Below are 138,286 nucleotides of genomic sequence, written 5' to 3'. Positions count from 1 at the left end.
TCCTGGACAGCTTCAGAGATCCTGAGTTCTGGTACGTTGAACAAGGGATATGCGCACCGGATTGTGATGGCTCAGCTTCTTTCAGAGCGGCTTTCCACCGCCGTGATGAGAAATGGTGGTTGCCGGTGCCTCGTGTTCCTCCCGGGGGCCTGCGTGACAAAGCGAGGAAGCAACTACAGCACAGACGCGACTGTGCAAATCAAATTTTGAAGGCTGCCTTGGCCATCAACAGCAATGCTCTAGCTGAAATGGAGGTCCCTGAATCCTATCTGGAATCCCTGCCAAAGGTATACTATGCCTCTCCTACCTGATCTGACCTTTCAGGTATATATCAATTGATCTCAGCTTTTTTATTTTCATCTTGGATGTAGAACGGAAGGGCAACATTGGGTGACATCATACACCGCTATATAACGTCTGATCAGTTCTCTCCTGAGTGCCTTCTCGACTGCCTGGACCTGTCAACGGAGTACCAAGCACTGGAAATCGCCAACCGTGTCGAGGCATCAGTCTATGTGTGGCGCCGGAGGGTTGCTACAAGATCAGCAAATGTCTTAGGCCGTGCCACTAGTGGCAGATCATCTTGGGGTATGGTGAAAGACATGATGATTGATACGGAGAAAAGAGAGCTTCTCGCCGAACGAGCAGAAGGCCTATTGATATGCTTGAAGCAAAGGTTTCCTGGACTGACGCAGACAAGCTTGGACATGAGCAAAATTCAGTACAACAGGGTTTGCGCAGCATCTCTCTTTGCATCTTCCCTTTGTTTTGTTCCACATTACCATTCTATTTACTGACGCACCTGTCATTATGCCTTAAAACCATCTGTAGGATGTGGGCAAGTCAATCTTGGAGAGCTATTCAAGGGTCCTGGAGAGTTTGGCGTCCAACATTGTCGCTCGCATTGACGACCTACTGAACATCGATGAGCTGAACAGGCATGCAGAGCATTTTCCACAGGGCGATGCAAATTTCAGGATCGCTTGCAACAAGGCTGCTGTTCCACCGTACCAAGTGCCTGCCTCAGGCACACCGTTCGTGACTGCATATGCGACGCCCAGCTTCTCGCCGGCGCAACTTGCAAGCCCTTCAAAGAAAGCGAGGAGCCCGCTGGGTGCAGGGAGACGATCCCACAGCAACAGGGAGTTAGGTGCAAAGAAAGCCTTGGCGCCTGATCTTGTTAATCCTGAACTAAAAGGGGTGATAATCAGCGGTGGTACCATGATCGATGTCTCAACGACCACAGAGCTGTAATCCACGGTAATATAGGCTTTACTCATAAAATTTGTTGAAGACTAGTCTTTGTGCATACCTGTGCCATTTGAGAGCATCCATGTTCTTACTGTGTCCTTGAATTCTTGGTGTTAAGCACTTTGTGCTTGTGATCGCTCGCGATCAAGTATAACTGGTGTATAAAAATCATGATTACACGGTTAATTAAAGTTCATTTTTTTGAAACTCGGTTAATTAAAGTTCCACTGTCCGTATAGTTATCAAAGGAATCAAGCCTATGAACTCTGAGCCAACTTAACCCACCGCGGTTCTTGCCTCTTGGAGTGTTGAGGAACGAGGACTCTAGGTAAAAGCCAGCAGATTTTGCTGCTGCAACTGCAAGTCCTTACTTCAGCTTTGTACCGGAGGTTTGTGACAGCCTGAGAAAAGTAGTGTGGATTCCTTATCGCGTTTTCAAGAACTCCGGCAATGTCACTGATCTACAAGCAGGCCGCCGACATACCAGTCGGTGATGATTGTGAACCGGCAGGCGAGCGAAATCTTTTCCATGCTGGCCTATTTACGTGGCAGATTTTCAGGCTCTGAAAAGAGAATTGTATGGACGTTTAAGCATAGTGGAGCGCAGTAGGTGACGCGCTTCTTAAAATGGAGAGAGCTCATGATCAGTGCAAGCAACGGAAAGAGCTCGGCAGTGCGGTCTCCACTTCGAGGCTTTCACACCGCGTGAGCCGCGCGAATTCTCAAGCAGCCAATGATGGCTTCGAGCCACGCCTCGTGCTCCGGCGCGACATAAATACTCGCCCCGTGAGACGCCTGGAGGATCATCGCAGGCAGCGAGGCGAGGTGCAGAGTTGTGGACGACGACGCCTACAAGAAGCGCGACGTGCAGCAAGCAGCAGGAAAGGGGATGGAGAGCAAGGCGAGGCGCAGCATCTGGCTTCTCCTGGTGGTGGTTGTGGTGGTGGCCGCCGGGCTGGAGACGGCGCGCGGCGCGGGGGAGTGCGGCCGTGTCCCCGTGGACCAGATGGCGCTCAAGCTCGCGCCGTGCGCGGCGGCCACGCAGAACCCGCGCGCCGCGGTGCCGCCCAGCTGCTGCGCGCAGGTGCGCACCATCGGGCGCAACCCCAAGTGCCTCTGCGCCGTCATGCTATCGAACACCGCGCGGAGCGCCGGTGTCAAGCCCGCCGTGGCCATGACGATTCCCAAGCGCTGCGCCATCGCCAACCGCCCCATCGGTTACAAGTGTGGCCGTGAGTTTCTTTCTCTGCTCCTGTTGTTATTTTCAGTCTGCTCCCCTCGGATACAAGTATGAATTTCATCATCTGCTTCTTTGTGCAGCATACACCCTGCCATGAGAAGGCAATGGATGGCACTGGAAGGGCACTCGAAAACTTTGACTATCCAATATAAAAACTGATGTTACCTTGGGCATGTGAACCTTTTCCTGAATCTTTCTGAATAATACTAGTGCTGTTGTATTGCAATGACTCTGTGGGAATAAAGTACCTTTATGAATATCAAGTACTATTTATAAGAACAGTTTACTGAATTCTGTGAAATCCAAGGGGTACATGTGTACAATGCAAAGTCATCTCCACTTCTCCAGCCTTGTTGGCTCCGGAGCGAAGATCCGACAGTACAAGGAACATATACTTTGATCTAAGGGAGTCACACCAAACTGGTCCAATCTGGTTGTTGACCAGATTGGCAGAATGGATAGGGACCCTTTATGCAATCTGCGACCTAACACTTACACGGTTCTTGTAAGTTTGATACATTTCACATCTAAAGCCCAAGCTACGAAAGAAAAGGTAAAGACGCACACTGCATCTGCCCAGGTGTGATGATCCAAATACTGCCACCACGGATGGACGATGTCACTCTAGCATGATTTAGGTAACTGATACGGCAAGCATGGCAACAGTGAAGCAAACAAGTTCCAACCCCTCCCATTCCACTACCTTGCACAAAAAGCACAATATAATGGTGAGAAATTTGACAAAAAAATACAGTGTAAATAATGTAGCTGAAGTTAGGATTAACAGATTGTTCTCCTCACAGTGTTTTTTTTTTTGGCTGGGCCGACCAAGTAGTCGGCCAAAGTATATTAAGATTATCGTTAAACCTCTTCTGTATTGTGGTTGAAGTTTGGGTTAAGTCGCTTTTCTTACAAAAAGTCTTTAGCAAATCAATATCTCTACTTTTCTGACATTACTCAGGATTACATTACAAGATGAGACCTGGGCCATACTCTCTTAATTTCTTATGGAGGATTCATGTTTCTCTAGAACAAAATCGACAATAACAGTATGTAAGCAATACAGCTTAATGAACATTAGCACAAGAGACCATCAAAATTTTGTTCGGCTTCCTCCAATTGAGTTTATATAGCACACAATGCTAGGTCAAACTATAGTGATAGTGGTGTAACTAATACTCAATATAGTGATGGCGACATATAAAGCCAGGAGCTAACTGAAGTGTTCGCTCAATGACAGTTAAAAGTTAAAAACCTTTTCCCTCCCACTGAACCTTGTCAATTTTCACAATGACACAGCTTTCTCACACAAAAAATAGTTACCTAGTGATGCGAAACTTTGATATTGACACACGAATGATAGATAAACTTTAAACTTTGTATGTGTGTATGTATGAGGGGGAGGGGGTATACGGAGCTTAAAAGCATTTGCACTGTGCAGCTGAAAGCAACAGTTCCTTATGGAAATAGTTTTGTGACTCTTTTTTGTATTGAAATGTTGGTTGAGCACGTCAGCATCAGTAATTTCATTTTCTTAGCATGCAACGGCTTAGCAGTTTGAGTTCTAGTATAAATGTTCTGAATTTTCAAAACAAAACAAAAGAGCATATGTTCTTTTCTAATAAAGAACAAGAGTGTGACGTAATGGTTAAAATAGGCCAAGTGAGCAAACAACGATATCTATGAACTGTCAGATGGAAAAGAAGACATTTCATTCTGCCACAATTGCAAGGTGAAGAGCATATATCATGTGCCCAAACGAGAATATCAGCAAACCATACTAACAGTGAGATTTTGCCTTTTACCTTGTCCACCAAGGGAGATGACAGCAAATCTGCTTAGTAGTAAAACGAACCTGATAGAAATAAATAGTCAGCACTTCAACAATATGCAGCTTGAGTTCAGGCATAAATGCTTATCTAAATAAGTAAATATACCTTGCCACCAGTCACCATGAGAATCTGTGGAAGGGTCCTTTTTGTCCGCCTTATACTGAAAGGAATAAAGCAAAAGTACAAAGCTTTGTTGAGGTATAGTTGTATAGAGCAGTTCATGATGTTGTTTTAAAATAAAAAAAATACAAACATAAGTTGCATTTTTGGGACTGGCAATATCTTACATCATTTGATTCTGTGGACTGCTTGGTTCCAGAGATTCCATAATAATCTCGACCACCATAATTCACAGAAGAACCAAAACAAGAAGTATCAACCGAATCATACTGATTTGACTGTTTGTTATCCTTGGGGTACGCGGTGCGAGTTTTGGAAGGAGTCCACTGGGATTTACCATCTGGCATAAAATCAATGTTTATGCAGTTAGTTTGCTGTTTTAACATCTCAGTGCTCTGAAGTCTGAACCGAGCAAGATATAATGAAGACAACAACAGTCAAGGAGACTCCCAAATAAAAAGTCCATGATATAAAGTAATTTCTCGTTGGTTGACTCTATTGATGTCCAACGTACGCAAAAGGCAATTACAGATGAAGGAGGCTACTAATTTTAAAGCTCTATATAGAACAGGAATTCTTTTGGTTTCTATAATTTGTTTATACAGAGTAGCGATTTATTATCGTGTTCCTTTTCCGCAACAGTTAAAACCTTGTCTTAATGGCACCTAGGACTAGAAATAAGAATGAATGTCCTAAGGGCACATAAGAACAAGGAAGATATAGAGTAAATCCACAAGACCAAAACTACCTGCAGTCCCAGCTTGTGCAGCCCCGTTCTGTCCTTTGTAGAAAATGGCGTATATGTCTTCTTTGCCTTTTGCCTGAAAAAGGAAAAGGGAAGGAATTCACAAACTGTAAACATAGCATCGGAGAAAATCTTTCTTTGGGAAATGGATAAATATTATCATCATAACCTATATAACAATCTCTAAGATAAACTTCTGAAGGTATTCTACAAACTATCGCGCGTCGCTTGGATAGACAGGCGCATGTACATTGAAAGTTACTAATTTTCGCCTATCGACCTAGAAAGAAAGGGCATATCTACATTAAAAGCATACTAAATTTAAGCGAGTGTAACAGCGACGGAATGAAAGGCAAAATTCACTAGGAGTATGTATCAACGCCTTTGCCGACGAAGAGGGGGACTCTTCCCGTGTCATCCGCGTCATCGTAACGAAAACCCCCCTCCGAATTTCGTCTTGTTCGGAGGTAGAGATTCACGTCGGGCGTCACCACAGGCATAACATCGAACATGCAAAAGGCGTCAGGAAGCGGTACCCCATGCGACGGCTGGTGGAACAGGCTGCTCAAAGGCGACTCGCCCCCGACGGCAGCGCCGCCGCCGCCTCCTCCTCCTGCGGCGGCGGCAGCGCGGGGAGGGGATGACTTCTTGGGCTCCATGTGGGGCTGCGGCGGCGCGGAGGACTTCTTGGGCTCCATTCGGGGGGTCGAGAGGGAGAGCTCCGGAGGAGGATCAGGCCACGTGAAGCGGTTGCAGGCGGCGGCGGGAGAGGTCGAGGTAGAGGGAGAGAGGAAGAGAGACGGCTAGTCTAGGGAACACCCAACAACTCGCCTCGTGGCGCTCTGCTCCGGCCTACATGGGTGCCCCGCATTTAAAGGCCCCGAGCCGAGGACCACGTCCCGCGATTTCGTAGATCTTCGGGGGCCTATACGAAAACCTGCTAGATACCCCCCCGCCCCCGCTTTTGGTGGAGGCGGCGCGCCGCCGTTCAGTTGTCCTCTCCTCGTCGTGCGGGTTGCCGTCTGCCTATCGGCGGCGGCGAGCCGGCGACGTACGCTGGGCTCGATAGGCAGACGGCGAGCCGGCGACGTACGCTGGGCTCCTGCCAAATGACTGGATGATCTGACCGACCTGATCGCCGACGGCCATCTCCGTTGGTTCAGAGAGTCGATCTGTGTCGCTGCCACAGTGGAAGAGGCGGTGGAAGTGTACGTGGAACGACGAAAGGGAAGGCGAGCCATCAATCTTGAGCTAGATGACGACATGTGCTGCTGCGGGGATCAATGGACCGGCCGACCCCATGCATGGGTGGGTGACTAGGTGCTACAGGTGGCGGCGCAATCCAGGAACACGACGAGACGAGACGTGCATGGCTGAAAAGCACGCGATGCACGGCGAGATCGATCCTCCCATCGCGGACGTCCACCGGTTTACCGGAGGATCAGCGGAAGGCTGTAGTATGGAAAACGAATCGGCCAAACGGGGACAAGTGGGTTACTACTGACACACGGATCCCACAAGACCCTCGTGGATCAGCATCCTACGGAGCTTGGACCCTTGGAATTAAGTTTTTTTTAAGGGTTTTTTATCATCCTCGAGAAATACCTCAAGGTACAAAAATTTTTAGTATAAAAATTTGGCATCTCAAGGTACTGAACTTTTACACTAAAAAATATGATAACTCGAGATATTTTTTAAGGATGATAAAAAAAACTTTTTTAGAAGAATAGCCCTGAAATTAAGTGAAAGCACCGGAAGTAAGTTTCATGTATGCAACAAAAAATAATCAATGTATCTGCTACTCCTAAATGGATAAATAAACAAGAACATACCGATGGATAATAAAACTAACATAAAAAACATAACTTAGTGTATGTAAAAGATATTAAATGATACCTCGAGACATGGTGGGTAGAGCAAGTCCCTCAACGATGAATCATTCTCGATGTTAGTGGCGTTGTCGATGATGGTGGGGGCAGCGGACTTCTTGCCTTCAACGTGAGGCATCTCATGTTGGGGAAGCATATTCTTACCTTCTATTTTTTTAACTAAAAAGAAACGTGCCAAAATCTAGGACACGTGGAGAGACTCTAGTCTTGTTTGTATGGTGAGGATGAAGATGAGGATTCTTAGGAACAATCTACTAATCTTATTGTGATGCTTGACTGCCTCCAACATTCATAGATGGCAGTATTTAAAGGCACATGATAAAGTCTATAAATGGTGATATCATACTTATTAGAGGACATGCATGAAAAATTCGCAGCCTCATCTAGTATGCTGGCTAAAGATATCTTTGTTTAATAACTTTTAGAAGAATATCTTATTTAATAAATATACTTCCATAAATGTATATATGATATATATGATGGTATCGCTTCCTGCAATAAATGCATTCCTCAAGAGCACAACATTTATTGTTTTGTGTACCCACATCTAATTCATTCCATTAATATGGAAAAATAAGATTTTTAATGAGAACATCTAAAAGACTTATGCCGGAAGTTTTAGGAACTTTGGAACAATGGTGTGTCTTCCACAAAGAGATTGCATAAACACCCGTTAACTTGTTATAGCAAGTAGAATAGTACATACCGTAGGTTTTCAATGCAATATCGACCATAAATACATAGAATTTGTTGGCGTGTTCTTGGAATATTGGGATGACTTCCTGGGATGTAAAGGAGCGATAGGCGGTGGGATGCGTTCTTGGAATATTAGGATGCCTTCTTGGGATGTAATGCAGTGATATGCAGTGGGATATAAAACATCCACGCAACCAAACTACCTTCTTGGCCACGTAAGGACTGGTTGATATTACCTCGGTTTAGTTGTTCGAGGGTTTTGAAGGCAATAAATCGATAAAGTGTGGAACAAGGAAACATTGTATGATGACACAATTACGCCATTATATTAAGACACAAATAGAATTTAGGCACGACTACAAATTAGGTATCCAATATAAAGCCTAAACCGGATAGTGCTACATCACTCAGTAAGAATTGTTTCAAAATTCGATAAAAAGAATGTTTCAAACAATTGTAATATTTAATAATAGTTATTGCAACATAAATACCCAATAAACAAACCATCAAAATAAACTAACTACAACATCAAAAAGAAAAGGTGCCTCTTTAGATTTGTCTTTCTTCTACTCTAGACTCTACGACAATGAGTGGACGGAGATATGACATTACCTATGTAGCGTCGGCGCTAGAGGAAGACGGTGGCGATGAGGAGAGACGGGAGGTGCTCAAGCACCACCTTTCCCTCACGCCACTGACCCACCGCATGGAGCCGTGCTTGCCGCTTGGCTGGGAGCTCAAGGTTAGCGGCAAGGAGGACAACTTTGTGTTCCCCCCTACAAGTGCTTAGATATCACCTGCTTGCGATGAGGAGAGGAGACGTCTAATATTTTCCTATTCGGTGTCTGGGAGAAAACAGTGTCCACGGAATTTATTAGTGATATCCTCCTCACCCATATAAGGTATTTGGGAGAGAGCATTATCTCAAAATTTATTAGTGATGTCCCCACACATGCCGGGTGTTCATGAGGAAGCGTTATCCATAGGATTTGTTACGATATGGTGGCATGCTTCTATGTAGTCTAGAGATGGAAGTTGGGCACTGTTTCCTTAATTAATGTTAGTGATGATCAAGAGTTGTGTGTGTATGAGTAAGAACATAAGAGACGACAATAATAAAGTGCACGTGAATAGATGTGGAAAAAAAAAGCTCAAAGCTCTATGGCTCGGATCAGTCGTGCCAAGCTCAACTTGGATTGGCTCAAACTCCTAGGATTAATGAGTTGAGCCGAGCTTTACTTTTAGTTTGTAAGCTTAAAGCTCGCGAGCTGCTTATTTAGCTCGTTAGTACTAAAGATCATTGTATTATGTTTAGAACGTATTAACTGCTGTTTAGTCATATATCACATCTAAACTATTTTATTTACTGAGTTATTTATTAGTTAGCATCTACTCTTATGTTAATATATAATAAAATGATAAATATATTAATTATAGAGATAATTTAAATGAGATATATCTCGTTAACGAAACTAATGAGATTAACGAGCTGGGCCAGCTTGTGAGTCGAGCCAACCTGACTCGTTAAGATAACGAGCCCAAACAAGCCAGCTTGGCTTGTTACCCACTTGAAGAGTTCACTACTAATTGGATTGATTGTTTGTTCAAGTGTATCAATTCATTTGCATAAATATGCAAACAAAATAATATATCTTGAAAACTGTATTATGAAATGGATCTTGATGACCAGATCTGTAGCTCTTATTACCTTTATATCTGTGCTAAACCATTTTAAATCACTTTATAAAATATTTTTACTTGCTTTGCTCATTGTTCTACATCTTCACTCCCATATTTTCACTTTTTCTTACTAAAATTTAAATTTTTAACCTTAATTTTGGAGTTGATTTTAAAGTATTTTCATTAAAGTTATTTTTTAAACTATCTTTTGTTTATAAACATGTCATTGTTTTTTAATCCAAAAATGAGGGTAATTATAGTCAACCAAACCGATAAAAGTGTTCAAGGGGTGATTGTTCGTCTTTTTCATATAGAAAGCCAAACGATATATTTACAAATGAGAAATAATTTATAAATAAATATTTTATATGTGTACTCTTAACGATAAAAAAAAGTAAAGGCTGAAAATAAACTTTGATGAAAAACCACAAAATCAACTCTAAATCTAATACTGAAAATTCAAATTATGACTTATAAACATAGAAAAAAACTAAAAGACGTGAGAATAATACTTAAACGAGTTATAACCCACTGTACCATGTTAATTGTAATCCTTAATTGCTTATATTAGTGTTCTGGTGCAGCCTTGTACGACTGATTGATCAACGTAGAAGGATATGCGAAATTGATAGTCATGCTTTGGATAAGATAGTGCACATTGGGCCCCGTAGCATCCACGTTGGGACCTAGGAAATGTGTCTTGTCATAGGCAACACGTGTGCAAGTGGGGTTGAAATGATAAGCCAACGGTGAACATCTTAGCAAATCAATCCAAGGGAACAACAAGCAGAACTACTAGTAGGTCATTCATGCTTCATGTATTCAGCAGGTCAAAGATGTGATCTTTCATCCTTCCTCTCTCAGATAAAACAGGAAGATCTCGTATTATGATAACATCGCATATATTCAGGGCGATTACTATAACACAAACAGTCTTTGGCCGCCCCCAAAGAACAGTTTTACGGCTTTCAGCTATATTACTATGTAGTGATCGAATTCATCGAAAGTGATTGGCACCTGAAAATTTACCGCGTGCAAAGCCCCCTTCGTTTGGTCCGTGCCTTGTGCGAGAACAAATCTGATAGGGAGTGCTCATTTCGGTCCCCTGAATTCGTTCTCGTTTTGGCGATACAGAGGATCAACAAGTGTACTTGCAGGGAGTTCTCCGGGCTCCGGCTCTAGTGCAGGAACTGGCAGCAGATAGATGGATAGATTCTGGATAGCATAATGCATTGCATCCTCGTTGACTTTGCACTTGGGAGGAATCGATGGGGCCGTAGCATATATCCCGGCCCCAACCTCTCACCCTTTGACCTCACCTCCTCCGAGGAGGATTCTATTCCCTGTCCCAAGGACGATGTTGAGCCATGGCCTTATCGTCACCTTTTCTTTCCACTCGCTGGAACTCCTTCTGTCCCAAAACAAATCAATTTTTTAGTGTTTGATACAATATTTAACTTTTCGTCTTATTAAAAAATTTTACGATTAATAATTTTATTTTTATTAGATGATAAAATATGAATATTATTTTATGTGTAACTATTTTTTTTAAAAAAATTTAAAAATATTTTAAATAAGATGAATGATTAAATGCTTGACAAAAAAACTAAAAAGACAGAGGGAGTAGTCTTCTACCCCAGGACATCTGCCACACCGAATATCCACCCCCCCCCCCCCCCCCCCCCCCGCACGCACCTCCAGCTTCCTCTTCTTCCTTTCTTTCTTTTTTTCTTAATCTCCACGATTCCATCAGCTTTCTGCAGTACACGAGTCAACAGTTGTGACACCGGCTGTCTATTTGCGAGGTACGGAGTAGTTTTGGATTTAAGCCAAGGATCCCGTATTAAACCGCGCATTGCTTTTCAGAGTTTGTTGCGGTTTGCGACTGGATTTAACCGAGGATCACCATCACTTAGCTTAAATCGGGCGTCTACTTTTCAGAGTAGCAGTCTGCGACGGCACAAACTGCCCGAATGCGGCAATGCACACGGCCGGACTCCATTGGCCCGAGCGATCGAGTTGGTCCAGAAGGACCGAGACTGATATTCATCAGGTTTTGATGGGAAAGGAACCTTTGCGTGCGTGCGTTTGTGCCCCAGGAAGTTGGCTAAACTGTTCTTGCTTCTCGCCCGTCAGTACCGTGGCGGCTCACGCGACGCGACATGCATTTCGCCCATCCTCCATGCCGATCCTGTCGTGCCGCTATTGGCTGTACGTCCGTCCAGATGCAAAGTCGTGGTCAGCTCCAATCGGTACACAGCTGATGAAGAGATTAAGCCGAGGTGTGGCCCAGAAACGCTGTTACGGGTCACCATGCATGCCATCATGTCACGGCTAAATATGCCCCTGCCATATCAGAGGGCGAGTAGTGGAGATATTATCTGAAGTGGATTTGTGTTCGTCGAAAAGATGCCGCCTTTTTGGCGCGCGCAAGAACACCGGCCAGAACAATGATGTGCTCCTGCTGCAGCTCGCGGTTCATCCTTATCTCGATATCCTGTTCGGGATTCGGCCGCAGATATCAACCGATCTGCTCCGGCCGGGCCAAAATCCTCCACGCGCTGCGCAGGCACGGCGGCGGGGTCGCCGAGAATCGACGTGAAACCGGCAGCCCCCGCGCGCACATCCACACGGCCCCGATTCGCTCTCGCGATTTTTCTCTCCTCGCGCGCACCGGCGCACAACGAAACGACGAGATCACCCGAAAGATCGATGCCTTTACTGGTAACTAGGACGTAGCCCGTTGCTCAATAATTCGCCGATGGAATGATCGATCCGGCCCGTCCGGCAGCGCCGCACCTTTCCGGGTCTACAAGTGTCAATCGCGTGATGCGGAAGGCGTTGGCCGGCAAGCTAGCGCTCGGTCAGAGCCGCAGTTGGCCGGCGGGCCGGGCGGGTAGGTCCACGCATGCACGCCCGATGCGCGCGGCCGCTGCTTGTGCTGCCTCCCCGCTTTCTATCCTGTTCGCCGTGGACGGGGACGGCTGGGTGGCGACGAGACGGGAAAGGCGATGCGGATGACGATGCTGCCAAGGGCCCGGGCCGAAACCCGTCGCTGTCCGGGGTTTCGCACGGAGGGGAAGCCGGAGATTTGCCTTCCGCGAAAGTAACCATCGCATCGGACTCGGAGACGTATCCACCGGCGGAGAGAGGGGCGTGACGCGGTGAATTACGTTGCAGAGAGATCAATCGGTTTCACCGCGGAGAGGAGCACGCACACACGCCTCGCGTCGCGTCCGTGGTCGACACGTACGCTGTTTCCAGCGTCACATGATGCATGGAGGGTGTTTGGGATTTGGAAGTACTTGTTGAACTGGATAAGAGATGGGTGTGCAGCGTGTTGGCTAATGGGGTGGAAACCTTTTCTTGGGCCGTCTAATCAGGTTTGGGATAAATGGATAAGCAGCAGCAAGGGACGTGGAAAGGTGGCCACCTGTTCGAACTGATTCGGGGCGTTGTTGGCCCAAATCGGGCTGGTTAGTGGTAATCAATAGCAGGCTGCTGGGAGCTATGGGTAGTTAGTTATCTAGGCTAGTTTGAGTCTATCGGAGAGTGACGGTCTATTTTGATGGGCTGAATTATCCGGACAAAAAGACAATTTAAAGGGAGAGGCTGATAAGTGTTATCTTTAGGCTGGAATAGAACTGTACATAAGATAAGTATATGAAGTTTTAAGGGTATTTAGGACTGTTTTGGATTGGTACCAATTAAAATATCAACCATATGGCAGTTTAAGACAATGGTTGTTTTCAATTATGATTTATTTTTACTCTAAATTAGCAATGTGTCCGTGCATTACGACATAAAATCAATAAATTGATAAATAATTAGAAAAGCATAATATTCATACGAGGTGAAAAATTCATCTATTATAAAATTCCAACATCATCATATACATTTGATATCCCGTCAATTATAAAATAGCATTCTCATATGAACTTTTAAAATAACATATTTCTCTATGATTTTAATAATATTATTTGAAAAAAATACATGCCGTTGCCTGCCACCACAACCTAACGACACTGCCATGTGTCGCATGGCAAAGCTAGTGCCAGGATGCTTGTCTCCACATATGTATATTTTATATATTTCTTAAATATGGTTTGAAATTATCATGAGAAAAAAATGTATTCTGAAAACAAAATCCACCGTTGAAGAGCAAACTGAACGAGGACGTTGTCACAATTTCCTATCACGCTGGTGCTGTTGCTGCCACACCGGCGGCACCACTGCCGACCGCGTCTATCGTCCTCCCGCTCTGAAGCATGTGCCGCCACCGCCCGCGACCCGACGAACACGACGATGTCGGGCGACGTCGGCAGGAGCCCCGCCAGCACCAGCAGTAGCATGACGTAGTAGACGGATATGGTGGCGGCGACAGCTGTCTTCAAGGGCATATTTGGTACATGCAGGTCATATTAGTGTTGACAATAAAATTTGGTCTATCAATATACTATACAATGTTTTAACTTTTCGTCTTATTTAAATTTTTTTATAATTAATATTTTAATTGTTACTAGATAGTAAGCTTTTGCAATAGCTGATGTTCCAAAACAATACTGATAACTGATGGAGCTCAGTGTAGAATTGCGAGTTTAGACATCTATCGGCATAGCCCAATGCCCGACCACCAGGACTCAGGAGGAGCACAACGTAGCCGATGAGAACAAGTCAAATAATATTCATATCCAATATCAGGTAAGAGCATGATCCGAGCAAGTCATCATGGAAAGAAAGCTTACAAAGCCAATAAGAACTACCCGAAGCAGCAAACACTTTTGAAAGAAGACCAAGACAAGTACTAGTTGGATCTTGATCGGATCTGATCTAATTTCCTTATGTATATTAGCTTTTCTTTTTTCCTATTGGAAATAAATATCTACTAGTTGCTTATAACTGAGTTTGACTCTTAGGACTCGAGGGAATAAATATATGCACTCGGAGGTCATGTAAATCATCTCATCAGATCAATACAATTTCGATGCATCAGCACCCATAGAAGTAGTTTTTCGGTGGAGTGGACTCTTGGTTGGGTTGTATTGGTTAGATCTGACCTCTGTCATGTGAGTTTGTTCTCATCACCATTGTAGTCATATAAGCTAGACCATGACTTTCTTGATTCGATATCCTGGTTTTGTTGTGTGACTGCTAGTTATCGTATTGGCTAGATTAGGACTTTTTTGGTTAGGTCCAATATTCTGATCAAACACATACTATCGCAATGATTATCTTGGTTCGGTTCTAAGTTATTCTTGTATCTTGGACTAATCCGGTCGACCATTTGAGTGATTTACATTGACTTGATATTTGTTGTTTGATATCTTCAATACCGTCCTGCATCGGTTAGATCCGATCTATTAGATCATGTTTATCAAATAGTTTATATCAAGCTGATTTATCTTGCTCACTATTTTATCGGAGTTCTAGCCGATAAGTTATATGTCGTCGGCTCATCAGATTGATAATCTACCTAGGTTTGCTAGCTGACCAATCTATCTTTTGTTAAGTGTGATCTTATGCTATAACAATTTAGTCCGACCTATCAAAGTCATCTTTAATAAGCTAGATTAGGTAGATTACGTTACTAGATCTACACTTGCTATCATCTGGTGGTAGTTGTCGACTAATCGGCTTCTTGTTGATAATCAGTTCTAATTTGTTCAGTGTCTTGCCTAACATTGCTAGGCGCAGTTTCATGCTGCATCGATTTGGTCTGACCTATATCAAGGTTATTCCTAGTAAGCTAGTTTAGATATTTCATAAATCGTAGTCGATCATCAATTGGTTGTAGCCGTTGATCTTTCAAAATATCACATGATTATATTTAATGAAAGAACAATAGATGCTTCAACCATTAAACAATGTTGTTTCATATGTGAGAAGCAGACGTTTCAATTGGAATTTGATTATGTTGCACATTTGGAGTTAAATCGTAAAAGAAGCAGATTTGAACAAAATTGTTTTGTAACTTTGATATTGTTTCATGGACACTGGATATGATGGAGTAGATTTGGAAAGACATTTTTTGTAATTTTTTTGATGTTTTAGACAGTATATTGTTGACGTTCCTTTTTATCAAATAATTGATACGACAACTATTTTATTAATATTTGTTATTTCTTGTCTTTGACGGATAAGACATGTTAATATTTTAACAGGTAAAACTTGATGCCTCATATTATACAATGAAAATGTTTGAAAGTATGATTAAATATTTTCTAATGTATCACTAGTTCTTTGTGAATGTTGCATGTGCTATTCTTACTGTCGATATTTTGTTTTTTTTTCTCTTTGATTTGATGGATAATACATGTTGTTTCCATGGATAAAACTTAACATTTCATTCTATACAACAAAAAAGTTTCAGAGTATGATTCAAATATGTTTCACCGTTTAATAGTGAAACTATTTTTCAGTGAAAAATGAAACATTTTTTCATAGGTAATAAATATAAAAGTTCAATTGAATTGTAAATCAGATAAACATTCAAAAAGAAAATGTGATTTCAAGCTTTTCTAAAATAGTAGATATACTACCATACACATGCATGCACATAAATAGTTCACTATGCACACGCATGCGGCCAAGTAGTAGCAAGTACATCGAGCAGCCATAGATTGGATGACATCGATGGACGGGCTACAAATCGTATGGCTGGAATGGAGCACGATATTTTACGTATGATCGGACGCCCGATCCATAGGCACACATAACCAAATTCCCTAGATCTGGCAAGCCTAGGCTGGGACAAAATGATGCGACCACAAAGTTGTGCCAGCTCAGAGCTCTCTCTCCCTCGTATTAGCCTGCCCCCACCATTTCAGACCTTCCTTTCCCCACGGTGCATGAACCTAGAGGATCAATCAAGGATTAGAGGAAGATTTTCGTTGCGAATTCGAGGCAAGACGAGGGAAGGGGAAGGAATTTGAGATCATGGCGCACCGAGTGGACAATGAGTACGACTACCTGTTCAAGATCGTGCTCATTGGAGACTCTGGTGTTGGCAAATCTAACATCCTCTCTCGCTTCACCCGCAATGAATTTTTCCTCGAGTCCAAGTCCACCATCGGCGTAGAGTTCGCCACCCGCACCCTCCAGGTACCCGCATACCCCCCTCGTTCCCAATTACCTTGCTTTGTTATATTGCAATTGCGATTGTGATTGTGATTGTGTCAATAGGATTTTTACGGGCGCATGATTAAGCTGACAATGACATATGACAGTTTTTTTCAAGAATGATTTTGGCATGATCTAGTCTGAAATATTGGGCACCTGCGCGCCCTCCAGGGTGATTCATTTTACTACTATCTGTTCTTTTTTGGCCTCTGCATGTCTATGTACACGATGTATGCATGACAACTTTATGAAGACAAGAGATATATGCATATAACAATAATTACATCATTAGCAAGCTTTAAATTATTTTCCCTTATAATCTATATTGTTCAATCCGGGATCAGATTACACCGTTATATTCATTACAATTAAATCTTTAATGTCACATGAATATATTTAGATAAAAAATACAAATATGTTTCAGTTAAGTCAAATTTATTGTTTCAGACATGAAAACTGAATGTTTCAACCATAATCCATCTTCCCGTTGAAACATTTTGGGATTTTTCAATGTTTCGTCATATGTATTTTCAATGTTGAGTAAAATACATGACCGGTCCTTAAACTTGAGAGCAAATGCCATCAAGGTCCGTAAACTTTTATAATGCACATCTAGTCCTTAAAATTGAGAACGAGTGTCATTTGAGGTCGAAAACTATTAAAATGTATATAGATCCACCATCTTGGTTTGGTTTAATAAATCATAGGTGGTCCAAACCTGTTTACCTCCAATCCTAGGTTTAAGGACTGTCCATGTATTTGTATTTTACTCTTTAACGTTTCTTTGTGTTGGTTTAAAATGTTCAATGAGTATTTTGATGTTGTTTCATGTTAACCGGACAAGGGGAAGAAACATATCAGGAACATATTTTCGATGCTACTCTATGTTAAATCAATGTCGCGATGTCTATCTGAATGGTGTTTCTTATATTTGGTCTTTGGTGGATTTCAAAAGTTAAAACTCGATGTTTCGTACTCTAAGTCGAAAGTGTTTCAAAATATAATTTAATTATGTCTCATATTTTAATTGTTGAAATATTTTCAGTGAATAATAAAACATTTCTTTTATACGTGACGAAACACCACACGATTTGTGTAACACCCTAATTTTTTATTCGTCAAAATATTTTTTTATTAAAAGCCTTTTTTAAAAATAATCGGTTTGTTGTTTATATTGTTAACGTGCAATCCCAAAAGTCCCGTCGATCTTGAAACAACAAATACCTGGTCTATTCTCGAAACCTTGACTCTTTGAAAATCGGTACGATTAAATTTTCAATTTCAAGATTTTAATCATACATAGAAATTATTCTTTCTCGTTTGAAGATTTATAAATTTGTTTTTGACCTTCGTTCACTCTAATGAATATAATTTTTCCTCCTATTTAATATTTACTCATCCGGTTTGATTTATTATCGCCCAAATTTATTTTTGTTAAGCAAACGTATACGCGCGTACTCTATTTACACTGTAAATACCGCCAATCCAACTCTCCACCTCCTCACTCTATTCTTTCTCGTCACTCCCTTCCTATCCCCTCGCGTCATCGCTGAGCAGCGGCCGGCCGATGCCGGCTTCTGGCACCCTGCCCCGGCCACGCGCCACAGCCCAGCCCGGGGAACCCTGCCCACCCGAGTCGCGCATGGAGACCGGGCCGCGCCCTACCTGCACCGCCCAGCCGCGCCCCTGCCCCTGGCGCCCGGCCCGTTCCCTTCCCCGGCTGCCGCCTCCCCTGCGCGGCCGTGCTCCGCGTGCCCCTGCCGTCGCCCTCCCCTGCATGCCGAAGAACACAGGAGGGAGCAGTGGAGCACGGGAGAAGCAAGAAAGAAGGAAGGAAAGGAACGTAAGGAAAAGGAAAAAATACGAGAGAAAAGGAGTGGACTCCACCAGTGGGCTTCCCACAAAAAGTCTAATATTCATACTCTATTTTCCTTGGGCTGAAGCCTATCGGCCAATACCATCCTTCCATGAAGTCTGCATTCCCCTAATCGGTTCAAAGCCCACCAAGCAACCATCTTTACCCGAAGTCCATATTATATCTTTCGCTCAGCCATAGGCTGAAATCCAGCTAGCTCAGCAAGTCTACAATACCTCCCTAGGTCATTCCTTTTTTCCCTAGCTCAGAATCTTCCAAAATCCATATCTTTGCAACTGTAAGTCCGATTTCCTCCGTTCAACTTTTATATATTTTAAAAAATAATTCCTATCAAATGGCATTATTAATTAGTTATAATAGTATTTTATATTAGGTCTTGAGGCGTTGCTTCTCCTTTGCAATTAGTCAATGATGGTGAAATATATTTCGCACTACACCGCAACCACAGATTTTCGAATAGTTTTCTCGTCACTAAATGACCCAGATTTCTAGCATATTTTCGCTTCAACAGAAGACCAAGGCAAACTACAAGCTGCCCTTTGATCATACTACTCCTATATATAAATGCTTTTATTGCAAAGTTGTGTGTTTAGCGTACATATTAATTTGATCGACCATCTTCTTCGGTCTATCTGTACATGACTGACGGACCTACTTATTGGACACAAAATATCCTGTAGAACTTTACTAAACCTATTCTCACTGCTCCACCATGGCAGTACCACTATACATGCACTCTCTTGGCACAGGCATCTAACAACACATAAATATATGTTGGAATGAATGGTTGCCATGTGGGAAAAGCATGTGTTATGGAAGGTTTAGAAATTGGGAGTCGACAACCTTAAAAGTAAAATGGTTTCATGGGAAAAGTTTGCGGGGCGATTCCTCTCCTGTGTGGATTGGACTCATTGTTGCGTATAAGGCCCATTTGCTTTGAGAAATTCATTTGAGCATAGAACAATACGATCACATGGGTAGAATGAGATGCTCCAAACAGAGTAGGTAGCTGAAATATGTGTGTCTAGCAGGTTGTCAGTTGAGGGACATTAGGATAGGGAGACAAAGACATTCTACTGAGATAGGAGTTTGGCATGGACCGTAAGATGCGGTCAACGCAATATGGCATGGACTGAGTAGAGTAGGGTCTGAGATTGGCCTAATACTTGGTTTCAGAGATTGATCTAATCGTGTGATCTGGGATATCTATGTTTCCGTTATGAAAAAATCTTCTAGTAAAACCCTATTGTCCTGTGTTGTCATTCGTATAAATTTATTTTAAAATCTTTTTATAAAAATTGGTTCCTGAAAATCATCACCAGAGTCATTCGTTGTGATAGATGGCCAACCTTCATGTTTGGGAACAATTATGTGTGATATGGGGCGTTGTTTGGCACCTTGTGGGTCTTTATGGCCAGCTGTGAGGCCGAGAAGGCAGAGGTTGGGTTGGCATACTGAGATGGCTGGACTCGAAGCGAAGATGGTTGGCTAACCATAAGACTTGGTTAACAGTTTACTTTTGTGGAAGAATGTTGGTTTGTGTTTTGGAAAATAAGAATAAATTAATAAAGGAATTGTTGTTTAAAATTTGTAAAATATGGTTATCTGCTCAAGTTGTTCCAAAGCATCTTGCAGACGGATCGATGTGAGACATCTCTTTATGAAAAAGTGTTGAACAGAATTAAACTTAGTGTTTTGCGAAATGTTTTGAATGAAAGGTTTGTCAAATAAACTCGAGCCCTCCTTTATAGCCTGCACCTGTATTTTTCCTGTGGCTAGCGGAGTACAAATTAAAGTACTCGTCCGCATCATTGTTTTTCTTCCCTTGCTTAAGTTCATGCTCAGAATCAAGCTTGGAATTTCATCCCTAAACCCATATAAGATCAGATTATTTTTCATCAACAAAAGAACATAGGCCTATGTCTTCCCATGTTCAATAAGAAAAATGCATTGCTCTTACTGATTTGTATGCATATATTGCCGTGAACACATTGCCATCATGTTAATGGCACCATAACGGCTATTGTGAACCATATAAATCTGGCATGGTATCGATTTTCTTCCTTTCCTTAAGCTGAAACCATACTTATCTACAGTTAATCCCAGTAAAAGTCTACTATATTGTCTTGAGACAGATAGATGGGAAGACCATCAAAGCTCAGATATGGGACACCGCAGGTCAAGAGAGGTACCGTGCGATCACGAGCGCTTATTACAGGGGTGCGGTTGGGGCGCTCCTCGTCTACGACATCACAAAGAGGCAGACCTTCGACAATGTTCAGAGGTGGCTGCGGGAGCTCCGGGACCATGCGGACGCCAACATCGTCGTCATGATGATCGGAAACAAGTCGGACCTGAACCATCTACGGTCAGTCCCCGACGAAGATGGCGAGGCGTTCTCTGAGAAGGAAGGCGTCTCCTTCCTCGAGACGTCCGCCATGGAAGCGGTTAACGTGGAGAAGGCGTTCCACACTGTGCTGAGTGAAATCCACCAGATTGTGAGCAAGAAGGCGCTTGCAGCGCAGGAGTCCGCTTCTACCACTGGGCGTTCTATGCAGGGAACTACCATCAACGTAGCTGAGGCGCCAACCAGCACAAAAGGTTCTTGCTGTTCTAGTTAAGAAAAAAAAAAGAACTGTTTGGATCTGAAGGAGATCTTTCGAAGCGTTTGTTGTTGCAGAACTGCACAACCAAATAGGCTAATACTGCTCCATACAATCTGTCTTCTCGTGCCCGAAGCCCATGACTGGTAATTTCTTATGAAGGAACATTTATACCATACGCTATAGCTGGCTGAATCAAATTAAGCAATTCCATTTTGTATTTATGAATTTAACTTATCACGGCATCCGCTTGTATACCTTGGGGGGATCGAACTGATGGTCATTGTACTCTGTAACACTGATTTTTCCTAGTAGTACAGTAACAATTATTCTTTCCAGCACAATTTTGCATTCCAATTCCGTCCGAATGGAATGGTATTGGCTTCCTCTATTCATTATACTCGTTTAGTCGTTTATATCTACTGATCCCACAAGCCAAAAGAGCGGTGTATTTGTATATGATATTAGAGAATCCACTCCATGTTACTCAGTTTAACACCGTTTAATAATTTACTACTGACGTACACTTTCTATAATATACCAATGAGATTATGAAGTATAGCGTTTTATAATATTTCATTGGACTGATGATTTATTATCAAAAATACCCAAAATACCCTTACATATAAGCGAGGTGAACCATTCGTTGAACGAGATACTCGTCCTCTGCGTGTACCGCACATGCATTACATTAACCCCTGTTAGATGGGTTCTATTACAAGCCGCAAGTTTGGATGTACCCTACTTTAACTTCAGCCATTGGCGGTGTGTGATGAGTAGCTGGAGCTAACAACCATATTTGCAGTGCTCTTCTGTCTGGTGAAGAAAAAATTGATGGGAGCCGTCCTTGTTTTCTGGTGCAGTGAAGTAAACTCAGAAACAGCCCATCCGTTCCACTGTATCACCAGTTTGGGCCCGTTTAGTTTCTAGATTTGTTTTCGCAGGACATCAAATTGAATCTTTAGACATTTAAATATAACATTAAATATAGATGAAAAAAACTAATTGCACTGCTAGAAAAAAAATCACAAGACGGATCTTTTAAGCCTAATTAGTCTATGATTAACCATAAATGCTACAGCTAATGACGGATTAATTAGGTTCAAAAGATTTATCTCGTGGTTTTTAGTCGAGCTATGAAATTTACTTTTTCATTCATATCAGAAAACTCGTTTCGATATTTGGTCAAATGTTTGATGTAACATCAATTTTTTTTTTTTTTGCAAACCGGTTGCTTGCTCTATGACCATCAGCCCGAGCGCCGTGCTCCAGTTTCATTCATCGCTCCATTACCCATGGCTATTTGGCTACCCGTTGGCTATTTGGCTCGGCACCTGTTGCTTGACATGCATGGCGATGGCATACGTGAAGCATGAGCTATTGAGCTCCAGCCCAGTGTTGTTGCTTGCTTGACATGCATGGCACACATGAGCCCTCCTAGTGGACTTCACATCAGCTGATGGCCTCCCAGCAACCACCTGCAAAGTGCAAACGACGCACCTTCGCTGCAACCATCCATCAAAGGCGTTCTACATCCACTGGGTTCTGCTTCCATCTACTGACGCCAAGCCTCCTGACTCCATTCATTTTTGCACGGTCGTTCACGCTTCCTTGGATTGGAAGTGCAGATGTGACTATGAGCAGCTGCTTCGTGGCCTGGCCTACCACCCTGCCGACCTCTACCAATTCACCACCCCTGCCTCTGCATGCGCTCTTCCTAGCTAGGAGCAGCTAGCAGTAGTAACAAAAGGAGTTTAAACACAGCTGGTAACAGCAGGGAGATTGTTCTTGTTGTGCTCGATCGGTAGGCAAAAGATGATAAGAACAGCCCATAGTAGCGAATTTGATTATTGGTTCCCATCAGTCTAGATGACATCAGGTTTTTTTAACATGAGTTACGTAAGTCAGATGGTATATCTTTAATTGAACAAATTATAATGATAGCTTTGCAATTTTCTCTTTTCAGTACTGGTATTTGTCTTTGCTAGTCGTACTGTTTTCCGTACTAATCTTATTAGCGCGTATCTATCATTGATGTTGAGGTTGCCTCAGTTAATGGCCCACCATGGTTAAGCAACTAGGGCCGAAACGGGTGGACTGGGCCAGCGTACACTTGAGATATATGTTGTGTTATGCATCATTTGAGCCGTACGCTTGCATAGCTGTTCCTTTCATAATTTGTTCTCTTTGATTGCCATTTTTCCTCTTTTCATGTATGCTCCCTGGTCGATAAATATAATCATTCCAAGTATCTATCTAAGTTTTATACACAAATATATTAATTTCCAAGTACTCCTTACCATATCAATTATACTATATTTCATAATATAAGACTTTCTATTATTATCTATATTTATATGGATGTGAATATATCTAGACATATATAAAAATTATATGTATTTTTATTAATGGCTGAATTTAAACAAAGTTAAAAGGACTTCCAATATGAAATAAAGAGAGTAGTTTTATTCTATTTTTTTTCTTACCTCACCCACAAGAGCACGTCCCATGTTCACGTAAACATGACCTTAAGCAATGGTTGGCTCGTTTGAAGTCGAGAGACCTTAAACCTGTTGCTATGGGTTCCACCTTATAGTCGTGTATCTCAACATTGAGATGCTCTAACCTCTTTCTTTTTTTTTTAACAGAAGACGATGCTCTAACACTTCTTACCCCAATGATTCCTCATTTAATAAGTGGAACAAAAAAATCTTCTCCTCAATATTATTTTCTCTGTCCTAAAATATAAGCATTTTTATGATTTATATTTTACCACGATATAAGCATTTATATGTTGATTCATATAATTTTAATCATTTCAATCTTTTCAAAGCCAATTAGATATTTGGAAAGAGAATCTAATCAATTCAAAATTTAAAAATTAACCATTGTAGTGACTAAAAGATAGTTTTTAATATCTCAATGCTAAATAACCTAGAAATGATTATATTTTGGAACAGATGGAGTAATATCTACTACCTCTGTATTATAGTAAATGTGTTTTAGATATTTAAATTTGTAAAAAAATTGTAGAGTACAAGTTGTCTCATCAATCACCCCGTATTTAAATTTCTCTCCATTCAACCTCTCGTAACTCTCATTCCATACCACCTCCTTTTTACTGAGGGACGTTTTAAGTTATCTTTTTATTAACTAATTTGTCTATATAGTGCTCTAAATATATTTATATTGAGACAGAGTACTAAACCGCACGACAATCAGTTAAAATCATGTGGTTTCAAGCGAAAACCGTGGATAATATAAACCGAGGTAAAAATTATAAGAGAAATCTAAAAATATAGAATACTAAGAAAAATAGGAAGTTAGTAGTTGATTATAGTTTTGACAGTTAGGACATGTTTTTGGAAAACATGATCAAGGTTTCTGCATGTTTCCACACAAGATCATCATAGATTCTATTTGTCATAATGCACATGCATTCAATTAACTAACGAATAAATCATGTATTTTGTACCAAGAATTATGTATATTTATCCTGCATATATATCTCTAAAAGTTACAAATGTTATCTAAATTAATTGACATAGAAAGATATCCCATATGAACTAACAAATAAAAGCTATAATATTTATTTTTCATAATAACATAACGGACAACGCACAAACATATTTTTATATATCTACAAGTCAATCTCATCAAAAATACCGTCCTCATATGAAGTTTTTATAAAGATTTCTATAAACAATATTTACCTAATAAACTATTATAAATTTCCCTTTTCCCTCTTTTTTCACTAATAAATTTTTAATCATTTGTAAATATATTCTTTTCATCTATTTCTTGCACCATACTTCACTATAAATTAGTCTCTAACACATATATTTTTTACCAAATTTTCTCAATCTTATTTTAAATTATCGTCAAATTTAAACAACACTACCGCATTATACTGAAACATATCTCGGTGGACCCCACGGTTACCACGATTACCGCAGTAACCATGTTAACGTGAACCTGCTGGCATCCATCCAAGATAATCTCTAACAATGGTAGTTATGACCATCACCTAAGTATGATCTCACTTAGGGGTTGTTAAATGGAGCTAAACTTTTTAGCCCCATATCATATCAGATGTTTGGACACTAATTTGAAGTATTAAATATGAACTAATAAAAAAACTAATTTCATAAATGAGAGATAATCCGCTTGATGAATTTTTTGAGCCTAATTAATCCATAATTAGTAAATGTTTACTGTAGCATCACGTACGCTAATCATAAATTAATTAGGCTCATTAGATTCGTCTCATGAATTAGTCCAACATTATGGATACGTTTTATTTATAGACTACGTTATCCAAACATCCAATGTGAATATAGGCTTTAGCTCCTATAAACAAACACCCTTTAAGAATGGATTTTCCAAGTTAGCCATCTTCGGTGACCGATTACCTATGACAGACTACGATCTACTACTTGACTTGCGTATACCATTAATGTGCGTTAAAAAAATCCATCACAGGTTACGACGAGAAACTGTAGCCGTCGAATGTAGCCCGTCCGTACACGATGATCGAGTTGATCCGTTGGTAGTGTATCCAGAGTCTAGATACCGGATCAATCACTAGACATGTCGTCCAAAGATCATTAGCATTAGGTGGTACGTGTAGCATGCAATGTCCAGTACACATCAATACCATCATCGCCGAACCCTACCTGAGCATCGTCCCCAACCATTTATAAATAGGCTCACGCGCGCACGGCCCGATCCATCCGATCGGCGGACCATCACACGATTTTACAAATCCGGGAAAAAGTCCATGCACGCAGATGCAGGCTCCCATGCATGCATGTACGCCCATGCCGGCCGGCGGCCTAACCCGGTGGGCCACTCCCAACCGGTGGTTGTCCAGACATGTCATGCTACCGCTACATTCACGAACTAAAAAACCTATCATATGTAAAGCCATGCACTCCAGATGAGCCACTAATTTGTATGCATCCATACAACATATATGTAAAAGTAGCTTCTGCACCCAAACGACGACGACGTCGTGCAGCTAGCAGCGGGACACGGCGCCGTGTCAACATGGCGTCCCATGTCAACATGGGACGTGCACTGTGTTCGGCGCAGCGTGGTGACGAACCGTCAGTCACGAGAGCCCATGTACTAGTGCTAGCAGGGCAGCAAGGAGAGCGTGCGTGCGTGACGCGACCAACATTCGGCAGATTCAGCGCCATCACTCCGTCCGTCCCGCATTTCTGCTCGCCGGCCCTGTGCCGCTACAGCTGCGCGCCGATGACCCATCGACCGCGATCGCGCGCTTGCCGCCCGCGGACCGCCTCTCCTTTTCCTCTCGGCGAAGTCAAGGAGATAGATTACTCGTCGTGGCCAATGCGTGCCTGCGGACGGATGCTACATTGCTACAGCTAGCGCATTGAATAGAGTCGAGTTCTCTCGCCCGATCGGCAGCTTTGCTGTCTCCGCGGTTGCATGGGCGCTCGAGAGGCGCTTCCGCGCTGCCACAAGCCAACACTTGAATGCTCCAGTAGTCCGGCTGCACACGCTCACGTACCACTGAGTAGTTTAACGTCACAGCAGCATCTAAAGATTTACAGCATCTTTGGGCTAAAAAAAAATCAAGATACAACTGGAGTACTGCTATTGCACTCCTACTTCTACACTTGAGTAGTAGTTGCGTGCGTGCTGCCGTGTCGAGAGATAATTGTAGTTAGAGTTGATTGCTTAGAGCGTATTCCGTCTGTATTAATACGTACGAAAGATGAAAACCGAAGTTATTCTAGGACCGAGCAATTACAATGATTAGTACTAGTACCAATATGATCATGAATTGGCCCGCGGGTATTTAAGAGATGATCCTAGTTCAATTAAATAAATAAAATTTTATTTATACTGAGACTTTATTTATTTTATTAAATTAGAGCTCATCCTAAATTATTCATCGGTGAATCAGTGTCCATCCTTAATCCAATGCATTCTTTTTGTTTTTCACAAACACCAATACAATTATTGTTTAAAGATGATCTTATTTTGGAAACGTGAGAGTGAAAAAATGAGACTGAATTAATGTTCATCCTAATTACCCGTCAACGAATTAGTGCCATCCTTACTCGGTTACTCCAATGCAGATATAAAATATTTCTACACAAAAGTTTATTATATTATGTTTCTAGAGTAAATTTTGAACTTTTAGCGGTTGATTCCATAGTTTATTTAATTACATAACTATTAAAAAATTTATTCAGTTAAATAACTATTAAAAATTAGCTAATCAATCATCTTACCGCTATAAAGCATCGCAGCCCAAGGAACCGATCGCTGAAACCGATGTTCAGTTCGGAGCGTAGAACAAGAGAGCCCGGTGTCAAATCACTGGTCTAATGACAGGGGGTGATGCGGAAGGAGTGAGGCAGCAAGCAAAGAGATCTTGGAGCCTGTACTCCACCTCTCCACGTTAACCCAAGCTATCAGGTCATCTGGGGGTGGTGGTGGTGGTGGTGCTCGCTGACGCACGTCAATCAGATGCTACTACCGCTGCGTCGGCTAGGAGGCAGACGTACTTCTCGTAGTATCTAGGAGTAGCTCGCTAGCGTCTGATACTCTGATCTGAGAGGGTCCAGACTTGTGAGACGCTTTGTGCTTTGAAGCAGTAGTCCCAGGCTCTCAGCTGACTGGCAGCCACGGCATTCACCGCATCCAGAGAAAGGGGGGTGGAGCTGGGCACTGTGGCCAGTGGCTCTACCCCACCTCGTCCGCTATGTCGTCATAGACCGTGTCTCCACAGAGACACACGCCGTCATGAACCGTGTCTTTACAGAAACACACGCGTCTTGCAGAGGCCATGGGTGGCTCTATCAGAGAGGAGAAAAAGCAATAAGCAATAGAGAAAGAGAGACAGGAGAGAAAGGCGTCGGAGAAAGGAAGAGAGAGGGAGAAAATCATGCCATCCATCGAGGTTGACCACAGCCGCTGTCCCTGACCCGTCTTCGCCGAGGCCCACTCACCGCCACCAGGCCATCGAGCTCCACCGACCGCCGAGGCCGACCCGCCGTCACCGCTAACCTCCGTCGACTATCGAGGCCAACCCGCCGCCGACAACGACCCCGTCGCCGCCGAGGTCGCTCGTCGACCGCGGCCCCTAGATCTGTCGCAGGGACTCGCCAGCGCCAAGCTCCAGCACACGCCGAGGCCGACCCGTCACCCATCGCCAAGATCTGTCACAAGGTCGCCCGCCGCCAGCGAGGGGACGCGCCGCTGCCGACGAGCCGGGAGAGAGAGGGAGTGGAGAGAGTGGAGAGGTCGAGAGAGATGGGAGAGACAGAGAGGAGAGTGAAGGGAGTAAAAAAAAGAGAGTAAGTTTTGGTGGGACCCACGTGAAGGATTGTGCACTATGGAGGGAGGATCTTATGTGTGGCTTTGTCATACGTGGCATGTCCTTTTTATCTGAAATGACTCGATGAAGCTCCATGCAAGTGTGCGCCCTAAGCTGTTAAGGGCTCAAGGCTGTAGCTTGAACAAAGTCATCTTGTTTATACTTATACTTATATAAGTCGAAATCTAAATTTTCAACAAAGCTTTTAGACCACTAAGAATACATGCATAAAATTTTTTACATAGATTATTTTTCGTTTACAAATATACATTTTTGGTTTTTTTCCATGAAACAGCATACCCATCACCATCTTGTATCCGGTTACTCGCTCTATTTTAAATATGATGACTTTTTTAGAAATAGGAATTTTAAAAATATTTCAAAGAATTTAAATTCTAACGGAACTTTCCTAACAGGACTGTTTGGAATATACTAGATTGAAGCTAGCTAAATTCCTTTAATTAGATTGCAATCGTATACCTCAATTCCAAGGAATTTTGCATTTCAGTTCCAACCTCAATTTAATTTTCCTTTGATAATTCCGATGTTTCTTCCCGTTTATATATCTTCTAAAAGTAACTCAAATTGATATGTTATTTTTCTAGGAGCTATCCAAACACATTATCTTTTATATTGTATTCATGTGGAATTTTCTTATAAAATCCTATATTCAAAAGAAGTAGTATTTCTAAGATTGAAATTTTCTACCACGTTATAAGTATTTCCATACCAATTTTTTATAATTTCAATCGTTTCGAAGATCCAGAGCCAATACGATAGAAAGAGAACCTAATCAATTTTAACTTCAAGGGAATCATTTCACATCTTCATAGTATATACTAAACCATCTAGAAAAAAAAATATTTTAGAACGGATGTAGCATAAGTCTTCATGAAGTAAATAAGAAATCATAAGGATTGACTCTAGTGAAAGAGACGTTTTTCACATGCTCTAAGGTAGAATTAAATACATGATAGAAAGAGATAGCAAAAGAAAATATTAGAGCCAACGCTATACCTTATCTATTGTACTGTTAGCTCTTATATACATTCATAGTTGATAGTTAGCTCTACTATTAAAATTGCTCCAAATCTATGGATATTTAATGATTTTACCACTCTTAGATGGATAACTTAATTATGTGTCAGTGACATATAGGCCCTAGATCTTATGTCATAGACACGATTGAGTGGCAAATCATTAAACATGGCACTGTCAGTGACAAATAATTAAATGCCCACTAAACGTAGCATTCAAGCTTTTAGGTTAGCTCGACTTAAACTCGATCAAACTCAAGCTCAACTATAAGCTTTACTAACAAGTCGTATTTTAATAATAATATATTGATAAAAATAATTTATTTTAAGTTATTCGTGTTAACGAGAGAGGGAAAAAATAAGATAAATAAACACAAGCTAATTTATGGTGTGAAAGAACATACTCCTACTTGGGAGATCTTTTTTGACAGTCCGGAATCCAGCTAAGACCCTGATCCACTGGGACATTTTTTTAGTCCCTATCATATCAAATGTTTGGACACTAATTAGAAATATTAAATATAGACTGATAACAAAACTAATTACATAAATAAAGACTATTTCATTAGACAAATTTTTAAAGCCTAATTAATTCACGATTAGCAAATGTTTACTGTAGCATCATATTCACTAATCATGGACTAATTAGGCTCAATAAATTCGTCTCGCAAAATAGTCCAGAGTATGATGTGAGTTTTAATAATAGTCTATATTTAATACTTCTAATTAGTGTCCAAACATTCAATGTGACAGGAAATTAAAAAAAATTCTGGGTAACCAAACACCCCCTAAGTAATCCAGTTACAACGGGTTTAAGTACATCTTCTACGAGAACAAAAACATGAGATTAGCAAAACTCTTTGAAGAGAGAAGAAACCAAACAGATACGTACAATGACAAGCATCCATCAGTCAGAAAAGGGTGAGAGTGAGAAAAGAAACGGTGGCACGCTGGCTTCTCTGAATTGACCTTACTGTACCTTACTGTCGTTGCTACAACTTGGGAGTGTGATTCTGTTGCCGGCCTAGCGGTACTGGAGTTGGTCGTGGAGTGCCTGCGTAGAAAATTTTCCGACGGGAAGACGCAATCTACTGCGCACTCATTTGTAACGGACACGAGGCACGTATATCATGTCATTTACAGTGCACGTTGCTCCATTGGAGTAGGCTGCGTTCGGACGAGGGACCTCCGTTTTCGTCTTATATGCTAAGACTTTTTAGCGTGGCATAACATTTTTTATTAATAAATATATATAATTTATATATGTCTAGGTTTATTTGCATTCATATGAATCTAGACAAGATTATAAAGTTTTATATTATAAAACGGAGGGGTAATAGATTATTACAGGATTAATTATTTATTTATTTAAAAAATATAAAATATATTAATATGATTTTTCAAGTAACTTTGCTATATAAAAATTCCGTGCACTGTTACAGGCAGGTAGCAGTAGCAATTTCGGTCATTCAAAATATTCCAAAAACTCATGTCTAATTTGTACGAGGGCCATGTGCCCAGTGACACAATTAGGATGTATTTGGTTGGTCGAATGATCCTAGCCTAGCTCATCTCTTCCATCTAGGTTGTTCCATCCAGGTTGAGTGTACCTAGTTGTGAATGTACGCATGAGCTCGTTTGGTTGTCTGTATTAGATTAGCCGAGCTCGCATGAGATCATGTTTGGTTTCAGGAATTATGAGCTACACACATACATTCTCAAAAAATCAAAAAAAAATCATTGGGAAAGAAAAAGATAACGAAAAATTTGAGCTGTGGCGCAGAGTAATTATTAAACCTACTCATGTGGATATATATTTCTAAGGCGCCAACAAAGTTAAAGTCAAGTGTAGTCCCTTAATTAATATTGTCTTTGTTACACCATGCAAGACTTTTTAGCAGTTTTTGCGTACAACAGAGGATTTCAACACGATTTTGGGCCTTCAATTGGCTTAGTGGTTAGGCTCGTCGGCACGAGCATGGCGAAGGTTGCATATATTGAATAGAGAAATTGGGGTTGGAAGCTTTTAGTTATACTCTATTCATCTTTTTTATTATATGTCATTGACGGTTAGATTGATCATTTGTCTTATTAAAAAATATAATAACTAGGTATTTGTTATGATTTGATTTATTACTAAAAAATTTTAACAATGATGTATAGTTTTGTACATTTACATAAAATTTCAACAAAATAAATATTATCTAAAAATCAATGATATTAAATAAGAAAAATTACAGGAAGTAAATACTTAATCACTCAGTACGCTCGAGAGATGAGGAAGAGGTCTGCGCATATTAAGCAGCTTTTCCTTTTAACTTTATAGCAATTTTACCATCCTTAAAAAAGTTATCAGGAGATATTACTATTTTCTATGTAAAATTTTAGTATCTTCTAGTATTTAAGGTACTAAGAGATAACAAATTTTACATAGAAAATAGTTAGAACTCCCTCCATATTTTTTTATACGACATCGTTGACTTTTAGGTCCACGTTGACCATTCGTCTTATTAAAAAATTATATAATTATTAATTATTTTGTTATAATATGATTTATTATTATAGAAACTTTAATTATGCATTATAATTTTGCATATTTGGATATAAATTTTGAATAAGATTAATGGTTAAACGTGATTCTAAAAATCAACGGTGTCATACATAAAAATATGGAGCGAGTACTAAATTTTACGTAGAAAATTGTGTTACCTCCTGGTATCTTCTCGAGGATGATAAATTTGCTTTAACTTTATCTTCCATGCATATATACGCAGCATGTACTGCTGGCCATGCACCCGCTATGTAAGGATTTCAAAGAAAATTCATAGGAATTTTAGAGGATTTCACTTTTATAGGATTTTTTTCCTATAAAGCCCTTTGAATCAAAGGAATTAATCTTATGAAATCCTATGAAAATCCTATGGAGTGCCTCTTCCCATATAAATTTTGGAGAAAATCTAAAAAGAGGTAGAACCTCTTGGAAAAAATCATTTTGAGTCTTTATCTCTCCTCAAATTCTTGTGTTTTTCCTGTGGTCCGATCAAACGATCGTTTCTACGTTTTTTCTGTATTTTGCAATCCTCTGTTTTATACTTACATTTCTATTAGAATCGTATGTTTTTTTTATTTATCTGTTTTTTCATACCTAGGATTCAAATGGTCCGTAAAAGAATATGGGGCCATGCGCTGCAGCGCGTGAGCGTACATTGTTGCCTTGAATGCTTCACCCCCAGAACCAGTTTTAACGTGCTGTTCATCGTCTTCATTACTAGCCGTACGAATTTAGACAACAACCCCGTCGTTTAGCCTTCATTCCCGCTATAAATTTTATTGGGTTAATTATAAATTTGTCACGGATATAAATTGTTATGGTAAAACTATCGCTAAAAATCATAAAAAAGCATCACTGAGACTATCATTTTGTTAACAAAAGTCCCAGAATCAACTTAAAATTTAGTATTAAAATTTTAAATTTAATACTTGAAACCAGGATAAAACACTGCTCTTTCTGTACATAGTTTTATCTATTATTATTTCCTAGGTTACATACAAGACCAGTGACGGATCTAGATAAAATATTAGGAGGAGCTAGACGAAAGAGAATCGCTTCTAGCTATCCTTCTCTTCAATAATATCAGAAAATTTATTACGGGGACTAAGGAGAGGCTTCAATGCCGCACATTGACCCTCTAGTCCCGGTGGTAGATACACCCATGTACAAGACATAAGCTGTCTAGATAATTGTGCATATATGTTTTCATCTATATAAAATTTATTTCATCTCTCTTCATTAATACGTTGCCACATCATTAAAAATATCTCTATAACATCCTATTTATGGCTCATAAAACTTTCACAGGAGTATCAGCGTTGTAAATCACAATTATGGAAAAACAATATAAAAGAGGCCTGGAGATAAATGATTTATTTCCTTCCGATTCTCTAGCAAGCGTTCTACATCTCTGATAAGGAGGATCCCGAGGAACTAGCCAACTAGGGTCTCCTTCATCCACTTTACTTACCTGCTCTCTTGAGAAGGTAAAACCGAGGGCTTCACAAACTTTTGCCGGCTCACCACAACTCTAGAAGCTCACCGATAACCCATAGCCATCTAGTATTTTGATATCCAAGACTAACTCACGTAAGCAAAGATTTGATTGCCAAATGTTTAGCGATTGTTTTGTTTTCACACAGAAAAAGAAGGTTTTATGCTGTTTGCAGGGTATATAAAGCAATTGATGATAGATGAAGTAATTTGGACAGTTACAAAGTACTCCCTCCGGGTTCTTTTTAACGCCGTTAACTTTTTAATTTACGTTTAACCATTCGTCTTACTTAAAAATTTTATTTAAGTATATAAAATTATAAATTATACTTAAAGTTACTTAGTAATAAACCAAATCATAATAAAATAGTCAATAATTATATAAATTTTTTAAATAAGACGAAGGATCAAACGTTTATTAAAAAGTCAATAGCGTCAAACGTAGAAATCGGAGTGAGTACAAGTTATGGAATAAAATTATCATAGTTGATGCTAGTGAGTTCACCACGTGCATACCAAGCTTGAACTAAGCAATAACTTAGAATGAGTACAATAAGTTACGTGAGCTATAAACATTGAAATGTCGTATTTATACTTACGTGAGGAACATAGAAAATATGAGAGGAGAAAAACGGGCTACATGTATACAACCAACTACAGTATAAGTTCTAAGACACCGGATGTGTATGAGAAGTGAATTATATATTGATGATAGATTGTATGTATGTATGCAATTATGGTATATATTGGCTATATGCTAGATCTTAATGAAATAAAAAGATTTTAGAGCTAGTTATCAGCTTATATTGACATTGCTCTTGTCACGGTTTGATTAGTATTCAATTCGGGTAACTTCAGGGGAGGAGCGATGGATACTAGCACAGTATATAGTTATTCTGTTATTATTGATTTTATCTTTTTTGGTAGGCAGCACAATGCTGTGGTAAAAGTGCCTGTCGCAGGGGCTAAGACGGTCCTCTTGTATAGGTTGTGTTCTCGAACACGGGAGATTTCAGTTTTCATGATTTTTATTACTCTTTTATGTTGTCAGCTGTTCAATTAATTAATACAATGCTAAAATTTTAATTTAAAAAGATGACACAATGAACATTTATATTAAATTCTATTTTAAAAATATAACTTTGAGTAATTCAGTAAGCGCGAGAGAAAACGAGAAAAATCCGAGAGAACAAACTTATACTCGTGAAGTCGTGATTGAATATGTTAAAGACTCACATGTTACAGTTCACTTGTAGAAAATTGGTCTCCTTATTACTATACTCAGTTTGTCAGTATACATCCTACCGTAGATACTCTGTCTGTCTAGAAAAAAATATTTTTAGCCTAAGTGTGACTCCTGCAAATTTGCAAAACAATTCGAACTCGCAAAGAATATAGAATGTCCTTTAATTTTTTAAATCTCAATGTATTTGCCTTTGTTTTCCAATTGCGATGCATTTGTTCTCCACTTTACCAAAGTTAAATCAGTAATTGCTCAAGAAATAAAGTATTTTCTGATAAACCATCAATGCTAGAACTAATGTCTTTGTGGGATAGAGATAGTATCACAATTAGTTGGTGTAATTCCCTTGGTTCCACGCCTTCTTTTTACATTAAGAAAATGTTGGTTACAGTGTTTTCTATTGGTAAGTATTTTACTTGACGTGGTAAATATAATTTATTTGGATTAGAATAATTAAATGATCTAGTTTAGTTCTACTATCAGTATAAGGCCTATAAAACACTTCAAATAAGACTTTTTGCTTACCTCACACACACACACATACATACATACATACATACATACAATGTATGTATGTATGTATGTATGTATGTATGTATGTATGTTTATACGAAGGTGTAAAATCAAAATGTTTCTTTAGATTTTAAAATCTCAATGCATCCATCGTGTACTTCAAATCTCAATGCATGTATATTCTGCCTACCATACCTCATTGTAATAGTTGCTCAAAAATAAATTCTTAGAAGGAGAAACAATTAAGATCAACTAAAAATAAAGTGAAGATATATAGTTCTAACTTCTAACTGACAAGTAACAAGTTCTAACAACCGGTGAATAAGGAGGGTAATTTTGCCCATGGGTCTGTGGACAGTACCCTACCCGATAGATCTACGACTCGAAAACTAGTAGAGTGTTAGCCAAGTTATATTTTAGCCTTGGATAACTGATGATTGACCTGATATTGATGCACATGCTGATTTTAGCCTATCTGATGGCATGTTAAAATCTTGGAACTTCGATAAAATTATGTTAGCACAGTGATAATTTGTATTGCTCCTCTAAACCATTAGGGATACTCGTGCAATTTATTAATTATATTGCTATTTTTTATTTAATTATCTGTCTACTGGAGATGGTACTCATGTAAAACGTATTAGGTATCACGGATATACCCATGCATAGGCGCAGTCACAAAGTTTTATCCACCCACTCTATCGGACATATAAATCAGACGGACAAAAGTGATTACAAAGATTACGTGTAGTTGTGCTCTTTCGTATCGGATCCGATTGATTACCATCCCTACTGGTGAAGTTCCTTTTGGGAGGGACGGACGCAGACCCGGGTGTGGCCGGCCGGGACACATGAGCTTGCAGGGTTTCACGAAACGCACGTACTACGTTTTTTTGGCGTGTGCGGCAGCGATGGCAGACAACAGGCAACACGTGCGCTGCGAGAACACAGGGAAAACGCGGCGTGTCCACACGCGGTCCGGCGATACACAGGGAACTGCACGCGTGGGTCCTGGTCCGGCCACTCGGCCACAGTCGCTCACTGTGTATGATCGACACGTACGCGCTGCGCCGCGCCGCGCGCGAAAGCGAGGGGCGCCGTGCGCGCCCTTGGCGGCTTGACCCTTGCATTCCGGTGGTCCGCAGCGTCGTGCGGCGGCGCGCGGCTCGGCGAAAAGCTCGGATAGAAAACGTTGATAAGCTGGTCCGTGTTCTTCCTACCGTACGTGCTCGTCGCTCGACGCCTCCGTCTTGGAGGAGAGGAAGAGAATAACGTTGCGGTGCACGCGGCGTGTCACCGGGTGTGCGTACACATACATATATACGCACACGCACAGCGCGCCGCGCGCGAAACCCTTGCCTCTGACTGCTTGGTGCTTGCCTTCACAGGAAAGAGACAGCTCTGCCAAATTGCCAATAAGCAGCAGCAGCGCCTGCCCCGTGAAACGATTACCAACGCGCTGCCGCGACGGGAAAGTGTGTACTAGTACTTCACGATAGGACCCCCGTGGGTCGTGGCAACACCGAGCAGGTGCACTCGCACTGAACTCTCTGCGAGACCTGCGTCGGGCTCCGCATGGCAGGGAGCGGAAGCACTGGACTGGACTGGAGACGTGAGGCTAGGTAGCCCCACTACACTTGATACTAGCTCTACGCTCGGCTCCCACATGCACGAAATATCAAGCACGCCGTTCGCGTCAAGGTGACACTGCGCGGTGGGCCCCCCTGCGATAGAGCTGCACTGTCCTGCCACTGTACAGACCGAGTGATTCCACTCTCACCTGTTCTGTTGATCCATGTAGATATAGAGGTAGGCGGTAGCTAGCTAATCAATTCTATGCTGCTCTAGCTCTACTACTCTATCAAAAAAAATACTTTGCCCTTTCGAAGATTTTATTTTAAGAACATTGTTGTAGTAAATTATGGCATAAATACAAGTAGAGGATAAATGTACTAGTGTTTAAAAAGTGGAGAACACTTAGTTATAATAATCTTTTATAGGTATACGCAAGATAAACCAAAAAATACGTCATTTGGGACCAATGACTACAGTACTAGTACAGTCTACGGAGGTTATGCAGTGACAACAAAGGCATAAGCCCAGAGGTGTAGTTCCTTCCGCCCAGTACGCCGCTCGTACTCATATCGTATCTTTTGCTCACTTGTTCTCTTTCTATGTGCGCTACGGATAGCTGAATGGATGGGTGGATTTGAAGTTAATGGCAGCGGCAGCCACGTCACCTCTACAGCGAGCTCAAGCCGTAGCGTAAGCCTTGCTAATCATGCCCCGCCCAAGGGGGAGCCGGCACGTGTCCCCCGGTGACGTCCCACGAGACGCAATACCCAAGGATTTCTCATCTCTCCTCTCGTCGTATCGCGCCGCTCGACCGGACGCGGTGTAGAGAACCGGGTGGGGACGTGGGTCCCGCATGTCGGTGGTGCGTCGACGACGGTGGGGGCTGGGTGCGGGGGTCGCGGAGCGGGAGCGGGAGCGGACGGGACGGGCCGCGGGCCAGGGGGGGGGGGGTGTGTGTGTGCTATGTTAGGTCATGTCATGGGTGGGGCCCAGAGGGGTGATTGCTTACTTGCGGGCCCAGTTACGGGTGGTGACCAGTCGTGGGCCCGGCGCCCTGGCCGCGTCCATTGGAGGGCTCGGTCCGGGAGGGCAGCGCATTAAAGGGCGCGTATGATTTGCCGTCTCTACTAATGCGGGGCAAGGGTTTCCTGAGCAGTATTTTAGTACGTACTGTACACCACCACACAAGCAGCCAAAGGGGTTGGGTTATGTAGCGATGTGGACTCGCCTATGACAAAAACCGTATTTGGTCTGGTCACCTTAATCGCCTAGCACAGAGTGCTGTTGTGAGGTTAATGTGGTGCTCCTAAACTGTAAACCCATTTAAGAACATGCATAAAAGAATTGCTGCTGCAGCAGCAGCAGGAGAGATGAGGGGGGTGTTTGCACAGAAGCCAGTTGTGTAGTACAACATTTATATGTGAGGCTTAATCGCACTGCACATGGAATGTTTTCTACTCGTAGCTTGGAATGGTCAAACCCACACAGGTGGGAGTACCAACCCGGGCAGCCCGCAGTAAAACAAGGGAGGATGAAAAATAAAAATCGCTCGCGCCACGCACTGACACAGTGAACCTACACGCATCACGCTCTCCCGCAGCAGCCGGCTGATCGCGCCGCGCCAAGGGCAAGTACGCCGCAGGGCCGGCCGGACACGTCCTGGCAGCAAGCCAGCCACCCCCACCCACTCTCGCTCGGATGACAAGCGCGGCTGCACCTATTTTTACATCCGTTCCGCCTTCCTTCACCTGCGCGCGCTGCTCTCCCTCCTCTCACCCCCCGTCGCGCTCGGCCTTTCTGCTTTCGCTTTCACAGTTTCACGGCTTACCATTTTCCTCCCCTCCCTCTCTCCGTCCCGCCATCACCCCCGCTCTCTCTCTCCGTGTCTCGGTTGCCTTTGCAGAAAGAAAGGAGCCCCCGAACCCAGCAACAACACCCAGCACAAAGGCGAAAGGGGAAAAAAAGGAGGGAAAAAACAAGGGGAACGCCCGGGGGGGGGGGGTCGGGGTGCGGAGAGGAGGCTACACTACAGCGGGAGAGTGAGAGAGAGACCAGGGCCAGCCAAGCAGAAGGCCAGGCCAGGCCCGGCGCTCGGAAAGTGCGGAGCCGTTTCCCCTCTATCTCCACTCTCTCCAGGGCCAGGTGCTCACTGCGCGCTCTTCGCACGCGCCACCCCCGTACGTGACCACCACACCGCGCGCGCGCGCGCGGGCCGAGGAGACCCAGGACCGTACGTGCGCGGGCGCGACCATGTCGTCCGCCGCGGGGGGTGGGTACGGCGGCGGCGGACAGGGGGGAGGCCCGGAGCATCACCACCATGGGCACGCTGGCCATCTCCTGCTTCACCACCATCCGCAGCACGTGGCCGGCGCGGCGGTGGCGGCAGCGGCAGCGGCTGCGGTGGGTGGGCAGATGTACCACGTGCCGCAGCACAGCCGGCGCGAGAAGCTCCGGTTCCCGCAGGACGCCGGGGACTCGCCCCCGCCTCATGGCCATGCCCCGCAGCAGCAGCAGCACGGGTCGTGGCCTCCGGCCCCCGCGTTCTACTCGTACGCCTCCTCATCGTCGTCGTACTCCCCGCACAGCCCTACGCTAGCGCAGGCGCAGCTGGTGGCTCACGGGCTGGCGCCACCGCTCCCGCAGATCCCGACGCAGAACTTCTCGCTGTCGCTCTCCTCCGCGTCGTCGAATCCTCCTCCTCCGCAGCCCAGGAGGCAACTCGGCGGCCTCGCGCAGGCCACGGGGCCGTTCGGTCCCTTTACTGGGTATGCCGCCGTGCTCGGCCGGTCCCGCTTCCTCGGCCCGGCAGAGAAGCTGTTCGAAGAGATCTGCGACGTCGGCGGCGCTTCTGCGCACGTCGACCGCACCATATCCGACGAGGGCCTGCTCGACGCGGATCCAATGGATGGCGTTGATCATGACGCCATCGATCACGATCTCGGCGGCGTCGACCGCGCCGCTGCGGACGCTGGCCCCATCTCAGGAGCCGAGCAGCAGTGGAAGAAGACGAAGCTCATATCCATGATGGAAGAGGTTAGTGAACTCGCTACCCTCCTGAATTCCTCCTTCCAGGTTTCTTGTGGCGACCATCTTTTTCACCTTGTTTCGGCGTTACAATTATCGCTACTCCTGGGTGGAGAAGAATCTTGCACATAGTGGTCATGTCACCGATGCAGTTGCGGCTGCTTTTATTCACTGTGGTTGCATGTGCTTTTGATTTGATGATGATTTCCTTTGCTGCTGATACATCTTTTGATTTGTTCTCTCTCTTCTTTTTCCTTGCGCGGTTTGAGCGTATACAGTGCTGCACTGTTCATGATGAATAGTGGTGTTTCTTCGCGTCTTATCATGAAAGATTGTATTTTGATCGGTTGTTTAGCACTACAACTACTGTGAGTGCTTGAAAAGATGGTGCTCCACATGAAATTAGAACTAACCGTCCTTTCAAAGTCTTGGGACATGACCCATGGGCGATGCCAGATGCCATTAATTCTCTTGTTGGTGTCCTCTGACGATAATAGTGGTCTTGCTCAAAGCTTTGTGCTTTGAAATACTATCCTCTCTCCGATGTCGGAGTATGGCAATTACTAGGAGTATACTCCATGAGCATCTACGTACAATGTAGAAAGCTTCTATTTTTGGAACCCTCTGTAAGGCAATTTTGTTTGTTGGTGTTCTTTAGTATGGCATCTCTCTCCCATAATTGGGACTTGGAAGCTAGGCTTGCTTTGTTCATGTCATCTCCACATGAAAACAAAAGAAGACTGCTTCCTTTTCCAAACATGGAGATCTTTTAATCATTCTTGTTGGTACTAATTTATATCTCATCTAATTCTAACCCGAGAGTAATCGCTTTTTAGGTTTGCAAGAGGTACCGGCAGTACTACCAGCAGGTGCAAGCTGTGATGGCCTCGTTTGAGACCGTCGCGGGGTTCAGCAATGCCGCCCCGTTCGCGGCATTGGCTCTGAGGGCGATGGCCAAGCACTTCAAGTGCTTGAAGTGCATGATACTGAACCAGCTCCGTAACACGAGCAACAAGGTCGCTGTCAAGGACGGGCTAACTAAGGACATCGCCGTGTTTGGGCTTGCCGGCGGCAGCGGCGGCGGCGGTCTCCAGCGAGGGAACAGTGCGAGCGCGTTTGGTCAGCCGCACAACATTTGGCGTCCTCAAAGGGGACTCCCCGAGCGCGCCGTTTCTGTTCTACGCGCTTGGCTGTTCGAACACTTCCTGCATCCGTAAGTCTTTTTATCTGCTTTGCTGATTGTTATCTCTAGCCTCTAGGTTCATTAGCTGCACACATTCCAAGATATGAATGATGATGATGCTACAGTTGCTTGCTTTAGATGAGGATAACAGTAGTACATAAGAATTTGTGGTGGCGAGGGTGGCTGTTCCTTTTTGATACTAGCAGTGTACATGACACCGGTTGCGTAGGGTTGATCCGTTGATGGATTGGTGATAGCAAGCTAATCCTGCCTGTCTGAATCATTACGTTATGTGAGGCATATATTGATGGAAGGCTATGGCCTCAACCCTTATGCAGGCATGGCTTCCAGATCATCATTAACACAAACTTTTAAAGCCTGTACCTAACAGTACTTTGTGTTGTACAGATCATAAATTTCAAGGAGCTTCTTAGGACTTGTTGATCTAAACAGTGGCATTCCTGTTGCTTGTTTGAACATTCTTATAATCAGTAGTATTAACTTCCTGGGTTTGTTCGGTGGTGTTTAGTTGCCAAAATTTTTTGGCAAAAACATCATATCGAATGTTTGACTAGATGTTGAAAGGGTTTCTGGACACAAATGAAAAAAAACGAATTTCACGGCTAGCCTAGAAACTGCAAGACAATCTTTGAGCCTAATTAATCCGTCATTAGCACATGTTGGTTACTGTAGCACTTATGACTAATCATGAACTAATTAGGCTCAAAAGATTCGTCTCAAGATTTTTTTCATAACTGTGCAATTAGTTTTTTGGTTCATTTATGTCTAATGCTTTATTGAGGTGTCCAGAAATTTGATGTGATTTTTTTGGAAAAAAATTTTAGAAACTAATCAAGGCCTTAGGTTTCTGCTTGTATTGTATGAATGTGGTGGCCCGACTTCTCATTAGTCGAGTGGCTTTTAGCCTTTTAGAACACGTTAGTGTTTAAAATAACTTGCAAGATTGGCATTCCATCGAACGAAATCGTAGGGTACAGAACTATAGTAAGCATAATCATATATAATGAAGTCTGTTTGGTGTATTTGTTTAAATTTTTGTTGTACGATCATTTTGCATTATCTATGATCTAAAGGCTGTAGTTAAGCCCCACTGGTGGTTACATCAAGTTGATTGACACGTGCTTGAGATATTCAGTTTGTGATCATTATTAGTTTATTGTTTGCTATTTCATCCATTAAGGGATTTTGTCAGTTTGTTCTCTTTGTTTATTAATGCTCAATGGGAAAAAAAAAGTCACTCAGATCTATTGTTTGTCAACTGTTGGCCCTAGGGTTAGTTCCTATAGCAATCAATCCTTTTAATTTTGTTAATTCTACATTAGCTTTCTAAGATTCAACTTGAAAGATGTGTCTGCGTACATCTTGCTTGGATATTCCCCCGTGAGATATTTTTTGTTGTTGTCCTGTAAACCGTCGTAAGCATATCTGCACATCACAAGAAATTCTCTTTTGTAATGGCAGAAACTTCTTGATTATTTGCATTTGCATTAAAACTGGTACATGGTTGTTTTCTTTTAACAACCCTATAATCCATGCACAGGTATCCTACGGATGGTGATAAGCAAATGTTGGCTAAACAAACAGGTTTGACGCGCAACCAGGTAAATACAAATGCTTCTTGCTGTGTTTTAGGAACAAGCTGCGCAATCAGGCTCCGTTTTACCTATCTAGCTAATTCTGTTGTTCAAGGCATTTTGGTTGATTTTGGATGCTGGTGCAGGTATCAAATTGGTTTATCAATGCAAGGGTTAGATTGTGGAAGCCAATGGTGGAAGAAATTCACAACCTGGAGATGAGGCAGATGCACAAACACTCGGTGGTTGACAAGGGCCAGCACAGTGTGCATCATCAGGCCCCCCAGCATTCGTCGCAGTGCAGCGGGAAGCCCTCCGATCCGTCGGATTCGCATCCTGGACAGAGCAGCAGCATAACTCGGAACCACAACACCGCTGGCTCCCAGGGCTTCCCGGATGAGCTCTCCCAGATGTCCCAGTCCATCCAGGGACAGGTGAGCTTCGCATACAACGGGCTGTCCTCGCAGCACAACATCGCATCACCCCATCAGCACCAGCAGGTCGGCGGCGGCGTAGGCATCGGAGGCGGCAACGGCGGCGTCTCCCTCACGCTCGGTCTTCACCAGAACAATAGGGTTTGCATCGCCGAGCCTCTGCCGGCTGCTCTCCCGGCCAACCTCGCACACCGTTTCGGGCTGGAGGAGGTCAGTGACGCCTATGTGATGAGCTCGTTTGGAGGCCAGGATCGGCATTTCGGGAAGGAGATTGGTGGCCACTTGCTGCATGATTTTGTTGGGTGATCGTAGCTGCTGCCTAGCTCAGGTTGCTGCTGGTGACGCACATGTAATGTACTGCTAGTATGTTAGGATGGTATATAAGTCAATCACTTGACGACTTGGCTTGATCAGTCCGAATGGATTTGTTTGGAGGGTGAAAAAAAAACATTGATCTTCCCGTCATGTAGATCCAGGTATGCTGTCAAATATTTGACACCTTGTGGGCTATAGAGAGATTGACAATACCTTCCCAAGGCAGTAAAGTTGTGTACCATTTGTTATAAGCTTAGGTTAATCTTTGTACTGTGATGACGAAATGGGCCTACCTGGCAGAGAAAAGGCACCTGATTTTATGGCCAAAAAGTGGAGTGATCCTACCAATTGTACTACAGTAGCTGAAGCTTCAATTTGTCGCTGTAGAATATGACCTACTAGAATTATTTTTCAGGCTGTTTTGTTAGCCTTTTCTGCTTACTTTGGGTGAGAAGTATTAAACTAAGTGAGCTGAAGCCTCAATTTGTCGCTGTAGAATATGACCTGCTAGGATTATTTTTCAGGCTGTTTTGTTAGCCTTTTCTGCTTTCTTTGGGTGAGCAGTATTAAACTAAGTGAGTAGACATTTTTCTTTGGTATGTCTTGTATCCATAGATGGGGGTAGCCTCCTAAAGCTTGGACAAACCTTGCTTTGGCCATTTGTTAACATCTAACTGGCTCCGTCACACTAATAATTGCCATCATTGGGGTCTCTGCAGAAGATCGGCTCATCTTTCCGATCGATGCATTAGTAAACAATTGTCTGGATCTGCAGGCCGAAGCTCTCCAATGGAGCCTGGCTGTCTTGGCGCCATGCATCTTTGGTTCTGCAGCATCATTTTTATATGAATGATTTTGTATATGTGTCCGGTGTTGTTACCTGGAGATAGGCAGCTCGAGGGGGGGGTCCCATCTTCCATGGCTCCATGCACGTTGTTTTCGTTTGGAGGGAATCCATGCACGTCACAGGGTACTGTAACAACTACTCGCTCCCCGAAAGGTATAGCTGGTACTGTAAAGCACTGTTCATGTTTTGAAAAGAGCCACTGTTACTTCTTTTTCTTTTAGGCGTCAGGTGGTGGATGAGCGCATAATTGTTCTTTCGACATGTCATGCAATGACCACTGTAACCACACATGTGTGGCGTGTGTGATCCATAAACTCCAAGCTACTGGTACTAGCATCACACTTCTCATCAGAATCAAAGCAGTCCGGTATATGTATGTACTACTACTGCACGCTGCACGAACTTTAAATCGGCACAAGTCAATTCCAGAATATATGTTTTGGATAAGAACTGCATTACTACTGAATAAACTACTTTGTTCCTCCTGATATGCGACTTTGTTCCTGCTATTTACACACTGCTACTACTTCATAACAAAAATTAAAACTATAGTTCTTTCAGAGAAATTAACCATGGTATAGCTCCTCTCACCCTGGCACTGTTGAAAGGTACGCAGGCCTTTTCCTTGCTTCCTTCTCCAGGTACATGCCTGTAGAAACCAAAGCTTTAATTTTGTTTCCAACCTTACCTTTTCCTGGTGTACATACTCCATCTTAGGAGGATGGGCACGGGGGCACATGAGCAAAAGTTGATCAGTGGGCTACAGACCTTTCCTTAATCTAATCTCTGGTGATCGATTCTCGTTAAGCATATGTTCTTTCCACTCTAAGATACGGCTGATTTGATCCCTCTCTGGATTTGGAACGCTTTTCAAAATGCTTGTTTGGTTTTGTCGATATCTCACCCAATCCGGTGGCTCCTCTCCCAGCTGCATCTGCAGCTGCAGCAGCTGCTGTTGCTGCACCTGCTCCCCACCACTATCCAACAATTGCGGTGGCAGTGGCACATCTGCTGCTTTTGTCTCGGAAATGACATGTACATACTGTTTGCTGCATAGAATAATTGCTTTTCTCGGAAATGACACAGAGCGCAGTGCGAGTGAGCATCAAAGGGGATTGGTCGTGGGAAGCGGCACCCTGGCTTTCCCGTCAGGCACAACCCTTTTTATCAATTTTCATACTACTCCCATGTTCAGAGCAAGTCTAGGGTTGTTTTGACGAGGCTAAAAAGCCTCATATCACGTAGGATGTTTGACACTAATTTAAATTATTAAATATAGATTAATAAAAAAACTAATTTCATAAATGAGTGGTAATCCATGAGACAAATTTTTTAAGTCTAATTAATCCATAATTAGAGCATGTTTACTGTAGCATCATATAGGCTAATCATGGATTAATTAGGCTCAATGAATTCGTCTTGCGAATTAGCCCAAGACTATGGGTGAGTTTTATTAATATTGTACGTTTACTATTTATAATAAGTGTCTAAACATTCGATGGGACAAGGGGCTACCTTGTCCCAAACACCCCCTTAATAGTATAGCCAACTATTAGCTCTAATTTATCTGTAGTTAATCTAATAGCTAACTCATATAATAGTTACAAAATATTAGTACATGACTCCACATGTTATACACACACTGTGTCTTGGAGTCCATGTGCAGCTGGGTACAAATTAGTAGCCTACATCTCTTCTCTCTCCTCTCTTATCTCTTTAAAATATACTTATAGTTGGCTTATAGCTTGCTATTGTACCTGCTCTTATTAGAGCAAGTACAATAGCATGAGTCAGCAGGCTCCAAAAAATTACATGCCAGCACAATCCTACATGGAAGAGAGAGAATTGAGAGAAAAGAAGAGAATGGGCGCTTAATCTATAGTCGGACGGCAGCGCCTGAAAATATGGTAGAAAGCAGGTTTTATGGGTCCCACAGCTATCCAGGCGATCTCCTGCTTCCCATCTGATCCACGCGGCGAGCGAACACAGGGGCACACCAGCGGAGAAAAAAAAGAGACGCCAATACTTGTAGCCATCTTGTAGCTGATATATTGTATGAGTTAGCTCTTAGCTGACTCTTCATGACATGGACAAATATTGGAGTAAGCAGCCAACTTATCTATTGTTCTTGCTCTTACAGTTCAGTTATGCTAGAGCAAGTACAATAGAAGTGCTAAGCTGACTCCAAAAAAATATTGCTGAGTTGGTAAAAACAAAGAAAGAGAAATAAAATAGATGGATGCTTAATTTAGAGCACACAAACTAAGAAAAAATACCACTTAAAAGATAAAGAAAGAGATGTGATAGGGTACATAAAGAATATAATATTATTGTCATGATAGAATAAGCTGAAAATTAGAGTCTCTTATTGTATGTGTGAGCTACAAAATTACTTGTGTATGATATGGAATAAAATTGGAGTAGATAACGGATGCTACTATTGATCTTGCTCTTAGTCGCAACTGTATATTAATGATAGTTTCTATCCTGTCACGTAAACAAAATGATGACATGATAATGTAATTAATGAAGAAAGAGAGAAAGGCTTAGAAATGGTTTCCTCACGAAGAAACTAAGTCTTCTCTTTACCAAATACACTAAGAAACCATAAATTCACCATTGAGGATAAACTAATAGTTTCTAATTGATATGTGCTATATTCATAATTGGTGGAATATATAGTGTTAGGAGAGAGAAAGCTAAACCATTATTATTCAAAGACATTTTTATTGTGGAAAATAGTTTTAGAGATGGTTTTTTCCATGGATTGCTCTGGCTAGCATTGACACGTCATTAAGAATATCTATACTGCGAGATGTATGTTGTCTGATACTCCTGATACAGTGCGAGTACTGGTACTCCTCCCAAGAGACAGCCAACGACCAAAATGAGCACACCCCGTGAGAACTGTGAATGATGAAGAGGATGTGAGAGACGTAAGGCCATCTAGGGGATGACAGTAGCCAAATACTCCCTAGTCACATGTATTTCATTCTATATATCCAGCGTTTAACCATCTATCTTATTTTAAAAATTTTAAAAATTTTAAAAAACTAGTCACATGTATTTATCATCTAATAAAAACAAAAAAGTTAATCGTAATTTTTTAATAAGACGAAGAGTCAAACATGATATATAAAAAGTTAAAAATTTCTTTGTTTTGGGACGGAGGGAGTACATATTTATAAAATATAAATAAAACTTTTATTATTGATATAGAAGAAAAGATTGAAAATAAAATACAATAAACTCAAATTAAATCTAAATCTAAGATTGAAAATTTAAATTTTGGGTTATAGGTATAGGAAAAAAACGAAAAGATAAGACTGCAAGACACTTACCTACTCTAGCTAAGAGAGAAGAATCGACTCATTGTCGACAGTCAATTGATGCGGCATAAAAAAATTAGCAGACCCACTGCAAGTGAGGGGAAGCAACAAGCAAAAGGAAGGAAAAAAATTAATTTATTAATTTTGTAAAGATTTCCTTGACAATTAATTTTACGACAGATAGAAAACGACTGCTTATGTGGAATTCATGAATCGATTCATGTCAAAACGACTCTGCAGATATTCTAAGATGCAATAGTTAGTTCACGAGGCCATACCGTATGCCGAGTGCTAAGCTATAGGCACTCGGTGTAACTCCAACAAACTTTGTAGATACCTCTCTAAATCAAAATTGGAAACAAAATTGAAGGTAGATTAGCCTCTAATAGAGTTGCCATCCACATGGCTCAGCTATTCGACTAGCTAAATGATCCTTATCATTTGGTAATATTAGCTAGCTAGAAGAACAACTCGCCATGCATGAATCACATCCCCTTAATCGATCTCCTCTAGTTCAACTCGATTTACCCATAATTATGGTGGAGGACGAAGGTTACGGGTGAAGGCACATGCGAGGTGTACTATTGGTCGATGAGGATGGCATACTCTCCAATGATGGTAGAGACGGTGGTAGGCATGTAGGATACTGAAAGCAAGAGGACGGATGTGGCGACCTAGATCTGGATAACAAGGCCCCTAGCGAAGGTGGTGGTGTAGGGGGGTTGTTGGAGTTGAAGGTGTCAATGTTATCGCCACCACCGTGTTTGCCTAAGCTTCACCGTGGACTCACATATATTGACCACCTTGTTCCCCGTACGGACACACGTTCCCATTGTCAAAGCTGATGAACCCTAATCTCCTTTTCTATTGATGTAACTTTAGATAGGAGAGAGACTAAAGAAAGGGAGTGGGAGGGGCCGAAGAAGATGGCATATGAAAGAGTAATACGTGTGGATTACAACCTACGATATTTTGAGAGTAGATATGAAATGACGGTCAACGCGCATGGGAAATATATAGATGAATATTTTTATTGAGCTAGCCAAAGTAGAAAGCCAAAATTAACAATACTACGGTGCTGCTACTCTTTAGAAAAAACAAGAAAAAGTTTAGAGCCCCATCTTCTATGAGAGACCACTATGATTTACCGTTGCACCGAGTGCTTACGTGTAAGTAGCCCGTTGGAAATGGCCTGTGGCAAGGTGCCGGTTCGTAGGCCCTCCCAGGTCTGTTTGGGAAGGGAACACCATGCAAGAAAGGCCCGACTCACCATTCCAGCCTTGGCAACAACCCATCGGCCCAAAAAAACTGCGAAAATTTCTCTCGAGGAGATCACACAGCCCATCGACGGTCGGCCTGTCACTACCACACAAAAATCCCGGAGAAAAGAGAAGAAAAAAAAATCCCCACGCTTCGGCTTCACCACCGCCGCGCGGCGCCTCCGCCTCACCGTCTCCTCCACTTCCATCCTCCCTGCCCGGAGCCCCGGAGTCGGAGCCTCCGACCGCGCCGCAGCGAAAAAAATATCCCATCACTCGCGCCCCGCCTCCGCCGCCGCCGCCCCATGTTCGCTCCCGCCCCGCCGCACGCCTCCCTCCTCCTCCACCTCTCCCACCCGGCGGTCGGGCCCAGGGCGCGCCCGAGGCTGACGCGCTCCAGGTGCCTGGCGTCGCTCTCGCCCGTACCGCCGCCCGCGAACGCGAACCACCTCGTCCAGACGCTCTGCGCCAGCGGCCGCCTCGCGCGCGCCGCGGAGCTCCTCCGGGGCCTCCCCGCGCCCACGCAGCGCACCTACGAGTCGGTCCTCCTCGCCGCCGCGCGAGCCGGGGACGCCGCGCTCGCGGCGGCCGTGCACCGGAGGCTCGAGTCGGACCCCGCCTTCCGCTCCGACCCGTTCCTCTCGACCCGCCTTATCGAAGCCTACGCGGCGCTCGGCGAGCTCCCGGCCGCACGCCAGGTGTTCGACGAGGCGCCCGTGAAGAGCATCTTCGTGTGGAACGCGTTGCTCAAGGCGCTCGCGCTCGCCGACCATGGCGACGAGGCCCTCGCACGCCTGGCCGACATGGGGAGGCTCCGCGTGCCCGTCGACAGCTACAGCTACGCGTACGGACTCAAGGCCTGCTTTGCCGCATCAGCGTCTCATGTACCGGCGTCGGCCCTCGTACGCGAGATACATGCACATGTTGTCCGCCGTGGTTACGGATTGCACACACATGTCGCCACCACTCTTGTTGACTGCTATGCAAAGCTTGGAATCGTCAGCTATGCTGAGAGCGTGTTTGCTACAATGCCAGAGAGGAATGTTGTGTCTTGGACTGCCATGATTGGGTGCTATGCCAAGAACGAGAGACCAGGTGATGCAATTTTGCTATTCCAGGAGATGATGGCTTCTGACGAAGACCTTGTACCCAATTCAATAACAATAGTAAGCATCTTACATGCTTGCGCTGGAGTGAACTCTCTCGGGCTGGGCAAACTATTGCATGCATATATCCTCCGGAGGGGTTTTGACACACTTGTTTCAGTGCTGAACGCATTGATGGCGATGTACATAAAATGTGGATGCCTTGAAGCTGGGCGGCGTATCTTCAATTCAATAGGACACCGGAAGGACGTTGTGTCATGGAATACACTCATATCTGGATATGGGATGCATGGATTTGGCCATGAAGCGGTTCAGGTGTTTGAGGTAATGACCCAAATGGGCGTTTCACCCAATATTATCACATTTATCAGTGTCCTTGGGGCTTGTAGCCATGCTGGACTAGTAGATGAGGGGAAAAGGCTGTTTGAGTCGATGGTGGATTATAATGTCACTCCTCGTGCAGAGCACTATGCCTGCATGGTAGACCTCCTTGGTCGTGCTGGGCATTTGGACGAAGCCGTTGAGCTCATACAGGGCATGCACATTAGACCGACTCCTCAAGTGTGGGGCTCACTTCTTGGAGCTTGCAGGATTCATCGCAACGTGGAATACGCAGAGATGGCTTGCTCACAACTCTTTGATCTCGAGCCTAGAAATGCTGGAAATTATGTACTTCTTGCTGATATATATGCTCGAGCTAAGTTGCATAGCCAAGTTGATGTGTTAAAGGATCTCCTTGAGGAGCATGCATTGGAGAAGCTGCCTGGATGCAGCTGGATAGAGGCGAAGAAGAAATTGCACATGTTTGTCTCTGTGGACAACAAGAATCCACAGGTTGAGGAGCTCCAAGCTCTGATAGGTGAGTTCGTGACACAGATGAAGAATGATGGCTATGTGCCTGACACAGGAGTTGTGCTGTATGATATTGAAGAAGAGGAGAAGGAGAAAATTTTGCTCGGCCATAGTGAGAAGCTGGCTGTTGCTTTTGGGCTTATCAACACTGGCAAGGGAGAAATCATCAGGATCTCCAAGAACCTCAGGCTATGTGAGGATTGTCATTCCGTCACCAAGTTCATCTCCAAATATACAGAGCGAGAGATTATTGTGAGGGATGTGAATCGGTTTCACCACTTCAGGGATGGAGTTTGTTCATGTGGGGATTATTGGTGAAGATGCTGCAGACTCTATTAATGTTTTCTGGAGCATACTGATTATACAGAATAACCACTGAAGATGTAGGAACTGTTGTATAGCCTAACATATTGATTAGACTAGCCATCGTGACTCAGTCTTTCAAGAGGTGCCTCAATTCCTCAAACGATTGCTGAGTCGTTCGTTTGCAGACAATTTTGATACATTTGTTATGGTGATGGTCTTGTGGATACCAGACATGGATATGTAATCATGTAATATCCCACCTAGTATTGACACTGATATGAGACTATCCATCATCTGTCATGGCTCTGATCTAGATCAGAGGTGGTGATCTGGAGGGAGGCCGGAATCTTCAGAAAAGGCAGAGGGTTCCTTTGTAATCTTTGTACATTCCTTGATCTAATATTAAGTTATTTTGGCCGGCTAATTGGCCGGCTCGGCAATGGTTAGAGCCTTGGAGGCCCCGAGTTGACATTGATATTCGTCTCATTATGAATGGTTAGAATTCTGAAGACGTGAAGTTCTGGTAATTTTTGTCCGGGTCTTATTTTGATTTTTGGGTTGCTCAACTACGAGGCTGTTCAATGAGCATGTCTTCGATTTCAGCAGCAGACAGAATAACAAATTGCATGTCGCTACGGTTGTTCAGCGTAATACTCTGTTTCGTGGTCTAGCCCCATTGCACTCATTTCCGCGAACTACCACATATCCACCGACGCGGCCGTTCAGAAAATGTTAGTACGTTGATGACACTTTCGTATGTGCATTCTATGGAAGAGGGTAGAGAGAGATTTGAGATGTTCATCTAAAGCCATCTAGCAATTTTAATTATTAGTACCGTAGACGTCAATGAAATCCAATGTAGTTACAGGAAGCTCCTACGACAAATGGCATAAATTATTCATGGTACAATGAATAAGGGGCACCATACAGATACTGCATAGCAACACATGGAACATAGTACTATTAAGTTTTGACCTTTGTCCTTCGTTACTTCCTGCTTTATGGCTCCATTGCGTGTCATGAAGAAAAGGATACGTCAGGAAGGAGCCCAGCGAGCATCTGCAAAAACTTGCTCTGCAACAGCTCCTTCGCCAGCTCATTTACCTGCAGCAAGAGATGTCCCCGAGGTTAGTAACCAGTAGTATACCTTCTTCCGAAATAAAAGAAGAATACAGCCTACCTCATTGCAAAGGGAGCTCCCTGTGGGTGTAAACAACTCCCTTGTCTCCGTTCACTACTTGTCCACTTCCTCGTAAAATGCTATATATAACGAAAAATCAATGCACACATCTGTTTAGTATGACAATAACATTTAGCTGAAAAAAATACTGCGTAACAAAATGCTAGATGTAGGAAACATCTTGTTCTTAATATTTGTTGGGCATGAAGAAAATATGGCACAAGACCCTTACCATCGAGTAGTTAGGAGTCCATCAACGCCAACAGGCCCCCGAGCATGTATGCGCCCTGTGCTTATGCCAACCTATTAAAAACATTTGAAAAAAAAAAGAAAAAAGAACTAGTTAATGAAAATGTTCAGGTTAGTATAAAGTAACAAAAAAAATTAAAGGACATACCTCAGCACCTAGACCAAAGCGAGCCCCATCGCAGAACCGTGTGCTTGCATTATGGAACACAGCAGCACTGTTGCAAATCAGAGAAAAACAAAGCCATTAATTAAGGTGTGCACTAAAAGTGGCAACCACAATAGCTGTGCAAAGGAAATTAGTTAAATACCTATCAACTTGCTGTAGAAAAGTCTCTGCTGCCATTCCATCAGTAGTGATAATGCAATCTGTGTGCGCACTGAAAAGACATTTAACACAATCAAAATTTGTTTCCCCAAAAAACCAAGTGAAGAGGATATCCTAAGGATAAAAACTGCATACCTTCCATAGCGATTTATATGGTCAATTGCTGACTGCACGTCATCAACAAATTCGAGGGTGCATGCCATTGAGTTATACTCATGATGAAATGAATCTACCTTTGGTACTTTCAATGTATCATGTGCAACAGGCCCACCATAGATAACTACTCCTGCAACATGACATCAATTAAAATCCATTAGTGCTCTTCTGATCCCCTTTGGCTAGGAATTAGGATTTGCACAAGAACTTGGTGTTTCAGAGTAGTTTTGTTTGATGAAAACTAATAAATGAGTAAATTCTATAATAATCTCTCTTGAGAAGCATTCAAAGTAATTAAGAACATCAAAAGTTTGATGTAAACTTGTAGAGCTACATAACTATCACTATTTTTTTCTAATAATAAAATATGCCCTCTTGTTTTTAATAGATGATGTCTTTAGACACACGTTTGTCCATCCGTCATTCTATAATCTTTTAAAAGAAGGCAATGTGGAAGTGGTGAATCTGTCACCCAACCTCTTATGTTGATTTTTTTACCAACTATTAAATATCATTTAATGTTAAAGACGATACTTCCACATATTATTAACATATATTATTTTATTTCAGCTCTAAAATACAAGTTTACCACGCAAAACCATCTATAGTGATGAAATTGTTGAAAAAAAATCTCATATTTAACTTGTTTCAAACAATACTAATAGGTGCATAGTTCATTTTTATCCATAGCAAAGCACAAGTATTTAGCTAGTATTAAAAATTACATAATTATTATTTATTTTATTGTGACTTGATTAATCATTAAAGGTACTTCATACTTAACTTACTTTTTTTTGCATAAACTTTGAATAAAGCGAATGGTCAAATTTATGTCAAAAAGCCAACGGCAGTACCACCTTTTGGCAAACATAGCTATTAACCATTTTTCCCAATAAAATAGCACCTTTTAGAAAAACACATGGTAAGATACAAATTGATGTTTAATGTGAGCTTTACCTTCCTTTTCAAGCTCCACCAATAAATCGTCAAGGCCTTCTGTCCTATTCAGATCTTTATGAACAAGTAATGTTTCCTGCACAAAATATAAACTTCCTTAAGGGTTTATTTAATTCTATATTCGGTGCTCAAATGATAAATTTTCCAATAAATAAATTGTGTGGACAAATATAGAAAATTAGACTTGAATAGAATGGTATCTCTCTCTCACACAGTAAACGGTTGCTTTTAGACAGAAGTTCAACACAGTACATCCTTGTAAGTTGGCATGAGCGGCCAGCAACGATGTAGAACGAGCACACAAATTTGTAATATGTATTTTTCAAGAAAATACAATAAATAGAGGGACATCGCCATATGAGAATTGAACATATTGAACACACAAATAAACTTTTAAATTTTAAATTAGAGAAGTACCATGGCATTACACGCTGCCGGATAATCAACCTTTGCATCCAATACAATACGTTTTGCCATATCCATGTCAGCTGATTTGTCAATATAAACATGGCAGATACCGTCTGTAGAAAAAACGAAAATACATTCATTCAGTGTACATCGAAATAAAAATAAAAATATTTTGCTTAAGATATTGCAAAATGAATAACCATAGACAGGAATTCAATGGCAAAAAATAGCTTACCAGCGTGACCAAGAACAGGAATCTTGGTCTCTGCTTTGATCTGGGAAACAAGCTTATTGCTACCTCTTGGAATTACAAGATCGATCACGTCATCAAGCTGCACAGTGTACTTCTGGTTTAAACACGATCTTTAGATTCATCATCCAAAGAATTACTTTACATACTCACCTTTAGCAAGTCAGCAATTTCATCTTTGTTTTTCACTAGACCAATAAGTTTTTTACCAACAGCTTCTGGAATTGCTCCCGTTATGATCTAACAAAGAAAAAGCAAATTGGTATTACTAAAGCTATTATATTATTCCTTCATTGATCATTACGAGTAAATCAGCTACTTAAGTGCGTAATACCTTATGCAGTATTGTATTTGATCTCATAGCTTCTTTTCCTCCCTTCAAAAGAAGACCATTTCCACTTCTGATTGCTAAAGATGCAATCTGTACAATGATACGTTAATATAATAAAAATGTTGGCTTCATAATACAGTTTCTTTCTTACTAAATATTTATTTTACCTGGACCAAGGCATCAGGACGAGACTCGAAAATAATCAGAAGAACACCCAAGGGGCAATATGTTTTTTCAAAAACAAGATCTTTAGCAACCTACAAAATAAGAACCTCATTTGTTACAAATCTGAGCAATTACCATTGTAATTATTGCTTTGTAAGATTTCAGAATAGGGTATATTGCATTCACCTCTGTTCTTTTCAATGTATGGGAAATAGGATCCTCCATATCAGCAATTGCACGAATTGATCCCGCAAGGCTCATTATCTTTGAATAGATAATATAGTGGGGCCATTTCATACCACATCCAAGAACCAATTAAATAAATAGTGAACATTTCATAAAAATAAAAATGGTACTGCTCAGAAGATGAAACATATATTTGGCCTACCTTTCCTGGTTTTATGGTCATCCGAGCAAGCAAAGGTTTATCATAGCCTAAATCTTGTGCCACAGCCAGATCAGCTTGGTTCTCGGATCTAATTAAATCTTCATTTGCTTCTAGAGCATCAGCGATGTCTAGCAAAATCTTCTTACGCTCCTCAGATGACAATTTCTATTTAGTGAACATACGCAAGTATGCAACACGAGTAAATTAGCAGGGGCGGCAAGAAAACAAACTATATTGATCTGAGAAATCTTATGATCTTTGAAAAAAGTAAATAGAGGCACCAAATTTTTATACTAGATTATTATAATGTATTTGTGCATTGTAACAGACTCATACAATTGATAATGGGTTGCACAGGCCCATTTCTTAACAAGCCAGATGTTTTTTTTTTCCTGAGTTTTGTGAAAACGATGGGTTTTGTATGACGTGAGGTGAGGAAGATGACAAACGACACTGCCTTTAAGTAGTATAAAAATATCTCCCAGTTACTTCTAAGGACAGTAAAAGACCTCTATTGATATTACAAACTTTCCGTAGATGTTTATACTACTTAAAAATATGACATTTTTGGGTATAAACCTATAATATGACAAAACAGAAAAAAATAAAAATCTGATTATTTCTGAAGTTATTGCTTGAACGCCTGATTCTTTCAGAAAAGAAAATGAAAGGAAAGAATACCTGTAGATGTCTTGAGCAATCTCTTGCAGCAACTGCCATCTCACGGGCAGTTACTTCCCTGGAACAATCCCACTGACTTGCTTCTTTATGAAAAAGCGTACCAATTTTCTCTCCTCGAATGACCTTTATAATGCTATCGATTGCAAATCCACTTCATGGACAATAACAAAAATAGTTAGAAAGCAGAGGTGAAGCACAAGACTGCTGTTGGGAGAATTTATAGGAACCAAAATACACATCAAGTTTTCATATTTACTGAAAAGAGAAAGCCCGATATTTAATAATAAACACTAAATGTGGAAACTAAAAAAAATGCATCACTATTGAACACTTTCTACTACAGGAGTCTCGTACTAGTGGTTGATAGAGCACCAAGGTTTAAAGCGGCTCACATCGAATTATCTAATGCAAAATTGTGATGCATGTATTCTCCAATCTCCACTATTATTCTTAGTCAATTGCTTTTGAAATGTCAAAATGTTATAGTATGAGTCAATGTACGTATAAGCACTATGTACAAATATAAGTATATAACACCTGTCAGTCAGACAGTGCGACTCGTACTAATAAGTAGAACATATAATTCTTACAAATGGAAAATAATATAGATTGCTGATGCACTGGCCATATATTATCTTGTAGAAATATTTTTTTCTTGTACATATGGGCTAAAATTCATGCTATGAAACAAGGCAACGATTTACTCACCTTGCAATTACAGCAGGTATGCCATTTGATGCAGCAGTAACAGCAGCTGCTACTTTAGCTTGCATTCCACCTCTTCCCACACGAGATTTCTCCCCAAAGCTAATTAACTTCTCATGTTGTTCATGGACGTATGTGTGGATAATCTTTGATTGAGGATCGCTAGGTGGACCGCTGTAGAGTCCCTCCACATCACTAAGCATGATAAGGAGATCTGCTTTAAGTTCCTGCGCTAACAGTCTGGCCAAACTGTCGTTATCCCAGAATATGCCCGATGAATCCTACACATTGTTGATCGTTATAGTCAGTGAAGTGCAAAAGGTCAGTGTCATCGTTATGGAATTTGGAATACATAGCTATCACTAAAGCTCCCAGCGCACAAATCACACTACAAAAGCACACCTCGTATGGTTGTCTCCTAGTACTGATGGCGTCATTCTCATTAAATACTGGTATAACTTTGAGATCCAGTAGAGAGTCCACAGTCTCGCGAAGCTGGTTCCCAAAACTTGGGTCCAGAAAATCACGATCCGTGACAAGAAGTTGAGACGATGTCACGTCAAGCTGCAACAAAAGAGGTATGTCGTCATTAACATTATGGCACAAAAATACTCTTTAGAGCAGCACGCATATCCTAATGCTATACAAAAGTCCATCAGGAATAGCAAACCGCACTTGACTAAATAGCGTGTCATAGATTGCCATCAGTCCACTCTGACCGACGGCGGCGCAGGCCTTCCCATCCATGTCCGTCTGTGGGTTCTGCAGATCAGCGAAACTGCAAAGCAAGAAGAAAGATCAGAAATGAATGGTACTACAACAAAGCTACCGGACACCAGAAAACTGTTTACTGTTCAGAGCCAAACTGTCTACAACCTGCTGTTGATAAGCTTCCGGTATTTGAGCCTCTGCCTCCCAACACCAACAGCACCAGAAGTAACCAGAATCACCTCGTAACCCTCAAAATTCAGCTGCTTCACCTGGAAAATTGTTGCACCAATTAACTGACACTGTTTGGCACAAGATAAGTTTGGTCAGAGCACATAGCCTCTCATAAAAATTAAAAATTTTACCTGTTCACACAGAGATCCTAGCCTGCCCATAGCCAACCGCCCATTCGGACCAGTGACAACAGCGGTGCCAACCTGGAGATACAGTAGTAGTAATAAGTAAAAACAGATATTTCGAGAAAAAAATTAATATCCTTCCTTAGAGAGTGGTACTAATGAATGGTAAGTAGTTAAACCTAAAAACATAGTAGTGATTTGTAAAGATTAAAAAAGGCAAATCACAGGTGACAGCACGCTACACATCGTAATGGCGCTCATGAAAAATCCTAAAAATAACTATTATAGTACTATTGCTGTTCTGCATGTGGTCTCGCGTTGCATGGATGAATCAATCCCAAGAACACGCGCACAGATAGATTGAAACCAATCCTTTGGAGCACATCTGCTTTTAGTTTCAAAAAAAGAAAAAAAAGAGAGAGAGAAATCTATTGCAGTTCTCAAAGCCAATTTTCAGGTTCTCCTTCGCCGCAAACACATGCATGCAATCAGATCGAAATAGTCTAGAGTTTCACCGACCACAGATCGCGCAAACTCGTAATATCACCCAAAAACCAGACAAACAACTTCAAAAAAGAAAAGAAAACGACAGCGCAGGTTTCACAGAAGGCGCGAGGCCAGTTTGCACGCCGCCGCGCCCGATGAGATCGCCATCTCGCGCAGCATCGACGTCCTCTCCACCGTACGCCGCGTCGCCGCCTCACTCACCTTGATGATGATACGCTTCACGTCCTTGACGAAGCCGCGGGTGGAGTCGGTGTTCTCCACGACCGCCGCCGCTGCCGCCCCGCCGCCGATCCCTCCCCTCCCCATCCTCTTCCTCACCTCACCTCACCTCACGCTCCTCCTCCTCCTCTTCGTCCGCGGCGGTTCGCGACCGCGAGGCGGGCGGACTGGATTGGATTTAAGAGGGGGAACGCGGCAACAAGTGGCGTGGAAGCGCGCGAGATACGCGGGGGCGTGGGGAGACCGGGATAGAGGGAGGAGGCCATCGCCACCCGGTCCGTTTTAAAAGGGGCGCGGCGTCCCGTCGCGTAGCGTTGGATACGTGTGCGTGTGGCGCGATCCCGCCGCGGGGATGGATCGTCTGCGGCGAGCGGAGCCCGTGACGCCCCGTAACGATCGCCGAACCGCCAACGGCGGCTTTCCACCTCGGCTGGCTCCCGCATGTGTGGAATCAGCGGTTGCTACCAAAAATATCGATCAGCATCTTTACGTGCCGCTAGTCGGCCCCCAGCTCACCCAGGGCCCAGGAGCAGTATAATCGCTGATTTTATACATGGGTAAACTAAATTAGAAAAAAAATTTCTATAAGTTAGACTTTTTAGTTTTACTGTGCTACTGATTTAAAGACATAAAAATATATTGATATATGGATAAATCTAAATAAACTTAAAAAAGTCTTATAATATGTATCGGATGGAGTAAAGATAAAATGCTTAAAAACTAATAATGCGATATCATCAAAATCCTTAACTTCTTCCTACAACTTTTACGTGTAAATCATTCTAATTCTATATAATTTGAAACATAATTTACACATACAAGTTAACATACAACATGATACCATGAGTACTTTATTTTAAAAACATAGTTATATATATAATCAGATTGATAAACCATACGAGTAGATAGTTACTTTTTTCTTTTATCTTTTTTTCCGTCCCCTCTCATTCTTCATGGAAATCCAGAGGTAGGGAAGCTGGACTCCCCACATCTCTTACGTTGAATCCCTCTCTAATTGTACTAATAGAGTGTTAGTCGTTCCTATACGAATTTTTTTTATTTTTTAAACATTTGTAATAAATACATTTATTACTAAATTTTAGAGAAAAATATTTTTATCGTATGAATTTTTTGGCCACATCAGTGTTGGTGGCGTAGCAAGACAACAGACAACGCTGCCACGTAAACTGATTGGCGTGATAGTCTCGTCATGCCAGTGATGACAAGTCACCGACACGCCCAAAATGTTCATACGGTGGAAAATTTTCTCCACGAGGCATAGTAATAAAATTATTTATTGAAAATGTTTAAAAACATTAAAAAAATACGTTTCTACAGCTGGAGATCGAATAACCTCATGTTAGAAGTTATTTCGTGATGCTTTTGCTAACGTGGACACTGACAAGTCGCATGTTCTACATAAACACACTTGTCTTCGCTCCATCCATCCTCTCCATTGCTCAGGTCTGTCGCCACCCCTCTCTGATTCTCACCCGCACACGCACATGTGCACCATCAGTAACAGAGGATCAAACGTTCCACACGCTGCTGCACTCAAGTATCGTTTGGGAGCATACGTGTCACGTAGGAGTGCTTCATCTGATTGACCATGGGGGACGTGACGACGTGTGGTGCTGGTTGTCTCCACAATGCAGTCATTAGCACATAACATGCACTTCCCACAAAAAATTAATATTCCCTCCGTCATGTTATTATTTTTCTTCAGGTGTATTTAACCATTTGATTTATTTAAAAATCATGTGCAACTATATTATATGATATAACTTATAATTAAAATATATTTTGTAATATAATCGAATCATAATAAAACAAATAATAATCATGTAATTTTTAAAATAATATAGCTAATAAAATATATACCTATTAAAATACGGAGAGTGTAAATAACATTTCTCGGGGCATTTTAATTTTAGGGGACAACGGGAGTCGAATACACCCACTCGCTTCACAACACACGTGTTGCACGCTAAATATTGTGTTTAAAGCACGTGTCATTGTGTATCATTCTTGGCTGATATTAACCTGAAGATTAATCCCAAAGGAAATGAGCTTTTGTAAATTTATCATTGGTTTATTTTGATGGTAAAAATGCCACTAGAATGACACTTTTAGTAGTATTTATGTAATTTTCTAATTGTAGTTTTATAATAATATTTTAAACCAGCGACAAATTTATAAATATCTCAAAGAAATATAAAAGGGTCTACAAAATCAAACATCCTTAGAGTGCCTTGGACTACCATCGTGGTAAGAGGCAGTGGAGGCTTCTTTACTATATTTTCTTAAAATTTCATATCAAAAATCAATAGAAAAATGGGCTAAAGTTTTATCTAGTTCATTCAAGTCCCTCTAGTATCATTTACTATTACTATCCACCACTACTTATTGTTGATAGTCTCCAACTTTTAAGCTATCGCAAAAATAATATACATAATAGAACGTAAATAAGATATCTCAACCTAGTCATCCTATAGCCAGTCTATCCCTATTCCTTGCAATTTGTTAAGTTTACGAATCTAGATAACATATGTTTCTAAGTCTAAGTATCGTCCCTATATTTTACTTAAAAAAAGCTACAGCTGATGTTTTTGTTACAGGAATATAAGTAGGTGGACATGCAGCTGCTGTTACACACGTACCAATTGTTTTTTAAAGACTTGATAGCTTTTCATGTGATTGGGTTGTTGCCTTGTGTTCACCAGATGTAAATGATGCTGCCCCACATGCACAGATGCACTTCACATTGAAGGCTCCCAGTTCATATATACGACATCTTACTAGATGAGAGCGGAGAGCATGAGACAATAGAGATCACAATGAATATTAATATCGTGTTTGCACACTGCAATACATGTGCGGTGCAGACCACCTGTCCAAGTGTTAAATTTTTGAACCTAATTAATCTATCATTAGCACATGTAGATTACGGTAACACTTATAACTAATCATGCACTAACTAATCATGCACTTTTGAGACACTAACCTAATTTATGAAGATATGATATGATACCTTACTGTTTTACATGATACCTTGAGTTATCATGTGGTACTACATGGATGTGTCCTCCCCCCACCCATTATTCATAGCTTTTTTCCTCACATCTACGCACACATTTACCGAACTACTAAAGTTTATATTTGAAAGTTCATCATCCTATCATTCTAAAATATTTTTTAAAATTTTATAGTAGCTAATTCCATCATTTACAGTTTTGCACCATTAAATAACTATAACAAAAATCAGAATCTTTCATCTCTGGCTAAAAAGGAACACAACCAATATATAATATATCATGTGGTTCCTAGGATGTTTTACATAATACTTATAGGTATAATAAAGAGTATCACCAAAGCGTTGACAAGATTTTCAGGGTCCTTTGGAGTGTAGGGTTCTCAAAACACAATAATAATAATAATAATAAGTACATGACCGAAGTTGCCTATCAACCCAAATCCTATGGATAAGAGAAACACATGAAAGCTACAAGAATAACCATTTAAATCAAGCGCATAAAAAAATCAGGAACTAGAGGAGAGATATAGACACAAATATATTTCAAGATAAAAGAAATATGATTGAAATGGAGAAAAAAAGATGAAAAGTAAATTGCTCAACCAAGGTTGCCCCAAATATCCATGGAGCTGTGCATCGATCGGGGGCACGTCACCCGGAGATGTGGCCCATGTTATGTTCCACATTTCCAAAGTACCGTAAGTTAACACCGCCTATTTGATAGACTTGTTTATCTTTTGTGATAATTGTTGTTCTTCGTGTTAAAAATTACGAACTTGTTTTATTTGGCTTCATAAATTTGCTTTGCCCCTAATCGGCAGGTCGTGTCACTAGCTGTCATTTAGCTCAATGCAAACGAATAAATGATGATGGGTACATTATAATCACTTTATCATATTGCCCATTAGTTGTGACCAACTAAAAGTGCATTAGATAAGAGTACGTGGTAGATGGTGATGCTACACATTGCTACTCAACATGCGGTGTTCCACTTGAACCAAGGTGCAACGTAAGTGCACACCAATGTAGGAATAGTTACAAAAGGTTGTTCCAGTCCATTGGTTGCATTCTAATCCAATTATGGTTTGGATCTTCACTAGCACATTTTTAAAGCTCCTGAACAACTTGTTTTGTGCAAAAAATTTCTATGTATAAAAGTTTCATATCTAATCCTTCTAAAACATGCTTTCATAGTAGTTAATTTAGTTATTTATAGAGTCAAATAGTTATCTAGAAATACAATAATGATTCTTCAATCATTTAATCTCAGTTATCTTACACATCACTATCGAGGGAGAAACCAATGATGATTGCTGCAAAAGAGCTATTTAGCGAATGTTCGTGCATCACAACCCCGCGCGGATGCTCATTATTTTTTTGGCATAAGTTTGGTTTTAATTTTTAAAAAGTTTATATGTAAAAATATATACCATCAATGTTTATATACAAAGTTCAGACTAGGATGCAGTTTCCGATTTAAAATCCATTTAGTTATATATCTATATTAAAATTTTATATGTATAAAGTTTATATATTTAAAATTTATATACTTAAAGTTTATATGTGTAAAATTTATATTTGGTTAAAGTTTATATGTGAACACTTAAACAGGATGTTAACGTGGATGGTCTCGCGGCGAACGGAATGTAAGAGCAGGTATAATAGCAGGTCATAAGCCAGCTATAAGCATATTTTAAAGAGATAAGAGGGAAGAGAGAAGAGATGTGAGCTACTAATTTGTAGTTAGCTGCACACGGGCTCCAAGACAAAAAATATATATGATACGTGGGACCATATATTGATGTTTTATAGATAACTATTATATACATTGGCTATTAGGTTGACTATAGATAAATTGAAGCTAATAGTTGGCTATACTAATGAAGTTGCTCTAACGGGACGGTCAGAAACGGGGCAGGTCTAATGCGCGCGCGGGCGCTCGCCCCCCGCGTGCGCGATCGGATTTGCGTCAGTACGTTACGTACTCTCTCCCTTATCTCTCTTTATATATATATATATATATATATATATATATATATATATATATATATATATATATATATATATATATATATATATATACACACTAGAATTTTTCACTCATCTACTGCTAACAAAATTCATCCACATCCACTCCCTTTTTAGTAAACAAATCTGTCAATTTGTACATGTGGTTTATTTTTTTTTCACTCGTTGCAACGCACGGGCATTTTGCTAGTATATATATACACACATGTATTTATGCAAAAAACTTTATACACGTAAACTTTATATACATAAATTTTATACATGCAAACTTTATATATATATATATATATATACACATGTATTTATACATGTAAACTTTATACCCATAAACTTTAGGCATATAAACTTTATTCCTAAACTTTAGACATATAAACTATGCACATAAACTTTAGGCATGTAAACTTTATACACGTAAAGGAAAAAAAAGGGAGAGAATGAAGTTCAAAATGGGCCTGTTGTTTTATCAAAGTCCTAGAAGAGACGCAGCCCAAAAGGCCCACTAAAAATCGGGCCCAGTAAGGGCTCGTTCGGTTGTCTCATTTTCAATCCGGCCATGTTTTCAATCCGGGCCAGGTTTGAATCAATCCAGCTGATTTCACTAGAAGCCTGAAATCACAAGCCTGATTGTTACAGAAGTGGAGCTGCACTTCTTCATATTAGCCATTAGTGCTAATTAGTTAACAGCCCAGAGAATAATGGAACATATGCATACATGGGCAGTGCAAATCAAAATGACTCGATAGTCTACATCTAATCGATAATTCTTTCCTCCAAACAAGCTCAATGAGCTAATGGTATGCTCTGATCACTTTAAAAAATAAGTTGTGTAAGTTCTTTTCAAGATCACAAACTATTACAACCATATCACAATGTTGCCATCAGAAGATCATAACCGTTACAACCATATCACAATGCTGCCATAAGATCACTGAACCAGTCCACACCTACAAACAGTGCAAATTGACTTCTTTTGAAGAGTAGAGCACAGCCAATGATGTCTAGAATCCAATCATTGATCTACACATAATAAAGAGCATGTGATTTAGTAGTTGATTGGGACTCAGTTATAACTTAAGCATTTATTCCAGAATTTAGAATGAACAGAAAACTTGGTGTTAGGCCCCCAATTAATCAAGCATTATGATCATCATACAGATGAAGAGACAAAAGTGCAGAAGTGTGACAACATCAAGCTTTCTAAAATATCATACTGATGAGATTCAGAGTTAGCAACATTCAGCTTTAAAGCACCTATGGCCTGCTATTGCATGCATCTGCATGATAATTGTGTTTTAAGTACTTTATTTAATTGCCCATAATTGGTTTATGTGGTGGTGAAATGTATCATTGCTGTGATGAAATTGGATTTGGAGTTGCTCATAGGAAGAGTTATGACTGAGCATCCAAAGAAAGAATCCAAGTTTCTCCTCGATCTTGATTCTCATATCAAGGACAAGTTCATTCCTTCGAAGGTAATCAGCCAAATAATTGAAGATCCAAGGTTCCATCCGAAAAGCTACCAAACAGTTCTTCATGTGTCCTTGGAGCAACCGACGGACCTCCTTCTCACCCGATACCTTTCGGCTATGACGTTGTTGCTTTTCCCCTCCTCGGTTAGATCCCAAAAGAGAAAGAGCAGGGAAAAGAAAGAGCATCATGTCGTCGTCCTCCTCATCCTCCCTTCTCTTTCTAACATGGTCTCTCAAAGTAATATTCATTGGATTACTATATACCAAAAGAACATGGCAGTCATATATTTATTGAAGAACATGGTAGCCATATAGAACAGTAATTGACAATGAATTCAGCTTAACAAAATTGATAACCAATACAACCATTATCTAATCAGTCATTCACAGGAACCAAAATATATCCAAAATAATCAACATTCATAATTAAGAGAGAGAGATAGGGGGAGAGAGCAACAAACTACTAAAGTACCTTCCGGAGTCAAAACAAAGTCCTAGGAAGGAGGTGGCTCGTCTTCACCAATCCTAGGAACTGCTGGTACAATCTGAAAAAAGCACAAAGTAACTAGAAATTAGGAAATGCACAATAATATTTATGAATTATTAGCAGATCAATGGATGGATATTTTTTTATATACTGAACTAATGTATATTTAATAGAACCAGCGATATATACAGTATGATATCGTAGAATCAGTAATAGGAATCCATCAATCAATCTAAATTAGTAGTATTACTTCTCTTACTGGATTCTATAGTTTTGTAAGGCACAACAAAAATTTTTGAGATGGAGTAGCTAGTATATATTTTAGTTGTATTGCATATAGGAGACATGAAGCGTTATATAAACCAAAAGGAGTGCAAAAATGTCATGCCTCACTAAACTACAGAAAGAATTTATCTCAGTTAAACCCATTCAATTCATCTTTGCTAAACCCATTCAATTGAATTGACCTAATTACTCCCTTGCGCTGTAACACCCCAGCTCGTCCTGTATAAAACCGGGCACTTCCATGCATCTACAAAACACAGGATTACTCTGTATAAAACCGAGCACTTCAATTCAATAATGCATGTCACAGTCTTCCAATTTCTTGCTCGCTAAAAGAAAAAAAAACATAGCCATTTGATTTGCAGCTAGCTGTCTGGTTACCAAAAAAGTGGTCGATCAGGAAAACTTAACCCTGATAGACGTTAGACAAAACTTATATGGAATACAAGAATTCTTTTCCGTAGACACGAAGAAAAATCACAAGAAGCAATCAGATGCAGGAGGAAAAATCACAAGAAGCAATCAGATGCAGGCTCATGCTCAAACTAATTAATCAGTTAACTAATAAGCTCGACCATGAATCACGCACAAGAGCTAGGTAATTAAGGTAATAGGTGATGATGCGTGGGAGGAGGCGAAGGGCGGAGAAGACGATGGCAGCAGGTGCAGGAGAAGCGCTTCTTGTTGCGGAGGCAGATCGGCAGGCACAGGATCCGCCGCGCCTTCTCCACCTCCGTTGCCACCACCGCGCCGCCGCACCGCGGCCACGACCCGGGCGCCTTCCACGACTCCATCTCCCTCTCCTCCTGGGTGAGCAGCTGCTCCTGCTCGCGCCCTTCTCCTCCACCTCCCCCTCCCCCTCCCCCTCCCCCTCCGCTCCCGGAGCTCCTCCACCAAGAACCCTAGCGTTGACGTAAACCCTAGCTAGCGCTGGATGGGAAGACAGAGAAGTTACCGGCGAGAAGGACGTCGGATGGGAAGAGGTCGTCGTCGCCGTCGCCGTCGGTGAGCAGCCGCGCTGTCTCCTCGCATCGCCGGCCGCGTCGTCTCCTCGCGTCGCAGGCCGCACGCCGCCGCCTCGCGTGGATTGGAGCCAGAAGGTCGGAGGTGTGGATCCGATCCGAGCTAGAAACAAAGGGAACGAGGCCGAAACGGGCCCGTTTTCAATCCGAGCAAGCCAAAACGAACGACGCTTTTAGGCCAGGCCGGATTTAAAAACGGGCCACTTTGTTCCGGCCGGAACAAAGGCCGTTCCGGGCCGTTCCGGGCCGTTCCAGCCCTTAGCGAACAAGCCCTAAGGAGGATCAGGCAAAGCCATTGAGAGTGTTCGCGCGCGCTGCTCCGCGCGAGCGCGCGTGAATTAGCCTTTTCGTCAGAAACGGGCCCAGTCATCTACCCACCCGTCCTTCTTCCCCAAACCGCAGCCTAGTCCGATCGGGTCCGACCAGGTCACACTCACACGTCGCCGAACCGCTTCCACGAGCCGCTCGCCTCTCCCCCCTCGTCGGTTTTCGAACCATCTAGAAGCATCGCCGCGACTCGCCATCTCCTCTAGAGGCTAGGGCACCGGACTTTCTTCTCGGCGGCCGAGCTCGTCGGCTCAGGCGGCCGGGATGGACTGGAGCTCCGTGACGGCGGAGGATCTGGTGGACGCGCTGCGGGAGGTGGACTGGTCGACGCCGCCGCGGCCCGTCTCCGAGTTCTTCTCCCGCTTCACCGCCCCACGATCCTACTCCAAGTGGACCAGCCGCCTCAAGTGCAACCTCTACTAGTACGGCTTGTATATCGAATCCACCCCCCCCCCCCCTCTATGCTCATGCTCACAAATCGAAGAACGAGAGAGCTAGATTGGTTGAGCCGCTGTGATTTCGGTTTGAATCGGTCTGGAATAGGGGCGATGCGTACTTTCAGCCGTTTAGCTCCGTTGGGAATGACACGGTAGCTGCTGGAGAGAGTATTCGCGTGTAATGTGTGTAGGGCATCGATCTGAATTCAACTTTTGGAGTTAAACATGGAGTCTTGGATTCGATTATAGCCTGTTTTGGGAGGCGAGCATTTGTTGTTAATTTTAGTTAGATGGAGCTCACGAACTTGCGATTAGAAATTCATTCGGCTCTGTTCTACTTTTGTTGGTAGCTTGGCTACGTCATGGAATTATCTGTGAGATAGAAGGTGCATAATTCTTTTTCTTTCAGAAAACTTCAATGGTATTTCTGTATAATAGTAAGTCACATTATCTTTCCCTGAGTGTGCTACAATGTTTTGTATGGAACTCATGAACCATGATCAGTTAACTTATAATCGCAGAATTTTAGAACAGATACTTTTGTTGTTCTAATGCGTAAATAAAGAGGCAGTATATGTATATTTTTCAGTAAAAGAATGTGCAAGTTGGTGAGGCAATTCATACTAGAACTTACTTTGTAAATACATATTTATTCTGTGCCATTTATATCTTTCAATAAAGTCTCTTCCAATGTTTTTACTGGTTTGCAGCTACAGGACGAACTACTTCATCTTGATCATGTTTATTCTTGGTAAACAACGAGGCCTCTATATGTGGTGTTTTATTTTCCTACTATTCTGGTTTATATTTGGCTTTCGTATAGTCATCTCTCTCTCTCAGGAATGGGATTTCTCCGGAGACCAGTTTCCATCCTTGCAGCTTTTTCAACAGGCCTAAGCATTGCATTTCTCAATGACAGGTAAGTTTGAATTAAATTGAAGTCACATTAATGTTCTTGTGAAGAGGGTTTTGAACTGTGCAAGGAAAGCTTTTCTTACATTGGAGTTAGTTGGTATACAGTATACACAAAGTTAACACTTATGTAATTTGTGGAAAGCTGTGCAAAACTCAGAGCATAGCCAACTAATCTACAATATAGTAATGTAACTTATTTACGTTAGCGATTGGGGCACAAAAAAATTTTGGTCCAGCACTACCTTAAAATAATTTCATTAGGAAGCAGTAGATCATATGGTTGCCAGTTGCCACTAATGTTTATTAATCAAAGGTCATTTAAACAAAACCAAAGACATAGCTTGGGATGTTCACTATACGAAACCATTGGTAGTTGGAACCTCTATGGTTCAGACTTCAGAGGATGACTGTGTTTTTACTTAACAAAAGAGTTTTGTTGATATGCCATTATTCTCTATTTCATATGTCATATTCCTTCCAGACTATATATGTTCTTTTATTTGAATCTACCAAGTATCTGCAATTATTGTCTGTGGATATAAGATTGGGACATCTGCATTTCATATTTTAGATTAATGGCTCATATCACTGCCCTTGCACTGTGTTACACCCGACAGACAACTGACAGATTTCATGCTCTTATGTGTACTTCTGTAACTTCTGTTGTCAATTCCCATCTATTATCAACTCCACTAGAAATAGTGATACTCCCACCAGAATAATTTTCCTCAAATGCTTCCTGTTTGATATGCAGTTTTGCAGTTACATTCAATGAGAAAGTCACAAGGACTGTCAGAAAATTTTCACCACATTTGGCAGCAAAGATGAGGCCACCGTTAAGGTGGGGGTTTCTCCCCCTATTTCATCATTCTTATTTCTGAGAGGGTGTCAGAAGAACATGCTAACAACGTTGCTGATATTTTCAGACCTGTAATTCGCGGCCGACCAAGCACAAAAAAGTCAATCCATATTTGTGGCCGGCCTCGATGGGTTTTTGTTCTATTTTTTTCTATAGGTTGGTACAGAGCACCTTCCTCCATACAATACTTATTGTTGATTTTAAACAACGACAAGTTTTTAAACAGCAATCATGTACTCAACTTATTATTGATTTTATGTTTGCAGTAAGCTGCATCCTCTGGATGACCTCTTGTAGCCTCCTCACGGTTCTGTGGGCACTACTTATTGGTCTGCTTGGTAAGGCCAAAATGGAAATTTGAAATTTTAATATTGTGCATGTATCACACTGCCTAAAGTTAAGTTTGTGCCTTGCAGCAACCGTGCTTCACGCCAGTTTCAGAACACCTAATCTAAAAGCACGGCTGAACACATTCAGGGAAGAATTTCGAGCAGTATGGCGGAATTATAGCGAGTTCTAAATGTCCTTTTTGTCTATTCCCTGTGAGTGCCTTCAACACTATCTTATGGTTGAAAATTGAAAGCAGCGTATGGCTTACAGTTCTACCTGTCTGTCAGTGCGCCATTGCAGAGCTGGTTATTGGATATCTCTGTGTTGGCGCGATGTGGAAGGACCTACTTCGGTGTGCTATCTCTGTGTTGGCCCGATGTGGAAGGACCAACTTCAGCGTGCTTTTGTAATTCTTGATTTTTCTCTGCAGATTTACTTGATAAAAAATGTTACCAAGTTCCATATCTCAGCTGCCTCTTGCAACTCTTTAATTGTGGGAGAAACATGGCATGCTAGTTTTCTCCACTTTATGAATTTGGATTTAGATTGTGGATTATCCTAGTTTCAACTGGACCTCCATAGTTTTAGCTCCTGGTCCAAAACTCTTGTATTTGGTACATTAGGGAAGAAGCAGCCTGTAAGAGTTGTACACAGCTCTCATGAAGCGAAAAGAAAAGGAAGTTTGTGAAACGTCTGCCATGTTTTATTGTATTTTACAGTAGTGCTATATTTCGTTTCAAATTGTTTATGCTATCTTCTTATATTTCTCCATCAAAAAGCTCCTCGTAGGTTTTGTAGACACTTTCGGGGTGAACAAATGCATCTCCTTTGATTTGTTTAACCTGTCCAACATGAACAAAGCATTTCAGTTACAATTCCTATACAAGGTCTAAAAGAAACACCTGACTTATACTTGCATTTATTTCGTAGTGTTTTTTCTGTTTCTAACTTATCAGAACTGTATGAATTTATACATTCATATTTGCATCAGATTTGACGACAGAAGATATTATTTTCTGAAGTTTAAACAACAGAGAAGTTGTGTGCGCTTGCCTGTTCGATTTCTGAAAACCTGGCACACAGTTCGTCAGGAATAGACCAGCCAAACAGGTCCATATTCTCCTTCAACCTCGCCTCACTGACGCTCTTGGGAAGCACGCTCTGGCCCTGTTGGAGGCCCCAGCGAAGAGCAACCTGCGCCGGAGTTCTTCCAAGCGTCTCGGCTACCAATGGAACCACTGAATCAACGGCGATGCTTTTCATCCTGCCCAATGGCGCATACGCCTGTCGGAACCATGTGAGCTCAGTGCGCCACAAATGCTACTGTCTTCGTTACATATCATAAGATTTTCTAGATTTGATAATATTCATACATATATCAATTTATGTGTTTTGTATATGTGTTTATATTTATTAGCATATAAATAAATCTAAACAATGTCAGAAAGTCTAATAACATAAAACAAACCGAAAAGATTGACAAGCGATCGATGTTCAATGAGCTCAGAAACATGCAAGACTTACAGAGAGATGAACGCCATTGGAGTGGCAGAACGCTCTGAGCTTCGCCTGCTGCCAGCCGGGGTGGCACTCGACCTGATCAACAGCCGGAGGGACACGGGCGACGCAGAGCAAATCGCCTAGCTTCTTGGAGGAGAAATTGCTCACGCCGATCGCACGAGCTTTGCCTGAACCATACAGCTGCTCCATTGCTCGCCAGGTGCTGGGTATGTCAGGCTCGACGAAGTTCTCTGGACTGAGCTCAGTGCCTTTCTTGATCTGAAACGGCCAATGAATCTACAGAGATTGCAGAGTTCGGCACCTGTCAGAACTCAGAACCAGAGAGATGTCAACCTTTCACTGCCTACGCTTACGCTTACTCTGCTCATGATGAGCTTACCAGATACAGATCGACGTAATCCAGCTGCAGATCTTTCAGTGTACTGTCCATTGCAAGCGGGACATCTTCAGGTGCAAGGCTACTGCACCTGCAGAGTTCGATTCTATAAGAGGACGGGACACAAGTACACAACAGAATTCGGAAGCAACATCATACTAGCAATAAACATAATACTAGAAGAAGGACGGAGCAGTCGCCAGTCAGCACCATAACTTGGAGGTGATGAAGAGGTCTTCTCGCTTGACAACTCCATCATGGAAGAGCTTCTTCAGAGCACAACCAATCTGGGAACACACAAGACATACAAAATTACTCTCACACCAGTGGAATTTCATGCCAAACGAGAACGCTTCAAAGATTTGCAGGAATCAGTACTACCTCCTGCTCGTTCTTGTACAGCGGCGCGCAGTCTATGTGCCGGTACCCTGCCTGCCACAGCAAGCGAACTTAGAACAGTATGCAACATGGATGGATACGGGCACGCAAGTGTTCAGAGAGAGCAAGCAGGTGGTGAGAGTGAGAGGGGTGATGGGACCTTGACGGCGGCGGAGACCACGTCGGCGACGGCGCCGGGGCCGGCCTTGTAGGTGCCGAGGCCCACCGAGGGGATGCGGGCTCCGGTGTTGAGCGTGAAGTGGGTGGCCATGTCCTCCGGCTACCACGCTGGCACCCGCGCCTTGCTGCCCTGCTCTTTCCGCCGCCGGCCGCGATAGACAGATTAGCCGGGGCACGTTTTGGCGTCGCTTGACGAAGGGTAAATCAAGACACAGATTACATGTGTCTTGACTCTAGAAAAATAAAATGAAGAACCAACGGAGGCTGCGCAGAGCCGCCACGACCGAGGACCTGTCGCGATAATGAAATCCAAATGTAGTGAGCTGGCGGTGCTCAACCACGGGCTTGGCATGTAAGTGACAGCGCGTGTTACGATCATGCCACTGGGACGTGGGTCCCAACTTCCTATAGACCATATATCAGTCGATATAATGTCAATTTTATTATAGCAGAGGATGTAAATCTCATTTGAAAGTGGATTCTCCTCTGATAAGAAAATTCAAAAGCTTTTGACTTCATCTGTTTTAAAATAAAATAAAAACTAGTAGATCGTATTATATCTTATACTATGTTTTAATATTCTAAGATAAACATAGTAGGGGTATATAATGGAGCGCATATGATAACAAAGAAAAGGCACGGTAATACAAATATACGATGCATCAGGCCATTAACAGGGTTCCCTTTACCATAAACCATACCCAAGTTGCCGGCCCACGACACGACAAAAACCGTGCAATAACCATGAAAAAGAGCAATAAAAGCACGTTTGGAAATTTAAACTCAAACCTTGTGGTCTCCACTGTTTTGGAATCAAAACTGCACTGTTTGAGGCGGTTTTCGCATGGTTTTGTGAAAAAACTGTGGCAAGTTAATTATGAGAAGAACAAAAAGGAAAATATTTAAAAAATATTTAAAAATATGGAAAATAGGAAATAACTGCTATGAAATATTTGGTATATGCATGACATATTGTTTATGAAATTAAAAAAATCAGCATGATCTCTGCTAAACGTTGACATCCAAACAATTATCTATGCAATTCACAATACAATCAATAAAGAATACGATTGATATTTAAAATTCATGCTTGTACCACAACACAACACCCCTATCTTTTCGCTTTTGTTTTTCTTATAAACCAAAATTGAATTGTTATCCTTAAATTTTGAGTTGACTTTAGGGGTTTTTTTGCCGTGGTTTATTTTCTAGCATTTTAGATCGCTAAGGACACGTATATAAAAGTTTTATTTACATATTATTTTACATATAAGATGCTTTTATTCCATCCATGTATCCAAATTGGATATATAAATTTTATAAATGTAAACTTTTGAATATAGACATTATATATGTATGTATATGAAAACACTAGTGCATGCAAAAAGTTTCAATTCCATGCGGGTAAACTTTCTGTTCATAAAAAAATTTCTATGTATGAACTTTTCACAAGTGAAGTAGATGCCAAAAAAATGAAATCGTGGGAGTTCATAGGAGGTTAGGACGTGCGAATGTTTGCTTATTAGCCCTCTCGAACGATGATAAGTGTGATACACTATAAAATGCACTTATAAAATGTCCATTTCAGTGCTGAACTTGCTTTGTCCATTAGACCAAGGCTGAAAAGACACACTACAATTAACCTTGCTGAGTTAGAAGCTACTTCCTCTGGGTTTTTTTATGGCGTTGATTTTTTATTTGATCATTCGTCTTATTCAAAAGTTTTGTATAAATATATAAAATTGTAAATCATATTTAAATTTAATTTAGTAATAAATCAAATCATAATAAAATAGCTAATAATTATATATTTTTTAATAAGATGAAGGATCAAACGTAGATAAAAAGTCAATGGTGTTAAAAAAAATCAAAGGGAGTAAATTAGATAACGAGGAGCGCATGAGACATGCTATAGGTTTCAAATAACCTCTATACTTGGTTTCTATTTTGTCATTCCCTTATTCCAATCCACCACATCCTTCGACTGTATTTTATAAGAGTATATCCGCTATTTCTGACTTTTTTATTTGACATACCTAACTTTTGAATTCACGTCTAACCATTCACCTTATTAAAAATATTTACATAATTATTTTATTGTTATTTTTTATTATTAAATTTACTTCAAGCACGACCTATAATTTTATATATTTTAAAAATAAATCGAATAAAACAAATGGTCAAATGTTGATAAAAATCAATGATATGGAATAAAAAAAATTGTAGCTTACCCTATTTCTCTATTTGACATGGGACATATATATAAATGTCTGCGTGGCTTCCTACTTACATGTGTCATGTGTGCATTAGCAACCAACTTAACAGGATTAGTCATAATATATGATTTGGCTTTGGTTCATACACAGGTACGATCTTTTTATAAGTTTGTACATTAAATTATATGACAAGTTTATGTACTATCCATGTAATTTAACCATAACATAATAATAGATAGATCTCGTATGAATAGAACGCTATTCAACTACTCACGATGTCCCTAAATATAAGGGTTTCTAATGTTTAAATTTCGTTTTCATATGTAAGTACCATACAATACTAATATCACCAATCACCTTTTATTCCAACTTCTATTCATTTTATCCAACCACCGTCTACTCTCTATATAAATAAAGAGCATTATTATATTTTTACTATATCCTTACACCCCCCCCCCTCCACCCCCATCCCACACACATTTTCGCTTTTATCTGTACTTTTAGCTCAAAATTTGAATTATTCAGATGTTTTTTCACCGCGTTGGATTTTAGATAACTATATATATATATATATATATATATATATATATATATATATATAAAAGTTATATCCATAAATTATTCTCTTGTAAATATGCCATTTGAAGTCAACAATCACCCCCTTAATTTTTCAAAAACAACCTGCCTTATCCTACATTTGACATTTGAGCAGAGAATGCCGATATGCAAGCCACAGCCATGGTTGAATATCAACTCTTTTCTGTTTTGCCAGGCCGGCCGAACGAATACCAACTACTAGCAGTAATTCATGGTGCAGATCATTCGTTTGCTAGCACCCTCAACGCCCCCATACAAACAAACTGATGTAAGGATATAAAAAAAACAAGCAAATAGCACGTGTAAATGATACCAGAGGCAAAGCACCAAAACGACATGATCCAGTCTTATTCTAACGGAACATGATGCTGCTGATCAAGCAGTTCGTCATATGGGATAGAACTGGAGCTCAGGAGCAGTGAACCGCATCACATAGGCATAGATTTGCAAATACATAATGTTTAATGAGCATGACTGACACTAGCGTAAGCTGCTCCCAGAGAATAGCATTGTGTACATTTGTACCGCTCCTAAATTTCCCCGTCCCAGAGCTCCTCATGAGTCTTGTAAACGCTCTGAGGATTAACAATGAAGTTGCCCCTGAGCAGCCTAACCTGAACATCACAAAACAACAAACTCAGAATAAAATAACTGGCGAATTGCTATGGGTTAGTGGAAGGGCTGCAAAAAGATAATGAAATAATGCTTGAGCTACTTGATTGATGGCAAACAAAATAGCACACTGCACAAGACATACAAATTTGTCCTGCAATGACCAGTACTGGTAACATAAAGCCAAAAATGAACATAAGACGATAAAAGTGCAACACATGTGATGAGAAATGAGACAAGCAACATAATCATCAGAGATCGAAGATGAGTAATAAATTGCTCATATATTGCATATTACAAAGAGCAGCCTTGAGCATACACGTCATTATATTATTATGTGTGGTGTTATCTCTGTGAACTATAAAGTTGATGCTTCAAGGTAAACAATATACTAATTAAAAACCCTAATCATAGATGCTTCAAGGTAAATAAATTTCTTTGTACAGTATTTACCAAAAAAAAACAATATGTTTCCAAGAGGTGGGTCGCAGTACCACCTATTCCCATTGAATTTCGTAATATTGAAAGAATAATCAAAGCTAGACGCATAGCTACATATAAAATCAAATTGAGGTTCACCTATGGAGAAAAACATAGATACTAACATTTAATGAAGTTTTTTAATTTATTTTATATGATAGCATATTTTATTTTATCCGTAGCAAAGCATGAGCATTCAGCTAGTTTGCTCTATATATAGCCCTCTATCAATTGTTACGAAGCATCAACGTAACTTTGTCCCAATCATTGAAACAATCACTGGTTGTTAAGAAAAAGACGTTTGCAAACATAGACAACACAAATATAGGTGCTGAAAGAAAATTGAACTAACCTGCTTAATCTCAGAGAACTTCGCCAGCAAGTCATCTGGAATAGACCAGTCATAAACATCTATGTTCTGCTTTATCCTTTCTTCATTCACACTTTTTGGGAGTACACTGTGACCCATCTGAATGTTCCAGCGCAGCGCCACTTGTGCAGGAGTTTTGGTAAGCTTCTCTGCAATTGAAATAATTATCGGTTCCTTAAGGACATTACCATTCATAAATGATGAACCAGGTGACCCTAGCGGCGAGTATGCCTAAAAGAAGAGGAAGAAAATGATTAGTATGTTACAGAAAAGGAAAAAAACACATTAGTTAGAGCAATGACTCAGTTTTTTTATGAGTATGTAAACTTACACTAAGATGAATGCCAGATGACAAGCAAAAGTTATGCAGCTTCGTCTGCTGCCAACCAGGATGGCACTCCACCTGATCAACAGCTGGAGGTACACGAGCAACAGACAGCAGGTCACCCAATTTTTTCGACGAGAAGTTACTCACACCAATGGCTCGGGTTTTGCCAGAATCATATAACTTCTCCATTGCTCCCCATGTAGACGGGATGTCAGGTGGTATGTAGTTTTCAGGATTAATGCTGGATCCCTTCTTGATTCTGAATGGCCAATGAATCTACATAAATAATAATGGTGATTAGAAATTATGATTAGCATAACATGCTGAACCATTTTAACAAGGAATAAACTAGATTAAAAGTTAAACCACAGGTCCCCCATTTGTGCAGATAAAACTTCAATATATTATTATGATATTATCACAAATTTGTCCAGAACTATATTATCAAAGTCATGGATCATATATAATAAATCGCAGAAGAAAGCTTTAGACGACAAAAAATATCGGCCATAATTCAATGGGGGAAATTGAACTGATACCAACATAAGGAGTAATGGAGTAATGTATTTGTGTGGTTGTGTTGCAAGCCTAAAGGAATAGCTTCCTACATGCAAAATGAATGATAAGAAAGTTTCACCCAATGGACTAATCTAGCACATATAGCAGACTGCTGATGATTTTGAATTTCTGGCATGGATGGTTCAGGGGTAATCCATCAGAAATTTTGCTGGATAATGTAAGATTATTTATCAATGTGCATTGATTGACAGGGAGGCTTATTCTGCAGCATATAGAAATAGAGCTAGCTGCTATAGATTGTGCCAGACAAAGCAAGACCTTGTTGATGGTGGAGAGAACGAATCATGCAAGTCAGAAATTCAACCAAATTCTTGATAAAAGAAGATACGTACAAGGTAAAGATCCAAGTACTCAAGCTGTAAGTCAGTCAAGGTTTCATCTAGTGCCTCAGGCACATCCTCTGGGGCATGACGATCACACCTGATAAACATAAGCATCACCACAAATCAGTTGAACTAAAAATTCCAAGTAAGCACTAGGCATTCCAGTTCAGCTGCAAAGATGTAACTACAGGACAGTCACATAAATGTTGAGGTTACCATAGCTTAGATGTAATAAACAGATCTTCACGCTTGACAACACCCTCTTCAAATAGCTTCTTCAGAGCCAACCCCACCTGATAACCCAAAGTGTATTAGTTAATTGTTGCTCGTATAGAAACGAGATAACATTGAGACAGGTGTAAAGCATGTAGTAGTAAGCAGGACTGGTAAGTGGTAAGTGCTAGTTTTGAGTGCTGCGAATCATACATGCCCAAAGTATGTGTTCTTTTGCCAGATTTTGGTTAATTTTTTCTCGGCTTTTGCGCACACACTTCATGAATTGTTAAACAGTGTGTATTTTGCAAAAGGTTTCTATATATAAGTTTATCATCTTTATCTTTCTAAAGTAGACTTTTTTTTTGCGGGGATAAAGTAGATTTTTTAACTTTGGAATGGTTGTTTCTATCGTTTATACTATTAAATAGCTATCACAAAAAATCAGAATTTTTTTCATCTTTCAGCAACAAAAGAACTAAGGATCATGCAACCCATAAAATAGGCAGAATATGTCCCCTACTTTCTTCTTCTTTCTTTCTTTTTAAGAAGGTGGAGGATCGTAATGTTTCCTCTAAACTACTATAGTTCACTATCAGTCCATATATATGTATATAAAAGGAGGAATCTTCTTTCCAAATATAAAATGGAGGAGAATAGAAGTTTCCATATCGGTAGGTTGCGCAATTGAATCCAAATGGCAGTACTCACTTTTGTCATCACCTGCTCCTATATTGCTAATGCAAAATTCATACGTCATTCATTTCAGAGGAAAACGCAGATGAATACTAGGAGGGCAATATCGGATTCTGCAGTGATGACCCTGTAAATGCAACGCGACTATGCGAGAACGATCCAAAGCTTTGGACAAAACCAAGTTACCTCCTTTTCATTGTTGTACGCTTTGGCACAATCGATGTGCCGGTACCCCGCCTGCACGATCCGAAAACGAACATTACATTGATTTGCCAACACAACTCAGCCCTTAAAATGAGGGGGAAAAGATCTGAAACGAAGAAGGGGGAGAGAGGAAAGGGGAGGAGGATGAAGGCGCTGTGAATGAGAACCTTGACAGCGGCGTAGACGGCGTTGCCGACGACGCCGGGGTCGGCCTGCCAGGTTCCGAGCCCCACCGAGGGGATCTTGGCGCCGGTGTTGAGCACGAAGTGCTTCGCCATTTCCGCCCCCTCCCCAACTGTCCCACCACCTCACAGTCTCACACAAGCAGGGACCGACGCGAGAAGGAGAAGACGAGAACTGAGCACAGCACGGGAACCAGCGGCGGCGGCGATGCACGCAGCGCGCCGCTTTATAGACAGCGGAAGCGCTCGGCGAGGCGGCGGTGCGGCACGGCCACGACTCACGAGTGGTTCGCTCCTCCGGCTTTCCGGAGTTTCGGGAATCGGGACTACTCGTCGTTCACCGTGGTTTCTGCGGCTGTGCGCCAGGTGGACGTGGTTCTGCTACTTGTGGCTGTGACACTGCCGTATCGCCCTTGTGGAGACTGGAAAGCCGAATTTTTTTATTAAAAAAATGCATACATCTTTTCCTGATTTAAGACTATATAAACACTTAAGGAAAAAAAATATATTCCCGCATTATGATGATACATTCTATCTAGCGTCACATAACACCGGTCTATCCACACAACTACCCCGCAAAAAATATAGCGCTAAACATAGTGCGACAACCAATAAGGGAATCAACAACTTGGCATCGTATGGTGGGAACATAGCAGAGCATAGTGACACATTATGGAAACACGGTGTTACATACTGAGAAGCACCATTCCACATAACCACGTTCACAATCCACATTACATGTATAGTTTGCGAGTTATATTATATCTTTAAGATAAGACAAAAATATACATCTTTAAAATAAAATTTTCTGAGGAGCCCTGGTGGCATTAGCCAAACCTGAAACCCCTCCGTTTTTTGCATCTACGGGCTTCGTCTGCCTTTGTGGCCAAAGGTTATAAAATTGAAAGCACTCCTTTGTTTCGATCACGTCATTGCTTTAACCATGTTTCTATTATTCATTCATGAATTTCCTCTCCGGGTTGAGATCTCGTGGCTTTTGCGTAAGGACAAGTGCGCCTTTTGTGACAACAACGTCCACCAACCCTTGGCCGCTTTTGCCAATTCGGACGGGGGCATCACAGGCTCGGAGGAGGAAGCGGATAAAAACTCCACCCGTTTTTGTCCACATCGCAACGCTCCGAGGCGCTCGAGGTAGCCACAAGGTTCCGTGCTGTTTGACCGCGCGGCGCGAGATGCCCGAACGCGTGGATGGGGACACACGCACGCACACACACTGCAGCGTCCGCCGCCGGCCCGGCCGCCCGTCATGTCACCCTCACCGGAAGATGAGGCCGGCGCGAGACCACGTCGACGATGGTGTGTGTCCGTGCGCGGCGTGTCTGCGAGCTTCTCGTTCGTGTAGGCCAGGCGCGGCACGGGAAGCGTAAGCCGTGACGCGACCCGGAGCAGCTCTGCTACCGCTGTAGCGCGCCGCGACCGTTTTCCCGTGTTGCCGTCTCTTCTCGGGCTCTGTACTTGGGAGGCTGGAGCAGCAGGCTGAGCTGGGCTCCGGGGTTGTCACCGGGCCGGTGATGGTGTGCCTCCTGGGCCGTTCTGAATATAAAGGTATACCATCAGCGGAAGGGAAGGGAAATGTTAGGCCATGTACCTCTCTCTTAATCGTCACGTAAATAAATTTAGTGGCGTGAAGAAAAGAGTGGAAATAAGAAAGAAAATGTATTGTCATGCATGACAATGGCTTAGAGTCGACTCTTAGCATTTATTAAAAGAATTTTTTTTGCATGAGAGTGTATAAAAGGAAAACTAGCGTAATAAAAAATATTTTATTGTATTAATGAAGAAATCACACCTAACTCTACCTTTATATGCATCATTATAAAATAGACTCTTGTTACTTATGTGTCTTAAAATAGAGCCCACAATAAGCTCTACCATTGAACATGTCCTTACGGCCGTATCGCAAATTACGGCAGCTAATGTGTCGTAGGCAGCAAGCAATATGCACGTTTGAATCATGTTATGGGATGGGGTTTAATTGAGACCTAATTGAGGTTGTCACAATCGAGGTTAGCCCTGAACCGATAATTCTTAATCTCACCTTGTACTTAAGTCATACTCTTAGAAGTTAAACAGTTGAACAAATACTTAATACCAGGACCATTAGTTGGTACCAATTTCAGTTGGAATACCCTAAAACAGAAGCACAGGCGGGTGATAAACTGATAATAATATTCGTATAGCATCCGTATAGTTATTGATTCCCTATCATGGTTCAAAAGAAAAGACAATAACGCAATCATACGATGCATTAATGATGACACGTACAATGGAGAAAAACTGTGTAACTGTGTTCCAGAAGAAGTCTAGAGTTGATCTATTGCTCACGGAGAAAGGATTTTATGCAAGAGTAGGATATATAGACAACAAATAAGTACTACCCATAATAACTTTATTTTTCGTTTTTCTGTATCCAAAATTTAACCATTCGTCTTATTTGAAAAATTTTAACAAAAAATTAAAATAAATTAGTCACACATAAAATATTATTCATGTTTTATCATCTAGTAAGAATAAAGTATTATTCAAATAAAAATGAAAAATGGTCTTATTTCAGGACGGAGGTAGTAGCACGGGATAAACGATGCCAAAGGCGAAGCACCAAACTAGCATGATCCAGTGTTATTCAGATTATTATTCAGAGGAGCACTAAAAAGAATTTCTATAGGGAACATGATGCTGCTGATCAAGCAACTCGTTACACAGGTTCTATGAGGTCAAGAGTACTCAACCACCATCGGATTTCTCCCGAGAGACGAGCACTCAACCACCAAACATTGGATAAGCATATATTTGCGAATACATGATGATCAATGAGCGTGATCGCCACTAACGTAAGCTGCTCCCAGGGAATAATCTGACTGCTGCTAAATTTCCCCGTCCCAGAGCTCCTCATGGGTCTTGTAAACGCTGTGAGGATTAACAATGACGTCTCCCCTGAGCAGCCTAACCTGAACATCGTAAAACAATAGCCAGAAATAACTGGAGCACTGCTATGCGGATGCGGAGTTAGTAGAAGCGGTGCAAGATAATGATGGAGCTACTTGATTGATGCCTTGACGGCAAACAAAATAGCCCATGGCATAAGACCTACAGAACTGTCCTGCTAAGGCCAGTAGAGGTGACAAAAAACCAGGAGTGAACAAACAATTTCTTATGTCACATGACAACAGAATCGCAGCAACGTTATGAGAAATGAGACAAGCAACATAATCATCAGAAATCGAAGGTTATTAATGCATTGCTCAGATATTACAAAGTACAACGTCAGCCTTGAGCGTACGCATCATTTCAGTATAATGTGTGATGTTATATCTTTGAACTATATAATTGATGCTTCATGCTTGTTCCCTGAATGTGTCTAATAAGGGGTAAAAGAGTGTTCCTATGAGTATCCTGGCACTGGTGTTCCAGACCAATTAGAAGCTATAAACAGTACGCTACTCACTCTATTCCATATTATAAAATGTTTTGACTCTACTTGGATTTATTCACGAATCAATGTATATGTTTCATATAGGTGTCTAGATTTTTTTAGTATCCAAATGAATCTAGAGAAAGCCAGAACATCTTATAATGTGAAATGAAGGTAACACTACTTAATTACCACAGCCTAGCATGCTTCAAGGGAAACAATATTATTTGAGAGTATTTGCAAATGGAAATTTGCTTCCAAAGGTAAAGGTCGTCATATGGAATTTAGAAACATTTTATGGATGAGTTTTACAACATTAATTTCCTCTATATAGCCATCTATGAACCGTTACCAGTGTAATTTTGTCCCAATTATACGAAGCAGACACTGGCTGTTTGAGATGTTTGAAAACAATCACAACAAATATAGTTGAACTAACCTGCTTAATCTCAGAGAACTTAGCAAGCAAGTCCTCTGGAATAGACCAGTCATAAACATCTATGTTCTGCTTTATCCTTTCTTCCGTCACACTTTTTGGGAGTACACTGTGACCCATCTGAATGTTCCAGCGCAGTGCCACTTGTGCAGGAGTTTTGCCAAGCTTCTCTGCAATTGAGATGATGACAGGTTCCTTAAGGACATTACTGTTCATCCATATTGAACCAGGTGAACCTAGTGGCGAGTATGCCTAAAAAAATGAGGAAAAGATGATTAGTACGATTCAGAAAAGTAAAAGCGATAGATGCCATTGCTCATTAACTAGATCATTGAAGTAATTTTGTAAGTACCACAGGCTTACAGAAAAATGAACGCCAGTTGACTGGCAAAAGTTATGTAGCTTCGATTGTTGCCAACCAGGATGGCACTCAACCTGATCAACAGCTGGAGGTACATGAGCTACAGCAAGTAGGTCACCCAGTTTTTTCGATGAGAAGTTACTCACACCAATGGCACGAGCTTTACCAGAATCATATAACTTCTCCATTGCTCCCCAGGTAGATGGGATGTCAGGCGGTATGTAGTCTTCAGTGTTACTAATGCCGGATCCCTTCTTTACTCTGAATGGCCAGTGAATCTGCATAAATATAATGGTGATTACTGATTAGAGATTATGAATAGCATGACATGTAGAAACCATTTTAACAAGGAATCAACTAAATCAAAATTTAACCAGAGGTATCACAACTTTGTCCAGAACAATATTATCAAAGCCATGAACTATAGGCACATAATGATCCCAGAAGAAATCTTTCGACAAAAGCCCATATAAGGGAAACAGCGAACTAATACTAGCACAAGAAGAATAAAGTATCCTATCTATACTGATTTGTTTATTGTGGTTACATGGCAGCCTAAAAGCTTCCTGCTTACCTAATGAATGATGAAAGGAAGTTATCATGCAATGGACTAGCAATCTAGCACATATAACACAGCCTGCTGATGATTTTGATATTGATGGCTCAGCGCTAATCTATGGCAGATGGCAGAATTTTTGCTAGATAATGTAACATCAGTTATCAATGTGCATTGACTGACCAGAAGACTTATTTTGCAGAATATACTGGTATAGAAATGGAGCTAGTTGTTATAGATTGATGCCAATGGTTCCAAAGAAAGACCTTGATGGTGGAAAGAACAATGAGCAAGTCAAATAAGATATATACAAGGTAAAGATCCAGGTACTCAAGCTGTAAGTCACTCAAGGTTTCATCTAGTGACTCAGGCACATCCTCTGGGGCGTGATGATCACACCTGACAAACATATCCATCACCATTGATCAGTTTGAAGTAAAGCTCCAAGCAAGCACTAGGCATTCCCAATCAACTGCAAAGACATAATTACGGGTCAATCAGACAAATTTTGAGATTACCATAGCTTAGATGTGATAAACAAATCTTCACGTTTGACAACTCCCTCTTCAAATAGCTTCTTCAGAGCCATCCCCACCTGAAAACCCAAAATGTGGTCATCAATTGTTACTCATCGAAACAATATTAGGTTGGGATCTGGTACAAAGTATGTAGTACACCCTCTATTTAATATTGTAAGACTTTCTAGTTATATCTAGATTCATCTATTGATAAATGTGTATGTATATGTGTCTAGATTAATTTATATTCATATGAATCTAGACAAGACTATAAAGTCTTTCATTATGAAAGAGAGGGAGTAGTAAGTGCTAGTTTTGAGTTCCAGACTTCCGGTTGCCAGCAAATGGACATGAGTACTGGCGTACTATGGATTTGTTCTTTACTTTGAAAACTTTTTAACGTCTTTTTGGATAAGGTGGAATATCATCAACATTTTTTCCTAAACAACTAGTACTAGTTCACCATCAGTCATTCAGTCCATATAAAATGGAGGAATAATACATAATTACATACAAGTTTCCATAACAGTATGGTGCTCGAATGGTGCTCGATTGACTCGAGATCGCTCCTGCTATCACTTATTGTGTTAATACAAAATTCATACACGAACCGTTGCAAACAAAGACATAGACTAACACTAGGCAACATAAAATTCTGCAACGATACCCCAGTAATGCATGAAGGATTCAGAGCTTGGGACAAACCAAGTTACCTCCTTTTCGTTCTTGTACATCCTGGCGCAATCGATGTGGCGGTACCCGGCCTGCACCATACGAAAACAGTCCTACATTGATCTCCCAAACATCACCCGGCCCATGGTCGGGGAGAAAAAATAATCTGAAACGAAGCAGGTCGAGACTGAAGAGAAGAGGAGACGCTGCGAATGGGGAACCTTGACAGCAGCGTAGACGGCAGCACCGACGACCCCGGGGTCGGACTGCCAGGTGCCGAGCCCCACCGAGGGGATCTTGGCGCCGGTGTTGAGCACGAAATGCTTCGCCATCTCCGCGCTCTTCCGAGTCTTCCCACCACCTCACGGTCTCGCGTGCAGCACGGGGAGCAACGGAGGCGGCCGCGAGGTGGGGATGGGCGGGATCGCTGGTCGCTTGGCTGGTTGGCTGCGGCCCCGAACTTCTTCCGGGTATAGGGGCTAGGCGTTCACCATTGTGGTGGTGGCGGCAGGTGGTGCAGTGGTGTCTGCGCCCAAGTGGACGTGGGAATTTTTTTAATTTTTAGTTTTATTTAATAAATAATTTATAAAATCACATTTTTTTAAAAAAATTTACAAATCTAACCTCCTCGCACTCCTCGAGGGTAGAAGATAACGTGGCAGATGACGGAGAGGGAGCCCGGGAGGCTCCCCTCTATGGCTCGCTTGGTAGCGGCTTTCCCGGCATGGTGGACGCTGTGTATTCCCCTCCCGTGTACGAAGGTCACCATATTCAGTCGGTGGGAGCTTAACCTAGCTCTCCCGCTCACCTCTTACTCTCCTATCCTATGAGAGTGAAAGGACGGTGGGGATTAAGTTGCCATGACATCGCCGACTTGTGAGTTTGTCGTATGCACATGCTTGTGGATCAAGCTTGCATATGAATCCATGAGTTTGCATTGTGAATCAATACTTATTTCCTTAGACTATTTTTAGTAGTGCGTTAGAAAGAGTATCCAAGCAATATGATACTAGATAGTGGTTGTTGCAAAGACAATAGCGGTAGTAAGTTTTCCCACTATAGCAATGTCAATATGTCATTGTATGTCATTGTACTATTAAAATAGCAGCGGGAACTTTGTGACCTCTGAAAAATAGTAGTCACAACGTAGTTATGTTGGCTGCTATTTGGTATATATATTGCTAATTTTTATTTATTAGGTTTGGCTCTGTGACTAAAATATTACCTAAACCATAAGTTTTGAGTAAATTAAGCACTAACATGCAATTTATAATTTCAGTAAATAAATTAATCTCACACAAACTACAGATATAAATAATTTACTGATATTTTGAGTGGTATTTTTTTTATTCCTCATTATATGAACTTCAATCCGCGAGAAAATATTATTTAGAACCTTACTCACACTTATATGAGAATTTGGTGGGTATACGTAGTGACGTATATCTTTCGATGTCATTAAAAATCATGTAGTTGGTTAAATGTCCGTTCTAAATACAGCAACTTCCGTCTACAAACCTAAACAACTACTAATTCAGATTTAAATATAAATACTGTATTAAAATAAAGATGAAGATATTTATAAACGAAAAATAATTTATGAGTAAAATGCTTATATATGTATTCTTAGCGAAAGTCAATGCTGAAAAATAAACTTCGTCGAAAAAGTCTCAAAGTTAACTTCAAATTTAAAGTCAAAAATTTAAATTTTGTGTTCCAAGCCTTAGAGTATATTCAAGAGAATACTAATATTTTACTTCTAAAAAATTGTATTGGGTTTATCTTAAATAAATATTAGACATAAAAATTACATACTCCTTCGATATAAATCTAAAAATAAATAACTTGTATTACGAACATATATTCATGATCTAAGATTGAGCTAATTTTAAGCATGTGTAAATATTAAGAATGAATTTAGTAACCTATTGACAATAGATTTGTAGCCTAATTCACCAAATTAAGTTATAGGGATTAATTTTAGACATGCGCTGAAGATGAAGTGAAAAAGGGCTGAGGGAGTACCCACCCGACTGAAATGAGCCAACAATCTTCGCCATCTTTGTAAGCAAAGCCACGCAAGCGACCGCGTCCTGCCTTGTCCCCACCGGCGCCGCCAAGCCCGCACCCGCACCCGACGCCGCGCGACCCCCAACCCGGCGTCGTCACCGCGCACCAATTCCACCAAAGCGCCCTCTCTCTCTCTCTCTCTCTCTAGACACAGCGCGGCGCGCGCCACCTTTCGCCGTCCATCCACCGCGAAAAGTCTCCTCCCCTAGGCCTGCGAGCCCCCCCACGCTTTGAAAACCCGAAACGCTTGTTCAACTCCCAGCACCGAAACCGCCCACCAAACTTCCGCCGCCCCCGCATGGCCGGCGATCGCCGGGGCGGCGTCTGAGAGGGGCGCCCCGCGGTCGGAGGAGGAGGTGGGGGGGGGGGGGGGCGGGCGATCGAGATGAGGGAGCTGGCCGGCAGCCCCGGGACGTGGAGCGGCCTCTCGCTGCGGGTGGGCCAGCTCGTCTTCGCCGCCGCGTCCGTCTGCGCGACGGCCTCCGCCCTCGGCTTCGCCGCCTACACCGCCTTCTGGTACGTACTGTACTGTCTCGCCGAGTCGCCGTCGTCTCGTTGGATTCTATTGCCCGATAGCTACGAGCAACCGCCGCCGCCGGTGCGTGCGATGTGTTTGCAAACCGATCCGGGATTCTCTGGATGGTGTCACGCGTGCTTAGGCAGCGTGGTTTCGTGCGGATCATAGGCATCATACACGCTTAGTTGAAGCCCTGAACAATCATGACTGAGTCGGCCGATTTGCTGATTGATAGGATTGTTGGGGTATCTGCAGCTTTGTTGCTGGATCATTGATGTCCCATGACTCTATATCCGACCGATTGCTTCCTAGAGTCATTTGGTGCTGTATGAGATGGAAGTTTTGTGGCAATGAGGTTTCCATTGTGCATTATATTATTCACATAGGCAGAACGATTCATTTTGTGATGCTAGTTTGTGTCATTTGGATCATCAAAGTAAATATGCCGTCTCTACTACTTTGAATATAAGTTGACCGTAGACTCTTAGTCTAGATATGTAGGTGATAAACTGTAAAATTTGAGCAGACACTCCTGCAAAATTGACTATCAGTTAAACCGATTCAGTGATCGAGGCATCAGTTTCAAACTGTAGGATGGCTTTGTGCATCTTTGGGTGCAGCATCCTGGATGTTGTTATCCCAGTATTTAAAAATTTTAATTGGCAGGAGAAACATTTTCGAAGGTGGTCAATAAAATGATTTATATGTTGATGGAACACCGAGCAACTTTTTATTGTTTAAGTATATGAAGGCATGCCAGTCATTCATCATAATATGTTCTTCATTTGTTTGTCCTATATTTTTTATGAAAATCTGTTTGCCTTGTATATTAATACCATTCAATTTGATGAGCGACATATGAAGTTTCAGTGTTGTTTATACTGTTGATAACATTGTTCTGTACATTTTATGGAAGGAATCTGTCAGGTGTATGCACATGTGAACATCTGTACCATTATAGAACTTGCAGACTGAATGGTCTCCTGTTGAGTAACCAGGTTTTAGTGAACTCCAAATTTCAGCTACTTGATTGCATCGATGGGACTTCAAGCGCTCTGGAGCTTGGGACTCGCCTGCCTTGATTGCTATGCCTTGAAATTCAAGAAAGATCTCCAGAGTGCTGTTCTTGTGAGCTTATTTGTTGTCGGCGATTGGGTAAATATTTTTTTATTTGATCTAATTTTTTTCCTGTAATATATTATTTCACCTCAGCACTTCCCACAATCATTCAAATGGATATATTTTTTAGAAACAAATTCAGTAATGATTTAAATGTCTGAAAAGTTCTCTGCTGGTCTTTGTCGTAGCATAAATATTTCACTAAGATAGAATCTATATAAAAAGAGTTTTTTTACCATCCTTCAAAAATTACCTCAAGGTACTACTCTTTTTAATGTAAAAATTATGGTACCTTGAGGTACCAAAAATTTATACTAAAATTCTTAGTATCTTGAGATACTTTTCAAGGATGGTAAAAAAGCTCATATAAAAATGTTTCCAATAGAAATGAATTGCTCTAGCACATCAAAATCATATTCTATTGTATTTTGAAACATGTTAAGTGTTCCTGGATCATTTTGGTTTTAGCAATATTAATCAACATCCTTTTTGCATGTTAACTTTAAGCAAAGTTTCAGCTAAGCAGTATCAGTAGCATTACCTGGATGTTGATAAAGTTGGTACCTGTCTTAGTTTCATTTAGTACATTCTGATTGTACGTAGTATTAGGATACAAGTAGGATGGGTCAGACCAACCCCTGACTCATCCTAGTTCTCTACTTGCTAACTAAATCAAATAAATGTATGCAATTTGGACCACCAATTTAGTGAGGACTGGAAAGTCAATAAATTGAGATGGTAAGGTCAACCAACTTGTGTCCTTAGTAGAACTGGAATATAAAGTTTCGAATACAGGAGGTTGCCCGTTTCACTATTCCTACATGAGACGAACAAATTCTTAGCCTAAGCACATAAAATGTTTTCATGACTTGCAACTCATTCGCATTACTGTACATCTTGCTTCATTGGGACCATAGGATGACATTTATCTTACCACATTTTGCAGTTCAAACTAGTTTGGATTTGGGACATAAAGATCGTTAATCATTTTGTTCCATATCTAAACATTTTTTTTGTCGGGCATATCTAAACATTTACAGCGTTCATTCTGAAGTATTGAAGCAGTAGTTGTACATGATGCAGGTAACCGCAATCCTATCGTTCGCTGCGGCATGCTCAGCAGCAGGCGTAGTTGTTCTCTTTGATAGGGACATATACGCTTGCAGAAGGGATCCCCAACTCCCTTGTGGGAGATTTGAACTTGCCACAGCATGTGCTTTTCTTTCTTGGGCGTTTAGTGCCACATCTGCCCTCGTAATGTTTTGGCTCCTGGCATCATTGTGAGTAAATTTGTACAACCTTTGTCTGTAGTTCCCCTTTGGTTAATCCCATCTCTGTATACAAGCTAAGTTTTCAAGAAGACAACACAAGTTACACAACAGGAGTTCTGAAAAAACTCAGACATACAAGCTCCATGGATTCTGTTTCTGAGAAAATAGTTGAAGTTGAATGGAAGGTCAGCATGAAATTTTGTGTTCCATATTCTCAAACTTAGGTGTTATTTCAAGATGTGAATAATCACATTTCGTTCAAGTCGTGATTTTGGTTTTGGTTTTTTATCCCGACCCCCAGCTGACGGACTTATCAGCGCGACTTTCCCGTTTGCCTATTGCATTAATTTCATATTTTTGTATACGTAACCTTTCGACCTTCTAGATTAATTTACACGAAACAATTGAAACTTTTGTGGTATAATTTCACTATCAGTCCCCTAGCAAACTACATTTTCACCACCGCAACGATGGCTAAATGAAATTAAGTGCAGGTATCTTTTAGGGAACATTCACCAGACATTGCAAAAGTCATCCGGGTTAATTTAAGACGATAGACGCACCAAGACGAAACATCTTCTATCTAAATTATCCAACGACAAGGACTGCATCCTAAAGCGACTCTGGCTTGCCCAGCGAGAGAAAAATGCCGTGGCTTCAATTCACTAAACTTCCGGTCCACATAATTTTGGGTCATACTCACTGGCACTTTTTACGCACGTGATAGGTACTTGTGAGTTGTGACTTGTTCCAACCAAGAAAAAGGTCCAATGCATATTCGCTTCCTGCGTTTCTCATGGCCATATATGTATATGGATAACCATTTCTTGGAGCTATCTATAGTGTAGAAAATAATATGGAACACTCTGGTCCTCACAATGTCTCCGGGTTGCAAGAGGCGGATGGAACAAGAAGCATGTACTATGAAATATATGATTGTTTCTCATCTCGTTGGCTTCAGCTGTTCCACTAGCTCGTTTGATCTATTGATTGAGACGCCTGAAGAACTTCAGATCCATAATCCGTTCACTCATTAGGTATACAGAAAATGATATGTTTCAGTTGTCAGTACAGATAGAAATCACCACCACAAAACACAACTGCAACTGCGAAGCCCAGGACAGAATCATGAGCACATTGTCGTTCCATAATTCCAATTTTTTTCTCTCGAGGAGTTTCATACCAATAATTTCCAGATCTTATAACAATGCAACCAACCTTACAAATTGAGCAATATTTCATGGATCTTCTACATATAACAGTACATATTTCCTTGGAAAAGAATATCATTCATTTGCACCATTTCATTCATTTGCTACAAATTGAGCAATGGACCATCGATCTTCTCCATATCAGTACATATTTCTGCGGAAATGAACAAAGTACAAGGCTGGCCCTTTCTTCTATAGAAAATTCTTCTGGTCCTCTCGGTGCAGGGCTATAAGAACTTAAAATACTCACAGTCCAAATAAAGTACAATTAAATTTACCCTTTGAAACCCCTTTTTATGTTTGCCTACTATTCCTACATTAAAGCACTTGTGTGAACAAGAAATGAAAAAAAGGAACAGGACAACATCCTCAGCCTCAAGAAGAACGATAACAACCACCCACAAATAATGATGGCACACTGAGTTCTTGCTGACAAATAGTATCAGAATGTGAACGATACACATATAAGGTCAACATCTTGGAAGCCTCACATGTATAAAGATGGGCACATTAAAACAACTTGAGTGTACCATAACATACAAAAGGTTAGCTCACAGCCTCACATGACAATCTCAGGCTTCAGGATGCTTGACTTGATCTCTTTATGGGGGAGAACAACACCACCATTGGTATAGACCTCATCACCTACATGTACATCCTCTCCTAGGATAGTCATATTTTCTATTCGTGCCCATTGTCCAACAGTTGAGTGCCATCCAATAATGCTGTTTGATATGCAAGCATGCTTCTTAATACGCACGCTGCGCATCACCGTGCAGCGGGAAAGCCTCACACCATCCTCCACGATGCATCCAGGACCAATAGCAACATCAGGACCAATCAGACAACCTTCGCCAATCTTGGCACTCTCGTGCACTAGCACGTTCCCAACAATATGTGCTCCAGCGGCTAGCCTGTCAGCTGATCTCTTCCTAATTGAATCCAGATAAAGACGCAAGCCTGTAATGTAGTCCCTTGGTTGGCCAACATCCATCCAAAAACCTGGAAGGACCATGGCGTAGAGCTTTTCATCAGCTGCAATTCGAGGAAAGACCTCTTTCTCAATTGAAGTTGGCTTCAGTTCAATGCGGTCCAGAACAGACGGATTCAACAAGTAAATTCCCGCATTGATCTTGTTGCCTACAAATATTTTTGGCTTCTCAATAAATTTTTCAACCAATCCAGTGACCTCCTCCATAACCACAACACCATATTTTGATGGCTCATCCACCTATATTGAAACAATTAGTCAGTATACATAAGTATACAATCCATGGAAGTGATTAAAGAATGGATCAACCTTAGTGACCATAATAGTTGCCTCGCCACCATGGTTCTTGTGAAATTTTATGAGCTCAGCAAAAGGGTATTCACTTATGACATCACTGTTGAGGACAAAGAATGGCTCGCCAGACCCATCCACAAGTTTGTCCCTTGCTAGAGCAAGAGGGCCAGCAGTTCCTAAGGGCTCAGTCTCTTGGGAACATGTGATTGTGATGCCAAGCTTATCCTCAAAGTCCTTCAGAAAGTTGAGCATTACCTGAAAGACAGAACAGAGCAAACCAATTAGAATGAAAAGTAATTATATATAAAAAAAGAATGCAAAGTTAAATACATACTATATCATGGGACAGCAGTAGAATATCCCCTTTTTACCTCTGGGCGGTAGTTGATGGCCAAAACAACTTCTGTTACTCCAACTTCTTTCAAGGCTTCAATCTGTACAAACCAGTCAGATATCATTATTCTCCTCATGCTCATGTTTGCTGGAACCAACAATATCGCATATAAATCAAGTACTTTTTATAATGGGATTTTTGTGGACAAGAAAAAATTGAGGTGATACCGAAAAAGTTTTCTGAAATCTTGTAACCGAAGTGGTAGTATGCCACACTTATGATGGATGGTTAGTTCTTAGTTGACACCATGTTTATATGGGGTAATAAACAAATCAAATACTAATGCTCTAGTACCAATTTAACACACCTCCCCCCTCCTTTCTTGGAGAGAGCAGTTGGAAGTGTTGGTGAATAATGCATATGAAATGTAAATTATGTAGCACATACCGAATAACATGTGCCCAATTCACCGATTGGCATTGCAAAAAAAGGTACTCTTATTATAACTCCACCAGGGCATAAGCAGAAACCAGTTACCTGATGCAGAATCATGGGCTTGTTCGCAAAATCAACAAGCGGCTTTGGGAAACTGAGCGTCAAAGGCCGAAGGCGAGTGCCAAAGCCTCCAACAAGAATGAGCGCCTTCATGCTGAACCCCCTCCTTTTCTTCTTCCTTCCTGTCCTAACTCCTAACCCCTGCTCACCGGCGGAGGGGCGTCAGGCGGGCTCGGGAGCGGGGGGGAAGCTGCCATGGCAACAACAGTACTCTCAGGTCAGGAGCATCACGGGAAAAGAAGAAAGATTTGGGCTTTGATTGCCCGCTGGCAAAGCTCCACCAGCAATCCAAGAATGGCGAGCTAGGGCTCCTTCCGTACCAGCAGGAGGGATGATCAGCCTAGGAGATCTCTTCCTCCCTGCCCCCTCAACGACCAGCCTTCGAGGTGCCGCGGCTTCGGTGGAAGGAGGCGGCTGACGCTGCGCTGGATCGGGAATCGAGGAATTGATGAGACTTTATAGAGAGGAAGGGGCCGGAGAGGCACGGCGAGGAGGCGGACACGTCGATAGATTCAGGCTTTCAGAGTAGAGACTAGAGAGGATGTGGGGTGGTTTTTTTTTTTTCTCTCGTAGCGAGAACATCGAGTGACGTAATTAGATTTAGAAAATTATTGTATTATATCTATGTTTATACTAAAGATATAAGAAAAATGGTTTATAAATTCATGGCTTCATCGCATGCTCCAAAAACCAAGTGTGTATGAGAGGTATATCCTATATTGATGGTTTAAGTATATGCTTATACATAACTATAGTATAAATTGTCTCTATGTTAGTTTTTAGTGGAAAGATTTTGGAGTTATTGGTTAGCTCTTCTGTAACCTTACTATGAGATATATTTTTTCTTGGTTTTATATCTACGCTTCTTGAGCTGCTAAATTATATATTTTATTAAAATTTTATATACAGAGTTTATCATCACAGTAGTTAATTTTATTTTATATTATTAAATAGCTATGAAAAATAGATGATATTCCATCTTGTGTCCACCAAAAGAACACAATCGTGATTCTGTCTAGCTTCAGAAGAACTTCAGTCATCAGGAGGACTTCGTTTCCTCTTGTGACATGTGTCCTCTCACAAATCTCGAATCAAATCTTAAACTCCATCTTCTCTGGTGGAATTTTGATCTTCGTTACTGCTTGGCAGCTGTTCACAAAAACCGACGGTTTCTCAGTCGGCTACCACAATCCCAGTGAGAAACCGCCCAAAATTGTAGAGAAATCTGTGAAATAATTGAGATCTGCCACTCGGCAGCTTTAGAGTTCTCCACGGTAAGATAAAACATGCTACCTAGTGTTTACCCGATTAGATATTCAGATACAAGTTAAGTAACCAGAGCTCACTCGCTCTAAACCCACTTGTAAGTCGTAAAGGCCAGGGCTTTGGGTTAAACGACCTTTGATCTCCATAAGTCGCCTTTTAATTAACCGTTGTGTATACGGTACTCTATCCGTCCACGTAATACAAGGGATTATATCTTGTTTATAAAGATCAAGAAAGTAGTAAAGATGCCTATCATATCCAAAAACAGTAAATGGAGAAATATAGTTGTGCTAAAGTTGATAGATGCAAAATAAAATGGATAGAAAATAAAATATCCTCTCGACATTAAAAAATTCTTACATTGTACGACAATTTATGAAGCAGATTTCTGGTGCTTCGACGGAGTGAGCATTAAGAGTGAGTACAATAGGCTACTCTAGCTGGCGATAGTACTATCACGTTGGATTTATCTATGAGCTAGAAAGGAAAGTGTGTGAGAGGGCAACTATTCTATCATCGACTACACACGCAAGCCAAAGCAAGAGAGTGATTATGGGATCCATATGAGAGGGTTAGACTGAAGATAAAAAAATTAGATAAACGTAGGTGGGAAACATGTATAAACAAAAGGCTAAACGGGTACACACTTACTATATGCATTAACTTTTTTTACTAGCTATAAGATACTAACGTAGCCATTTTACCGCTAACTTCCCATGCTATTACTGACCTTGCTGAAACTAAGGATGTGTTTGGTTCCAGGGATGGGTTAGTATAGAGCCAATCCATCCCTGGCCCTATTTGGTTGGTTGATGCTCCTCTCCTGGGTCCAACTCATCCCACCAAAATGGTGGGACAGAATCCATTTTATCTATTAAATTTATTTAAAATATATTATTTATATAAATATACATTCAATTACTTTAGGTTTTTCATATATTAATCCTAGTATTTAATGTTTTATTCATCCCTTCAACCAAACAAAAAATAGTCTAACCCATCCCATCTCAACCCTTCCACCAAACGAAAAACATGGTTCAACCCATCCATCCAACCAAACAGAAAAATAGAACTAACACATCCTATAATCCAGTGATGGATCCAACTCAACCCACATCATTCACGAACCAAACACATCCTAAAAAAAACAAACGAATCAAACACAAAACAAAAGCTCAAGGTCTTGTGGGCGTAGCAAATTGCTACGTACGCCTCCTTCCCAGGAAAAAGGTACTCTTTTCTTCCGTTCCAGTTTATGTTCTCCACTTTCCCTGATCCAAGGTACCCAAATTGTTTTTCTGTATCAAGGCGACTCCTCCAGCCTAGGTGCGGCCAAGGCGAGGGCTTAACGCCGCCCACTGAAGCCTCCGCACAGGATATTCCATGCTCAGGCCCGATTCCTCCGCAACGAAACGGAGCCCACGGTGGCGTGCGTGACGGTTGATGCGTCCGGAAACCCGGCGGGTCTGGTGATCCCGGCTCCTCTTTCTAGGGTCAACCGGCTCTCCGGTATCCAAGATATCTGCGCCTTGCTTCGTTGGCGAGCCACGCATGACACGCGATGTGCATGGGACAAAAAATGCCGTGTCGGTGCTCTTTCTTTTCCGCCTCGCTCGGCCAGATCGTGCGATTAGTTAGAGGGTGTACATAACTTTTTAACTTTTTAGCCACTTGTCATATCGAATATTTAGAAACTTCGCTTGACAATTTTTAAATCTAATTAATCCATAATCAGTGCATATTTAATGTAGCATCACATAAACTAATTATAGATTAATTAGACTCAATAGATTCGTCTTGTGAATTAGATCAGTTTACTATTTATAATAAATGTCTGAATATCCGATAGAAGTCCCTTATCTCAAACACCCCTTAATCTCGTGTTTGGTGCCGCTAGAATCTGATCTGAAAGCGCTACAGTGATCGTCGTGTGCTCATCTGTTCCTTTCGTGGTAAGCTTTAATGATTTGGGGGAACAATAAATTTATCATTTATTTAAATTAATATCGTAAAAATGCTACTAAAGGTTAAAAACAAAAGAATTATTATTCTACTAATAGCATCCTTGTAATATTAAAAAACCAATAACAAATTGGTAAAAGTCCTTTATGATTTTATACCGGGCATTAAACATTCCATTTTAATGATTTTATGGACCCATATGAATAAGGCCCAGTGGTCTTTAGTGTTTGTTATGTGTGTTAGTGGGCTTCTTTTTATGGGCTTAGGAACCAGACCTCTGGAAGGAATAAGTTTAATTTAGCCCTCTTAAATTGGATCTAATTTTATCTCTCTCACCTGTAAAATTGGGTATAAAAACTCATCTATTTATTTAAACCATGCAAAAGAACTCATTCGGCTACTTTGAGGGTGGTTTTCACTGATATGATGTCCATATGGCAGCCTATGTGCTTAATGGACACATTGCCCCATGGCTGTCACGACGTGGAACTCATGCGTATATGTCATTTGCAATCATTCATGGTAGTGACCAAGATTCGGGCAATCAGAGCAAATGCCGTAGACCACAAATGCCACGCCATTGCTAGCCAAGAACCGTCGAGCGAGGTTGGGACACCGTTGGCACCCCTGAGCGATCTAGACACGAGGCACCAGCAACCGAAACAGAGCCACGGTGTGTTGTCTGGAGTAGCACCCTCGGCGAGTGGCAGAATGGTGATCTCCACCACACCCCCATGTTGCAGTGAAACCAGCTTTGCAACGAAGACAATCGTGTGTCGCCCCAATAGGGCAAGCGATCGTGGTGGTGATGACATGGCTATCATCGATACACACAACATGGGTGCTTATGCTTCTTCTATGAGTCGGAGGAACACCAACACAAATGGTGGTTATTGGCTTTTTGGCGACCACGTTCGTCTGGTACACGGTGGCTCGTGCCCTCTTGCCGGCTATTTCATTGAATCATGTGTTTTCCAGTCTCATGTCGATCACGATGGCGCGCCCCGAGGACACCACGACGAGGAAGCAACGGTAGAGACAATGTCACAAAGTCGCAATTCACAAAAAGCTATTATTCCTTCCATCCTAAAATAAGTGTACCATTCTAGTTCAAATATCATGGAACAAAGATAGCATATATTAACTTCGTAATTACGTGCAAATAATTGGCTATAGTTGAGTATCATATTATATCAACCCAAATTATGAGGGAGCGGAGAAGGGAGGAGATATAGGATGACTTGTGGGTCCAATTTTTTTTTTAATTTCTCTTGTCACTTACACATAGGTCGTAGGCCTGCTTTTAATATCTATGATAACTAGGTTGCCATGTTGACGTCAAAACGTCAACCGAAACAGTATAAAAAACAACTAAGAAAATCATTTTGCATGGTTTTAATAGTTGGATAAGTAATTATACCATGTGGACCTTTTTATCATCCTTGAAAAGTACCTTAAGGTACTAAGATTTTTAGTACAAATTTTTGGTTAAAATGTGTGGTACCTTGAGCTACTTTCTCAAGAATGGTAAAAAGGCTCGTACCAGATTTTATAGTTGATACGAATCAGATACAATCCTAGTTGATAGAGTCAAAACTACTACTAGAAGTCAAATTAAGCCCAGTAAAGCCCAACCCAAAATAAACGTCAGAGCTGCATCAAGTAACAGGAGAAAAATTCATCAGATGCAAATGAAACAACCAACCAGCGTTCGAGATGACACCAAGAGACGATGCCTGCGTTTGCATATGCATGCGCACACAATTTATCACGAAATTTATACAGTTGTGAGTACAGTATCGGTTTACGAATACATGCTCTCAACATACAGGCATTTCGCTCTTCGACGCGCAAATTAAGCCTCCCTTTTGGAGAACTGCGCCTCGTTACGGAGCATAACAGCTATAGTAAAAAAAAAATGAAAAATAAAAGATGCATATGGATGCTGAAAAGCGAAAACTAGTATAGGCTTGTTCCACATCCGCTCATTTGTCTTCTGATCAATCACCACAAACCACAGATGGCTGAATTGGTACCCAATAGCTTGCAGGTTGTACGTGAAGTTTTGCAGTTTGATCGGCAGTAGCTGTGCTCACAGTTCGTCGGTCTCCTAAGCTCGCCGGCGCAGCGTGGAGCACCGGAGGTGAGACTGGCGGGCGGTGCAGGTGGTGACCTCGTCGGAGCCGGTGGAAGTCTGGCAAGGCAGCTGGGTCTTCTCCTCGGTGTGTCGTCGGCCGCCAGCGTCCCTCGGCAGGAGCGGGTACAACGCCGGCGACGGCTCGTCGGACATCATGTCGCTGAGGGAGACGCTCCCTCCTTCCTTGTACTGCGCTATCGCCTTGAAGATGAACGGAATGATGCCTTCCATGAGACAAGATTCAGAGCTTTGCCTTTCTGAGTTTCGTAGGGTGAGCTGATGCTGGATTAGGATGAGTGAGTGAGGCTTGAGATGATTATCAGCTATAAAAAGAGCAGGTAAAGTTGCCGAGAAAGTGACACGAGCTACTGTAACAGACGCAGCTAAGTGACGTTGAAACAAGATCGGATCCCAAATTGTTAACTGTATCTGGTTGAAATGGCAATTTTGATGGGCTTTACCCTGACGTGGATGTATCATAGACCGGCAGCTGGCTCCGTGGTTTTACTCTCTGGCCAGCAGATTTTGGATTATTGAGCCAGTGGAAATGTGGAATCCATCAAGACTTGGAGGAGCAAGGGTTAACCAGTCTTACAAGGCGCGTTCACGATTGGGCAGCAATCCTATCAGGATGCAAAGCTGTGGGTGACCTTTTCAACTCAACTCTGCAACTCTGGAAGCTGATAACTTGATCTAATCTAGCGTAACTGCTACGGGAGAAATAAGACAGGCATCTTTTAAACCTTGATCTTGACAATAATGCCGATACGTCGGTGTCCCGTTGAAACTTTCAGCTTCGTCTGGTGTCGCGTTATTTGCATAATCCACTGGAAACTAAAGCTATCTACCTGATCAATCGGTGCTATCTAGATGCTCCACGGCCTAACCATGCTGAATTGTTGATCAACGCAGGCTCCGAATGTAAGCCGACGAACACAGAAGCAATGGATCCTCTGTCCATTGGAACTGAAACTGAAAAGCGATGTGGTTGTGCTTTCGAACTTTAGTTTGCAGCAGCAGTTTTAGCTGACCGCGCGAGGCAGCAGGCTCAGGTAGGTGTGCGTTCTGTTGGAGCGGCAAGCATATGGCCCGCGAGTTCTGGCCACCGGCCAGCAGCGGGAGTGGAAACGGAGAAAGGTTTGTGCGTTGTGCTGGAACGTGAAATCTTTGGGCTTGTCGACGACTCGACCCGTGTACTGCCACGGCGTCACGCGACGGCTGCCCCCCTCGAGTCGGACGGGAAGCGGTGTTTAGCTCGTCTCCCACGGCCACGCGCATACCGACATCCCAGCGAGAGTTTCAGCGAGGATTGGACGCGAACCTGCCTTGGCGCAACGATGAGCGGAGCGCGTCGGCTTCTCGTGGGAGAGCGGCCGAGTTCACGGAAAGGAAGGAAGGCAAGACTGCCGGTCTCCGGGAAGCGCGCGCCTGATCGTGGGAGTGGTAGCGATCGGCGGCGATGATGCGATCGTATGAATTGAAGGGAAAAAAAACCCAAAATATATATTTATAAAACGAAAAATAATTTTTAGATAATATATATATATAGCGATTTAAAAGCACGACTGAAAAATAAACTAAAATAAAAAAACCTTAAATTAACTATAAGTGAAAACTAAAATGAAACAAAAAAAACAAAATCAAGAAAATTCAAATTTTGTTGATTGCGTGCCGTGCTTTTCTCGCTGGTTGTGGCAACGTGTAACGGGTTGATCTTGTAGGACGGTCACTGCGTCTGAATAGCATGATGGTTGATGCCGCATCCGTGTGAGTTGTGTCACGATGGATGGCTCGAAGTCTCGGACATGTTTCCTAGATCAACCTGGAGTAGTGAACGAAAATATGAAATTTTAAGGTCACTTTTAATGTGAGTTTTATGGTCAATAAATAATGTGTCATATAAATATTTTTGATGATATGACAAAATATTAATGAAGAGAGATAGAATGAGCTTCATGTAGATGAAAACCTTTATACAATGCTACCTAGACATCATGTGTCTTGCATGTAATCTAGAAAACAATAATAAATAAAACTATGTATTGATAAGGGTGTTTTATTCTAATTTTAAAATTTTTAGATAATACGTTACTCTAATTGTATCCATAAAACTTACGTCGAGGATGACGTTACGAAAAGCAAACGCTGGAGCAGATACCTCTTATCCGCTAAATGGATCCGTGGGGCCAACCTGTCGGTGACCCCAAATGCAGCAAACACCACCCTCCCTGACTCAACCGGAATAGACCACGCCGCACACGTCAAACTACCCCACGGACCAGTACCTGCCCCGCACCCCGGCGCAATCGTCCACCCCGCGTCGTCTCCGGCCGACGCCTCCGCCGCCGGAACCCTACACCCCGCCCGACATGGCGGATCCGCCGTCCGCGGCCGCCACCGCCTCGCCGCAGCCCGATCAGCTCGCCGCCGCCGCCGCCTCCACCCCGCAAAACCCCAACCCTAACCCCCTCCTCTCTCCCCAAATCCCCCCGTCGCCCAACGTCTCCGACCTCTCGTCCCCGCAGCTCGACCCGGCCGCCACCGGAGCCGGGGCCATGGATTACCCCCCGCGTCCGCCGCAGATGCAGGCTGCTTCGCCCGGTCAGGCGGCGGCCGGGCCCGGAGGCTTCAGTCAGATCCACCGCTCCGGCTCGGCCTCCCGCCTGGCTGCTGTCGGCCAGCTTCCACAGTACGCTGCGGCGGCCGCCAGGATGTACGGCAGTCAGATGAACTTCTCGGGTGGTGGAGGACAGGTGGGGCAGCAGCAGCAGCAGCAACAGCAGCTGGCAGCTCGCGCGGCCATGCTTAGCCAGGGCCAGCTGGGGATTCTGCAAGCGCAGGGGAACGCAGCATCTGCGGCGCACTATGGACTCCAGTCACAGATGATGGCGCAGGTAAATTTGGTGTCTCAGGCACGCTTGAGTTAGCTTAATTTCGCACGTAGTCATCATGAAGACCAGGGAGTTAGGAGGAAATACATATGCTTTTAATTTTAGTCTTGTTTACTTGTGGTTATAACTTTTCTCTCAGTTCAACCGGGTAACTTATCATGCCTGGAAATAGTTTTGTAACATCGCATAGTGAATCAATTATCTAAATTGATTTTTTTTGGAAGGGTGTGGATACAAAATCAATTCAATTTGACCAGAATGCTAACTATGGTTAAAATTTGCGTTTACCATTTGATTATGGATCAAAAGGATGTGTCTTCGATCCAGAATTTTGAAATCCCTCAACGATTTTGACTTTTCTTGTAGTCTCATGTCATCAAGGGAGGTAACATCTTGGGTGTGGGTGCATATGACAAGAAAGAAAAACTATAGATGTGTATTTGATCTACATTTCTTCTAATACCTTCCATTAGTAAATATTTGTGATCGTTTTGTAAAGAATAAGATAGGTTAACCCTGATGAAAAAAGCATTCTATTTTTGAAGTATTTGCAGGCGCAACCACAAAAGATCAAATATCTGTATTAAATTTGGAATTTCTTAATGAAATGTCTTCTTTTGAATGGAACCCATTAAGAAGAAGGATACTTCCTAGTTTTACCTTTGCTTATAAATTATAGTTATTGGTGGGGAAATGTTTAAGTTTAATGAAACAAGTAGCTATTGCAAGCTGATTGTATCAGTAGCATAATTGTTCTTTTTTGTTTGGTTACTGCAGCCAAGGCAAAAGGGCATAGTGCAAGGTGCACAATTTGGTACTCCCAATGGGGCTCAAGTGTTACATGGTATGCAGTCCATGGGAGTCAATTTGGGTATGAATCAGATCAGACCAAATGGAACTATTCCGTATAATGCTCAACAACGTTTTGCTCATGCACAAGCACAAATAAGGCCACAGCAAACATCACAGCAAGGCACACTATCTCCACAGGTACTTGAATTCTATAAGCGAAAGAATTGTCTTTGCTTCTCCAGCACTCACCTCCTTCCCTTATCATTTTTTTTGGAGCAAGAGAGGATGCACTCTTCCCCCTCCTTACCTTTTCATATTCATTTCTATATCTTTCCGTAGCCTTATTGTTCTTTTAGTGTTAGTGAATGCCACAGCAATTTTTCCAGGCTCCTTTTTTGAAGAGCATATATTAACATGTTACTGATCAAGGAAGCCAATATCAATCTCTTGGTAGTAGTCTGACGTATCTTTACACACAGGGTGTTATAAAACTTTCCTTTTGCCCACTACTAGTAAGATGCCTGTGCATTGCAACAGGGATTGAATTTTGTGGAGATTGTTTCTTTCATGGGCCTAAGCAAATGGGTCAGGGTGTAGATCAAGCAGAAAGCATAGGATTTAACCCTTATTTTGTTGACAAACCATTTAAATTTTTTTGGTTGCATGCTGCGTGCCATGTGAGGGCCACACAAGGTGCCCATGCCTAGCAACAGGTTATGAAATAGTGGTAATGCATATAATCAAGTGTGGTATCAACCGTCAAATCATACAATATTTATCAAATTTATAAGAAATAATCTGAATTGTTTTTGGCAATGTCAAGTGAAACATGTGATGAATGACAGTCAGGAACTCACAGAAACTGTTGCTGACAAAAGGTGCCCATGTCATGATGCAATCCAATTTACTAAAGCTATGTACAAGTTTGATTGGTTAAATATTTTTTTTATTTGGCTAACAACCAGCAAGTGATTATTAAGTTGAGATAGCCCATGGACCATAGCAGGACTGCCATATCCATAGGCCACAGGCCCAGGTGTGCATCTTACCTTTGCACTACGCTTGATGGGATGGTTTTCATGCAGCAGCGTGTTAAACACGATGGGCAGGTGGGAACGTGCTACGCCCGGTGGACAACTCCCTTTTAAGTAGTAGAAAAAACTGCATGAGTGTTGAGACTTCGTATCCTTTTCCCTTTTCTTTTAGGAGTTATCAGATCCATGTTTATTAATTTTGCACTGCAGATATTCTGTGTTTATTTTGCTACAATATTTTGGAGTTGTGTACATCAATTTTTGGAAGTTGGAACACCTGTCATGTTTATGTGGCTAAGTTTTCTATCTTGATTTGTTTATCAGAAGGTTGCGGGTCAAGGCTTGACAAGAACAGCCTCAATTGCTGCATTAAATTCACAATTACCTGGGTCATCGACAAACGGGCCAATGGTGCAAATGTCTCAGAAACAGCATCAGGCAGCATGGCTAAAACAAATGCAATCATTGCCATCACCTGTTTCTCCCCAACAATTTCACAATCAGCAAAGGTTGCTATTAATACATCAACTTCAGCAGTCAGGATTGAGTCAACAACAGATCGCACAAACTCAACAGCAGCATCCGCATCTCAATACCCAGATGTTACAGCAGCAGCACATTTTACAACAACTTCAGCAACAACAATCTCCAAGGATATCAGCATCTGGTTCCCAGAAGTCCATGAACCTGACAGGATCACAGCCAGGCACTCCTATGTCAGGTGGAACTATGACTGGAGGAAGTGCAAGTCAAGGAGCAGAAGGAACCAACCAACTTCTTGGGAAGAGAAAAATACAAGACTTGGTTACACAGGTAACAACTTAGCCTCTCTCTGTGTCCATTCTTATTAACTTCTGTTCCACTGGTGTGGTGTGACTGAATCATGATCTTTGGCATTCTTAAAATATTAGAATGATACCCTTTTTCAGACCCTTTAGTTGAATGATACTTTGCTGTCTTTTAATTGTGAACTCCTATTACAGGTAGATCCCCTGGGAAAGGTTGATCCAGAAGTGGAAGACTTGCTTTTGGAGATTGCTGATGACTTCATTGATTCGGTAATGTGTTTGGGCTTTGTAAAATCATACTTTCTCCGTGCACTTGCTCAGTGAAGTTCTATTTGGTTGAAAAATGTGATGCTCTGTAATTCGGAATCAAAGCACCTTGAGCTTCTGATTTTGCTTCTTTACCAGATGAACAAAACTTGTATCAACTGACCTTTTCTATTTGTTGCAGGTGACTGCATTTGCATGTACCCTTGCAAAGCATCGGAAATCATCAGTCCTGGAAGCCAAGGATGTATTGCTGCACCTAGGTTGATAACGCCTCTCTGATGTGATGAAATCAACTTTATGTGCTTATTTAATCCGAATATATTTTCATGCAGAGAAAAATTGGAATTTATCTGTTCCTGGTTACTTGAGGGAGGATAAGAATCCGCAAAGACATTCTGTAAGACTAAGACATGCTGTTTGTTCACTTATAATTTTTTTGTGAAACTGTTTTTTCTTCATCTTAAGTTCATGTGCACCTAGAAAAAAAGAATTTGTTGTGTTTGGGTATTTGTTTTTTTTTTACTTTGAACGTATTGTGGTAATCAGTTTCATTCAAAGTATGATCTAGTGCTTTCTAAAATTTACTTCATAAGAGGAACATTTTAATTTCCATTTCTGTTGCTTGTTTGATTATGAAAAAATAGAATGGAATGCCGTCTGTTTAAAATTTTGAAATAGAACTAGCTCTTCTATTTTTATCATTGCTTTTATCCTCACCATCTCAGCATGTCACATATTGGCATCAGGTGAAGGCCACAACAGTTGACCCTCCGCAACCAGAATGTGAATCAGCTGGTATTAGAAGCACAGGCAATAAACTGATAATTAACAATTCAGTTGGCAACCATCAAACAAGAGCCCCAGTCACTGAGCCTTCACCAATGTCCACAATGGGGCCTCTGTCAAAAGTGCCCCGTTTCTAAGTATCATGCCTCATCAGTGAAAGGAAAATGGAAAATCCATGTAAGTCTGTTAGCAGATAGATTTGTTCTTTTTCTTAGTTTAACAAATGCTTCATCAGAATTGTGAATTTGTGATGGTATACTGCGTTTGGAATTTGCATGTTACAAAAATATATTTTTAGCCCCTTAGTGGAATGATAAATGAAATTATCTAAGGTATTTTGACCAATGAACATAAATACTAGTGTTTGCACAATTGCCTTGGTATCTTAAATAATGCATAAAGGTGAAGTCAGAAGACAGAAGCTTCTTTTTATGTAATTACCGTAGCTTTTCAATTAATAGGTACTAGTCAACATTCTGGTATTTCCTTCTGTCACCTGGTACTGATTCATATATTGGGCATTATTTGGGGTAGAGCTATGCGACAAAATTTGTTCATCTTTTGATCTTATTGTTCACACCTGTTACATTTTTTTTGTAATCATTTGAATGTTTCAGTGCAGGTTCTAGGACATTTCATACAGCGTGGCATTAGTATCTAACTTGAGGATTGCTAGCAAATGGAAGCACAATAAATGTATGAGCATCTACGGGCAAAAGATGGATGCTCGTGTTCTTTAAAGGAAAGAATTTGCTGACTGACAGATTGTTCGCGACAGCCTCATCCAGGAGCTCATGTGTAACCTTATTAGTAGTATTCGTTGATCGCTGTAGCTGACCCCCTCGTTGTACATAAATGATTTTTTTGCGAACGGGGCAGCATTTTTCGTTTTTGTTGTTCCTATATAGTTTAGAACCCATATTGTGGTATCGTGTTGCTGCTACAACTCATAATTTAATTATCTAAATGATAAAAAGAAAATGTCGCCTAATATACTGACCATGGTGCCCGTCCCAAATCACAATTTAGCCTTTGCTGTCTTCAATTGAATCGATGCAAAGGACGAAAAAAGGCCGTGGTAGCATGTAAATTCTGACCAAGACGATCAGTTAAGCATTAGCTAAAATGGATTAATATAGTTTTAAGCAACTTTTTTACAATTTTTTTTACGAAGAACGCACCTTCGAAATGGCCGTCAGATTCACAAGGATTTGAACAAATGATCAGAAATTTATGAAAGACCATGCTTCAGTCGCTACTTCTATAGCGGGGCGTTGTCAGCATTCTGGTTAGTGTCTTCATATCGCCACTGGAACCGAAAGATTAATGTGGACGACGTATAATCATCACCTGATGACCACATGCACTCTCAAGCACAAGCATTACAGGCAATTCCTACTAAACTTTATACACGGTGCGATACAAGGTTGTGTACGTTGCCCGTTGAAGAGCGCACCGGAAAGAATGGATACACCATATCTGCATGCATTGCGATGTATGTACACGAAATGCAGCACAGCCGCACCTTGATAAGCCTACCAGACTCCTAACAAAATTGTCAACTACGGGAGTTCCTTCGCCGTCAGGTTTTTAAGTAGGGGACTCCGCGAGCACCAAGGTGTGCCACCAACCGCACGACACATTCAGTGGGTGGTATGCGTCGACAGGAACACTGCAAGGCACGTTTCTGTCCATGGAATCACCGAGACCGAGCTGCACGCGTAACTCAATGTTAAATAAAAAGAAAGAAACTACAAAACGGTTTCTCCTTTTTCTTCTCCAAGTGCAGATCAGAGATACCCACCTGTCCGTACTTATTCCATCCCCAGCAGAAGACCTCGCCTTCATCTGCATAAATGTCACCACACTTTGTTACTAGATGTTAGACCAGGAACACCGCTTTCGACTTGCATGTTTCGACAATAGACAGGGATGACAAATATCATCATTCAATTGTGCTTCCTCTGTTCTAAAATATAAGTTATTCTAGGATCTAAAACTGTCAACATATAAACATTTCTAGCATTATTCACAATACTACTTATCACATTAATTATAACTCATTTAATTTTTCCTATTTTATTCCCACACCATTCATTTCTCTTTTCTCCTTAACTTAATATCTGCTAAACAATATAGAAATACTTATATTTTGGAATTTTCGAACGGAGAGAGTACTTGTTATCTAGTGATAGCTTGTCGTAGAATTCCAAGCATACCCCCAAACCTAAGATATATTTTATTTTATCTCATGACCCATAAATTTACTGTTAATTCATGTGCCAATAACTAGAGATACTATTATTAGACATCGGATACGTAGGAAATACTATTATTAGACATCGGATATGTAGGAAGTGAGGATCCCATAGGACTCACTTGGATGGGAGGCAGGCTCAGTAGTCAGTGCATTCATCTAGCAGACAGCGTAAACTAAAATACTATTGGCTCTAATTTTTGCTTCTCCAACAAGCCCTAAAGGGCCTTGATTGGACAATTGGGTTTCTGTAATCCCTTCAGAATATAAAAGAAACCGAACTAACATACTACGCAAGGGACTTGACAGTAACACATCAGTCTCCGTTTCCCCAGAATCATTTTCCTGATTTAAATAAGCATGGAAAAATAGCTTTTATTAAGATGCAGTTATGCTATACATATAGGACAGCAGATTCCTTCCAAGGAAAAAAAAAAGTACAGTAAAGGGTACCAGTTATTATTGCACTATGACGAGCTCCACAAGAAACAGTTCGTGCATTCTTATTCTCCAAGCTTGAGGCGTCTACCAGTTTTGGTACAGTCTGCATAACAAATGCAATAGTTTATGGTTATCATTTATAGGTTAAACTTACACCTCAGAAAACTAAGTGCATTTTGGGAGGCAACCGTTGTATTAAATGTAGCTATTTTCCTTAAACCTAACTTTATGTAGTTACATTAACATTGAACAGGAATAGAATTTGTACCTCAGCTTGATCAGAACCAGTGCCCAGCTGCCCGAACTGATTGCCTCCGAAGGAATAGACATCGCCATCTATGGATGTGCACACAGTGTGCCATAATCCTGCACCAATGTCTTGCATCTTGACTCCGAGGATAGACGATACACATGTTGGACTTAAAACATCATCTGTGTTTCCTTGTCCACACTGAATAAATTGCGCAATAATTAAGAGCATCATCGCAACAGGTCTTTTGGTGATCGCACGCAAAAATTTCAAAACAGAAAAACTATAAAATATATCATATCAAAATAGCACAACTCAAGTGAGTTAGCACACAACATAATTATCACTATTATGGAAGATACCAAAGTTGAAGAGAGAGTGTGATATCCAAACTTTCAAGGGAACTACTTATTGAATAGAAATAAAATTAAATTGGAATTAGCACAAGTTTGACGTCTACTAGTTTAGTTCAAAACCAAGTGCAAACAACTCTATTCAATGCCTGGTCATGTTGAATCTGCAGTTGGATTACACAATGCAAACCATATATTTCTCCATCCCCTGGATACATATTCCGTTTCCCAACTACTTGTATGTGTTTAATCATGCATGAGATGCTCAATGTTGAAATCTCAAAACAACTCTGGTCCAATTGGTGTACTAAGATAGAAGAAGCACTAACCTGCCCATACAGTCCCCATCCGAATGTAAGTACCGCTCCTGAATCTGCAAGCAAGGATTACCCGTTAAAAGTGATGGCAAAAATTAGGGCTCTGTGTTGTCGTGTAAAAACAGGTTGGAATTCATAAAAAGATACGGACATGCTGAACAATTGTTAATATTTTGGTTTGAACTGAAATCCCTCCTAGAAGTAACTTATCTTAGATATGCAGTTTTGATTATTAGGCTTGCACATCCCCTGGATTTAAAAAGTAGCCTCTTTGGCACATATTCTTTGGTGCTTATACAGAGGAAATCTCGTATACATAAGTTTGTAGGTAGTTACAAGTCGACTACAGTAGATATTGTCCAAGCAATCAATGCACCTTATTATTGCCTCTAATCACCAATTATTAAATGTGTTCTCAATTTTTGTAAATTCGTAATACATCACAAAACATGACTTTACACTGTATCAAAGCAAACTGAAACTACCAGTTTGAAAGTATCTGCTGTCTTCCACAAAACAAAAATGTGCCACAACTGAGCTATTGACACATGCCTCCTCAAGATCATAATATGGTCTATATCATCTTCAAATGTGTAGGATAAAAGGTTCCAAAATGTGCTTGAAAGAAAGAAGTTACCTGTTACTACAGCACTGTGGCGACCTCCACATGCAATAGCCTTCACGCAATTTCCCATGACTTTGCTGATCTGAGCTTCAGCAGCTTTGTTGCCTTTTATAGCTGCTGGTCGATCTTTGCCATATGATGCTGATTCAATGCACGGTATAGGATGTGGAGAGGAAACTGTCCGGATTCTAGAACCCAGGCCTAATTGCCCTTCTCCTCCATAGCCCCAACCCCATACTTGGCCTAAATCTGAAGCTTTCGAGAAAATATTTAGTTTTAATCAGCAAAGTTCCCTAGCCAAATAAATGTAGTGCCATAGTGCTAGTGCAAAATGTAGGCTACCTGATAGTGCTAATGTATGACGGCCACCAGCAGCTACTGCTGTTATTTTCACTCCAGTATTAAAAGTCACTACACAAGGAGGTGCTGAAAGGGTTTCATCACTTGATGTTGAACTTTCCGGTGCATGTTTGGTTGAAGACAACCTTCGTCTTTTTGTGCTATCATCAGTACCTCTACTTTCAGAAGGACCAGATGCTGCTCCGCTACTTGTCCTAGACACCTGCGACCTGGGGCTCACTGTAATGGAGTTTCCTTTGTTATATCTGAAAACAATTGATGTAGAGAAGCTTATACTTTTTATGCAGAAATGAGACAAGGTAGGGAGTAATCATCACCACCTTGTTCAGCGGCAATTGCACTCTGTTTTTCATCTTTTTCCAAAGTTCCACCTGAAGATTGGTCAGAAATGACCCTTCCTGTTGGAACACATTCTTTCCAACCCCATGTATAGACATCACCTTCATCTGGTCCAGCATGACATTTATGAAATGACTACTAACACTAAAATGTCAACTCTTGCTATCCTAAAGTGCGGTGTGTGCAAGTTCAACAAGTAGTATACCAGTTATTGCAACACAATGAGCCCATCCAGCATCAGCTCTCACTATTGCCACGTCGCTAGGAAGTGGAAAAGCTTCTGGAGTTTCCTGCGAAGTACCCAAACACACCCTTAGATTCTCTCCGCTTGATGTGAAGAGGAGAGCATTAAGAATAAATACGGTAGCATTTTTACCTCATGCTTCCCAGCAGTAACGTAGCTTTGGCCCATATCATCAGCAGAACCCCAAGTGAGGAGTTTACCAGACTCTGAACCAAATGGAAAATCCAGTTCAGTATAAAGTTCATCTCGAACACAGTGAGCAACTGATTACATAAAGTTGCAGGAAAAAAATATCGTTTCTATTGGCATATCACTGAGCACATACAATCTCCTGAACTAATGCAATGAATTCAAACACAATGATTTGGTACATCAAATTATTTTGTGGGTCCAACAAAAGCTCGAATTCCCATCACGTTCAACCGAACATAAAGAATTATAACTAAGAATATGATATGAGGTCATTTTTTCACCTCTCATCAGTCGCACAACTTTTATTCGATCCTTTTGGGAATAAGGTCTCATGAAATTCATAGATACACTTTATTTTAACAAATTTCACCATTATATTCATCTTCTTTTAATATATGGCTGTCGATAAACAATCCCCATTTCACACATTCGCTCAACGCTATGAAATGGTTGTAACTACAACACAAATGGACCAAGCGGACAACCCCCGAGTTCAGACTTGCCGCACCAAGTTGCGCAAAATTGGACCTCCGCTTCAAATGTAAGTACATCACAGTCAACTAATTCAAATGTGCCCAAAAAATGCAGTCGTAAGAAAAAATCGTCGCCAATCCAAAAAACTATAATGCCCCGTAAACCTCTCGTGTACTATAGTCCACAAACTTTCAACAAGTTAAATAACTATTACTATCAACAATCCACCACGGTCATGGTAAGAATCGAAGTAGATCTACTACTCCCCACCCGAAACAAAACCAACGAATCGAGAGCAACGGAGCACGAGCGGAGCAAGGAGGAGGAGAGCGCGGGACGTCACCGGAGATGGCCATCGCAAAGCCGCACCCGCCGCCGCACACGTCCCTCCACCCATCGCCGCCCGCCGCCGCGGGTAGCCTGACGGGCACGGGCCCGAGCAGCGGGGACCGCTGCGGAGAGACGCCGGGTAGGTACCCCCACATAAGCACCACCCGCTCCTTCCCCGCAGCCTGCGGGCGGCCGCCGCCGGCGCCGTCCTCCTCCATCTCCATCTGCTCCTCGCCTCCCGGTCCCACCACCGCCCCTCCTTCCCCACCTCCGCCGCCGCCGCCGCCGCGGCCGTTCATCTCCTCGGGAACCCTCGGCCTCTCCGTACCCGCCGCCGGCGCCGATTCCTCCACTAGCCTCTCCGCCGTCTCCGCCTCCGTCTCCGTCTCGATCGCTCTCGGCCTCGCGGCGGCCACAGGAAGGCGAGGCGCAGCAGCGCGTTGGTTTGGTTGGGGGGGTGGGGAAGCGGCGGCCACTTGCTTTCCGAGCGTGAGGCTGTGAGCTGCGAGATTTGGGCGTATCAGTTTCTTCGGGGCCGGGGGCACCACGTCGGACGCCGACGTGGCCGGGCCCGCGGACACGTGGCGTGCGGCGGGCCGCTGGATTGGGACGGCGAATCCCTGGCCGGGAAGTGGCCGGAACCTTCTAGAAAGCTTTGGAGCCAGGGCCTTGGAGGCTGACGTGTCGGTCTGTGGAGGAGGCCACGTCGGTCGGATCGGAACCAGGAGACGCGGCCGGAGAAACGTGGCCTACTGCGATTTGACTCCCCGGCGCCGCATCCACCATTTTTGCGGGTAGCTGATGTCTCATAGCTAGCCTTGCTGATGGGAAGTTGGGAATTAGGAGTACAGTTTATTCTTATGATGGAGTACAACTGTACTGGTACTACGGTATCTAGCCCGTCTATATATGGACAAAATAAACCATACTCAGGTCGTTTCTAAAACTTTTTCTAAAAATATCATATCGAATCTTTGGACACTTAAATGAAACATTAAATATAGATAAAAACTAAAACTAACTATATAGTTATGAGGAAATCGTGAGACGAATTTTTTGAGCTTAATTAATGCATGATTAACCAACATGTGCTAATGATGGATTAATTAGACTTAAAAGATTCATATCACGGTTTTCAAACGGAATATAAAATTTATTTTATAATTAGACTACGTTTAGTATTTCAAATATGTGACCGTACGCGCCGATGTGACCCCTCCAAAAAAGTTTTGGAAACTAAACAGGCCCTCATACATTCTCTTCTGCTCACTCCAGCATAATTCTTGTCATCTTAAATAGATTCTTAATAAGACTTTCGCTAATATTTTTTTAAAAAAACAATTATTAATATGTTTTAAAATGTTTAGTTTGAAGACACCATGGCAATAGATATTGGTGAGCTTTCAATGTACTCTAACAAAAAAATATTTATATTGTAATAAAAAATCATAATTAAAAATAGGTTTTTGATAACCTCTCATCGTCCAAAACGGCATAAATCATTAAGCTGTATGGAATGCAATACAATTACAAGTGATAGTTGGGCTGAACAGTTCCTTCGCCTTTATTTTGGCCCGCATTTCATAATGTTTGTCGTCACGAAATTAACCCAAAGAATATTTACCGACATATTCGACATATGGCCATTATATGTTAGAATATGAATTTTAAGACCACTCAAAAAAAGAAAATAGGATATTTAATTCACCGGCTGTTACTATCTACTAACACAGTTTGTTAAGGATGTCTAGTGCACGTAAATTTCACGATTTTTTGATGAAATTTTTACAGTCTGTCCAAACAGCAGATGCTAACCGACGAAAAACAACATTACACTAACATGTTGAACCATCATATAAAAATTATGCTGGCGTTAAACCATTTTTCACTATTACTCCTATTAATCGGTACACCACTTGTGACTAATTTCCTAAATATCTCCACTAAAATATTCAAACATAATATTCTCTCATCCTAAAATAAGTGACTAATTTGATCGGACTTAGATAATTTAGTACTCAAGTAAAACAAACTTTTTTATGCTCCTAATTATTAATTCTACTGTGGCTTATTTGGTACGGAAGAAAAAAAAATGATTTGGTTCCTAAGGATTAATTCATACGAAAGTCATTTAAATGAAGTATAGGAAAACAAAAATATTTTTTTATTCCTCTCGGTTGTAAAGAGAAAATAGAACAAAATTCCATCGACTCAAATATCTTGGAATTAGATTAAGTTGGACGTGCATTTATATTCCTCCATTTTTTCAACTTCTCATATTTCTAGAAGTTAAATTTCTTCTAAACCGAAACAGACCCTTAGCGATGAAAGATGCGTTAATGTTACTACATAACTGTGTAGGTTCTTTTTTTACTCTTATTTATTTTTTTCCAAGATAAAAGATAGTCACTTAATTTAGATACAATTACGGAAATACTATAGTACGAGATCCCGCTTTGACGAGGCCCGACAGTGACGATGGCGGTGGAGGTGCATAGCAAGTCACCAGAGAAGCTGTTCTACAAGACGAGGTTGTGCGAGATGTTCGTGTCGGGCGGTGCAAGTACGAGGATGAGTGCATGTTCGCGCACGGCTCTGACAAGCTCCGCCCGTGGCTCACCGCGTGCGCTGGCGGGTGGAGGAGGATGGGGTCGTTGGGGGCTCCCTTGCTGCCGCTACCCCCCACCTTCGCCTCCGGCGGGGGCAGCGTAGGCCGTGCACGATTTCGCTAGGGGATCCGTCTCCAATGGCAGCGTGCACCGCTCCATCACCAAGGTGTGCTTCGAGTTCAGGGACAAGGGCACCTGCCATTTCGGGGAGACGTGTCTTCCCCCACGTCGGCTACAGCGGCTGTGGCGGCGTCGACGATGCGAGGAGGATTCAACAACTTTTTGACAGTACTAACCAAGTATCGGATGTTATTGCACCGATATCATCTGGTACTGGTTCAGTATCAGATCTGATATCGATAAGGTATCATATTTGATACCTTGTCATAATTAACCTGTTTCAGTATCATACCTGTTACCGACAAGGTATCATGTTTTGATAACTTGTCGAAATCATCGTGTTTCTAGTATGAGATCTAATACCGATAATGTATAATGTTTTATATCTCGTTGGAATCATCCCGTACTAAAACGGGGATCCCGTAGCACTCCATATAAAATTATTTTAATAAAGAGATAACTTAAGTTGGGACTAATGGAGTATTTCTCAATAAATAACAAGATTAAGTCTGGATATGTACATAAAAGGAACAGTGACACGCACAATACGCTGTGTACTTAAATCTAGATTTAGCTTATAACAGTAAGAATCAATTGCTTAAAACAGTATTCTAAAACTCAAGATCAACTTCGGTTGCAGAAGCGGGTGAGCAAACCACTCAAACCCGACCGAATGGCAATCACAAGCTCGACACGTGAACATGTGATCAGCGTGCACCGGCTTTCTGGTGCGTGAATGTGTTTATCCGGTGCGGCCACACCGGTGGCGAACCGCGAAACTCCTCTACGCATCGCGTGTTTCTTATCTCCGGCTTGACCGCTCGAGGGGCCACCACGACTCCACGAGCGCGGCCTGTGGCCAACGTCTAGACGCTTCACGAAGCCTCGGTTTTCCGCCCCGCGCAAGCATCAATCGTCAGCAGGAAAGCTATGCCAGTTTATTTCACGAAATGAAAATTTTGAGTTGTTAGTCCAACGTTCGATCTAATGTCAGCAGAGCTTGTGATGTGAATGAAAAAAATTTTCATAGCTTATCGAGAAAACGCGGAACAAATCTTTTGCTAATTATGGACTAATTAGGCTCAAAAGATTTGTCTCACTATTTCTCTCATAACTATACAATTAGTTTTTTGTTTCATATATATTTAATATTTTATTTAGATATTCAAAGATTAGATATGATATTTTTGTGAAAAAAAATTTTAGGAAGCCAAGCTAGAAACAGCTCCCGGCTGGTGACTGGTGTAGTAGTAGGAGTGAAAAAAATAGCGAAAAATAGCGTTACACGCGCGCGGTGCGGTGGTTGTCACGCTTGTCTTCTCTTGCGACGGCGACGGGTGGGGCGGCTGATGGGGAAAGCAACGGGTGTACGATGTTCTTGTGCTGATACTCTGCTACTAGTAGGCAGTGTTTACCATTTCGGACAGAAAATTCTGAAATTTCAGGTTTATCGTTGGATTGTGAAATTTTGGCTAAAAATTTCAGTATGGACTGTTATAACCTATATTTTCTCGTTGTTGATGGACTCTATAGATCCAAGTATTATTTGTTGTCACCATTGATTTACGCAGTTGATGAACTGTTAATTTAAAATTAAAATTTCAAAACATTCGATAACCCGCAGTATGGGTGTATGGGAGATTGGGACCCCGCCCCCGGCGGCCATCATGAGCTACTAGTACCTTCTAGTATGTGTTTTGCCCGGCGTTTGATTTATTAATCTCGCAATGCTGCCTACCTCTTGTGTGGCGCGCGTACGGTGCAGCGTGGTTGATTTTTTATTTTTTAAACCTTTATTAATAAAATATATTACTAAATCAGGAAGATTACGTTACAATAATAATAGGATAAGATAACACTGTCACATAGAGTATTTGACGTGTCAGATTTACCACATCAGTGGCACTTACATGGTAAGAAAACGCTGTCACGTTTGATAAGCCTGTCACGTTAGTGTTATCAACAATGACGTGGTCAAAAAGTTAATACAATGAAAATATTTTTTTCGAGTTTTAGTAATAAAACTATTTATTAAAAAAAAAAGTTGCCGTTGGTCTGGTTGAGTTGGCGTTTATTATTGCTGTTGCTAACTGGTACTTCTGTAAGGGTGCGTTTGGTTGGTGGTCAAGGTGGGATAGGATATGACCATCCATATTTTTACGGATACGGTGATCCAGTTTTATGTTTGGTTAGATGGATAGGATGATCCAATTTTTTGTTTGGTTAGATAGATAGAATGGACATATTGAATTACTAATAAATAATAATATAAATTAATTATTATAGATTTTATCGTAATTAATATAAATTATCAATTAAAAATATCTATTACCATTAATTAACACTAATTTAAACTTGGTAATTATTAATTAATGTCAAAATTATCACTAAACAATCATGGTTTGCGAAGGTGGATGAGGTGGTAATCCGGCCAATTTGACCGGATACATCCATCCAGCATCTTCGTGTAATATTTTTTTTGGCCACCATATCCAGTTTTGCCCATGAACCAATCGCATAAAAAATCTAGACGGCCATCTTCCATTCAGACATATCTCACCAACCAAACACACCCTCATCTGGACCATCCAACCAACCACCTGTGGTGTGGTTTTCTCATTCACCGTGCGACAGTGAAACGGGATGCAACGACACGCGCGCATTATTAATTTGTTTTAACCACGTTGGTACTTACTCTTCACGTTACACAGGATTACTTCCTGCTTGTAGAAATCACGCATTTCTTTTTCTTTATTACTATAACCGGCAACATGAGGTGGTGCTTCATATAGCGTGGAAACATGTCTATCCTTCATGTGCCATAGAAAAAAAAAGGTATATCTATTTTTAATGCATGTTTGGAAAGAAAAAGAAAGATATCAAGACCATCCTAAACTAAGGGGTTATTTAGTTTAAAAATATTTGCAAAAACATCGCATCAAAACTTTAAACACATATTTGAAGTATTAAACTTAGTCTAATTACAAAACAAATTTCAGATTCCGGCTAGAAACCGCGAGACGAATCTTTTGAGTCTAATTAATCCGTCATTAGCATATGTTAGTTACTGTAGCACTTATGAATAATCATGTCCTAATTAGAATCAAAAGATTCGTTTCACTATTTCCTCTATAACTGTATAATTAGTTTTAATGTTTATATATATTTAATGTTTTATTTAGATGTCCAAAAATTCTATGTGATGTTTTTGGGAAAAAAAATTTAGGAACTAAACAGCCCCTAAAATTGATTTCATAAGATGCGTTGTAATCGTGTGAACACGTAAAAATGTGACCAGTCTTAAAAGACCTGTATGTTTGTCAGCACTCATCAGCAAAATATCCATGACAATTGACAAACCAGTGCAGCTGGGATGTAAACTTCTCTTCAAACCAAGACAGTCAATTCTGTCATCCCAAAATCGTTGGGAGACATAAATTTTTGTTTTGAAGACATTGGGAGGATTCAGTGGTTGTTTAGTTTCAAAAATTTTCGCTCAAAAATATCACATCGAATCTTTGACACCTAAATAGAGTATTAGGGGCCGTTCAGTTAGGGAAAACTTTTAGGAGAGAGGTCACATCGACGCGTACGGTTACATATTTGAAGTATTAAACACAGTTTAATTATAAAATAAATATTAGATTCCGTCTGGAAACCGCGAGATGAATCTTTTGAGTCTAATTAATCCGTCATTAACACATGTTGGTTACTGTAGCACTTATGGCTAATCATGCATTAATTAGGCTTAAAAGATTCGTCTCATGATTTTCCTCGTAACTATGTAATTAGTTTTAACGTTCATGTATATTTAATGCTTTATTTAAGTGTCCAAAGATTCGATGTGATGTTTTTAGGAAAAAATTTGGGAACTAAACGTGGCCTTAAATATAGATAAAATGAAAAACTAATTACACAGTTATGTGAGAAATCGTGAGATAAATTTTTTGAGCCTAGTTAGTACGTGATTAGCTATAATTGCTATGGTAACCAACATGCACTAATGATAAATTAATTAGGCTCAAAAGATTCGTCTCGCGGTTTATAGGTCAGCCGTGAAATTCGTTTTTTCGTTCGTACCCGAAAACCTCTTCCGATATTCGATCAAATGTCTAATGTGACATCCAAAAATTTTTATTTCACCAACTAAACACCCCCTCAAGAACTCGACATTACAGCCCATATACCGCAGCCAGTTTAATGGGCCAGAACTAACGACGGATAGCACATATCTTTACTCCTGTCCGGTTTGATGACGGGCCATTAAGGGTCTATTTAGTTAGAGAAAATTTTTAGGTTTGATTATCCCATCGAATATACAAACTCATATTTAAAGTATTAAATATAACTTAATATTAAAATAAATTATACATTCTGAAACTAAGACGAATTTATTAAGCCTAATTAATTCATTATTATAAAATATTTACTGTACCACCTTATTGTCAAATCATGATTTAAAATTTATATGTAAATCTATGTAATTAGTTTTTTATATCTATTTAATATCCTATGCATATGTCCAAAACGTGAGTGACGTCAAATTTTTTGTTTTGAGTATCGGAGAGGGCCCAAGTACACTCACTCTGAAGCCCAGATCCAAACATCGCACATCCTTCACCGACGACGATGGCAATGGCGGCTGCGCCGCCGCGTCGGTAGAAGGGACACTTCAATTCGCGAGGGTCCCTGCGTCCACTGACAACGGTAGGACCGTAGGGGTAGACAGATTTTGAAGTGAAAAATAGGAGTAACAGAAGATTGCCTCAGTCCAGTCCCCGTCGCGATCCCATCCTTCCCTCATCGGCAAGGCACCGCCGCGCCGAGCCGCCGACAGCTCGCTCGTCGAGGGCGGCCATGAAACCCCTGGGCGCGCACGGAGCCGACCTGCTCTGCGGCCCGCGCGTCGTCCGCGCCGCGGTCCTCGCCATCGCCTGCGCCGCCGCCTTCATCGTCGGGTACCACTGGTCCGACTCCTCCCCGCGCCTGCTCTTCTTCTCGTCCACCGCCGCCTCGCCGTCGCTCCTCTCCACCGGTTCCCCTTCCGTAGTCGTCTCCCCCAACGCCAACCTCTCCTTCGACCCGTCCCTGATCCCCACCTCTGCCGCTGGGGTCTCCGCCTCTGCCACCGCGCCGCCTGCTTCTCCTAGTGCCAATGCCTCGCCCCCACCTGCGCTGCCGCCGCCTCCGCCGCTGCCGACACCGCCTCCTCCCCTCCTCCCCCCGCCCCCTCCCGCACGCCTCGGCATCCTGGGCGAGGACGGCGCGATGCGGGACGACTTCGACGTCGGCGGCGCCGCCAACGATACCGATCTGGCTAGCGACGAGGCGCTGCCGCAGGAGCCGACCGACGCGACCCCTGTGGGAGGGAACAGAGTTCGGATTGGGAGGTTCCCGGTTTGTCCTGAGAGCTTGCGGGAGTACATACCGTGTCTTGACAATGATGAAGAGATAAGGAAGCTGCCCTCGACGGAGCGCGGCGAGCGGTTCGAGCGGCATTGCCCTGCCAAGGACAAGGCTCTGAGCTGCCTCGTGCCGGCGCCCAAGGGTTATAAGATACCCATCCCCTGGCCTCGGAGCAGAGACGAGGTGAGCTTTGGTGTCCTCTCTTTTCCATTTCCATTTTGATTTTGATAGTGTCCTGTATACAGTGCTTCAGTGTATGTTGTATACTGTATGTATAGTACTAAGAAACGTTGCATCGGTTACAACCTGCGAAATGTGTGAAAAGAATTGTGGAACATGGGTAATTGGGTAGTGTTGGATTTTGTGGGTTACTGCTAGCAATCATGCACTGGGTCTGTGTATACTTAGTATAGGAGTTATGTTCTGATTCTTTCAGCAGTGGGAAATATCAGTTCAAATTAACTACAGCATTTGATGTGACACATTTTTTAATGCAAAATTGATCGGAGCCAACTAATTTGGTTTATATTTTCAAAGATCACTGGATTCAGGTGACAAAATTTTATGCACTTGATGCATTGCAGGTATGGTTTAGCAATGTACCTCACACACGGTTGGTTGATGACAAAGGAGGGCAGAATTGGATTACCAAAGCTAAAGATAAATTTAGGTTTCCTGGAGGAGGAACTCAATTCATCCATGGAGCAAATCAATACCTGGATCAGATTTCTCAGGTATGCACTTGATGTACTTTAATCTGATGAAATTTAATCATGTTGCTGACTCTCAGTATAGCCACCTATCTCTGTTCATCCAGATGGTACCAGATATTGCATTTGGCTCTCATACGAGAGTTGTCCTGGATGTTGGCTGTGGAGTAGCAAGTTTTGGTGCATACTTACTCTCACGTGATGTGCTGACATTATCCATAGCTCCCAAAGATGTTCATGAGAATCAGATACAGTTTGCTCTTGAGCGTGGTGTGCCTGCCATGGCAGCAGCATTTGCGACACACCGATTATTATATCCCAGTCAAGCATTTGACTTAATCCATTGTTCACGCTGCAGAATAAATTGGACCCGCGATGGTGAGTATTTACTTTGATGTAAAGTTGTACCTTTTTCTTTCTTAACCATGTATCTAAGCAATGGAAACAATTTTTTTTTTTGCTTTCAGCTGTTAGTTGTCTTCTTTGCGGTATTTAAGGAGTCGGTATGAATTCATACCTACCGCACAGGGAAAAAAAAATTAATCAGATAATGACTTGAAGTTCCTTTATTAAGAAAAATAGACATGCTCAAGCCTAAGGAACTCAAACATACGCAAAATAGTCTATTAATTTTTTAGTACATGAGAATGCTTCTTCATCCAGTGATTGTTTTCAACAAAAATCAACACAAATATAACTGTTTTTCCAAGCACACTGACTTCCAGTTTGCTGAACTTTTGTTATTATGATTTGCCAATTTAAAGATGGAATCCTGCTTCTGGAGGTTAATAGAATGCTGAGAGCTGGTGGTTTTTTTGCTTGGGCAGCACAGCCTGTTTATAAGCATGAAGAGGCTCAGCAAGAAGCATGGAAAGGTATTTCTTACTTCCTATGTAGTAACTTTGTGTTCCTTAACTGGGGAAACACATTCGTCCACCATTTTATTTTGTCGGTATTTCCCACATGGCGAATTCATATTTGTTCTTGTTTGCATTTTAAGATTTATGACAGAAGCTCTATTATTCCTCATTCATACTTTGTCATCCTTACCCTGTTTATTGTGTTGTGTATCAGCATGTAACTACATGTTTCACACGTACACATGATTTGAATCAACCTCCTGTTATGTGCTACCTATTTAGGTGTCTAGAACGACATAAGTCAAATTTCATGATGTCAGGAGGGATTCATATCGTTATGTACACAGAGTAATTTGAAATAAAATAAATATGCAGAATGTTGAACATGCATGAATTTCAGGATTGAATCCATGGCTGCCCTGAGGTGACATCCTTCAATGTGAAATGCGAACTAATGTAAATGCTTTGCAATGTTCATTTCTAGAACCAGCTAAAACTGCAGACTCTTGTTATGATGTATCATGTCTATAAATGTGCATGGGTTCTACGGGTTTTATTAAGATTACACAGTACATAAGTTTGAAAGGCTTACTTTGAAGAGATTTTTTTTCTTTGGGCTCTGTTCTGAAACAATTGCTTGTATACAAAATTATGTGTAGAGATGGAGGAGCTTACAGCACGGCTTTGTTGGGAGCTTGTGAAGAAAGAGGGATATATTGCTATGTGGAGGAAACCATTAAATAACTCATGCTACATGAACCGTGACCCTGGGGTCAAACCTGCACTTTGTGATACTGATGATAATCCAGATGATGTCTGGTATGTTTCAACCATATTTTGGCCTCTCTTTATTGGTAAAACCTCAATGTACCATTCTAAATCCATGTTTTAACACTTGCATATGCCATTGGATTGTCACAATAAATCATTATTCACTTTAGCTTGTCTATGTAATATCTTTTATTTATGATGGGCTAGATGACAATAATTTTTCCTTTTGCATTATCATTTGTTAAATCTGTCAAACTATTTCCCATTGACACCTCATAAATGCAAAGCCCATTATCAATAAAATTTGTGATGCTCCCTCTATTTCAAAATATAAGGTGCATTTTATTTTGTTAGGACAAGAGTTTGATCAAAAGATTACTCTGTTAATATATCATTTATGTGACACAACAGTATAACCATAAGAAAGTACATTCGAATATGAATATAATAATATTAGTTTTGTGTTATAAAATTATATTCTAATAGTGTAATCTTTGATCAAATCCTTGTCCTAACGGAATAAAATAGACCCTATATTTTGAAATGGAGGGAGTAATGTCTAATGAGATGCAAAATGTTGGCTCAACCTTGCAGTTTAATCATCATTCTGGTTATATAGACTATCCTTAACTACTGCTTGGTTGGACTGTCGTACCATCGTTAATGTTTTGTTGGATGTGAACCTTTTTTTGTTCTATTCTTTATGTTCTCTTACTGTTTCAGGTATGTCAATCTGAAAGCGTGTATCAGTCGACTTCCTGAAAATGGTGATGGATCGACTCCCTATCCATGGCCTGCACGTTTAATGGAGCCACCAGAAAGGCTTCAAGGTGTTGAAATGGATGCCCACTCGTCAAAGAAGGAGCTTTTCAAAGCAGAAACCAAATTCTGGGATGACATAGTTGAAGGTTATATTCGTGTTTTTAAGTGGAGAAAGTTCAAACTCCGGAATGTGTTGGACATGAGGGCTGGATTCGGAGGGTATTTTTCTTCTTTAAGGCCTTTTCTTCACTCTTTTCACTCCCTTTTTAATCACCTCAGACATTGACTCGTATCCAATTTCCATGTTTTTACTACAAATGCTGATAAATTATAGTATAGAATGACTTGGAAGTCTGGTGGATCAGAAATATGTGTGGTTTTGGGACCATGCACTTGAGTTATTTTCATCAGTTAGACAATTTCATTACATGGAATGACGATAACTGATGAGTATCATAACAGTAAAATGCCATCTGTTTTCCTTGAATACTCCATAGATTCTATGTCACTTTAGTGCTGTCTCATTTGGTCAGCTACTCCAAAAATAGATATGCTGGTGGAGCTATATTTTTTTTCTCAAAAAAGGAGAATGGAGGCTTGAACCTGTGATATTAATTATTGTAACGTTGTGCTGTTACATAGGCTTTCATGAAGACAATAAAGTGATTTATTTTGCGTTTGTTGGGCGATACATTCTTTTTTGCACAATGTCTTATTTTGCTTGCTTATTTTTCATGTAGGTTTGCAGCGGCATTGATTAATCGTAAACTTGATTGCTGGGTGATGAATGTCGTTCCTGTTAGTGAGCCAAACACACTTCCTGTAATCTATGACCGGGGACTTCTTGGAGTGGCTCATGACTGGTACACACATTTGTATATTCTATGACTGATGAAAACTTATTACTGTTTCCATTTAAAAATGTTCCTCCAAAAATATATTCTACGGCAATCTGTAATGCTCTTAGCCTCTTAGTAGAGAATAATGGGCTAGTGGCCATCTGTATCTTTTATTGCTTCCCTTGTCTTCCTGTAGAACATTGAAGTCCAGTTTCTCAGTGATAAATAGATGGGCAACATGTTCAGTTACAGTGCTTCTCATTGACATGCTCTTTGTTTACTTATATGTGCTTCTCATTCATGTTTTCATTTATTGTTTGTAAGCAGCATTGACTGGACACTTTGTATTATCTACAAAGTTCTACCTTCAATTATTGCTCATGCTAGCACTTTCATGCCTTCTATATGGACAGGTGTGAACCATTCGATACATATCCAAGGACTTATGATCTTCTACATGCATTTGGCCTATTCTCAAAGGAACAGAAAAGGTAGCATTGTAATTTAACTTCGAGTTATATTTCTGTTTATATTTCTCCCAAACATCTGTGCCTAAAGAAATATTCACTTTTGTGCCCCACGAATGTGACCATGATAAATAGCTGAACAGTTGATTTCATGCTTGATCAACACTGCAAGATACTACTTTGGTTTAGTATTCATGTTAATTCCTTTATACGTTCTTGACTATGCTGCTAAAGATACTGCGTTCTATGAGCTATATGACTGAATTCTGGATAGACGATGTGTCTAACTGTAGTCTCTCTTGTTACCAGATGTAACATCTCAAGTATCTTGCTGGAGATGGATCGAATACTCAGACCTGGCGGTAGGGCTTATATCCGCGACCTAAAAGAAATTGTACAGGAGATCAAAGAAATAGCAAACGCCATGGGATGGCGAGCTATCATACGTGACACTGCAGAAGGCCCATATGCTAGCAGGAAGGTTTTGATGTGTGACAAGCCGATGGTGCGATAGCCGATCAGGCTGGCCGTTCCGACATTTGCATGCTCCAGTACAATGATGCGAGCCCCGGGTTTAACTTTCTGGAGCCAATTTGTTTGGTTCTGGAGCCTTTTGAACTGACTACACAGCCACTACGGACTGGAGATTGACATAGGATAGGTGAAGCTCAATGTTGTAGCTATTCAATTTGACTCGTCATTCGTTTGTCCAATGACCGATATAGCCCCTAACGCTTGGCCTGTTTTTGTTGTATCATCTACAAAAGTTGTGAAAAGGAGTTGGGAAGGTTTTTGAGAGATCTTATATATCCTTGTTGAAAGCAGCAACTCTGTTATCTTTCTTGCGTGTAAGGGCATGTATAAAAATGTTTATTAGTTGATTCTTTGCATCGCCAGTAAAACAAATATGATGACATAAAGAGAAGGAAAGAGAAATGTGATTGTTACTTACGACAACTGTTCGGAGTGGACTTTTAATTTTTAGCTTTCATTGAAGTAAATTTTGTTGCATGGAGTGGATAAAAAAAAGAGTAATAAAAATTATTTTGGTGTATTGATTAAGAGACAATAAATAACTACTTTGTATGTACCTCCTTCATATCTAGAAATCATTTCTAACTCATCTTTTATAGATATCATATTAGCTCTATTGCTCTTTTGTCTTTTCCACATCGATTTTTTAAGAAAACCAAGTCGATTTGTAAGTTGTAATATTTCGATTTGGTTTCTGGGTTGGAGGTATGCTACCTCGAAACATACTACTACTTAACTGGATGTGATCAATAGGCGATCAGAAAGGCTCATGTCCTAGATTAAGATTAGTAGCCTCCATTGCACCTGGGAGGAATGCTAGTCTATGCTCAAGTAGGCGAGTAGGTGTACCATGTATGATATCTTCATTAATATCCAATACTACGTAGGTATCAGATGAAATCTATCTGCTTGCTAAGCAAAGGCTATAATTTGGTTTACCAAGGTCACTATACGTACCCACAACTAACATATCACCACGCATTCTATCGGAGCTCCAGAGACACACTCCATTACAATCTTCCCACGGCGATAGAAGGATGATGACCTAAAGTAATATGTTAGACTTAAGTGATAGGGCTGCATGTTCAGCAATACATGTTCTAGATCCCGAAATGCACATAACGGCAGGTTCAAGCACATGAGCTGGCTGGCAATAGCCTACGCTAAATGTCATAAGCCAATACATACTGTTTAGTTGAAAGAGCTACGGGAATGTGCATATTGTTAGGCAAAAGAGCAAAAGATAATCTGCTGCTATCCTAGGACTGTGACCTGGCCTGCTTCCTCCACTGGCTGGCTGGTGATGATGTCGATCATCATATTGGTTAGGTCTCAGTGTCACAAGTTCAACTTCAGCATGTCCTAAAAATGCATCATGAGGACTCAGACTCAATGGGGCATTTGCCCTGGCTCTTCCACCAAGTCTTGATCCGGTATCAGGAGTTCCTCTGGCTGGCTGGCGACGATGTTGATCATGATATTGGTTAGGTGCTGCCAAAAGTTCAGCATGTCCTAGAAATACGTCACGAGGACTCAGATCTACTGGGGTATTTGTATAATGGCTGGCCATGGCTCTCCCACGAAGTTTTGATCTAATATCAGGAGTGCAAAGCAGTGACAATAATTCATTTTGGTCAGTAAGTGCATCAGAAGAAAACTTTTTACTAGCATTGCTGAAGGCATCGACAATATATTGGAACTCAAAGAAACCAACTGCTCTAGCAGCATTATCAGGTCTCTCAAATGGATCTTCAACCTACACAATAAATAGCATGTAGATTGAATATCAGTACTTAGTCTAAAACTTTTAACAACATCAATCATGATAGCCACCTAATGCATCTAAAAGGAAAGCTTACAAACAAGCTGTATGACTTGGCCATCCATCTTGGATTGTCCTGGATTCTCTCCAACCGACCAGTGTAAGTGGATATAACATTACTCGAAAGGGCACCAATACGGGAAAACTGCAGGCAATATAAATTGCTGGTTAAGCCCATCTATCTCATCTTAAGAAAATATAAAAGATACAACTCACTGGGTGAGTAAGTCCAATAATTACAACCCATATGCAACCTTCTTAGCAACTACTACTTCCGTCTCAGAATACAGCTACCTTCGTATTTTGAGACAGAAGGGAGTATTTGCTATCAACTTGTCAGTGTACAATTATACATAAGCTAATCACTTCACATCACAGAGTGATTTCATGTAGTTTGGCCCAAGATAGTAAAAGTTATCTGCAATTCAGCATTTCTAGCATGTTTATGCAATGACATTTGGTCTGAAACATCCCCAATAATAACCAAAGGTCCAAGGGCTTAGTGTCAAAAGTTCATTTTGTTATCTTTTGTGCATGAGATTATTGGATTAAGAAAGGACCAAATATATGAGTATATGACCTAGAAATTCCAGAGTCGGTTCATATAACATTGTTAAGAATAAAATGTGGTGATACAAGTCTAAAGACAAATAAAACATCTATACTCATATTTGAACAACAGAATCACACTAATTAGAATTTAGGCTCATAGTCTCTTAGACAAGGTTAACTAGCCCATATAGTCAACCATAGGATCAATTACCTTGTTAAAAAATGATGTGAGTAAACGAGAAAGAGAGCATTGATTTCTTTGGCCCATATTTTGGAGCTGGATTCTTGCCAGATTTAATGCACAAACCTCATCAAGATGTTTCTCATTATAATACGCCATCTCTGTATATGGATGTAGCGGTTAAATAGCCAGGCATTGACAAGATAGCTACAATCACAGAAAGCCATATTCCCATGATAAAAATCTTACTTGCAATGTCTTCCACAATGTTCCCTTCATAAATCTCCTTTAGCGGTGGTATTATTGCAGGTTCACATGTCTGGAAGATGCAGAGTAAAAAACACATGAAGAAGAGATAACTTTAATGTAACAATAAACAAGCGAATAGAGTTAACTTCTTAAATAAGAAATAGCACCTGAAAATGAAAGAGAACAAGTAGGCAAAGCGAATAAGAATTAAGGGTTCCATTTTTTGGATCATTAATGTTTTGAGCTTTGGCCCATTCCTTGACCTGACAAGACACAAGGCACTGAAATTAGGGCTAAACAAAAGATTAAAGAAAAAGAACAACTATAGTAACAAGAAATTCTCTTGCTTACACATAGCTTACCAATAAAACCATATCACCAAAGCGTCGATTTAAAGTATTGATCCAGTAGAAGATTTTTGATTTAATTCGACCAGGGTAATTGCTAATGGATATATCACAGGAAATACCATACTGGTTGCTCACATACTGAAGAACTGGAACTCTTGCATTAGGAATGAACTCTGTATGTCTAGCAATACCTAAATAAGAGAATGAAAACAACAACTAGATGAGAATATTCTGTAGATTCTTACATTGATCAAGTAACGATGGAACAAAATGAAGATTACAAGTAGCTTGAATGCTTGATCAAAACTTATTCATTAAAGTGACTTCAACTCTCGCAAGATATTGCTATCCTTTTTTAGATAAAGTATAACCCAATCACGGCATAAAAGATGCACAAATCCCAGATAATGTTTTCCTTGATGCATGTATATGCATACAGTGATTATTTGCGTGATCACAATGATAAGAACCACAAATCTATTATTCTGGTTAGAGCTGTTTTCATGAATCTAAAAGAAAGCTTACCTCTCCTTTGCAAAGCTCTCCATAATTCTCTCAAGGCATCTTGCTTCTTTTTCTTACTTATAGGGAGATTCAAGGCATTGCACAGCTCAACTGACACATCCAAATCACCTGATTTTGCGTAAAGCTGTGACACAAAGGATCCAAAAGGTTTAACCAAGGCACCTGCAAAGGAAAATTAAGAGACTCAGAAGGCTTGAACAATAAAGAAACTATACTTATATTTTATGTGGAAGGTTTCCTACTTATAAATCACTGTCCATAATATCTAACTTCTCTAACAGCTCCCTATATGCATTGAGCAAGTCACTATTCATTGTATGGCAACATAATTGTCTCAAAAAAAACCTCTATTAAAAACATCGTTACGTTTGAGCAGCTCCATTCTAGCAACACAAACTATTACAATTGTCATTTTGTCAGGCATGATGAAACAAACCATTGACTACTGACAGGTCACCAGTTGCCTGCTAGCAAACTCATCCGCCTGCCATAGAGTTGCCAGTTTGCCACTGCTTTACAGCAATCGCAGCATGAAGACCATATCTAACATCGATCACAAACACATCATTTTTAAGTACTATGGATTTTATAATCGTGTCACTCATTGTAATTTCAAACAACTATTGCCCAGAAACATGCAATGACTTCTGTACTGAAGGTTCTTTATGAATATAACAGGAAATACGATAAGGCACGCAGACACCTATAATCCTTAATGCAAAATGTAACAGGCATAGAGACACACATCCTGAAGGTTCTGTATGAATATAACAGACTGTTGGAGACCAGCATGTCGTGCATCCTGTAAGACTGGGGTGTTTTCTTTCAGAGATCTATCAAAAATCCATGCACAAGCTAGAGCGTTCACAGCAAAAAAAAAAGTGAAAAAGTGGTTTTTTTGTCAAGATCATAGATAAGTCTAACCAAGCTTGATGTAGAAACATTAGATCACCATACCGTCAATAAATACAAGGATCCCAATGGAAGGTTTTCAAATAATACAATAGGCTTATGTGGTAACTTTAGGTGTGAGTTACCTTTCAAGGCCCCAGCTGAATAGATGGTATCTGACAGCTCCTGAATTGCATATAGTCGTTTGTTTCGGTCGCCCTCCACTGGTTTGGTTAGAGAGAGGATATCTTCTATACACTTCTCCAAAACATCATAATTAGTGAGACGCCTAATCGGCGGCATCCTGAAATCCTGAGCAATAAATGATAGACATATGAATATATGATCAAAATAGCTTATATGGGTGCATAGTGGTGTGGCTAACCATTATAACCAGATATAACCGCATTCAAACTCATGACAATACATAAACCTGAATCCTTTACAAAGCATTCTCATGTTGTTAAATGTGCTGGGAGGGCCAAATGCTGTATGCCAATGGCACATCTTTGTACAGGGAAAATTGATGGGAGAAAGGCAGAAAGTGAACACAAAACTATCTTTGCTCTAGTTTAATGAATGCCTGAAAATTATTTCCATCCTTCCACCAGTGCAAACTACATCCAGAGAGGCTTCTAGCGGTAATAGCCATTGGGTCGTGTGACTACCACATCATCAATTTCTTTCAAACATGGCATACATACCGCACCTCATCTGGGAAGAGAAAAAGGTCCACATAATTTCCTTTCCCTAAATCATCATGCCCCCATGCCAGGTAGGAATAGGATGCCACATCGATAAAAACAACCCTCACTACTACCCTTAGGATGTGATTTATATGGACATATGGTTTTGATATTTTGGTGTGTAAAGGCCCTTAGGTCCAAAGTTGTATGCCACTGCTGTGGTGCCGATAGATTCACTACTGAAGTCCCCATCAAATCCTAGACGACAAACGACACAGTTGGCAGGCCAAAAGTAGACTTTCACATTTAAATTATTTAACTCTAACATCAACACTACAGTAGTTATGGGTTAATGTAGCTGTGTAACTACATGATGCTAAAAGCATCCTCGCCCACTTCACTCTAGGAACATATGCATGCCATTCTCCCCACATTTCTTTGGATGTGTTGCAGCCGGGGAATCCACGTCAAAAGCAACCCCTTTTACCCACACTGCAAGTAATCAATTTCTCGACATCAGAAGATCAGATGGCACAGCTTTTTCAGGAAAAAAAAAGAGAGAAAGAAATGCACAGCCACAGCAATGCTGCTTATTGTTATTGTATTTTGTTTTGCAAACGAACCGCGAGAGTGTCGGTAGTAGCAACTAGCAACCAAAACTGAAACCACCAAACGAACCCTCCAAGGATGGTGATGCATTTGCATAGTCAGAACAGCGCGACTCCCCAGTCGCACCCTAACTCCCAAAAGTGTCGAGCACACCGCCAAACAGCCAGCGAGAAACCTCACACCAAAACTTAAAAAGTACTAGAAGGCAACGACTTACCTAGAGGAAGAGAGAGTGAGAAAGCACGACGATACGAGGAGGAGGAGGAAGAGAGGAGGAGACGCCGGCGGGGGACTACGCGGCGGTGGCGGGCTCCGCTGGCGCCGAAGTGGGGCCGTCGAGATGGGTCGCGCGGAGAAGGGGCGAGGAGACTGATGAGGCTTGCGCCATGGCGATTGGCGAAGTAGGGGGGCGCACGAGTCCGCGGGAGCCGAGAAAGTGGGAAGTCGTGCCGTGCGGGACGGCTGCTACGGTTTCGCTTCGGGAGCGGGACGGCGAGCGAATGTGCACGGAGGCACACCAGCCGAGTAGTACTGGTTCGTCCTAATATAACTTTATTTTTAGTTTAATGTTTAACCATTCGTTTTATTTAAAAGAATTTTAAAAAATTAGTCGCGCATAAAATATTATTTATGTTTTATCATCTAGTTAAAATAAAAATATTAATCGCAAAAAATTTCAAATAAGAGTCAATATCAAAAAACTAAAAATGATCTTATTTTAGAACGGAGGTAGTAGTTGGTTGAGCGTTGAGGCATTTCCGGTTTCTGGAAATTTTATTATTTTCTGAATATTTTTAATTTTGACTTTAAAATTAAACCCTCTTAAAATATATTTTCAGATTCGAACAAAATGTATTTTTGGTAACGTGACCAATATGAGTATGGTAAGACTAGATTGGCATGAGAAGTTGGTGTGAGAGTATTCTTTTATTCTTTCACTACACCGGTCTTGACTAGTAACTAAATACTCACTCCGTTTTATAACGTAAGATATTTGACTTTTTAGTTGCAATGTTTAACTATTTGTCTTATCTAAAAATTATGAAAATATCATTTATTTTGCTTATGACTTACTTTATTATCAAATAAACTTTAAACATGACTTGTCATTTTTTATATTTATACTAAATTTTTAAATAAGATGAATGGTCAAACGTTGCAACCAAAAAAGACAAACATACTACATTACGAAACGAATGCAGTAATAGCAAAAAAAAAATTCACATGCTATCAAGACCATTGTAGAAATATTATTTAACCACATCAGGTGGAATTGAAGCTGTAAATAAGTTTTAGAAGGTTTAGCTTTTAAATTAAAAATTAAAAAGGTTCAAAATTATTTTTAAAAACTCAGTTTATGTTAACAGAAGGCTCCTTTCCAACTTTAACGGTGAAGCACGGGTTACGTTATCGTCATGGGCTGAGTTAACGCACACTGCACACTAGTGATAAGCACAGTTAACACTAAGGATGGTGTGATTTTTTAAATAAACTTTTATATATAATTTTTTTTAATTATTTTAAAAAACATATAGTTTAGCGATTCAGAGTCAAAAAAACAAGAATCTAGATCGATTAACTTGGACCTGCACAAAATCATGGGATTGCATTTTGCGAATCACAGTTATTGCAGTGGCTGAAGAAAGCCATCACAAATTAACACGATCTATCTCAAAACACACGCTGCGATGCAACCCGTTGCTATCTGTTCTGGTTAGTACGCCCTGTTTGCGGCTCCTTTGGTCGCCATACTCTCGTGCCCGACTCTCGAGGTCTTGGTCCGTTTTGGGGGGGCCTTCCAGCATCAGGCGCGTGCCTCGTATTCACAGCATTCCTATTTGTCTGACGGCCTGATGTATGTTGTTGTCTCTGCTGCTGAGTCCGGTGTACTCCTGCCTCGGTCGTCGTAGGATTTGACGATTGGTGACTGTAATTTCTGGCCGGGCGTTGTTGGCTATGATTGCTGTACTGCGTTGGTTTCTGCTGCTGATTACGCCATGATCCTTCTGTCTCCGTTGGACGTGACGACTGGTGATTGTAGCTTCTGGCCGGGGGCTGCTGGCTACGGTTCTGGTATTGCCTAGGTGCTTGGATGCTGGTAGCATGCACCTGTGCCTGGCCATTACTCTGGTGTGATTCTGCCATTGGATGGCTATAGTTCCGGTGCCCTGTTTCTTGGAGATCTCTAGTGTACCCCTGCTGATGGCCATTGCTCTGGTATGGTCCAGCTGTTTGATACACTCCTGCTGGCTGGCTACGATTGCGGTGGCCTCCAGTTGGTTGGCGCGCTGTATCGTACGCGCGCGGAGGGGGGGTATGAACTCGACTGCCAACCGTAGATCCTCCTCCTGTCCCGTGGTGATTTTGATTACCAGATGGCCCCGCTGGCAAATGCCCCATAGTCCTGGCATGTTGATGGCTAACCCCTGGAGTGTCTGTACAGGAGTTAGCCGTGCCTTCTTGGCTATCTCTTGTAACAAGCTTCGAGACAACGGCAGTCGTACACATCATCTCCAGTAAGTCATTGCGGCTGGCACCCTCAAGAGACGCGAACTTACTGTTGGCAGCTGTGAAGGCTCTAGCTATTCGCTCAAGGCCTCTCAAGCAGACGGCTCGAGCGGCATTATCAGGCCTCTCAATTGGGTCTTCGATCTGGAAAAAGAGAGTGAACGCACGAGATTGTGTCAGTAAATAGTCCACATTTTCAGCAAGACCGCCAAATGCACACCATAAAGGAAATCCTTACAAATAAGCTGTATGATCTGGCCATCCAACTTGGGTTCTCCTCTATTCGTTTGATCTGGCCCGTGTAAGTGGATATCACATCTCCCGAAAGGGTCTCGATAGAGGCAAACTGCAATCAATGTTAAGATTGCTGGTAAAGCTCATAACTCACGAGTGACAAAAAATAACAAATGCAAACCATACATGGGATCTAAATCTTAAATATGCTTTCGGTGACAGTAGCATTCTTTTTAATCAAAGACAAAATCCCATGCAATGAAGCAAAGTAATTAACTAACCCTACGAGAAACACTTAGCTTAGGCTTGAACATAAATTGTATTATTGGACATATAACAAAATGAGCCAACATCAATTCCTAGCCTGATGATATGTTGTTTCATGCTATGATCTACTAGGAAATCTAAAAAAAATTTCAGAGAAAACCCAGCTTTTACTGAAAGCTTAAAATTTGGTTCGATACAAATGCTGGGGTTACCCAAATCTAACAAATTCTCTTAAAACATCGCTTACGTTCTAAAAGGAAGAGTCTGTTAATTAGTTAAAGATTACAAAACACCCCAAAAAAATTTTATGTTTAAGAAGCTGTCATGATGCCAAACAAAAAAGGACCAAAGACATTTAAAACAACTCAACTAATTAAACCACGTGACCACCAGCAACCTCGATTTATTAACTGCATATTTTTCTAAAATTAGTAATATACCCATGCATTGTAACAGACCATACAACTGATGATGACTGCATAAGCCCATTAAAAAACAGGTTTTTAAAGAAACCACTTGATTTTTGTTTCTGATTTTCGTGAAACCGATGGCACTTGATTTTTGTTTCTGGTTTTTGTGGAACCAATGGTTTTTGTGTGATGTGAGTTGGAAAAGAGGTCGGACAACTCCGCTTTTAAGTAGTAGAGATAGATTAAACACATTAGCTTATCCCAAATGCAAGAAAGTTCTCCAGCCTGATGTTATAGTTACCAATGATGAAAAGCCTAAACCTAAGACCAAACATTCCCTAAAATGCTAATCATGTTGAAGGGCTTAATATAGGTGAAACGTGGACCTAAATGTAATGCACAAGTAAAAGCCTATAACATGGAGAATTTACTGAAATGTGGCAAAGGAAATGTTCCTAGAAACATGAAGGTATGCTTCACCAAGACATGAACAGAAAACATGAACTCACAAATAGTATACTGACTTCATCAATGTACAGAGCATAATGTTTAATTACCTTGCGAAAAAAGGTTGCAAGCAGATGACAAAGAGAGCTTTCATTCCTTTGTTCCTTGTTCTCACGTTGAAAATTTTCTATATTTGCAGAGCAAACCTCATCGAGATGTTCCTCATCATACCCTGTGGTTTCTGTATGTGAATGCAATGAATAAATTACCAGATATAGATATGCTAGACAAACATCAGAGACAAGATCTGTTCATTTTACCAGCAATATCTTCTTCAATGTTCCCTTCATAAATATCCTTAAGAGGTGGAAGGATTGCTGGCTCACATGTCTGAAAAAATAAGGTAAAGACTGTAAAAGATATTCCTAAAATCAGGTATCAGTATAGCTTGGAATACCATAGATGAAATAATACCTGAAAATGGAACAAAACAAACAGACAAATTGAATAGGAGTTTAGGGTTCCAGTTTTTGGATCATTAATGTTTTGAGCTTTCGCCCATTCTTTGACCTGAAAGAAAACATAGCTTAAACCTTGGGTTTTCCAACAAATGATGGGGCAGAAAGAAACAATCTACTAGTTAACTAGTCTTACCAGTAAAACCATATCACTAAAACGTGCATCTAAACTACTGATCCACTTGAAGATTTTGGATTTAATTCTCCCAGCGTAATTGTTAATGGATATATCACATGAAATTCCAGAGGTGTTGCTCACATACTGAAGAACTGGAACTCTTGCATAAGGAATGAACTGCACTTGTCCGGCAACACCTGACACAGTTAAACCAATGCAAACAGGATTTAAATAAGAATTTCCTGTATGAGTAAAAAGGATCACTGAAGAGTGGCTTGATGTGGAACAAGTTTGCTCCTTTGTTATGGAATATTCTTAAAAAGGTTTACCTCTACTTTTTAGCGATCGCATTAATTCCTTCAAGACATATTGCTTTTTCTGCTTGGTTATACTGGAGACTGTACCGTTTGGGAGCTGAACCGATATGTCCAAATCGCCTGACTTTGAGTAAAGGTCCGATACAAAGGACCCAAAAGGTTTAAAAACGGCATCTGTTGAAGGAAATCAAAAGTTCAGACAAGACAACACAAAATCACCAATCATCGTAACATCATTCAATCAATCAATCCTTTGACATTTCATTCTGCCATCATGGGAACTTATTAAAGAACCTGTGTTGACTAAGCAAGTGCGAAAGAAAATAAGTTGGTAAACAATCTATGCCATTTGAAGAGCTCATGGCCCCATTATAGCAACACAAACGCCTAACAGTTTCCATGTTATTCAGTTTTAGGTCTGTAGCATATATAAAAAAATAAACTGACCATCAATCACCATTGCCTTTGTTATCTTTTTAGTAAAATGGAAAAGGCTTAAAAGCTCAAATGATGCAGATAATTAGAAGAAAAATGGAAAAAACGTAACAACTGTAGGATTTACCCTATTACGGAGTTGAAAGCTAATAAAAAGAATGAAACACATGAGATAAACCCAGGTAGAGCCTAGATCTGAATTGTCCATAACTTGTGACACTAAAGTAGGTATATCTATTATCACTGGAAGACACACACATTCCATTCCTTCGATATCTCTAAGTGAGAAGGATTACCAAGGAGTCAAAAGATCACTGTTATTCTTAAATATTCTACCAAATGCCCACTCCCACCATTGTAGCGATAAATCACATAAGAAACGACTAAGGGCATGAATGGTCATTGCTTTTCATAATTAGCTTATCAAAAAACAACATTGTTACACCTTAATATAATTACCAAATATAGGATAACTAACCTCGTAAGGCTGCAACTTTATGTATTGAATTTGACAGCTCCTGGATTGCATATAGCCGTTTCATTCTATCATCCTCCACTGGTTTGATTAGAGAGAGGATGTTTTTAATACACTGCTCCCCCATATCGTAGTTACTGATACTTTCAGTCATTCTGAAATCCTGAAGTATATGAACCAATAAGAAAAAAAAGATATTTTACATTGGCGCTAATAATTCTCACAAAGAAAATGAACATTCAACAAGATAGTTTTTTCCAAGGCCTTGACCGTTTCACTTTTTCAAAGAAAAAACAAACGGCTTATTTGCAAACGAGAAAAAAATTGTGAACAAAACTTTTGTATAAGTGTTCTTAGCGATCTAAACCTCAAAAAAATAAACTACAATAAAGAAAACCTCAAAATCAACTCCAACTTTAAGTTCTAAGAATCAAAATTTGGCTTATAAGCATAAGCACAATAAGCGAAAAGATGAGGCTCTAAGTCAGGAGTACAAATTTGCTCTGAACAGAAATCGGCGGAGTTATGTTCTCTATGACGTTTGCACTAAGGTATCACCTTTATGCTTAATAAAATGTTTCCGAGTTTCTAAGAGGGAAAAATACTATAGAGAACAAAGTGGCATGCCATGTTTATCTTCCTAAAGGAGGATAATGGTTAGAAGTACAAACGAAACAAATTAAAACTTAAACTGCTTTCATTGCGTTTATTTTGCTTGCGTGCAGAAATCACAACATTATAATCAAAATACAGCATGGCATGATGCTGTCTATGCGAAAATGATTATGAATCTATAACCAACCCACTACCAAAGCATTGGTGGAGTACCAAAGCAGTGCAGTTAGCTTGTGATCGACCACATAGATTCTTTTCTTGAAAAGCACACAAACGATTACTACAAAACAATTTATTTGCGTGCGTCGCATTCATTGATGATTGCTGAACTAAAACGGCCAGCTTCAAATTTTTAAGTGTCAAAACAACAAATGCATCTGCTTTCAGTAAAAAGCAAGGCTAAAAGCCTTTTATCCAAAAAAAAAACAACAACAAATGCACATCCGCAGAAACAATTCCTTTGCGATAATCCACCAATGTACTGTCAAATCGCTAGGCAACGATTTCTCCAAAACTATACCCTACAAACATCACCCCATCCACAAAACATGACGCATAAGATGGCCTTTCCCGTCCAAAAGAAAAAAAAAAAGAGGAACCCTGACGCGAGTGAAACTACTGCATAGAAGACAGCGAATTTTGTATGCTGAGACCCCAAACCTGGAGAAAGCAGCGGGTGGATCGGGGTCGTCGCCCGGCGGTACGCGGCGGCGGCGGCGGCGGCCGCGTCGAGGTCTCTGTCTCTCGCGCGGAAAACGGCGGCGGATTCGTGTCGTCGAGATGGGGGCGCGCGCTGCGGAGGACGAGGAGGCCGTGGTGGATCAAGGCGGCGTCGGATCATAGGTTTTATAACGGGGGCCGATTGCCGCTGCCTTCCTTGCGGGAAGAATCGGAGAAGCGCTGCCGCGCGCCACAGGGACTCTGGGAGAGGAGAGACCGATGCGGAAAGCGAGCGTGGTCGGACTCGTCGGATTGGTGGTCTTTTTTGGGTGGGTATTGTACTGTACTACTATTTGCATCATGCTGACTCTTTTTTTTTTTTTTTTGACGAGGAAAGCCTTCGCCTCAACCCCTCCCCTCCTACTCACCTCTTCGAAAACGATCTAGGATATCGTACTCACCTCCTCGAAACGATCTAGGACAGGAGGAGAACGGGGATCCCGTGTCTGCACAAAATCAACTCAACTCCGTTTTGTAAACAAAGTGGACATAATTGTGACTTTGTGAGTACGTGAGACGACAGAATAAGTTGAAATAAATATTTCTTACATCCCCAGATAAGTTTATAAATTCATGTTATTCATGAGTAAGATGGAGTGAAACCGATTGTCTGGTTACGTCCCTCCGGTTTTTATTTAATATTATTGACTTTTTAGATCTACGTTTAATCATTTTATTTATTTAAATTTTTTTAAATATATAAAAATATAAGTCACGCTATATGTCTTTAAT

The 138,286-nt window shown here is 41.2% G+C and overlaps 18 protein-coding genes and 1 long non-coding RNA gene across 31 annotated transcripts in view; 9 read left to right on the top strand and 10 right to left on the bottom strand.

Annotated features, from left to right (window-relative positions):
- Nucleotides 1-1,478, top strand: part of LOC102715638 (rop guanine nucleotide exchange factor 7-like) — a 3,954-nt gene extending 2,476 nt beyond the window's left edge. Inside the window, exons 5-7 of the mRNA XM_006646418.3 lie at nt 1-287; nt 372-731; nt 832-1,478. The exon at nt 1-287 is cut by the window's left edge and continues 4 nt beyond it. Of these exons, the coding sequence (XP_006646481.3) occupies nt 1-287; nt 372-731; nt 832-1,254 (1,070 nt within the window). The 3' untranslated portion in view covers nt 1,255-1,478. The remainder of the gene's footprint in view (nt 288-371; nt 732-831) is intronic.
- Nucleotides 1,479-1,923: 445 nt separating this feature from the next.
- LOC102711109 (non-specific lipid-transfer protein 3) lies at nt 1,924-2,748 on the top strand. The gene is made up of 2 exons (XM_006644951.2): nt 1,924-2,483; nt 2,572-2,748. The coding sequence occupies exons 1-2, from the start codon at nt 2,141-2,143 to the stop codon at nt 2,586-2,588; spliced, it is 360 nt and encodes a 119-aa protein (XP_006645014.1). The 5' UTR covers nt 1,924-2,140; the 3' UTR covers nt 2,589-2,748.
- Nucleotides 2,749-2,760: 12 nt separating this feature from the next.
- On the bottom strand, nt 2,761-7,307 carry LOC102710642 (xylosyltransferase 1-like). 3 transcript variants are annotated; one of them, XM_006644949.3, is made up of 6 exons: nt 7,085-7,307; nt 5,192-5,264; nt 4,611-4,783; nt 4,429-4,483; nt 4,297-4,346; nt 2,761-3,194 (listed from the first exon to the last, which is right to left on the bottom strand). In XM_006644949.3, the coding sequence occupies exons 1-5, from the start codon at nt 7,211-7,213 to the stop codon at nt 4,330-4,332; spliced, it is 447 nt and encodes a 148-aa protein (XP_006645012.1). In that variant the 5' UTR covers nt 7,214-7,307; the 3' UTR covers nt 2,761-3,194; nt 4,297-4,329. The 3 variants fall into 3 exon arrangements, with proteins under 3 accessions (XP_006645012.1, XP_040378384.1, XP_040378386.1); XM_040522450.1 differs by lacking the exon at nt 7,085-7,307 and adding an exon at nt 5,725-6,209; XM_040522452.1 differs by lacking the exon at nt 7,085-7,307 and adding an exon at nt 5,725-6,090 and having other exon boundaries at nt 2,822-3,190.
- An 8,911-nt stretch (nt 7,308-16,218) lies between these two features.
- On the top strand, nt 16,219-21,389 carry LOC102710353 (ras-related protein Rab2BV-like). The gene is made up of 2 exons (XM_006644948.2): nt 16,219-16,554; nt 20,584-21,389. Exons 1-2 carry the CDS (start codon nt 16,390-16,392, stop codon nt 21,067-21,069), a joined length of 651 nt encoding a protein of 216 aa, XP_006645011.1. The 5' UTR covers nt 16,219-16,389; the 3' UTR covers nt 21,070-21,389.
- Nucleotides 21,390-38,607: 17,218 nt separating this feature from the next.
- On the top strand, nt 38,608-43,699 carry LOC102715365 (BEL1-like homeodomain protein 9). Its single transcript, XM_015832664.2, has 4 exons — nt 38,608-39,851; nt 40,679-41,055; nt 42,587-42,647; nt 42,767-43,699. Exons 1-4 carry the CDS (start codon nt 39,069-39,071, stop codon nt 43,358-43,360), a joined length of 1,815 nt encoding a protein of 604 aa, XP_015688150.2. The 5' UTR covers nt 38,608-39,068; the 3' UTR covers nt 43,361-43,699.
- A 5,290-nt stretch (nt 43,700-48,989) lies between these two features.
- On the top strand, nt 48,990-51,541 carry LOC102715084 (pentatricopeptide repeat-containing protein At3g46790, chloroplastic). The gene has a single exon (XM_006646416.3). The coding sequence runs from the start codon at nt 49,110-49,112 to the stop codon at nt 51,078-51,080; it is 1,971 nt and encodes a 656-aa protein (XP_006646479.2). The 5' UTR covers nt 48,990-49,109; the 3' UTR covers nt 51,081-51,541.
- A 305-nt stretch (nt 51,542-51,846) lies between these two features.
- On the bottom strand, nt 51,847-58,874 carry LOC102710073 (delta-1-pyrroline-5-carboxylate synthase 2). 2 transcript variants are annotated; one of them, XR_001550029.2, is made up of 22 exons: nt 58,639-58,874; nt 57,937-58,008; nt 57,740-57,843; nt 57,539-57,641; nt 57,266-57,427; nt 56,867-57,144; nt 56,159-56,309; nt 55,478-55,642; nt 55,276-55,353; nt 55,092-55,181; nt 54,928-55,014; nt 54,747-54,833; nt 54,579-54,675; nt 54,353-54,456; nt 53,936-54,011; nt 52,958-53,108; nt 52,806-52,874; nt 52,646-52,712; nt 52,481-52,551; nt 52,249-52,328; nt 52,044-52,172; nt 51,847-51,943 (listed from the first exon to the last, which is right to left on the bottom strand). XR_001550029.2 is itself a non-coding variant. In XM_006644947.3 (21 exons), the coding sequence occupies exons 1-20, from the start codon at nt 58,741-58,743 to the stop codon at nt 52,250-52,252; spliced, it is 2,196 nt and encodes a 731-aa protein (XP_006645010.2). In that variant the 5' UTR covers nt 58,744-58,874; the 3' UTR covers nt 51,864-52,172; nt 52,249. The 2 variants fall into 2 exon arrangements, 1 of the variants encoding a protein (XP_006645010.2); XM_006644947.3 differs by having other exon boundaries at nt 51,864-52,172.
- Nucleotides 58,875-64,463: 5,589 nt separating this feature from the next.
- LOC102709886 lies at nt 64,464-67,078 on the bottom strand. Its single transcript, XR_423062.3, has 3 exons — nt 66,915-67,078; nt 65,660-65,732; nt 64,464-64,735 (listed from the first exon to the last, which is right to left on the bottom strand). It is a non-coding gene; the product is annotated as an uncharacterized LOC102709886 (long non-coding RNA).
- A 336-nt stretch (nt 67,079-67,414) lies between these two features.
- Nucleotides 67,415-70,546, top strand: LOC102709323 (PRA1 family protein A1-like). Its single transcript, XM_006644945.3, has 8 exons — nt 67,415-67,730; nt 68,456-68,496; nt 68,586-68,664; nt 69,415-69,501; nt 69,587-69,675; nt 69,786-69,857; nt 69,936-70,061; nt 70,137-70,546. Exons 1-7 carry the CDS (start codon nt 67,573-67,575, stop codon nt 70,037-70,039), a joined length of 630 nt encoding a protein of 209 aa, XP_006645008.1. The 5' UTR covers nt 67,415-67,572; the 3' UTR covers nt 70,040-70,061; nt 70,137-70,546.
- On the bottom strand, nt 70,532-72,574 carry LOC102709607 (NADPH-dependent aldo-keto reductase, chloroplastic-like). 3 transcript variants are annotated; one of them, XM_015843834.2, is made up of 7 exons: nt 72,285-72,574; nt 72,128-72,178; nt 71,957-72,033; nt 71,750-71,831; nt 71,374-71,646; nt 70,903-71,133; nt 70,532-70,691 (listed from the first exon to the last, which is right to left on the bottom strand). In XM_015843834.2, exons 1-7 carry the CDS (start codon nt 72,393-72,395, stop codon nt 70,608-70,610), a joined length of 909 nt encoding a protein of 302 aa, XP_015699320.1. In that variant the 5' UTR covers nt 72,396-72,574; the 3' UTR covers nt 70,532-70,607. The 3 variants fall into 3 exon arrangements, with proteins under 3 accessions (XP_015699320.1, XP_040380166.1, XP_006645009.1); XM_040524232.1 differs by having other exon boundaries at nt 71,750-71,837; nt 71,963-72,033; XM_006644946.3 differs by having other exon boundaries at nt 71,750-71,837; nt 72,285-72,573.
- A 2,864-nt stretch (nt 72,575-75,438) lies between these two features.
- On the bottom strand, nt 75,439-79,465 carry LOC102709039 (NADPH-dependent aldo-keto reductase, chloroplastic-like). Its single transcript, XM_006644944.2, has 7 exons — nt 79,090-79,465; nt 78,905-78,955; nt 78,026-78,102; nt 77,819-77,906; nt 76,911-77,183; nt 76,562-76,810; nt 75,439-75,731 (listed from the first exon to the last, which is right to left on the bottom strand). The coding sequence occupies exons 1-7, from the start codon at nt 79,198-79,200 to the stop codon at nt 75,648-75,650; spliced, it is 933 nt and encodes a 310-aa protein (XP_006645007.1). The 5' UTR covers nt 79,201-79,465; the 3' UTR covers nt 75,439-75,647.
- Nucleotides 79,466-81,673: 2,208 nt separating this feature from the next.
- LOC102708756 (aldo-keto reductase family 4 member C10-like) lies at nt 81,674-85,573 on the bottom strand. 5 transcript variants are annotated; one of them, XM_015843770.1, is made up of 7 exons: nt 85,302-85,573; nt 85,122-85,172; nt 84,409-84,485; nt 84,157-84,289; nt 83,337-83,612; nt 82,977-83,225; nt 81,674-82,073 (listed from the first exon to the last, which is right to left on the bottom strand). In XM_015843770.1, exons 1-7 carry the CDS (start codon nt 85,410-85,412, stop codon nt 81,990-81,992), a joined length of 981 nt encoding a protein of 326 aa, XP_015699256.1. In that variant the 5' UTR covers nt 85,413-85,573; the 3' UTR covers nt 81,674-81,989. The 5 variants fall into 5 exon arrangements, with proteins under 5 accessions (XP_015699256.1, XP_006645006.1, XP_015699258.1 ...); XM_006644943.2 differs by having other exon boundaries at nt 84,202-84,289; XM_015843772.2 differs by lacking the exon at nt 81,674-82,073 and having other exon boundaries at nt 82,716-83,225; nt 83,337-83,419; nt 83,501-83,612.
- Nucleotides 85,574-87,314: 1,741 nt separating this feature from the next.
- LOC102708481 (CASP-like protein 5B1) lies at nt 87,315-90,266 on the top strand. The gene is made up of 3 exons (XM_006644942.3): nt 87,315-87,666; nt 88,690-88,822; nt 89,870-90,266. Exons 1-3 carry the CDS (start codon nt 87,536-87,538, stop codon nt 90,068-90,070), a joined length of 465 nt encoding a protein of 154 aa, XP_006645005.1. The 5' UTR covers nt 87,315-87,535; the 3' UTR covers nt 90,071-90,266.
- A 1,402-nt stretch (nt 90,267-91,668) lies between these two features.
- On the bottom strand, nt 91,669-93,867 carry LOC102708196 (probable mannose-1-phosphate guanylyltransferase 3). Its single transcript, XM_006644941.3, has 5 exons — nt 93,763-93,867; nt 93,425-93,632; nt 92,925-92,987; nt 92,569-92,808; nt 91,669-92,499 (listed from the first exon to the last, which is right to left on the bottom strand). The coding sequence occupies exons 2-5, from the start codon at nt 93,533-93,535 to the stop codon at nt 91,828-91,830; spliced, it is 1,086 nt and encodes a 361-aa protein (XP_006645004.1). The 5' UTR covers nt 93,536-93,632; nt 93,763-93,867; the 3' UTR covers nt 91,669-91,827.
- Nucleotides 93,868-101,060: 7,193 nt separating this feature from the next.
- LOC102707913 (transcription initiation factor TFIID subunit 12b) lies at nt 101,061-106,346 on the top strand. Of its 3 annotated transcripts, none has more exons than XM_040525215.1 (8): nt 101,061-101,701; nt 102,476-102,688; nt 103,852-104,337; nt 104,508-104,582; nt 104,761-104,839; nt 104,912-104,976; nt 105,326-105,542; nt 105,988-106,346. In XM_040525215.1, the coding sequence occupies exons 1-7, from the start codon at nt 101,177-101,179 to the stop codon at nt 105,500-105,502; spliced, it is 1,620 nt and encodes a 539-aa protein (XP_040381149.1). In that variant the 5' UTR covers nt 101,061-101,176; the 3' UTR covers nt 105,503-105,542; nt 105,988-106,346. The 3 variants fall into 3 exon arrangements, with proteins under 3 accessions (XP_040381149.1, XP_006645003.2, XP_015688218.2); XM_006644940.3 differs by having other exon boundaries at nt 105,983-106,346; XM_015832732.2 differs by having other exon boundaries at nt 103,849-104,337.
- Nucleotides 106,347-106,719: 373 nt separating this feature from the next.
- On the bottom strand, nt 106,720-112,022 carry LOC102707629 (ultraviolet-B receptor UVR8). 2 transcript variants are annotated; one of them, XM_040519832.1, is made up of 11 exons: nt 111,561-112,022; nt 110,684-110,757; nt 110,513-110,597; nt 110,289-110,414; nt 109,951-110,187; nt 109,621-109,863; nt 108,996-109,039; nt 108,332-108,514; nt 108,076-108,166; nt 107,170-107,213; nt 106,720-107,078 (listed from the first exon to the last, which is right to left on the bottom strand). In XM_040519832.1, exons 1-11 carry the CDS (start codon nt 111,844-111,846, stop codon nt 106,956-106,958), a joined length of 1,536 nt encoding a protein of 511 aa, XP_040375766.1. In that variant the 5' UTR covers nt 111,847-112,022; the 3' UTR covers nt 106,720-106,955. The 2 variants fall into 2 exon arrangements, with proteins under 2 accessions (XP_040375766.1, XP_015690384.2); XM_015834898.2 differs by having other exon boundaries at nt 109,621-109,857.
- A 6,856-nt stretch (nt 112,023-118,878) lies between these two features.
- Nucleotides 118,879-125,099, top strand: LOC102707354 (probable methyltransferase PMT11). Its single transcript, XM_006644938.3, has 9 exons — nt 118,879-119,865; nt 120,267-120,416; nt 120,500-120,770; nt 121,157-121,267; nt 121,912-122,071; nt 122,747-123,004; nt 123,526-123,648; nt 124,038-124,115; nt 124,401-125,099. The coding sequence occupies exons 1-9, from the start codon at nt 119,134-119,136 to the stop codon at nt 124,603-124,605; spliced, it is 2,088 nt and encodes a 695-aa protein (XP_006645001.2). The 5' UTR covers nt 118,879-119,133; the 3' UTR covers nt 124,606-125,099.
- A 491-nt stretch (nt 125,100-125,590) lies between these two features.
- On the bottom strand, nt 125,591-130,738 carry LOC102714801 (protein HESO1-like). Its single transcript, XM_006646415.3, has 9 exons — nt 130,708-130,738; nt 129,342-129,507; nt 128,305-128,466; nt 127,792-127,970; nt 127,597-127,692; nt 127,430-127,499; nt 127,211-127,341; nt 126,485-126,592; nt 125,591-126,381 (listed from the first exon to the last, which is right to left on the bottom strand). Exons 2-9 carry the CDS (start codon nt 129,496-129,498, stop codon nt 125,830-125,832), a joined length of 1,455 nt encoding a protein of 484 aa, XP_006646478.1. The 5' UTR covers nt 129,499-129,507; nt 130,708-130,738; the 3' UTR covers nt 125,591-125,829.
- Nucleotides 130,739-132,034: 1,296 nt separating this feature from the next.
- Nucleotides 132,035-137,829, bottom strand: LOC102714527 (protein HESO1-like). Its single transcript, XM_006646414.3, has 9 exons — nt 137,495-137,829; nt 136,223-136,382; nt 135,322-135,483; nt 135,011-135,189; nt 134,831-134,926; nt 134,677-134,746; nt 134,467-134,597; nt 133,237-133,344; nt 132,035-133,142 (listed from the first exon to the last, which is right to left on the bottom strand). Exons 2-9 carry the CDS (start codon nt 136,371-136,373, stop codon nt 132,192-132,194), a joined length of 1,848 nt encoding a protein of 615 aa, XP_006646477.1. The 5' UTR covers nt 136,374-136,382; nt 137,495-137,829; the 3' UTR covers nt 132,035-132,191.
- Between the last annotated feature and the right edge of the window lie 457 nt (nt 137,830-138,286).

Source organism: Oryza brachyantha, chromosome 1 (genome assembly GCF_000231095.2).
Source record: "Oryza brachyantha chromosome 1, ObraRS2, whole genome shotgun sequence".
NCBI lineage: Eukaryota > Viridiplantae > Streptophyta > Magnoliopsida > Poales > Poaceae > Oryza > Oryza brachyantha.
The sequence above is the reverse complement of the archived record's forward strand: the minus strand, read 5'-3'. Positions and strand labels throughout refer to the sequence as shown.

Coding starts and splice junctions, on each gene's coding strand:
- LOC102710073 (XM_006644947.3), bottom strand. CDS start 58,743: ATGGGGAGGGGAGGGATCGGCGGCGGGGCGGCAGCGGCGGCGGTCGTG. Junction 55,643..56,158: donor ATTGCTCAAGACATCTACAG/GTATTCTTTCCT, acceptor TTCACTAAATAG/AAATTGTCATCTGAGGAGCG. Junction 52,329..52,480: donor GGACTCCTAACTACTCGATG/GTAAGGGTCTTG, acceptor CGTTATATATAG/CATTTTACGAGGAAGTGGAC.
- LOC102715365 (XM_015832664.2), top strand. CDS start 39,069: ATGTCGTCCGCCGCGGGGGGTGGGTACGGCGGCGGCGGACAGGGGGGA. Junction 41,056..42,586: donor TTCGAACACTTCCTGCATCC/GTAAGTCTTTTT, acceptor ATCCATGCACAG/GTATCCTACGGATGGTGATA. Junction 42,648..42,766: donor CAGGTTTGACGCGCAACCAG/GTAAATACAAAT, acceptor ATGCTGGTGCAG/GTATCAAATTGGTTTATCAA.
- LOC102714527 (XM_006646414.3), bottom strand. CDS start 136,373: ATGACTGAAAGTATCAGTAACTACGATATGGGGGAGCAGTGTATTAAA. Junction 135,484..136,222: donor TAAAGTTGCAGCCTTACGAG/GTTAGTTATCCT, acceptor TTCCTTCAACAG/ATGCCGTTTTTAAACCTTTT. Junction 134,747..134,830: donor TTGTTTTGTTCCATTTTCAG/GTATTATTTCAT, acceptor TTATTTTTTCAG/ACATGTGAGCCAGCAATCCT.
- LOC102714801 (XM_006646415.3), bottom strand. CDS start 129,498: ATGCCGCCGATTAGGCGTCTCACTAATTATGATGTTTTGGAGAAGTGT. Junction 127,971..128,304: donor GAGAGCTTTGCAAAGGAGAG/GTAAGCTTTCTT, acceptor TCTCTTATTTAG/GTATTGCTAGACATACAGAG. Junction 127,342..127,429: donor CATTGTGGAAGACATTGCAA/GTAAGATTTTTA, acceptor ATCCATATACAG/AGATGGCGTATTATAATGAG.
- LOC102707354 (XM_006644938.3), top strand. CDS start 119,134: ATGAAACCCCTGGGCGCGCACGGAGCCGACCTGCTCTGCGGCCCGCGC. Junction 119,866..120,266: donor GGCCTCGGAGCAGAGACGAG/GTGAGCTTTGGT, acceptor GATGCATTGCAG/GTATGGTTTAGCAATGTACC. Junction 123,005..123,525: donor ATGAGGGCTGGATTCGGAGG/GTATTTTTCTTC, acceptor TTTTTCATGTAG/GTTTGCAGCGGCATTGATTA.
- LOC102709039 (XM_006644944.2), bottom strand. CDS start 79,200: ATGGCGAAGCACTTCGTGCTCAACACCGGCGCCAAGATCCCCTCGGTG. Junction 77,184..77,818: donor AGTACTTGGATCTTTACCTT/GTACGTATCTTC, acceptor TTATTTATGTAG/ATTCATTGGCCATTCAGAAT. Junction 76,811..76,910: donor CATCTGGCATTCATCTTAGT/GTAAGTTTACAT, acceptor CTCTTCTTTTAG/GCATACTCGCCGCTAGGGTC.
- LOC102707629 (XM_040519832.1), bottom strand. CDS start 111,846: ATGAACGGCCGCGGCGGCGGCGGCGGCGGAGGTGGGGAAGGAGGGGCG. Junction 110,415..110,512: donor TCATTGTGTTGCAATAACTG/GTATACTACTTG, acceptor ATGCTGGACCAG/ATGAAGGTGATGTCTATACA. Junction 108,515..108,995: donor GATGGGGACTGTATGGGCAG/GTTAGTGCTTCT, acceptor CAATTTATTCAG/TGTGGACAAGGAAACACAGA.
- LOC102708196 (XM_006644941.3), bottom strand. CDS start 93,535: ATGAAGGCGCTCATTCTTGTTGGAGGCTTTGGCACTCGCCTTCGGCCT. Junction 92,988..93,424: donor AGCCCATGATTCTGCATCAG/GTAACTGGTTTC, acceptor TGGTTTGTACAG/ATTGAAGCCTTGAAAGAAGT. Junction 92,500..92,568: donor CAACTATTATGGTCACTAAG/GTTGATCCATTC, acceptor GTTTCAATATAG/GTGGATGAGCCATCAAAATA.
- LOC102708481 (XM_006644942.3), top strand. CDS start 87,536: ATGAGGGAGCTGGCCGGCAGCCCCGGGACGTGGAGCGGCCTCTCGCTG. Junction 87,667..88,689: donor GCCGCCTACACCGCCTTCTG/GTACGTACTGTA, acceptor TCCAAATTTCAG/CTACTTGATTGCATCGATGG. Junction 88,823..89,869: donor TATTTGTTGTCGGCGATTGG/GTAAATATTTTT, acceptor TACATGATGCAG/GTAACCGCAATCCTATCGTT.
- LOC102715084 (XM_006646416.3), top strand. CDS start 49,110: ATGTTCGCTCCCGCCCCGCCGCACGCCTCCCTCCTCCTCCACCTCTCC.
- LOC102709323 (XM_006644945.3), top strand. CDS start 67,573: ATGGACTGGAGCTCCGTGACGGCGGAGGATCTGGTGGACGCGCTGCGG. Junction 69,676..69,785: donor TGTTCTATTTTTTTCTATAG/GTTGGTACAGAG, acceptor TTATGTTTGCAG/TAAGCTGCATCCTCTGGATG. Junction 69,858..69,935: donor ACTACTTATTGGTCTGCTTG/GTAAGGCCAAAA, acceptor TGTGCCTTGCAG/CAACCGTGCTTCACGCCAGT.
- LOC102710353 (XM_006644948.2), top strand. CDS start 16,390: ATGGCGCACCGAGTGGACAATGAGTACGACTACCTGTTCAAGATCGTG. Junction 16,555..20,583: donor TCGCCACCCGCACCCTCCAG/GTACCCGCATAC, acceptor GTCTTGAGACAG/ATAGATGGGAAGACCATCAA.
- LOC102709607 (XM_006644946.3), bottom strand. CDS start 72,395: ATGGCCACCCACTTCACGCTCAACACCGGAGCCCGCATCCCCTCGGTG. Junction 72,179..72,284: donor TGGTCTCCGCCGCCGTCAAG/GTCCCATCACCC, acceptor TTGCTGTGGCAG/GCAGGGTACCGGCACATAGA. Junction 71,838..71,956: donor TTCATCACCTCCAAGTTATG/GTGCTGACTGGC, acceptor CGAACTCTGCAG/GTGCAGTAGCCTTGCACCTG.
- LOC102710642 (XM_040522450.1), bottom strand. CDS start 5,886: ATGGAGCCCAAGAAGTCCTCCGCGCCGCCGCAGCCCCACATGGAGCCC. Junction 4,784..5,191: donor TGCACAAGCTGGGACTGCAG/GTAGTTTTGGTC, acceptor ATTTTATGCCAG/ATGGTAAATCCCAGTGGACT. Junction 4,484..4,610: donor AGTCCACAGAATCAAATGAT/GTAAGATATTGC, acceptor TATTCCTTTCAG/TATAAGGCGGACAAAAAGGA.
- LOC102711109 (XM_006644951.2), top strand. CDS start 2,141: ATGGAGAGCAAGGCGAGGCGCAGCATCTGGCTTCTCCTGGTGGTGGTT.
- LOC102708756 (XM_015843769.2), bottom strand. CDS start 85,412: ATGGCGAAGCATTTCGTGCTCAACACCGGCGCCAAGATCCCCTCGGTG. Junction 84,486..85,121: donor TGTACAAGAACGAAAAGGAG/GTAACTTGGTTT, acceptor TTGGGTTTTCAG/GTGGGGATGGCTCTGAAGAA. Junction 84,290..84,408: donor TTTATCACATCTAAGCTATG/GTAATCTCAAAA, acceptor TATGTTTGTCAG/GTGTGATCATCACGCCCCAG.
- LOC102707913 (XM_015832732.2), top strand. CDS start 101,177: ATGGCGGATCCGCCGTCCGCGGCCGCCACCGCCTCGCCGCAGCCCGAT. Junction 104,583..104,760: donor CTGATGACTTCATTGATTCG/GTAATGTGTTTG, acceptor TATTTGTTGCAG/GTGACTGCATTTGCATGTAC. Junction 104,977..105,325: donor AGAATCCGCAAAGACATTCT/GTAAGACTAAGA, acceptor TATTGGCATCAG/GTGAAGGCCACAACAGTTGA.